The sequence below is a fragment of the Acyrthosiphon pisum genome, chromosome A2 (genome assembly GCF_005508785.2).
Source record: "Acyrthosiphon pisum isolate AL4f chromosome A2, pea_aphid_22Mar2018_4r6ur, whole genome shotgun sequence".
In the NCBI taxonomy this organism is placed as follows: Eukaryota; Metazoa; Arthropoda; class Insecta; order Hemiptera; family Aphididae; genus Acyrthosiphon; species Acyrthosiphon pisum.
In genome coordinates this window covers 39,571,455-39,715,633 of record NC_042495.1, presented here as the reverse complement: position 1 = coordinate 39,715,633, position 144,179 = coordinate 39,571,455, and the positions used below count along the sequence as shown (strand labels likewise).

At 32.7% G+C, this 144,179-nt stretch overlaps 2 protein-coding genes across 2 annotated transcripts; both read right to left on the bottom strand.

The window, feature by feature from the left end:
• Nucleotides 1-55,952: 55,952 nt before the first annotated feature.
• LOC100167703 (alpha-protein kinase 1-like) lies at nt 55,953-112,553 on the bottom strand. Its single transcript, XM_008189151.3, has 4 exons — nt 111,736-112,553; nt 95,255-95,340; nt 59,255-60,500; nt 55,953-58,783 (listed from the first exon to the last, which is right to left on the bottom strand). The coding sequence occupies exons 3-4, from the start codon at nt 60,481-60,483 to the stop codon at nt 58,090-58,092; spliced, it is 1,923 nt and encodes a 640-aa protein (XP_008187373.2). The 5' UTR covers nt 60,484-60,500; nt 95,255-95,340; nt 111,736-112,553; the 3' UTR covers nt 55,953-58,089.
• A 16,716-nt stretch (nt 112,554-129,269) lies between these two features.
• LOC100575013 lies at nt 129,270-132,846 on the bottom strand. The gene is made up of 2 exons (XM_003247414.4): nt 132,440-132,846; nt 129,270-129,523 (listed from the first exon to the last, which is right to left on the bottom strand). Exons 1-2 carry the CDS (start codon nt 132,713-132,715, stop codon nt 129,455-129,457), a joined length of 345 nt encoding a protein of 114 aa, XP_003247462.1. The 5' UTR covers nt 132,716-132,846; the 3' UTR covers nt 129,270-129,454.
• Nucleotides 132,847-144,179: the final 11,333 nt, after the last annotated feature.

Below are 144,179 nucleotides of genomic sequence, written 5' to 3'. Positions count from 1 at the left end.
TGTTCATGACAGCTAGGACAACAGTAGGTATATTTTGAAACTTTGTATGCTTGACTTTTGTTCGATAGACCGTATTGTCGTTATCATACATAGCCTCATTCATACGTAATATGCATGTAGTTAGTTGTGTGTACACAATAAATGCAACATAACAAAGAAATTCTCTGGCAATTAAAATTTTCGAAAAAAAGACAATAAAATATAATATCATCGTCAAGTCGCAGCTGCATAATTTATAGATCGTCGTTGCAGTGTTCGCGCGGCAAAACACGTTTAGCCGTTGTGCAAGTGAGTCGGCCTTATAAATAATTGATTTTACGCGTTAATCGATATACGTACACGGTGTGTCGGTGTCGTCGTCGTCTTCTGAGCGAATTTATGAAAAACAATCCATAGATTTATTTTTCTTTATGTATAATGTATATGATATTGCACACGTGATAATGCGTATAATAATAATTGCAATGTAACGAATAGGTATAATCGATCTACAAACGTTTTACTATAAAAATATAATATTATCTATGATTACTGATGAGTGATTACCGCGTTAACCTGTTGATTCGCATGTAATTTTTTTTATCAGACACTCGTGCAGATTTTTAAGCACAGCTTGACTTAACACACTTGTATATTCACGTAAGTTACTATAGGTATTTTTTTTCCATATCAGTTCCATGTATGTTGCATTGATGCACATTGTACCTGTATTACATATATGTACAGTTTATTTCAAAGCAGCGTGGAGTGCATTATTGTGGCCGCCCATTAGAAGACAATTTCTGTGAAAAATACAAAATTCAAATTTTTTTTTTTTAAATGCCGTCGTTTTTAGTAGTATTGGTTAATAACTTACAATTTCAAAAATTAAAAAAATATTTATTAATATATTTTTCAAATATAAGCTGTATAAAAATTAGTTTTAGCCAGGTCATACCAAGAAGATGTCCAATGTACATAAATACATAATATGTGTAATAATATTATCGTGTTTTTGCATTTGCTCGTGGAGTGGTGTATTAGTGGTGAGTGGCTGCTACACAGCCGAGTGAAGCCTGAGCGTAAAAATGAAGTGTACAACACAATAATGGGTAGAATAGATATAAAAATCGTCAGCAGACCATAATCATCGCGGCCACGTATAAAAACAGTATAATATAACAATTATTAATTATGGACGCTATTACGCGACGACCGACTATATATAATATAAATTGTGATAAAACGATCGATCGGCCGTCGATCCGACGAAACTAGAGCAAAACGCTCTACAAAGCAATAAACAATACGCGTGACCGTGCGGGAAGGCTAAAAGTATATTTAATATACCTATATAAGTACCTATATATGTATAATATATCTGGGCGGCGGTGGCTGCAGCGTGTACATAATAATAATAATGATAATAACGATAATTTTATAATGGCAGCGTCTTCACTCGGACGATTCGTCGTCTCTGTATATGTATACGCGTTTGATATATATAAATGTAGTGTAGCGCGAAAGCAATATATTATATATCGATCTAGCGGATTCCCACAGTCTCTTCGCCATTACAACGTGTAATTACGTGTAATCGTTTTTTTATTTTTTATTTTTTTCATCTAACTTCTTCTTCATCTTCTTCTCCTGCTCTATCGCGTTCGAGTCTACCGGCCTCGCCACCGTCGCCACCGCCGCCGTCGTCTCATTTTCATTTCGCGTTTACAGATTCAATACCAGTGTCGTCCGCCGTCGCCGCACGCATATCGGCGTCCCCGCTGCAGCACAACCGATTATCCGCATTATTATCATCGTCGTCGTCATCGTCGATCGCGAGTCTCTTCACTCTCTCACTCTAACTCTCACACCGATTCCGATAGCCTGCGACCGCGGTCCGCTCTGTCTGCGTCTCACTCGCGCGGTCGCTCGCGTCACAGACGTGCGTTTGCCGCTGCGACAATATTCCTACACGGGAAAATAATAATGCGATTGTTTTGCCGAGCACGCCTCGCCGGCTGAACAATTCCGACCGACGTCGTCCCTCTGTATATGTGTCGACTTTTAATTGTTTTTTTATTAAATAAAACGAATATAACAAGCAGAACGTGCCGTGAGTGACTAACGGCACCGATGCCCGCGGTTGACGCCGCCGCCGAGCCGGCCGGATACACATGTTTATAAGTGTTTCTCATATCATATACACATATATATAATATAACAATGCATAAACATTATACGCGTATACCTCTATACGTATAGGTATTGTACACCGCACATACGATCATCTCTCCGTCGCCAGCCGTCCGTCGATATGTATATAAATATATCGATACCCGCTCGATCCACACGCGCTACCCGCTGCCCAGTAATATACGCTTAAAAAATCGCACACGTCCGTTTTTCTCGGTGTGCTCGTCTCCACTGCAAGACCTTTGAAACGACGTAAAATTAAATATAGGGACAGCCGGACTCGTAAACCGTATATAGGTAAAATATAATATGGGTAGCCGGGTAGGTACTTTCGACGTTTGCGATTAGCGGCCGACCACATGCATAATACCAGCAGAGATACGGCCGTAATATTATAATATGTAGATGAAACCATTATTGCAGATAATCATATATATTATTAAATGGTGATCGCCGTTGTGGAGGTGAGGCAAAGGCGGGTGACGTACTGACGTGTGTGACAAAACTTTACGACAAACATTCAAAAACAATAGATTATGGCACATCGGCACGTCATACCTTGTTAGACTATAAGTATATACTTGTTTGAGACTCCAAGCTTTTCATTGATACCTTTTTTATTGTTACTTGAAGAAAGCTAATATCGTTTTATATGATTTATATTAATATACAACTCTACAAAATCCGTCTTGCAACGATTCATGTGATAGGTACTTATTGTTGAAATGTATTTGAGCATCATTTTTGTACATAAAAAAATGTATCATGCACCATGAATAAAGTACAAAACAAGTGTTCATATATCTGACAAGGTCTAACAAGTGTTCAACAAGTTGAAATGTTTAACAAATGAGTGTAATAACTAACAAGTGTCCAATAACTCAATTAAGCATAATATTTATTGACATAGGAAACATAAAGAAATATATATTTATATTCAATATTTTTTTTTTTAAAACATCTTCTTTTTAATAAGCAATTTAGTAAAACTTTCTGTAAATTGTCCAATTTAAATTGTAGATTTTTGAAATAAGAGAATGGTGTGAAAATAATAAAAAATAAAAGATTCCTATGAGAGGCACTGGAATCTGGAATCCATTCCCTATTAGATAGTCCCCACCGACCCGATACTACTTGATTTATGGATACAACTCGTTCTAATGAAAATGTCTAGTTCCTCTCATGATAACAATTCGAACCAATATCCCGGCGTACTCTGCTGTAGTGCTGTTGGAGGGTTTTTGTAAAGTTTTCCTACGCAATTTGACAATTCCAATAACGCGACATACCGGTCTCACAATTTCTCATATATCATAGTATACAGACATACAGCCGATATTATATTTATAATAATATTATAGCAGGGAAGTATTCAAACTTTTTCATCCCGCGGCTCTTTTGTGTGTTCACAATATTTTTACGGCTCCCAAATTATTGTGAAAAAATTGAGACAAGACGAATACAATATTATGGCCATTATGGGTGATAATAACAGTGACTTAAGTATTAGAAATAAAACTTCAAAATATAGTTACGTTTTTCATTATTGTTTCCACAATCGATTTAATGATTATAAATAATATTTATATTTATTATATATGCAATGGCCTACATTAATTTTGGTTTCTGGTGCTTATTGACATTGCTCTCCTTGCCAACTCTCTCGACGCCCCTATGAGCCGTGACGCACAGTTTGAATAACTCTGTTATAACATATTATATTGTTATTAATATAGTTCGCAGTTTGGCACTATGTTTTGAAGTAGAAAATTAAAATTATATTAAAACAACTGTTTATTCTAGCCGGGTTAAGTCTTCGAGTGCCGTTTTTTGCATGTGTTTGTCAATTTTCTATATCGACACTCGTCATTGCAGCTATTATAATAATAAACTCGCTCAAATTCAATACTAAACGCGTTTCACTTGGATTCAGTCGATACGACAGCAGTATAAGCGACACGTCCGGATCGGTTCGTTATAATATAATATATTATAAAAACGATCTAATTCATTATTAATATAGTATATTTTATCATGTCGTTCACACGTGAGTTAATTTGTTTACAATTATTCATCCGTCGCGAACAGAACAGTTAAATCTTTTCGTGTAGGTAATATATGTACGTCGTTCGTGTGTGTTTTGAGAGAGTCGTATATACCTACACACAATATAATATATAGGTATATAGTATTATATATGTACCGTACACGTTTCTATATTATAATATGTAATATTATACCGATTGGCATTTTTTTTTTTTAAACCACTTTGTGTCATCGGTTCACGGTACATTAGCTTAGAGATTTTTTAAAAAAAGACGTGAATGGCACTATATTAAAGACGCTTAAAATCGAAACGATTACGTATAAATAATATTAAATAAAATAAAACGACCGCGCATATCACTGATGGTGCACAGCAAAGTATGGAAGGTATAATATATATATTATGCGAGATATATAGGTACGAGATAATCGATCTGTTGAATTCCATCGGGCTAAAAAAAAATTGCTTCACCTCGGTAGCTGGCGTAACGTTTAGCTCATTGACCACGGTCGGAACAAATGTACGCTGCACTGTTTGACAGTCTCGCCACAATCTCGTTAAGATCCATTATTGTTGTTTTTTTTTTTGTTTACAATAAGCGCCGATCGTAATGAAATATATAACTATATTATTATGTTATTATGATACCGTTTTTGATATTTTTCTAAATCTCGTCCATAAAATGCAAATAACTCTCTACGTATTATGGGTAGGTAGTGACTATATAGGTACCTATACCTACTTATTATGTACCGAGTTGTCTATACATTTCGTTTAATGAATGACGAAATGAGATATTCCGATTTGATATTTTTTGGCAATCGGCTAAAGACTATTATAATAATATAATTTCACAACGTTGTCAAAAAAAAGGTATATATCTATATACACACGCGTGTATATCATTATATAGGTAAGCGTACAACCACGACCGTACTAGCAATTTATTGCTGTCACCTGAAGCGGTTTACTGCAGGGTGCTTCGCGAAGATTTATTGTAATCTAAACTCTTATGGCGGAATGGAATCTATGTACCTACGCATTACCCAAATCCGTAAATCTTCGTGTGACATCACCTGTAGGTTATATACATGTGTTTTAGTAGACATAAATAGTTAAATTATATTTAAATTATATTTTTCATTATTAAATCATATATTTTTAGAGACATATTATAATAGCACACTTTATAATATTATAGTGTTGTATACTTGTATCGACTCGGTTACATGTTTCAAAAATATTGTATTATAATATTCACACTTGTTAATCTGCATAATCAATTTAATATAAAATTAATTATTCATCATGGACTACTTTTATAATAGTATAATATTATAAAGGAACACAGAAATACAGGATGCTGGTAACAATAGATTATTTATTAATTTGCGATTTTGAAAACAATAAAAAACTTTTTTTTTTAACGTTATTTTTCCACCTTATAACAACACTTACCTATAATTCTATATATAATGCGTGCGTTTTAAATACTAAGCGATCTTTGTCTTGTTCCTAAAAACTTATTTTTAAGACCCATCTTATATGTTCAGCTGTTGTAGGTACCCATATAACCTACCTCTGATACTTTCGTTATTTTTTCTACAGATTTCTGAAAACGACAAGTAGCATTTTTTTTATAACAGCTGTATTTTAAACGTGGTAGTTTTCATATTATTATATATTTTTTTTTCCTTTACCCGTGTGCTGAGTACAACACTATCGTCGATTATCGGCGGCGAGTATGAAATTCCTGCGTATGTAGGTACGCGTTCACCGTAATTATACCAGACGCTGTACACACGACTTTTGCAGTAGCTGTCAAAGCGTCGTCAAAAAGCGGTTTTCGTGCACAGCAGTCATTATATACATTTTGGACCAACGATGATAATAATAATTACCTAAGAGTTGTGCGTTAATAATATATATATTTATATACCTATACCTAGTGCCTTATATTGTACACAAATGTTAATTACAGTATGTGGATAATATTATACCTTACTACTATACTGTATAAATATCTGTATATTATAACTGCAGGACAACAAAGATTAAAATTTAGTCTCACCTGCAGCTGATATTTGTAGGAACAGTGTTGTGTTTTAGATAAATTTATCTAGATATGTTATATAGATAAAAAACTTTATATCTTTATCTTATCTAGATAAAAATTATAGCCATCTAGATAATTCACAAAATCCATAGCTTATAATTAGCAATTACTATTTTAAAATATTATCATTCAATATAAAATAGATAACTTAATAAGAAATCTAATTTGCATTACTTGCAAAAATTGGTTTTAAAATAGTTTTACATAGCATTTATTATTAATTATGAATAATGCACAGATATAAACTACTATTATAGTATATTATAACTGTTGAATAATGACGATTTATCATGTCAATATGACAATATGCATAGGAGATGCGAATTATTTATATAATTTTATAATATGGCCATACGAGGAAGTCTCACGCCCGTATACGATTTATGATTTTACGAACGCCGAAGAGCCTTTACAAAAATTAGAACTAGAGATACCCCTCCATACATAGAGTATACTCTATGCCACCATAGGTCCTACGGGTAAACAGGGTTTAATATCATGTTAGTTTACGGGCTCGTTTTCTATGTTCAGACTTCAGATCATAGGTAAACGTAAACCGAATATTATAGAATATTATATTATATAAAAATATATTTAAATATATATATTATTTATATATTCTGTGATAAAACTATGGAATATAGCATTTGTGTAATATACCAGTAAAAAGGGAAATGGTTACTCTGTACTCATATAGTTATATGATATTCAAAATTTCTTTAAATTTACTAAATAATTTAATAAATATTTATTAGGTTTAAACTTTAAATGTATAACTACTTAATAAGAATTACAATAACACCACTGTTTCTACAGTACAAATTAAGAAAATTTGATATGTCAATTATTAGAGCCTGGGTCATAAGTTTTCACGAAGTGTAAACAATTTTATGTTTGATGGGAGTGAAAATAAAGACTTCATTAAATACAGATGCGTATCACAAAATAACTTTTTTTTGCATTATTTAGAATCTTTTTTATGTTTGGGATAATATGATGTTACCAACTTATCTTTAGCATGCTTGGAATATTGTCTAATTATGTAAATATTGTAATAAAAATACAAATTTATTTTAATTTTCAATTATTAGTATAAATTTAAATTTTGAGGTAATAGTCCTTATATAAATATCTAGATAAAAATTATTTTATCTATCTATATCTAGATAATTTTTTTTATCTAAGCACAACACTGGGTAGTAATATCGCGGATAGGTCAGCAGTTTTCAATCAGTCACGCCGTATTCATATCCATATGAGATACCTACGTGCCACGTATTATATTTCTCTCTCTCTCTATCTCTTTTAGTTTTTTTAAAGACAGCTATACCTATACATGTATATTATAAATGCTGTACACACACATATATAAGCACAAACAGTTTGTATACATGTAATATATTTTTATATACGTATATTGTATTAGTGTATTATATATTATGTATATTATATAAGCCACACCACTGATTTTTCGAATTATAGTTCCAGGGTCCAGGACTTACATCAATTGTATATTCAAATTCGATGTATATAAACGAAACAAAGTGATGTACAAATGCGTTTTATAATATACACAGATGTACTGCAGAAAATAAGACATTTTATTTCGCATTTATTCTGATTGTTTTCATAATTTAAGGATCTTTCCACTTTTAACTTTTTTTTCACATTCACCGATTCACACTCATTACGTATACTTTGTCAAAAATCAGTACCACTTTATTATACAACTTTAGTTTGGTTTACCCTATACCAAAAATATTTTATAATTAATACCTCGTACCTTTTTGAAATTAATTATTGTGGCCTATACAACCCAAAACTGCAGTTTTCGATGTGGAAAAAAATCGTTTATATTGGTTCATATCCAGTTTTTTTTCACTTTAATAAGTCATACATTATAAATTAGTACATTTAATTTATTTATTCATATGACATGATTCAAAATGAATTCAAAAAGGGAATGTAGTACCTAATTTAAATTTAAAAAAAACGTGTAGTTTTTCGACTCTATTACCTATAGTGTTATTTAGAACGCTAAATAAGGCTGTGCCTTTTTTTATTGTGTTGAATAAATTTATAGCGAGAAAGTGAGTTTAACGGCGGCTATTCGAACATAACGCAGACATAATATTATTATAGGTATTTTATACGTGAAAAAAAATGAAATAATAACCGATATATAGCCGGACGCGCTATATTTCAGTTTTTACGTAAATCGAATTATTGTGATCATTTTCTGTGGCGAGTATTACATTATTAGAGGTACCTGAGAATATTATTATTTATTATCACATATTTTGTTATACATGTATCTAGTTTATTTTATCATATATACGTAATAAGTAGGAAATTTGGACCTTGTGAAAACGATTGTTTCAAACTGCCAATACTTATTTTCACGTAGCCCGAACAAATTATAATATACTTGTATTGAGTTTTATATCATTCTGCCTTGTAGGATTCCGTGGGAAATATGATTTAGGAAATCGTTTGAAATCGTTCAAATGTAATGTATCTATAATATTTGTCACCATATGTTTTTCCAAATCACTATAAAAGTATAAACATAATATTATATTATTATAATAATTATCATAGACAAATTAGGATTTGCCTTGACGGATTTTGAATTATTGTCTGTGTGGTATAAGTATGAAGTAATAAGGATGGGCATTTTACTAGAGTAATTGGATAATGTGTACACACATGTATAATGCATAATATATTGAAATTATTATTAAAAAAAAATGTTGTTATCAATATTATAGTTCGTTAATTAATATTGTACCTACCTTTTAATTGTTGAGTGGCACATTAATTCAATTTTCGTAATATTTCATTACTATTAACCATGTTTTCATGAAACATATTTCGTGCTTAGTACCAGAATACAGCGTACGATCGAAACGAGTAAAAATATGCAAATGGATAATATTCAAATCCGAGGCCTAAAATGTATTACTAAAATATAAATTTATAAAACACACACAATAATATAATACAACATTATAGTGTACGATCCATCTTCGGTCTACCCGTCTCGGAGTACCGATTAGTACGATGTGTACATCGGTTTATCGCATTAAATTGTATTAGCCACGACCGTTGGACATCGCCGCGGCACGTCGTCGTACCTATATAGCGAGTAATAGCGCGTTTCCTCGGACGTCGCGCAGCGGGTCTGCTGCCGGACCACAACGGATCGAAAACGCCAACCTGCGCAGCACACAACATTTAATAACACGAGAACTACGCAATATCGCATGCACGTGTGTGTGTGTGTGTGTGTAATGCATCGCAATCGTACCTATTCGTCGGAAAATAAATCATAATAGAGTATAAATTTAAAAAAAGAAAATATTATAACTAATATCCGCTGTCAATTATTATCGGTCGGCGAGATTTACGAGCGGTTTCCGTCTAATTGGTATAATAATAATATTATACTATGTAGGTACATATTATTATACTGCAGACGATAATATATAATATTATTATAGCGTCGCATTCGTATAAACGTGTTTTGTTTTTTTTTTTTTTAAATTACGATTTCATCCCTCCGAGCAGCGGCAAATGGTAATACGACTGCGCCGTGTGGACTAGGAATTATCGTTTCTGTGCAATATAATGACACTACTGCAAAGTAGTATATACGTTGTTATAACATGGCTGGCGTATTGTAGTAATGATAATAATATACGCAAGTCTCGATTTTTTCAAGCGCAACTTTTCACGGAAATTGTATCGTATAGGTACCTATATATGTACTGCGCATTATGCCCATTGCCCTTATTCGCCATTTCAATCGGTGTATTATTTTCGTTGTTGTCCCCTTTTCTCGGACATAATAATAATATTACAATAGTTTTTTTAATAGGTATTTATTCCGAAACGAAACGAAAACGCCATATTGCTAACCTAGACTTTGTGGTTGTCCGGACGGATTATCGTTATTACAACGAACCGGCGCGGTGGCGTAACTGTGATATTATTGTAAAAGCGAGGTGATCTTAATGTCACTAATTACGATTTTTTTTATTTGTTTTCCACACAAGTAAGCGATACATTTTTTCACAACTGATAGATTACCTACTCATATGCGTCTCATGTATATGTGTTAAGCTAAAAAGTTGACAAATATGTATGGAATAAATGAAAACTTATGCACTTATATGTATTTTATAGTATAACTATAACAATTAAGTAGTATTTCAATATTGTTTTGTTAAATCATTAAGTATGCAGGTAATTAGGTATGATGTCGTACGTAAGTTTTTTCGATATTTTAATTTTCAAGCAATAGTTATGAGTATTTTAAAACTATAAATGTTTAGGACGTTTAGGTACTATTATATCTTAATATACCTGCGTGATTATTTTTTTTTCGTCGGTCACATAGAATTCTACATCATCACGTAGGTATGTACAGCCGCAATGCGGTGTGCGTATAGCTGGGATATTATATACTATAAGTACTGACATAAAAATAGCGTTCATTATAATATACAGGTCACTTTTTTTTCCCGACGAGACTGGGTCGTCCGGGTCGGTGATTTTCACTGTCGAATTAATAATTATTGGACGATGATACGAAAAATATGGATTGTATGCGACGACGGATAATCGGGGTCTCTCTCTCTTTTCTTTTTTTTATATCGACTAAAAATATTATACATTGTTTAAGTGTTATTCGAACGTCAACAGTTTTCTCCTGCTAGATAATAGACATACCTGCCTATCTATATACACCTAACAATATAAAACGAGCACAAAAGACAAATGGAAACGCTGTAAATTATGATTCGCAGTAAGCACATTATGTGCATAAAATGTATACGCATAATACGCCATTGAGCACCGGCCACTAAAGCGCCGGACGTTGGTACCTATTCATATGTATAATATTTAATTAGTTTACGTTTTATACGTCTCACGACGACGCGTATTATTCGAGAAATTATTTTTATCTATCGCACGATAATCGCCTTGGTAGCACTCACATTTTTATATGCCTACGAATTCCGATTTTTTTCTCTCTAAAACACGCCACCGCCGTCCTAGAAGAGCCGTTATAATGTTATGTAATATAACGTAAAATACGTATATTATATTATGTTTTACCATATATATATGTATATATATTATTATAAAAATAGTAGCCGGCCGGTAGCTATATATTTTATCGTTTCACTAATGAACCTAGACGGTGAGATCACACATATATATATACACAAAGGTATATATTGACACCCTAGCGCACGCACGGACAAACGATCCATATAGATTAAGTGCGCGCGTGCGCATAATATATATCGCGCAATGATTTAGTGTGGCATTATATTATTATATTGTTAAACGTTGCGGGTCGATTGTTTGTTTAAAATAAAATGATAAATAAATGACCAATCAGAGTTGCAGCCTCCACGCACGTTGAAGAAGCAATGCACCACATAATATACACCTACGATAGTATGCAAAGCTATAGATATTACATTCTTATAGTAAACGCGTGTATAGTATCTGGATCGATAATCTCCAGATTTATGGCCCACTCGGGTGTTTTAGCCCCACGTGACGCACGTAATAGTTGTAGTGATTATAATACATTTTTCATAATACACTTGCAGGTCCTACAAACGACATATTATTGTTTATATAATATCATATATGTATACGGGTTCAACTTTTGATTTTTATTATTGCTTTATATATTATAATATTATAACGGATCCGTGTGGTCCGGCTGCTTTTATAGGTGGGCAGCTGCTACAAGGTCTCGCGCGCGCGTGCCCTCGTTCTCGGCGAGCTATGGTACGTATCCTGCTGGGGCTGTTGCCGACCCCGAAAACAAAATAACTTGCAACATATAATATGATATGACATTGACACGACTGCAAAGATGGACATTAGCTTGTCAAAAAGTTAAAGTTAAGTTAATTATTTATGTAATTATGTTTTTAACTTATCAACTTATGCAGTTAAAATTGTTATTGTTGTAACTTAATTTATTTTAGTTCATTATCATTATCGTGCAGTTAAGTTAATTTTCTTTTCGAACCGTGCGGATTTAATTCAATCAACTTAACTTATAACAGTTATAGTTACTTACATTAACTTGTCCAACCTATTGGATATGAGAATAACGTTATGATTACAATATTATCCATGTATTTATATCAAACCAATGAGAGTGGCATATGGTACAGTCGCGATGACTGTGTATAAAATATTTATTTGAAGACGACTACAAATCTACAAATGTCGTGTAAAGATTTTAGTAGTACCTATACTGGAAAGTATTTGACCGGAGTATTCACATAAGGTTTTTACAAACGAAATAAAACTCTTTAAGTATCGCATATATGACTATCTTAAGTATTGTTGGTAATATTGATATTATTATAGTAGATACCTACTATATTACGTACTATAACCTAAACCTAAGCAGTGGCTTCAATACGGGGTTTTTTCTTAATACGTATATTTTTATGCAGACCACAAACCCTGTCTAGAATTTATTCTTTTTTCAGGACATCCAGTTTAAATAGTGGGCCAAATCACAATTATATTGAATTTTAAATACTCAAATATACCTATATTGTGTGGTTCTTATGACGCATGCATTATATAGTTGAGGGTACTTGTTTTACACAGATTTTTTGGGGAAAAATATAACCTAAATACTATATTATTATATATATTGTTATAAATATAATATCAGGTATAATAATCAAACAGGTAAATATTTTAAAACGTTTTTATAAAAGTCAAGGCCTAAAAGTATAATTAAAACTGCCTTTAAAATTTAAATATCTAAATAGTAAGGTCTTTGATTCAGAGCTTTAAAATTTAGATCATAGTATCAAAATATCAAATATTCAAAGACCAACCAATTATACCAATAATACCAATTACTGCGTATAAGACATAACAAAATTACGATTAATATAATTCATATAATAATAAATTTATAAATCGATCTCACGTGTATGAATCAATAAATTTATCAGTGCAAGATAAATCGTCACAGATAGACAGGACTAGATTAATAGTCCCTATTATAAGTTATTACGTAGATACCTTATGTATAATATTGGATATGATATGATGATAATAAGTAACAACTGTAATATAGATTTAAAACTAAATAGCAAAATATTGTCTTAACAATAACAACCAACTATAGTAAGTAAGTAAGTACTTACCACATTATATTATCTTACATAATTTAATACGTGTTTCGATTAAAAAAAACATTTAATTTTATCAAGTTTGTATAAGATTTAATTTATTAGAATACGAGTATTTTGTTTTGATTTAAAATCGGAAATCATAATATTATATCAAGGTATTTACAAAAATGTCTTAAATTCAAAATATATAAATTGCATTATAAGTACACTTGGATACAAGATTATCAGAAATTCACTAGAAATGCATTAAATAGTGTAAATATATTGGTCACGATCTATAATATGCGGTATGAATGTGACCTCTACAAGTCTTCGTAACCCGAATATTTGTAACTGACCTGTACGGTTGTACATAAAAAAAAACATAATACCTACCATGCTCGCTGTAGTGCGTATGTATAGTACCTATCATGTAAATAAGTAGATAGGTGCTTATACTTATAAAGTACGATATAATTTTATTACTATTAATGCAGCTCAATTGGGAGAATCGAAACTACGATCTTTTCGGTTCGTATAAAATATAATATACGTACCTATACACAGCTATCTTTGACATTTATTAAAGGTATACGCGTTGTCGATTTTTCCGCTCGCGCTCGATGATTTACAGACGTTTTGCACGCGATTTCCATCGTATATGACGCATTATAACATAATAATAATAATAATGTACGGTCGTCGATTACGAAAGTCAGGTTTTCACCAATGTACACGACTTTATTATCATAATATTATATTATTGACTATTGTAGTATTGTCAATGTCGCGGACCGAGTGTGTTTCATAATATTATTCGTATTTCGTCCGTACTCGAGGTCTAAACCCAACAATGTAGTTTTCATTAATGCAGGTGGGTAATAATGACGTTATTTTAATAATATTATCTCTTCGAAGATTTTGGCCTCTGAGACGACTGCTCAGACTCGGAGTGTTCAAAATAATCTTTAATATTATGAAACTTCGGTAGCGATTACACGCACAACTCACGATGCGACAAACGTACCGCCAATAACGTGTATTTTTTTTCCATTAATACGTAAAATGTGCACATTCAACCGGTAAACGAGATTTATTGAATTCGCCGAAAACCGTTTTGAACACGCGAAATAAATAGACAACGACGACGACGAGTTTCAATTTCGTATCCGATATCGCTTATGATATACAACTAACACTCTACATATTCGTGTTTTAGAACACGCGTTATCGTTATTCATGTCAGGTACATATTAGTATTATATTATACCCGTATACCATATATATATATATATATACCTACACCGGTGCCCGGTAATAAATAATATAATATATTATTATTTTTTCTAGCGACATTTACTGCACGCGTTATCGATATAACGCATACACATTTTTATTCTATACATTATATTATATGTGTATTTTTGTACGGAGAGACTTTAATGTCAACATATCAAGAGCTTATAGACGTTATCCAACAACCTATATATATATATAAATAATATAGTGCGTCGTTGAATAAATTATGGTAATACATAAAAGAAATAAATTCAAACTTACTCCGGTAACACGCAAAAATCTTCCACTACTTTTGTAATAATTATATTACTGTGATTTCTGAAGTTTCCATATACATGATATGTTTAACGATTAGCATAATATGGTAGTGTTACTCGGCCCACCTATACACACATACACACACGCAAACATATATAACATATATAATATATATATAAATAAGGTATATAATTTGCGCTAATTGTTTTTAGAAAGGTTCACGCTCTTATTATGTTGTTGCTTTTTTTTTTTTTTTTAGGTACTTTTGTCGTATGAAAGATTTTGATTTATGTTTGTGAAACTCAAGGGAACAGGTTTGGATGCACTACAAAATAGAACTGAACTGCATTTCAAAAATTGTTATTGCACTCGTTTTCAGTTACACGGAATTTAAAATCAGGTGATTTCGTTTTCTGCAGTACATTATAATAATATATAGATGCACCTATTTATCATTTAAATGCATTATTCATGCACGAGTTGGCAAGTATGCTCGTGTGTGTGTGAATTATCGCGGGTCGGCATTTGGTAATGATAATGGCATAATGCCTTCACTGTTGCTACCCACATACGTGTAATACTGAACTATTGAAGTATTGAACTTGTGACATTTGTGGTGTATGAAAAGAATAAATTTACGCGTCCTAATAAAATTTATCAAAAAACCAACCGCGCATGCTACTATTATTATTATTTTGTTGTTGTTTTTCTTTTTTTTAATTTATATAAAAAATAGAACGAAATAGCGTAAAATACAAAGCCCAACAGATTTATGAGATTTTAAATTGGATGCAATTAACTGATGACATGAAAAATCAACATCTACGAGATGGTCGGGCGGCGGACGAGTCGTAAAGCATTTGTGTCTAAAAGTAAAATTAAGCTACCTACCTACTCATAAAATAAAAAATTGATTTTTAAAGAATTTCAAAGCAATGTTTGTTGTTTTTCTTCGACCCACGCGCAAAATAACAAATTTACCTTCAGTAGAACCAATCTTGTATTGATAGCTTTAATATTATTATTATTACCTATCATCAAACTTAAAGTTAAAAACATTATCTATATTTGTACGTTTTATTTTCTTACTACATTTCAGTAGTTATACAAGTTAAATAGTATTTATAGCAAATTAAAAATATTAAAAATAGTTTGGAACAATTTTTTTTAAACATTTTATGTTCTATTTTTTAAAATTTTGAATATTTTAACGGAAAATAACGATTTTTCACTTAACGGTTTTAATAATTACCTATTTTATAACTTATTAAAATGTATTCATAGATACTTGAAGCATTTTACCAATAGGTACCTACATATTACAGTATTGTTTTATACAGGTTGTATATACCTATAGGTAGGTAATGACATTTTAAATATATTTAGACTACCTAATAATTTTAAGATATTCACGCATCTATTCACACCGTGCTATACGGTACATCAGTATTGATTTTTATAAATTAAAATAACAATAATATATGTATAGTTTATTATACTATATTATGATATAATATTATTATAATTAATAATATTGGGTATTTGATTTTTATTTTGGTAAATTTCAACATAAAAATATAACATAATATAACATTAGGTATATTATCATAAATATTGTCATCGTTTAACTAAGAGAAAAATAAATTAATAATAATTATATAAACAAATTATAAAATATTGTTAGAGATAGAGAGGCTGACACACCGTCTCTGCTCAGGTCATTTTTCGTATGGAATGATTTATCATTGAATTAAAAATTGAATACATACATTATTGTGAACTACTCAATGATGACCAACAGACGAAACTCGAAACCTACTACCTATTCAGCAGACCAACTGTTTTTATGTACTCTTGACCAAAAATTTCGAAATAATATTTTTCAAAACTTTTTATTTATATAATTTAAATATTATAATTTTATTATTATGTAACTGATATAGATTATTATAGTATATAAAATGTAATATATGCAATTATTTCGGCTTTTAATAGCAATTAGGTACACATCAATAACTTAATATACAGATGGCCGAGATCTCTAAAAAATGATGTGTCAGATGACAATAATTAGTATTGACATATATTTTATTTTATTATAGATGGTGGTCGTATACATGAAATCAGATCCCTTCTGATATAATATATGATTTTTTTTTTGTTCTTTTACTTTTACCGAAAACCTGATATACAATTAGAAATATTTCGTATTAAGTATACCTTTAACGTGGAACGTGCCGTGTTTAGTACGATCGTGTATATAGTGGACTCCAGTTTATAGTGATATTCATCACAAAGATACAAATACATCGCATCCGGCAGTGTCGTGTGTGGAACTGATCGGCGCGGCGTCATCGTCGGGAAAGAGGACGGTGCGGCTGGCTTTTGTGTGGTGCGCACGCACGAGAGGACGAAAGCGATCACAGAAATCGAAATCAGAATTCATTCTTTTGTACCGGACCCGATTTGGTTATCTAATGCGCCATTCTCGCCGCGTTTCTATATGCGTATAATATAATATAATAATTTATTATATCACATATGTAACTCTGACCGAACCGTCAAACCTATATACACTCGCTTATACATATTAAACGCATATGTGTACTCTTAATATATATTCCGCATATTATATTTCAAATACCAGATACCTGGTACCTACCTAAGTTATGCGTATGTAGGTATATTATGCGACGTTTTTTCTCATTCGATTGATCATGTTTTTTTCGACGTGAACGCTACTCTTGCCGTTGGTCACCCACAATTTAAGCTTTTTGTTTGGCGGATTTTGATAAAATTCATCGAAAATTATATAGTAACTAAATGCTGCAGTGATCTTCTGCCAAGTCGATATTTGAATCCTGCGGCGTTCTGCTCGTCGTTATTATCTTTGCGTTATTTCTGCATCTGATTTGTCAATTATTTCCACAGAAAACCAATCGTCAGATCCCGTCTGAGTTGTTGGTGAATTTGCAACCGTCGAAGCAAGAACATTCGTGCAATAAGCAATATATATATTATTATACTAATTTTTGTTTCGTAATGGTTTGATTTTGAACGTATTGGCTTGGAGTACTATATATATTATTGTATTCCGTATTGGCCTAAAACTATAAAATGTCATGTAGAATAGATATACTTAATACACAATATCAAAATACGTACATTTCACCAGCACCCCCTCCCAAATACAATTTTTTTTTACCAAACATTAGTGTGCCATTAGTGTGAATTTGTGTGACAACTTTTAGAATTTGTGCGAAAACAGCCACCCCTCATGAATAAAATTACAATTTTAGGCCTTGTAGACATTTTTTTCCTAGTAAAGAACCACCCATTTATGGCACTATTCGGACCTTTGTATGAAAAATATATTTTATGGTACGTAGTAATATATATTAATATGTTGAGATATTGATCATACATTTATGACGATGTTTGGAAGTAAAATCAACCATTGATGTTTTTGTATCTTTCCTAAATCCTGTGACTTTTATTATTATGTATTATATTACAATTATTTAGATCGTTTATTACGATTTTGTGACTATATAGTGACTATACCTATTCTATAGTTACTAAAAAGTGTGAGATCGGAAATTGGAGTAGCTAGAGTAAGCTTGGTAATGCCACAGTGAGACGATAATATTGTATTAAATGTGGACTTAGGGATGGTCTTATTAGGAAGCATAGACGATAGATCCACGTACAAATACACAAATTGCTCCTTTGAATATAGATTTTTCGTTTGAACGCGATATTTATGTTTAGTCAATTAATTAATAATTTATACAGATCGATAGAAAATGTAAACCCAAAGTCGCCTACTGTGGTGCTATTTATCAGTTTTTGTCGAAACGAAGAAAGAGATAGATAGTTTTCCAAATAAGTAGACAAAAATGTTTTCTACCGCTATTGATAGATATTATAGATAAGAGTCCGTAAGACATTGCAGAAATATTATATAAGTATAGGCGTATAGCTCAGGCTCAGATGTTTATGAAATTGATTTTTTTTCTTTTTATACAATTTAATGCTGACCTGGATACAAATATGATTGATATTCTACTGCATCAAAAAATATTATTGTTACTTTCGAATATTTTATTGTGTATTATTTTAAATGAATATTTTTGGATTTAAAGAATATTTCAGTTCATTGTCAAACTTTTTTAAAAACAATTTGAACTAACGAACTATTACAACAACTATACAATCAATTTTACTATGTTTATTAATTATTTTTTCATTACAGTTTAACTAATGCAATTGACCACGTATTAACGTAAAATATAACGTGATGAGTATCGTATTTTTCCGCCGTTAGCTTTACTTTAATTTAAAAAAAGTTCGGAAATGATGATTTTTCTACGGATGGCTTGGTTTTATATTGTTAAGTGCATGAAACCAAAGTTGGATATGAATATCGTTTTAATGTCAAATAACATTTAAAGATGTTTTTTGTGCATATTTTGATGTTTTTTTTAGCTAAAAATGCATATATTATTATGATTTTTAGTACATATATGTGCATACATAGAAGAGTAATTTTAAGTTCAGACACATCTGAGCCCTAATTATTATAAGTGTCACCGCCACGTGCAGTGGCCTGCCTACATACACGTACAATATTCTAATATTATATATTATTATGTATAATTCAGTACATTTGACCCGATGACGACCACGCGCATTTTCATCTACATATGTGTGTGTGTTTGTAGTACACGTATATATAATATATATAACACAGAGTGGCGAGAAAATTATGTCCGCAGTGATGGTTTAATTAATTCGGTACGTCCACCGTCGCCGGTCTGCGGCGATTAATTATATCATATACGTATACACACCTGTATATATTATATTATTCGCTCGCGTAACCGTAATCCATATTATTATAATTTTTATTATTACAATATATTATATTAAAGTCGCAACGAAATGCATTTATCGTGGCGGTCGTCCAACGCGAATCATTATTAAGCGAATATGCACCGACTGCATATATACACATATATATATATATATATATACGCCCGTCGTCCGAAAGCGGACGTACCTGCCTGATGCAGTTTATTATAATTCGTGCACAGTCATAAAGACCGCTCGACGATAGTGCAGCACTGCAGCAGAGTGCACCTACGCCGTGTGCGCATATCAATAATAATAATGACGACAATATTAATATTAAATAATGTAAAATAATTATATTTCATCCAAGCACGCGCGCACGGGCGATATATTATTATTGTTGTTGCTGTTGTTGTTGTTGGTGTCGGTGTGTTCGGTATTGCAGGCGACGACGAAAAAGCGTGTTCACTGCACTGCCAGCTGTAAGTTGTACAAGTGAAGCAGCCTCGCGAGCTGCAGTTATGGAGGGCGGATATGGATGGTCGTCGCGCGTCTGCTCTGACGGCGCCGAGTAGCCAAGAATATAATATAATATTAATGACGAGTGGGATATAACGTATTGCGATATTATGCACCGTGTGGGAAACTCATAGCGTTTCGGTAGACCGAGATAATAATATAATATACGTATTATAATATTATACTTAAGTGTACCTATATCCAAGTATAAATGGTTATGGACGGTCTGTAATAATAATATTATTATCGATATAATGTTTTTATTTTATTATTTTAATGCACAGCCGTATTGCGCGTATATAATACCTATCATCGGTTAGGTTAGGTTACGACAGTATACTTTATTTATTTTATACAACTCTAAAAATATGTCGTTTCGGATACATACGTATAAAAAAATATGATTTTCTTGGTTAGCTGCTGCAGCAGCTCTGCGAGTTTATAACCACCGCTAAAATAAAATACAAGGCGCGCTTCTATATTTGACGATATAGTTTTCAAACTGGATTTCATAATATTACTATTGTTTTCATATTATTATAATATCGTTTTATTTTATACATTCAATAAAATGAGTTATACCTAATACATGTTAATAATAATAGGTATTATCACAACATATTGCATAATACATGATAATACTGCAGTGTCGGTGATTATCTCGTGTTGCTTGCATATTATATTGCTTATAATGTATGAATCTGAACAAATTATTATCTTAGCAATATTAATTTAAACATATAATATTGAATTTTATTGGGAAATGTATATGGGTACCTATATCGTACAAAACATAATTATTGGTTATAAGTATATTTTACTTCGGACTGTTAATAATAAATTGTATATGTATAGAAACCAGGAATCGACCGAAGACCATGCGTGCTTAGTAACCACTGCTTACTCATTGTCTTTACTTGTTTCAAACTTACGTCAATAATAATTATTGTTGTCTAGGTGGCTAGGTAACGTATACATTACAATAATAAATTTATTATAAGATATAAGGAAACGAGAATAATAAAACAAATTGATATCATGATGACAGTAAATTTATGACCAATTATAATAAAATTCGATCTGAACGAAAGCGGCACGAACACGGAACATGGGGACACGTGTAGTTGTAGACACGTAATTTTATACCAGCTTTATTTTTTAATATCACGCCTAAGCCAAAAGCATTCAAATTACAAAACCAATACAAATAATAAATGCAAATTATAATGCTAAACATTTTGTAAAAAAAAAAAAAATTAAATAATTCAAATGTGGATGGAATGGAGGGGAGGAGCACGCATCTTCATATATTATTGTGATTACCTGCCGCTTTATTTTTACGACCGTAATATAATGGGTTTAGATAGTCGTTTATATTAATTTATATTTCCCAATCAAATACTAATTATACGAATAATGAGCGAATGACCAGTGATATCGCTTAAGACGTATAGACCCACGCATAGATTCAAATTTAATAATATTTGGTTTAGCTGTGTGATATTTTAAATTCATATATAATTTTATAAGCATTAATTAAATATAGGTAGGCATGACAGTCTTGAAGCCTTCGCGCGGACCATGTAGTTCAATTCGCTGCATATAAGTGCATGCAATTAACGTTATAATAATATGCCGATTTTTAAACGAAAGACGTTTACTCGAAATACTGTTTGATATTATTATTTATTATTATTATGATATGCCCGACGGGATTCAATCGCAAGCATACAATATTAGGTATATTATATTCCACTTCTCGCTTGACGCTGACGAAATGACCAGATCGCTATATTATATTATGTTTTGAGTTGTTGTGCTTTATAATTAATATACTAATATTATGTATAGGTATAAAGTATATACAATAAATATGATATTGAATACACGGAATCAGGCACTCGTCCAATATGTCAATATATAATAATATGTGCTTTCTATAGTATTTGAGTTTATCAATCATAATGTTGTAAGTCAGTTATAATTTTATTTTATTTTAAAGCCACTACAACGTAATAATATATATTATTGTTTTTTCAATAATAGATTAGGTTACAAACTAGTTATTTACACAATGTTTACAGTAATACCTAATAAAGTAATACAATTTAGATGCTTATTAATTCAACTAAATACTTTAATGTTTTTTCCCAACAAGGTTGTTTGGAAGTTTTGGATTTATTTTTTTGTATGTCAGTGTGATGATATATTGAGATGAAGTCGGTTTAATGATTGTTGTTTGGGCAAATCACATAATCTTATGATTATTTCTTAAATACATTTATCGGAATAAGCAAAATATTCATAATTTTAGCAGGGATTCATATAACATATATTATGTATTTGTACATCAATATTACGCCACCTAGACCTCCCTGGATTTTCTCACGTTTCTTAAAATATAATTATTGATCTACTGCAGCCATACATCTCAGCATAAAATATTATACCAGCCAATGATTGTAAATAGCCGAATTTTGGTATTTTCGTAAATGTCTGGTAACTGTAATAGGAATATATTATCATAATAATATGCTCGGCTTTGGAACACCTAGTAAGTACGCGAGTTCCACACGATATCGCACAAATTTAAACCACTATATTATTATACTATTATATTATACACTTTCCATTTATACAGGCATTTATTATTTTACCCAACAACAGGTACATGATGTTATAAGTTATAACCGATGCGTCTGTATATTATTGTTGAGAACACCTAATAGGTATAATAGGCATCTATATATATATATATATAATACTAACCGTTCACATGACGTGTAGTGGTAATATATAGGTACCTATTATGATATATTATTGCGATTTTCAAGACTAGTATCCAGAGTTATTTCATTCGTCGTCTCTCAGTTTATCCGTTACAGATGCGATTTTGTATACCTACTGAGTTCTCCGAGCGGTTGAAATATAAAATATATATTATAATACCTAACCGTTGAATGGAAAGTAAAAAAGTAATAATTAAAATATTATATTAATACTATTATCTACCTATAAGTACCTATAATTTTACAGGATGTAAAAGGAAAACCTGATAAATGAAATAACTTATGTTATAATTTATATTTTAAAATTTTGTTTTACATTATTTACAGATGATTGCGCTACGAGTAAAGTTTTGATTTTATGAGAATTTTGAAAAAAATACTTGTTAAAATCATAAAAAAATAAACCATGCTCGATTTAGATACACGTTTTTACAATTAAAAGTTATCTAAAAATTAGATTTACAAATTGGCTATTTTTAAGTTTTCAAAAAAGTTTAAATCAGATTTTAAATGTTATTATTTACGTTGTTAAAAATAAAAATAAAAATGTTATATCGAACGTGCATCTACCGCACGAGAATATTAGGAATACGCGTCGTCCCGCGGTTTATCTTTTCTGACCTCTCCGAGTTTTTGAAACATAAATTATAATATTCATCGAATGCCAAACAAAAATTATAATTATTACTATAATTTATAATATAATAATATATTATGTACATAGGCACAAAATGAATAAATATACACCGATAGACTGCAGGTATTAGCATATTATGCACTTCGCGCGATATAGACGTTATAATAATATTATACGCGTGGAATAATATCATTTTGTAAATAATTGTAATGACAATAATAATTACGCGTGTACGATTGCGCGATTACAATGAACGGGTTACAACAGCTGGACAGCAGACGTAAAAAAATATTGAATGATATATTATTATAATGTCCATATACGCGTGTGTTGTACGTATATTTTCGGCGGGCCAGCCGCCGGCGGTCGAACTGGTTAAACGACGTTTAGTCCATTATGAATGGATTAGGACGGGACGTATTATTATGTCTTTTCGGATTTGTTCGCTCCCAGTTATCGCGGCCGTCCGTTTTATAGATCCGCATAAACGTCTATAGCAACTAACAAGTGCCTATATATCGTCGCTGCCGTACCTATATACATCTTATATATATCTATGTATAGGTAATAGGTATATATATTATTATTATATATTATACTATGTATATAGGTGCGCGGAGGAATTAATCGATTTTCATATTTCAATCGCGCGGACTATCGCCCGTTATTATTATTTTTATATACGAGTGTAATATATTATTAGGTATATGCATATTATAATATAGGTACACCTACGAACGATGTTTAGTAAACAGTGTTTACTCGCGAACGCGATAGCGCTTCATCATGAGCGTTATATAGGTACGCACACATAATAATATTATAATACATATTATTCGTCTTAATAACATTTGGCGATGAGTTGTTTTTTCAATTGTTTCTTTAAGATATAGAATATATAGGTATAGGTATAGGTATAAACTATACCTATACCTTTATATTCTATAATATTATATGATCGATCTATATTTTATAGCCACGCGTAATTTTCCGCGTTCGGGTCGACTGCAGCATATTACTATCCAGTACGACGCGTTGGTATCCAAAGCTCCTGCATCAAGACTATTGCAGCAGCGTGTCAATTTTATTTTCGAACTGCACATGTATATATAAATAGGTATCGATACATTCAAATTGTGTTCATAAATTATTTCGCTTGAGTGGCGTCCGCGGTATCGACACAACGCGTTCTAGTTGTGTCCACGTATTTCTGACGACATGTACGAGTCCTGCAGGTTAATAATATTGATATATAATATAATATATACATATTATTTTCCTTCCCACTTTTACAGACTGACAATACTGTCATTTATATAAATCGTGTGGTTAAAAATATTAATTATATATTGTAAATCATTTATTGTTCTAAAATGTAACGACTGTTATTTATATAAAGGGTGTGGTTCAAAAATGTAATTGTATAATATTATAATATATTATTTATTAATTTTCTAAAATGGGTAAATTTGTGTTTGTCAATTTTTAAACAAACGCAAGGTGTCATATATTTTTTTTTCAAACTAAATCATAGTACTGTTAATAAAATTTCCTTTTTCTTCATCCTCTCTCATTTTGTTTGTTAAATTTCAGCTTCGCATTTTAATATAAATGTCGGTTTGAACATATTTCAATACTTCTACAAACTGGAAAATATTAGGTTACGATAAATAAAACATCCCATTTAACTTTGAGCCAAACGTTTCACATGCGTTGGTGGTACACATTAATCAGTTTGAGAACTCGGTCCATATATTGACGGTTGAAATTTACTATCCAGTGAAATTAAAAAAGTTATCTATTTTTTTTTGTAATATTTTATAGTCATTATAGGTCTTCATAAAAACTGTTATTAACTTCATCGGGTTTTAATAACAAAATACAAAATATTTTAGAATATCAGTTTTATTTTTAAAAATTGTAGACAGATCATTTGGTGTCACTTAGAATTTTTCTTCAGATTTATTTATTCGCTGAAAAAGCTGTAGACGCAACACGTGTGTACTAGGTATATATAAATATCCTGCAATACAAGTATTCCATACTATGTATATGATGTATGGCAGCCGTATTGATGTGCAGCTATATATATATATATATATATATATAATACATGTAACTGGTACCACAGCCAGGTATATTATATAAAATAATCCAAAGAATGAGGGCTCTAAATTGAGTTATTTGCGAGTTCACGACGATATTAATAGTTGTGCTTGTACGAATTGAATTTTGTGACCCGTTTGTAATTATACAGGACACGCGGAGGTTTTCCTGTTATTGTGTGTTGAAACTGTAGTATAATAGGCACCTTTACTCACACGTATTATAATTATATGTGATATATAATAATAATATAATTTATATGTAATGCTCGTGCGCTGGAGTAAATTATTTTGTTTTAAACGATACTTTAATACGCGTACAATGCACATAATAATATAGTTCCTAGTTTAAAATGTATAATATAATATCCTCTGGACATATTAGGTATGTATAATAATTATTTTTATTATATGGTTTGCCCTGTCATGCGTTGTAATCCATATAGTTAGATACATCGTGTGTATATAATATATATTATATATTTATATATAGGTACATTATATGCACTGGGGCGCGTGGAGACTTTGACGCACGACTCGGCGTTAAGTTAACCCATTATTGCGCGAGAGTTTTACACATATCGGTACCATGTTACCGATGTTATAATATATATTTATATTAGAGATATGTACCTGTATTGTATGTAAGTACGTAACCAATTTTCAGAACTAAACGACAGTGTTTAAATTTATTGTATAAATACCTATTATATTAGAAAGCAATTTATATCTTCGCATATATTATTCACGCTATTTATACGAACTCGGTATACATCATAGGTATATATTATATTATTACATTGCATGATCATTATATTATATTATGATATATCATGTGGATCGGTAGCATGGTCGCATGTATGCACTTATTTTATACAGTTTATCTCCTGCAGGTATACCTACTATAGAATGAGCTGAAATAAGAATGATTAGGTATTTTTAAATGAAAAATACCAGATCATTACAGTATATTGTAATTGAAATATTTTCTGCTCTTATGACTTCAGAATTTTTATATTCTAAGTGGAACAAAAAAAAATAATGTAAGTACTATATAGATTTTAAACGTTTACAATGGTCTGTAGTTTTATTTTGCGTCTATTACTAAGGAATTACTAATACTTGGAATAGAAAAATAACTTCAGTATTCAACATTAATAATGATTTCTCACAACAGTTCCCTAAAAGCTTCTAGGCATAGACCTCAGTCATATAAAAGAACAGGAACAATAAACACGGTGGAAAAAGACGCCGTGTCTCATTCTAAATCAAACAAATTATAAATTACCGCATTGCACAAACACAATTGATAAAATATAGGTAAATGCAATAATATACTTAATTAATGGCAACATATAACGAAATTTGCAGTTTTATGAACTATAAAACCTTAAAAATAGTAATGTTTTGACAACTGAATATGGATCAGAACCTACTGTAAGTTTTAGGAATACAAATAGATGAAGGGACACACACATATCATCTTGTAAGGATATAGGTAATATATTATATATATATAATACAGAGGCGGACTTAACATTTTTCCGCCCCTAGGCATTACAACACTAGCGCTCCGTACATTGGCGTGCTCCCACGGGGGGGGGGGAGGGGAGTAATGTTCCATGAACTAAAACAAAACTATAAAAATTGTATTTAGGTATTTTTATACCAACTAAACAAATAAATATTAATAAAATTTTGCATAGGTACATTTGTACACTTGTACAATAATTAAATCATTTTTCGCCTTAATTTATGTGAGCATTCTCTATAATCGTAATCGATTAGCAAATTTCTGAGCAGTATGCAGTATGCACTTTACAGGAGACGGGCGACAGTGCCAGCGTTGCGCGTCGTTGCAATATTTATTATTATTAATTACTTTATCAAGAAACATGATTTCCAGAATTAATTCCAGTATTCTAATATTGTGGTGACAGATGCGGGGTGAGGCGGGTTCATTCCACTAACTACTAAGCACTGTGCGAGCTGTCCCCCACCTAGCTAGTGGAGTGCCTTTATACAATGTAGTAATGTACCTGGCGGCCCGAGGCAGTATATTTGACTGCCTTGGCTGGCGTTTTGCGCATGCGCCATTCACATTATTGTACGTGTGTACGCCGCATACCCGTATTACCACTTCTTATGCATTACCCAGGCAACGCCGCCACTGCTTTGTCGAGTGTTCGATGTTCAACTCTAACGGTGGCGGGGCCAACGCGGCCGCGGGCTGTTTCAGATTACTCAAACGCAGGTTATTATTGCCTTAAATTAACGTTACTGCGACGTGACTACGTGAGGCCATTATCCAGTTTCATGCAAGTTGTATACGAAAAAAAAATAATATAAAATATAAATTTAGGTAAATAAAGTTATGAAATTATGAAAAACTAAAAAGTAAAAATTAACAAAAAAATTGCGCTCCAAAAAATATTGCGCCCTAGGCCAGTGCCTTGGTGGCCTATGGGTAAATCCGCCCCTGATATAACAGCAACTGCGTTTGATTTTTTTAAATTCAAATTTCCGTCAAATTAGTAATTGTGTGTAGTGTTTGAGATTTTAGTTATTATTTAGTTATAATTCAAAAACTAAAAATCTCACTTTGAACCTATTATTATCATTGCATATATAATATATTATTATTTATTATATTACTTCCTATAAATAGTAAATACCATTCCCAAAATATTTACCTTAATTTTAAGTATTTTATACGTCAGCCACGAACTGATTCACACCATTTTTACGGTGTCTATAATTTATATTGACTTATAATAATTATATGCAATATGGTTATCAAAAAGTAATTAAACTGTCTGAATTAAGAATAAAATAATACTATATTCTTTAATAGTATAGCATAACCTATGCTTGGAAATCATTTCTGATCTACTAGTTTTTATCGCTCAGATATCAGAATCGTTTTTCGTTTGCAAAGATTTAGCAATGAATTAATACACGCGTTATGGTGACCTACTCTGCAATGACAAAATACATATATATATATATATATATATACGTATTATATATAGGTACATCAGAAGATAATTTCCCGGTTATTATGATTTTTTGAAGTTGTAATTGTAATTTTAAAATATCTATAATCAAAATAATGAAAACTGTAGTAGGTACACCAATAACTAATTGTAACAATACACGTGTATTATTATTAATTACTCTTATTTGAATGTTTTGTTATAGTATTTAAGCCAAAATATCCGAGTACAACGGATGGCGACGGAGTGATAACAAAGAAGAACATGCTTGATATACCTATAATATAACTTGGTAATGCATTAAATCTACATTGAACAAAATGAATGGGGTGCATAGATATATGTTTAGATACAGTATAGGTACATAAATACATACCCATACACACACACATGAGTGGCTTGGCGTGGCGTGGTTGTTGCAATCAATAGAATTTGAATATCTAATGCCATAGTTGCCGGGCTTAAGTTCAATAAAAAAAAATACACACACTTTTTTATCATGTAGCAAACGACGCGAGCTCTAACGATCGTTATGGAATGAAAGAATAAACCACAAGAAACGCGTATTATACCTCTAAAAAACGTGTCATATTATACGTAATGGAATTATGTATCAAGGTATTTCTCGTTTCTGGTGCAGGTTTTACTCATCCACGGTAGAATAATAATAACAGCCGCGGTCAACACACAGGTTCGCCAATTCGTCACGAATCACCTCACCTCCCCGCCACGCCTGTTCATCTGATCGCAAAAGATTTCGACTTACGGTCGTATTACCTATAAAACATGTATGGGTACATAAAAAAAAACCTTTATAAAATATATACTATGCGCGGGATGAATAAATGTTAACTGGATAATGTTAATTTTTCTAGTCCCGACAGATGTCGGCTCCGATTAACGTTACTTGTATATTATTAATTCAGAGCTACGTGGCACAAGCGAGTAGTACGCTAGTAAATTTATCGGAAAAATTATGAGAACGCGTCGACCCCTCTGCAACGACCTGTATCATGTCTAGAGGTATGCGATAATGAGCAGCCACGCCAGCATGTAATATTTATTCGAATAAAAGCATACAACAAATATCCATACAAGTTTATTATGACTTGTGGACTAGCGACGACATAGGGTCGAAATGCACCCAGAGAATATCGGACAACAACCAGCTACTCGACTTAATTACTTAAACATTGTGAGAAGCAAAATTATTTAATATGTTATTATAGATACCTATTATTGGTCAATTTTTTTTTTAATACCATAGATAAGTATATAAGATACCTTATACCTAGACTGACATACCGTCTCCGCTCAGAATCGTTTTTCTTATACAGTGATATTATATCATTGAATTCAAATTTAATACTATCCATTATACAGTGACCCACTTGTAACCTACTGTACAGTAGAGCGACATCCACTTACCCACCTTTTTTATAATGTATATAGTTAAGTTAAGTTACAAGTACACATCTTATAACGTTTACACTCAGTGTTGGCGCCAGGGGTAGGCCATGGTGAGTCCTGACCACACTAAAAAGCCTTGGTACTGACCTACCAAAAAATTTAAATTTAAAATAAATCAGAATCGGCTATTGAAAGTTATTTCATGATTTATAAGAATACAAAAATATTGAGTCGTAATAATAAATATGACGTACACATCATTTTAAATGGGTTGAAACTATGCACTATGTATTCAAACCTATCATAGCGTTTAAATACGAAAATAATAAGTAATATTATTAAATACTTAAAATAAAATAACACTCATTGCGTGAGGAGTTGTACATATTTTGAATTGGTATTACAACGTAACATAATATTTATTTTCAGTTTAAAATATTTGTAGTAATGTTTTGTAATAGTTATACATTTATATTCAATTATACTACAATAACTTATGGTTGATAGTGTGCTTAGTATTGGGTGTAATTTTGAGTTAGATAGTATGCATTGCCACTCAGGTTCGGGCGCTGGAATTCTTCATCGAGGGAGTTACGAAAAAATAATTGTATAAAACAGGCACGTCATAAATTATTATAGTAAATAGTATTATATTTAAATTATTTTTTTTAAGTACATAAAAGAATTTACATCGACAGATGTTTTATTAAAAAAAATTACTATTAATACTTGATGACAAATCATTGTTCTAGTAAGTTTACACGACTAAGTATAAAAAAAAATTAGACAATGGAGGGTTTTAAATCCACCCCTCTCCCTTTGCGCAAATGCCTGCCACCACTATTGTTTTTATATTATATAATTATATTATTAAGTAAATATTTGGTCTCGGCCTGTTCCGCCTGGTACTGAAATTCTGGCGCCGCCACTGTTTACACTACTATAAGTACATGATTCCTGGTGAACAAAAAAATACATAGGACCTAGTTGATCCTATTACGTGTGTGGCGTTAATATGGTCGGACGGTGTGGAAAAGCGAAACGAACGAACCGGAAAGTCGTTCGTGTTTTTTCAGCCACCCGTAAATTGAAGTATCGGACGGTGTTCCGCTGTATCGTTTAATGTCGCACGCATGTGTGTGTGTTTCTAAGCGTTTACACAACGGTGTGATTACGAATTATCCGAGTTGATCAAAAGGAAGCAAATGTATTTTTAATAATATACATAGTAGACACTAAGAGATAAGCGCGTGTCTCGGAGCCTCCGGGCAGCAGATGCGAATAGGAAGTGCTACGCCCGTCCAACGTCTTGGCGGACCTGGGACGATTCCCCCCTCAACCTCATGAATTCCTTAGACTCCGAAATGAATCACCAAAAAACGCATAAATATTAGATATTATATTGTATATATAAGCACGCAGACCTTCCATAATATTAAAATACTACGGATTAACGTATATATACACTATACAGTAAGTTATATAAGCTAGTAGTTATAGGAGTATATTAAAAAATATACAGTAGTCACTCGATAATTCGAAATTCAGGGCACAGAGTTAAAAATTCGATTTATAGAGGTTTTCGATTTACCGAGTGTTCGAATAATCGAGGGAAAAAAAATTAATTCGAATTAAAGAGAGGTGGAAAATTGTACATAATGTATTACGTTTATTTTGACATTTACTTATTATAAATATTATTATGTATATTTTAAAATTATTAATTTATATTTATTTATTATACATACATATTATTATATTTTACATTTATTTTTAATATTATTATATTTTACATACATATTACATATTAAAGAAATCTGTTATTTTTTTTTTGTGAAAAATTGTTGGTCACAATCTGGTCCATATCGTTGTCTAACTTACTGATAGCATTGAAAATTGTATCGCATCTTTTTTCGTCCATTTCAGATTGTTCAAAAAATTGACGTAATCCTGACATAAAAAATTTTGCTTCTTTTAACGATATGACAGGAACCTCCACCTCCGCCTCATCTTCCTCGTCATCATTGTCAGAATTGTGCTGATTGGCTGAAGTAGATTGAATAATTTCCTCGTCAGTATGAACGTATATATAATCGTGTTTAAAGAAATTCGAATTATAGAGATTCGTGAAAAAAAAATTCGAATTGTAGAGTGTGCCCTACCGACAGACATATCGAATTATCGAGGGGACAGGAATACATGTATTTTTTTCTAGTTATAGAGGTTTTCTCAGGGGACTTAGCGTTTGGTTCGATTTATGGAATTTTTCGAATTATCGAGTGACTACTGTATTTTCATATTATGCGGTTTTCAAATTGTATGTCTTTATATGACGATAAACACGTCTATCGCAGCCAACTGTTGAACCGCTTGTAAGAATCGAGGTTCGATCCTCCCAGCGGAGAGGCTCTTCCGACTTTAACGAGTTATTATTAATAATTTATCATAGTATTGAAAATCTTTACTAGCACAATCGTACAGTATTACACGTGTGCAGTGGTAACATGGGGTGTGTGTATAGGTACGTCGAATCGGTGGCTGCTGCAGACCATTATACGATCGCATTTCGTTGGGACGTAGAATGAAAGTTACTGTCGTCACGCACGCGAAGGCGAGTAAATAAAAAACAACCATACGTGTTACTTTGTGTACCTAAACTTATTCAGATAAATTACACGCGTTATTATGTCTTAACATAAATGGTTACAATTAAGAATTTAAAAAAATAGAATATTATACACGTATATTACAGTTTTCTTTATGCAGGTGCGATGAATCTGTTGCTTTTCGTGACCCTTTACAAAATTTTCATTTAGGTGTATTATTTTACAGTTTCCAAAGTTCATAAAAAAAATAATTGCTAAAAAAGCAGTGCACTCCCTTCATATTTAATTTACTTCTCGAGGCAGGATTTTGGTCGTTTTCCAATATAGATATCTATTATGTATAAAGTCTATATTTTACACTACGTTTAAGTGGAGTACATCAATCCTGCTGGTTTTGTATTGACTTCGCCGTTTACAACGCTCCAATTTTCTTAGAAACTACCAATTTGGCTTTGTTTGATGTTACAATGATGTTATAAAGAAAATTCAAGATAATATTATCAACTCTTATCATTTTTTTTATGTTGATGTAACTACAGATCTTTGATGATATCACATATAGACACGTGCAAATTTTGTAGCTGGAAAATTAAATGTTAACTCACCTTGTAAATATTATTTTTTAATATAAAAATGTTGGATGAAACAAATGATTCAGCAAATGTATACAATTATATCAAACTTTTATGGCACAATGAAGGTACATTTTTGTTGATGTCATCTGTTGCAGCACCATGTAATATGACTTAAGCTGAGAAAAACGTAAAACTATTTTATTCTGAAATTACATGACTTTCAAAAGCACATGACTATTTGAGATTCGCCGAAGTTATGAACTAATTGTAGATGCTTTTCATGATATGAAAATTGTGTAACTCGTGTAATAAATTTATAGTGTATATAACTATTTAATTAGTTGTAGCCATAATGTTTTTGCTGAAAGATTCGCATAGAATACAGTTATATGATGAAATGTTATCAAATAACCCTCTGAAAACTACAGAAAATCATTATTCGCGGAGGAATACTTAGCTAGAATTTAAAATTGTGTATAAAAATAATTTTGAAAATAATTTACAAATTATCGATTTAGTTTCACGTAGGTATGTAAAAATTGGAAATGTATGGTAAATTATTGTTTTTTAATCAACATTAAAATCATTTGTATATGTTTGGTTCATATTGAATCTATAATATGCATTTATGTTATAGGTAAACGACCTATACAATTAAAAAAAAAAAATTATATTTTGTTATATAATATATATTTTGTATGTTTTCTTGCATATTTTTACCTTTATAAGTGAATATTTGCATAAAAGTATACAAACTATAAGTGTAATATGCAAATCTGATCATTACCTTTAGATATTATTTACTACAGTCTTATATATTATTAGTTGTATGAATAAAATATACAAAACATGAAGATTTATTATATATTAAATATATAGAAAAATATGAACGTAAATTTAATATTGGATTTTTTAATCTGAATTTATTGTAACGAATATGTCCCGCTTAATATATTAAATTTTCGTCCACAACTGTAAATAACTGTCCATAGAAAAAAAAACCAGTAGCCTGCAGTATGGGTATACTTACAATAATGTTCTAGCTATATCAATAGTGAGTTTATTTAGTTTCAAGCTATTTAAATCGTATATTAAAGTAATTAATGTCTGGTTAACTACAAGACAACTATTAACACATAATGTATGTGTATATTATGCGAATAACTTGGATAACTTTCAATTTTAAAAGGGAACGTTTATAACAAAAACGAAAAAAAAATCAGATATTTTTTATCGCATAAACCAATAGCACCGTATATCCGCTCTATCGCTCCATGCCCTATGGCATAAATGATAAAATGTCGTATTATGATATACAGACAGTATGCAATAATGGCATTTGAATGAACGGCAGTCTAGTGGTCATTAATACAGACCTACAATAGTAATATAATAATATACATTTTGATCATTTTTAATAATAACAAATTATATAGGAGTATTTTTATTAAACGCTTTACTTAGGCACTCAGATATTAAACACTTTTGTTTTAAATAGGTATACGCTCTTTTTATATGGAAGTTGTAATAATATATTACAACGTCGGCTTATTTCATTCCCTGAGCGCATTAATGCGTGTAGAGAAATAAATGTAAATTGTATAGTCAATAACCACCGAAGCAGGGCTTTGCACCGGAATCATTTATTCGGGTTTCGGGTTTCGGGTTTTGGGGGTTGTTAGAAAATTGGGGTTATTGAAATTGGGTGTTTCGGGTTAATACACTATTCTGGTTACGGTTAAATTCAAATTTATTCGGGTTAATTATCGTTAATTCGGGTGTTAAAAAAAACACATGTTGTATATCAATTAACATGAGATTTTCAATGCAAATTTGATATAGCAATCTGATTTTATATTTAAAGTAAGCATAATGATTTATTAAAATTAAAAAATTAAGTTAAATATTAATACTTATTAGTTATTAGTTTATTACTTATTACTTATAGTACTTAGGTACTCAGTCCTTTTTCAACAAAAGAAAGATCTCGCTTATTACATATTTTAATTTTTAACTGAATGTATTTTCGTTATATTTATTTTTGATTAAGAATGTTAGACAACACAATCACTATTGTCTATTATTAAATATTATGAAATAAAATAAAACAATCTAGCATCAAGGTCTTTTTTGAATATTTAATTAATTATTTGGTAGGTTACAAAAAAAAATTTAGTTATCCGTTACACACTCACACTACTATCTTCTAATCTTCTTAGTCGCGTTAGTTGCAAAAAATACATACAAATTTATATGCCATTTAATTTTCAATAATTCGGGTTTGCGGCAAATCCGAATGGAAATTCTGGTTTCGGGTTTCGGGTTATTTCGGGTGTTTTTTGTGTGTTAATCTTTTTCAATCGGTTTTGTATGTACAGGTTTGGGGTTATGATATTTATTTGGGTTAATTCGGGTGCAAAGCCCTGCATCGAAGTTTTGAAACAATCCGCGTCATCAGATGATGTACACTGCAACATAGGTGTCGTTATTCTGAGAGATATAAATCTTAGATAGTTATATAATTTTATTATTTATATAATATATATTTATATATTAATATATTAAATATAGTACCTGACTTTTTTTATATTATACATTTTTGTATATAATATATTTGTTTTTTTTTCAAACCTAATCTTAACGTGTCTAAAAATAATTGGCTAGTTCCAGAATACATAAACGTTAGGGTTAAGGGAAATGACTATATTATTAAGAAGAAATATTGTGTTATAAGACGTATTGTTACTGATTATGTCCGTTTACCACAGTACCACAACACCTAATACTACCCACACATCATTTAAATATTTCCCAACTACCTATGGTATAAATATTTTCAGGAAAACAATAAAGTTGTCAAAATAATTGAAAAAGTTGCGGAAATATTTTATTTATATTTTTTGGCCAAGAAGTTCACTTTTGAAAAATATTTTGTAAAAAATATTAACAAAACATTTTAATCATATTTTTTAAAAAACATTTTCATGGAAATATTATAAAAATATTAAGTCAACGTTTTTGTGCAATATTTTATTATTTTATAAGAATAAAATATTTATACAATATTATTAGCCAAATATTCATTATTCAAGCACTCCAAAATATTCACAAAATATTATCATTTCCCAAATGCTGTGTGGGATATATATATATAGGTAAGACTCCAGTAAGGTATAAAATAGGGAACACAAGAATAACAAAAAAAATAAAAATAAAATCTTAACACAAAGAATTCCAATGAAAACAATCTCTACACTACAGTCTCGTGAATTCAATATAATTTGACAACATTGAGTAGTATTATAATTTATAATTTTTTCATAATCAAAAATTATACTATGTACGATCTATATCATAGCTTTGGGCTATTATAATATTATCGTCACAGTGAAAAGAAAATCAAAAACATATTGGCTTCAGTCGGACAGGCATTCGTGTCCTTTATTGGCAGGCCTATCATAATATAATATATAAGTTGGTACCGAATGTTTAGGTCTGCTCATGCCATGGTAGTTTGTAATAATTCACCCCAGAATTATTTGCTTGATTGCTTAATATAAGGGATAAACACATATTTAGTTATTTATACAGTTTAGACTATATATTATGTAGAGTTTAATTAATGTAATATACTAAATTAAGTGTATAATAATGATGATTATGCATTGCAATTTCGATCCTTTGGTAGTTTAATAAATTTATATTCCATACACAGTAAATGCAGACTTGTAGCTGCATAATTTTACCAGAATTCATGTTTAGAAGTTTGGCACTACTGGAAGTGGGTTTTTTGTTGATCATTTGGGTTGGTTATTTGGTATCACACTACGAAGAACACGTCTTATATGCCAGTCGTCACATAGTCACAATATAAATTATTATTTAGTACCTACTAATTAGATAATAATAAAGTTAAAATTCGTTTTCATTGTTTTGTTAAAAACAACCTAGGAGTAAAGCATAGAAATCGTCCGAACGATGTTTACTCATTAAAAACACTCTACTTAATATTAAATTACTATTTCCTATTTTCATCACTATAATAATATATCATGTTTATATAGGTGTTTATATAAATATTTTATCTTGAATTACCTCTTGTCAAAGAAAATATAATTTTTTATTGTCTTACTTTTTTCATAAATAGACCTTATAATAATTATAACGTTTAGTTAGTGTCTGTTAAATAGCGATCATAAATTAATGTTATTATTTAATTTGTTCTGCCAATTACCAACACAAATTCTACAATATGTAATCGTTAAAGGATATATTTAACCTTGGAATTACGAATATATAGATCGATAAAGATTATTTAGGTAATTTTGAACAGTAATTTTTTTATATTGTATATTGCACTTGCGCTCTACTATTGAGAGAAACTTTCGATCAAGACACCGGCCGTATTAAAATAACATTAATTATAATTTATAAATTAAAGTGTTCATAATCGATGGTATTTGGCATGTCATTGCAGGAAAATGGCGAAGGTAAATCGATCAAAAGTTCTGTAGAACGAATCTTAGAATTATTACCCGTATACAATGTAATATACTATATTATTATATGCTGTGCGCTAACTATATTATAATATTATTTAAATGCAAATCAAAATAGAGGATTTCTTTGTAAAAACGATACCGACACGCGAAAATATTTTTATGATATAATATTATAATAATATTATGTACCGACCGGGTCGGTAGACCGTCGCGCCTATACTTGAGCGGACATAATAATATATTAAATTCGTACTCGGGGCACGGAAATCCAATAAAATACGCCTCTCTCTGCGACGGCAGTAGCCGGTTAGGCCATCGCGGTACCTAATTCTATATTATGTATAATATACTTATAGCATTTTATTATAATTAATAAAAATACTGTCATTGTCAACATTTTGAAATCCCGTTAACGCGCGTCGTGTCGCTCAAGTCTCGACGTACCTATATCTTTCGTTGTCTCGACCGCCCGACTGTACAACACCGCCGCCGCCGTTTAGTACTACTACATACCTAAACTGTAATTAAAAATATTAATTTTATTTTATTACGGTTTTTTTAGCCCGTCAGTCTTAGTCTTCTAGACGACTTGAAATTTTTTTCCTTCCATCATCCTGCAGCGCATCTACTACGCCCTATCGCGTTGCGCCAAATGACCTCGATATAATTGGAACCAGATATCAAACACTCCGAGTAATACGCATAGGTAGTATAGATATTATTATAATACGCGTCCTCGATCCGAGTCATGTAAATTTTTGTCGAAGGTTGTCGAACACCGTACGTCGCCGTCGCTCTTCGCCGACTAATTACCATCGCTGACCATAGTATATTATACATCAAACGTTGAATGTAATAATAGTAATAATAATAATAATATAATATTTTATAGTGGAATCGCGCGCGCAGAATTGGAAACCGGCAGCATCATGGTATGGAAAACCAGTTCATTGATGTTTTCGCCCGACCGGAACCCGCCGCCACCGACTAACCGACTTGTGTGAGAAAATTTCCAAAGCGTTCAGAATATTAATAATGAAGCCGAACAATAATTACTGTGATCATCTGGCTTTTAAAGTGTAAACGGTTTTATGAATTCTAGTCGTGCGGAGGTTTTTATTTCATTATTATCTGTTTATTTTATCGTAATTGTATTGTCAATTTCTAATGGTTTTCGTCAGTCAATAATAATCGAAACGCTATATTATGTATATAAATATTCACAAGGCTGGGCCAGTTAACGATTTTTTTTTAACTCGTTAAGTTAAGTTATTTTAAAATAATAAAGTTAAGTTAAATTAAAAGTTACTCATATTTTTTTCGTTAACACGTTGAGTTAAAATTTCACTATAAAAAAAGTAACCTAACTTAGTGCCAAGTTAAAATTTGCTAATTTGCAAAAATAAAAAATTCCAGACGCATAATATGGTTTGATAGGTTTTATTTACAATGAAGAAAATTACTGGCGAAATTTAAAATGATACATCAAAGTAAAAACCCATTCGAAAATTTGTATTATTCTTCGGATGAAAATTAACTTAATTTAGATACTTTTGAAATAAAATTAACTTGAAGTTAACACGTTAATCTTGAAAAAAAGTAACGAGTTAATTGACTTAACGTTTTAACTTAATTTTAACTTTTAACTCGTTAATGCCCAGCCTTGAATATTTATCCACGTGGTGTATATGTTAGGTACATTGGTATTGGTACAGGCAACATTATATAAATGCAAATTCTTAACGATGGTAAAAGAAGAGCATGTACTAAATATAATATGCATGTTCGATTAGGACAAGAAGAAAACTGAAACAAAAATCGTAAATATTTCATCGACGACTGACTTTTAATTGAACCAATATTTAGTAATAACTAAATTTCATAAAGTTTTATTATTAAAGATGAGCACAAATGTTATCGAAAGTCATTAACATATTTTATCGACTAACCGACTTGTGTGAGAAAATTTCCAAAGCGTTCAGAATATTAATAATGAAGCCGAACAATAATTTTTCAATAAAATATAAAAATCGAATTCAGAATTTTAATGATTCGTTAATTGTTGCAATAAGTTATAAGAGGCCAATGTTTAATTGAGTGGAGTAGCCCAATATCCCGTAAATGGTTGATCCACTACAACCACTCGTCTAAACTTTAAATACTTATAAGTATTAACTAACTACTTACCAACTTACTAATTAACTACTTTTTCAAAATTAGATTTATATGTTATACTGAAGTTGTCAGAAAAATATTCTGCTTCAGAGTATGAAACTAATAATGTATGCTGTCATAAAAGTAAAAATTTTAAGACATATATGTTAAATATTTTGTAATGACTCCAAATTATCTAAAAAATATATTTCAAAAAACGTAAATACTTTTGTATAAATTTAGTGACCACCTTTAAAAATATCACCTTGTACCCACACGAACGAGAATACATCATAATAATATCTCGTTTTTAACGAGTTTAATAGTAGGTTCAGTTGATTTCAATTTATTAACTGAACGCAACGATTTGAGTACCTATATCTTAACTAATTTGGTTCTGGGTTAATTTGAATAGTAACGCAATATTACTCAATGGAAAAAATTACACGAAATCTTCATTATATTTTTCGAATTATTGTAAGAATAATAGATGCATATTAATTTAAATTTATAATATTTTCGAATGAATAAAAGCTTAAAAATATATCTACTTACTTAACCTAATAATTCGATTGATAAGAAATAAAAACTTAATTTTCCAAGTTCAAAAAATATCTGTGACATTCCCGGTTTTGCGTAGTTATATAATGTACGCATGTTGTTGGCTAGTATATGAATACGATACAATATATTATTATCGTAGCAAAAATATCCAATTGAGGCATTTTGGGGCCACTCTAAAAAAAAAAAATAAATAAATAAAAAGCGTTTGTGGTGATAATTATAGTACCTATGGTTACGGGTTTATTATTTTAAACTGATATAATATTAGAAAAGAAATACTCAAATAGAAGTTGTCCAGTAACAAACTCGTTTTGTCTCGCTCATTCTATAATGCAAAAAATTATTCTATTTTATCGTATTCTTTTAAATAGGATAATAGCTTCATTTTCAAATGCAAATATAATATAAATCAAATAATAAAGGTATATTTAAAAAAATTATGTTTAAACTATGAGAAATATTGACAAGCTGATTTTTTTTTGAACCTATATTAATATTTTGATTAATGTTAGGAAAACTTATATTTTATAATATTATTATGCTGAATTTGGACGAGATCGACCAAAATTGTATAATTTTAATAATTTGTGTGCGCTTATTTCAATGATCTTCTTCATTTCACGGTCGAGACCCAAAGACAACTTTTCTTATAATCATATGTATTTGTCGTGGTCATTGCACCTATATACCTCGTGGTATAATATATTATCTAACCTATTGCACTTGACAGATAATTATTTTATTTAACTTCCTTGTATTATAAATGTATAACCATTATACTGCTTAATTGTTTGAGAAGACTGCAGTTGGAGAAAATATTTTTGCCTCACGAGTATCCAAATTACATAGTAGATCCCTGACTAATAACGGCGATCAAACATTTGTAATTATTTTTATGATTTATATTGGTTTACAACTTATTATGCATATAAAATCATTTTGAAACTTGGATAAATCTGAGCCCAAGTGTGAAACGAGGTGGTTAGACGAGGAAAAAATTTTAAAAAACAACATGAATTACACACGAATACACCAATGGCGTATACAAGGGAGTCCCTGAGATCCGGGGGACATACCCATTGGCTTTAAAGTGGATAATCTTCCATATTATGTTTGATGTGAATTATGAATCAATTCAAATTAAATTCATTATTCCTTACTGCTAAATATTTTACTACCTAAGTAAAAAGTTTTGAGAGGGTGGGGGATTTTCCAATTCCCCCTCCCATTTAACCATGTTGTTTTATTTTTTTGATCCCCTCTATCGTATCATATTGAAGTAACTTGAGTGTGTTTGCGTTTTTTTTTATAAAGTTATACAGATCATTCTCGGAAAAGTGTTTGAATGAAATTGAACAAGTATGACGTGAAAATTATCATAGGTAAGCCGTATTGCCGTAATCATCAAATCGTATCGAATGATGTACTTATATTACATTATATTATGTTAAATAATGCTTTTACGTGGTTGGCGGATGATAAATTAAATACTCTGTCGACGATAACTAATGCGCCGCTGCCGCTGTCAGTGTAACGGTGAAAAAAAACCTTGGAAAATGATATAAATCGCGATAGTAATTAATAATCGTATAATTAACGGCCGGACTACTAAAAGCAGAAAAAAATCGTAGCACCGAGCGAGACGACGTGTCAAAATATCTCGCCAAAGACGACGGCCGTGTAATCGCGACGGTGAAAATAAATGCGTTTTAAATGTTTTAATATCAGCAGAGCGTACCTATCTATATACCTAAAGAAAAAAAACGAACGTCGTTCTGACAGTGTATTACGAGTGGAGCACGGAAACGCGTATAAGACCAGAGTCCCGACGGTAACACGTTTGTGTAAAAATATCAGACTATAAACGATCATCAAATATGCGATCAACAAATTTATACAGCCACAAGTTAATTATTATACATAAGCCATTATTTATTTTGCCAATTTTCCTCCATTAATGGTAATTACCATGGCCATCGTATTGGGGCAACACTAAGTTGTTCCTCCATTGCAATGAGAGACACATAATGATGCTCAAAATTGTTCAAATTTAAATATAGCACCCGTGTTAGATTGAATAAAGGATTAAAAATAGTGTTCGGAACGTTCACTAAAAAAATGAACTCGTTCACGTTCACGTTCGTGTTTTTTTTCAAACGAACGCGTTCACGTTCTCTCAAAAAATGAACGCGTTCATTAGGTCGTTCATTTATTTTTTATACATTTTTTTTATGGATCATTTACCTGCTATAAAGGCTCAGTCAAACAAAAGTTTTTTTTTTATATTTTTGATGAATTTCAAAAATTATAATAAATATTTTAGTTTTTAATACATCACGATTGCAACGTTCTAAAAAGAAAGCCACTAGTTTTTCAATAATTAAATAATAAATATGAATATTAAATTTTATTTTAATGTTTTACTGGAGCAAGAAGAAAATTTAAGTGAATAAGGAAGGAAAATGCATTAGATCCATCGGTACAATACTTTTTGACCAGGATTCAACCATCAACATTTTACGGTACATCTGCAATCCATGTCCCGGTTCCTCAACTTTGGAATTTTGAAACAGAATTAATTCCATTCGTTTGCGTTACATTTACGTTGTTGGTTTGTGCTTTTATTCCCATCATTTTTGCTCAACCCTTTTCCATGTTATCCAACATTGGCTATAGTCTATAGACATGGTTAGCCCGACCACCAAGGAATTCCAAAATCAAACTTACTTATTTCAATTGTGCTTCATTTGTACTTTTAATCTCGTCGTGTACGTTTAGGTATGTGACGTAATTTTTCTATGAAAAGTATGAGAACATATTATGTAAACATAATTGATAAAAAATTTATTATTTTAATCTATCATTATATGCGTCTCGGTACGAGTTGTTTTGAGGTAGATAGAAAAAAATATTTAAGATACGAAATGCCAGCCCCAAAATGTGAATTTTTGAATTCAATTTTATTTTGAAAATGATGCACCTCTGTAGTTAATTAGTAGGGTTCAGGACTTCTTGCACTAAAAAAGTAAAAAATATTGAAATATGCTGTCAAAATTTCCCCTATGGTACCTACCGAACATAATATTTTTTAAGATATTTTTGAATGTTCTCCAAATATGATTTTTACCGATAATTGTACGTACATTTAAGTTTAAAAAAATATGCAAAAATATGCGAAATATGCACAAATATGCTAAAGAGCACTCAACTTTACCTAAAATATGACGAAATATGCAAAATCAAACTTTGTATTTAATTTCACTATTTCATAAAACAAATTTATAACTTACATAGAATAATATACGACTACTTAAAAAAAAAACATGCAAATGCAAGAAATCCCAAGTCCTATTTATTAGTTTAATAACAGCGAAAAACGTTTTTTTAAATTTAACCCATTTTCCAAGTCCATGTGGGGAGTTGGTGAAGAGTTCTCAAATCAGTTTGACAAAAAAAGATTGCCAAATTATAACATTTTAGTCAAGGAGTGATCCCTTGCCTATTTTTTAATAATAAATTATAATATAATATGAAAAAAAATTAACGAAAACTAAAAAACACATAAAAATGCATCAAAGTTCAAGCCAAGCTGAGGATTCACTCCGACTCTTTTCTTCTCGATTCCTGCGTGTCGTAATAATGATAACGGTCGATTCGTATTTTTAACTTTTTGAAAAGCTTGTTATAAATAATAATATGTGTATATTGCGTTTTTGTGGAGATATTGAACGCACTTGTAGGGTGGCAGAGACGGATTGCACTAAAACAGCCATGGTAAGACGACTCGTATTATATTACCGGACGCGGCGACTGCAACGGGTTTAATAATAATACAATAATTATTGTTGTTATTTCGAGAGTGCGCATGCTCAGAGATCCGCGGATATTATCATCGGTGTGATTATACCGATTACCCGCTGATGCCACGAAAGAAACTAAATGAAATAGATAAAACACACCATAGCAACAACATAAATCACGATGAAGACGACGCCGCCGACCGCGAAAAACGCATTTTTTACGACTCAGTCTTGTTATTATACTATACACGCATTTTACGTATCGTTATTTTGAGAAGCAACGCGATAATGTTATTATCATGACGTAGTATAATATATAACTTATTATTGTGCCAGCTATTTTATTGTTATTATATTATTATGCTATACCGTTTCGTTCCCGTGGGCAACCGAGAACGGCCAAAGGTGAGTTTTTGAACCAAAATCATGATAGACAATAATTATTGCAGTATAATATATAATAAGTTGTAGTAAAATTGATGTACTTACGCGATAATTTCGAGGCATTACGTCAGCATTCGTTTTCCGTCTCCAATATCTTTCAAAATGTATCAATATAATAATTATTAATTATAATACCTAACCTACAACATTCTGCACTGCTAATTCATCGATTGTCAAAGGAATATTGTCATATCGCCGTTACCCCTAGTTTTTATCAAAGACAACTGTTAACCAAAAACATACATGTTATAAAATGCTTAAATATTCATCACAGCAACCAACTTTATTAAGCGAGCAGCACATTTTATAAACGTCACTTTTATCTCAATCTCTTATAAATAGGACTAAATGTTTAGGTAAGTACTTTTAAAAAATGTATGTAAAATGTACCAATTCAAGACACAAAATTAAAAAATGTTCTTCAAATATTAACACTACACGTCATTTAAGATTAAGTTTAAATTTAATACAAATTGAAAAAAAAAATATGATACTTTAGGTGTAGTTAATGAAAACGAAATAAATATGTCTTACCTTACTTAAATGCTGATGCTCGCGTAAAATTCCATATGTTGACCGAAATTTGTCAATGGCTGACGGACCTCACAGGACCACCAGTGACAGTTGTTGGAGTATAAAACTTTCAAAGTTTTAAATGAACCATATGATAGTAATTTTAAATAATAGAGAGTCGGGGTTCTGTTGTCGACCAATATAACATTAACGTCTGGAAGAAAGATCTGTACGAAACGATCTAATTGGTCACAATCGTTTTAATAACAGATATTCTAATGTAACCTAACCGTTACAGATATATTTTCAATTAGTAAATTATATTTTTATAATACATAATAAAATCACGGGATTTGGTTAATTCTAATTAGGGATGGGCCGATACTAAAACCGATACTCGATATCAGCCGATATTGGTGGTATCGGGTTTATCGGTATCGGTTTTTTTTTTTAACCGATATTTGAACCGATACCAAAAAAAAAAAACCAAATCTATCAGCATAATAGCATTGATTATAAATTGTAATGGTTAAATGTAAAATGATAATATTATTTCGGTTGATAGTATCGGTGATATTTTAATATCGGTTCATTGTTTATGCTGTAAATGTTGGCTTACAAATATATCGGGTACCGGTTTTTTATCGGTTGCATATATCGGAATATCGGATATCGGTAAAAAGAGGTATCGGCCCAACCCTAATTATTATAATGTCTAAAAATAATAAATAATTCATTTTTTGTGACAAAAAATATTGTTTTATAATATTTAGCAATCACCAACGCTTTGATTACAGGTTAGCAATTATACGTTATATTTTATGTTAAATATTAAAAAACGTTAAATCAGTACAGATTATTTTTGTGAGTGCTTTTAAAATATTCTCGCGTAAACACTTCAGAAACTTCTTAATACATCATTAACGCATCCGGAACCTGTTTGTAATTAAAAAAATTCCAAATACACACTTGTTAATGTATGTTAACACGTGTAGAAATATATGAGATACTGGTTTTTTCAAAATTTGGGAATGAATCAAGGTATCAAATTATCTGCCCATACATTAAATGGTTTGGTCACACGGATTCACCATAAAAATCATATATATTTTCAAAATGATTTTTCAATGTTTATCCAAAGTATCTCAATAGGTATTTTATACTATAGTTGTCATTTATAATTCTATGCCACAAATAATAAATCAGTTCCATTAAACCGAAAACTCATAATATTGTGATAAAAAAAAATAAAATATTCAAAAATTATTCTTTAAGAGTAAACACCTTTTCCCCAAGTTATATTGCGAACTGTATCACAACAATATTTTGTTGAATTTAGTGGTAAAATCAAATATTGTGTCTGAACATCTAGAGTAAAATGTATTGGAAACTATAAAAATCACCGCTCATTCAATACTAAATGCAAATTTGCAAATCATTTCGTGAATATATGAATAAAAATAATAATCAATAATGATCAAGCTGATTTAATAAACTATCATAATTTAATATGGTTTTTATAAAAGTATCTCACATATCTCGTGTCTGTCATCAATAGACGGGTTAAAATGTAAGTAATTGAAAATCAAATATTATTATTTACTTCACATCAACTGATAGTCATTAAACGTATAATATTATAGCGTAGCAAGTGTAAACCTGATAAATATTGCAACATAATGTACTTACATGAATGTCTACAAACAACAATTATTTTATTACTGCATAGGAACTCAAAGTCCTCATCCACCTGATTATTATTTTCAATTGTATTTTCTTTCGCGTGCTTATATTCCGCGCTGTTAAACATGTTACAGTCTTACAGGCCTTAAACGACGGCACGGCATCTGCAATGGAAAACGATATAATGGTCCGATTGACCGCAGAATTGCATTTTATGGGCATTCCAGATGAATATTGTGCACCATCCAGAGATCTGAATTGTTCTAAGTATTTCGGCCTTTGATTTCCAATAGTACATAATATTATATACAATAGGTAGTAATTAATTTATTGAAGGTTGACACGTTATGTATAAACTAAAATAGAGTAAAAGTGAAATGTATTGTTATATTAAAAATGTATACAATAATATTTAGTAGGTATTTCATACACTAGCGATGGGTAAAATATATGATACAAGAAACGATGATTATATAAATAACAAATAATGACTAAATATCTTCGTAGTAGACACGTTTAATAGGTATTAGGTACGTATATTATTTAAGGTACTATAAAACATGCCAAATACATTATTTTTGAAATAATTAATAATCAAAAAACCGGGACCTTGCAATGGAGTATAATAATCCAGTAGGTACTTACTTTATTCCTAAGAATATTTTCGAAATTACCTCATTGAGTAAGTCATTGTCATGGATGTGTTTGTTAGTAAAATGTTAAAAAATGTACGTTATGGTGAAAAGTTTTGAATATCTACAATTAATATTTATTGATTACAACAAAAATACTAAAGATTCTTATCAAAAACAAGTGTTTCGTATAATTATTCCCGTTATCCTGTAATTTTTTTAGATTTTCCCAATTTCATTTTAAAGTACTGGAATTTTCCACTTTTTAGGGGCAATATACCAACTACGTCCAATTTGCTGCGATAAACTACACTATATTGAACATTGAAGTGGTCTTACTATTTCTTACGTGTCATAGTTCGTCAGACACAAAAAAGCAACCTTTGCAAAACTAACACATCCAATGTTGGAATCTAAAACCTTTAACTATATTATAGACTATGTATTATTATTGGTGTCGAGTGTCTAGTTTAAAGTGCCAATTGTCTAGTCGAGTGTCAAGCAAATCAAAATAATAACATCATACAAGTTACGAGTTATTATAAGATGGGCTGATCACGTTTAATATTTTTCACCAATTATGTTTTATACTCGCACTGTGCCAGTTTTGATACGTATCATTATATAAATCACAACATATTATTAAATATAGGTAGGTACATAAAAATAGTACTTCAGTAGCAATATATTTAGTTGATTAATACGCTTATTTCATTTAAATACTACGACTTGCGGAGACTATTAAAAAACCTGTAATAAATTACTATTATATAGTTACTCTTATCTAGTTTTCGTCAAAGTAGAAAATAATAACTTTTTAGTCGTTTATTATTTTTTTTTTATGCATACATTTTTGGTTTCCATCACGGCAATATTCAACTCAAGCGACTCACTCTTAATTGCGGTCTGGAGCTTAGAACAGCAGCTCCAACCTGCACGTTTTGAGTTATACGGTTCTGTGTCTTATATAGGTACCTACTCTTATTACGTGATACAAAAATAATATTGTATAATATAGTTTACATAATATTATCATTGGAATATATAATTATACGAATATCTACGTGGAAAAAAAACCTAAAACACTAAAATAATAAGATTAACTTACCTGCATTATACAACTGCTACTTCACATAAAAAAGGAAAGATAACGCAACGGTAAGATTTTATATTTTGGGTTTCATTTAAACAATCTTAATATTATATATTATAAATATATTGTTTTTAAATGGTAATGCAGTCTAAACAATATTTAACTGTAATATTAACTATAATTATTGTACTAATAATATTATTGCCTGTGGCATACCGAAATAATCATATTCTTTTCCAATGCGTAAAATATGACCAGCGGAGCACACAAGAGTGGGTCACACATTTGAAATGTTTCCATTCGTAAAAATTAATTTCTATAAAATTATTATCTCTTCTATAGTAAAAGTAAAATGTAATTTCATGAAAATTATTATTGGCAAAAGTGCACAACCCTCTCAAAAAATAAATCCTGTCCGTTACTATAATTTACTTATTTGCAAATTCTAAAAATGAATTTGCAAAATATTGGCATATTAATTCGGAGAAGGGGGAGGGCTTTTCACAGATATGATACTATAAATCATATTGTAAACGTTCGTATTGGATATAAATAAATATCGCTGAAAATTTGAGTTATTCTGAGTTGAGCTCTAATTGTCCCCGCTAAAACCCTATTTTCTTGGTTTTCAAAGCATGTACACCGATATCGGTATTAACAAATCGAGCGCGTATAATTATATATACAATAATATAATATCATGATAATATGGCAATTACCGTGTAAAAAAAATGTTTAATGAGCAAAATAACTAATGACGCGTCATTTTTATTTACCTAATGTAAAGCAGGATCATTTTTCATGTAGAAACGCTATCGTGATAAATTTGTTCTAACGGTTTAAATGATTAAACATAAAATCCATTCAACGCTGTCAAATGTGTAGGTATGAGTGTGTTTTTTAAATAAATAAATAATTTACAAAGAAGATCTAAAAACTATTGATACTATTGCGATACATCCTATAGGTATACGTGTTAGCCACCTGTGCCATAACCAGTATTATTATTCGGAGTTGAATAATATTTGGAATCAATATAAGATGTTAAATGTTAATTTTGACGGAGAAACAAAAAAAATTACACATACATTGACTTAATATTAACGCGTGTTATAAGCAATATTTCGTTAATAAAACATTAACTATACAAACTATATTATACTAACTACAGTCAATATTGTTATATTACATATTATACATCTATATAGCTGTAAAAGAATCGTTTTATCGGTGGCTCGGAAAACGTGGGTTTAGACTGTCTCCTTGTACACAATAGAAATACGCATAGAACGTATTGTATAATGATATTAATAATAATAATGTTATTGCTTGTGAGTCGGAAAAAAATTATTCTGGACGTATTTTGGACGTCTCGCGGTCGCAAGATGAATCGAAAATCGCTCGACTCGGCCTAGTCATATACGATGACAATAATAATATAAATAATAATAATTTCTTTTTTGTTATATTTACGACGTAGGTACTTACCTGTATCATATGTGTGCAGCAGTGCTATGCGGTAAAATAGAGAGAAAGAAAGCACTGCGCACCTGCAACCGTACACATATAATAATATAATATACAATATATAAATTGCGTATAACTTATAAGTACACGTACCTATATATACTTTGAGGTACGTAACTAAACTCTACATGTGTGTGTGTGTGTGTGTGTGATAATTTATGGTCGTCGTCCGCGTGGCGGCTGCGAAATTTATTGCCAGTGCACACCTCATAAACGGACTTATCCCGGCGTTATTTGTAACGCTGCAATCATTATTATTATTATTATTACGAGTATTATGCACACTGCACGCGAACAACGACCGAGCGCCGTCCGACCGTTTTACGACCAATCTCCTGTATATATTATATTGTACGCATACACCAGCCTTCCGGCCACGGTGACGACCGTTCCGTTTCCCGAACGACCGTTTCCTCGCAGCAGCCTGCCCACACTCTTCGCGGCTACAGGTCGAACGCGCGATATCGGTATATTGAGATCTCGGAAGTCCAGTCTGTTTATCTATAATTTTATTTTTTTTTTTTTTAGTTCCCGCGGCCTCCGATTGGCGAACCGTGAAATTGTCGTAGGTAACCGTGCTTCGGTATATTATGGTTACTATAACATACGAGTATGAGTGTATACTACGAGTATATATGTTATAATCTTTTTTGAATGAAGAGTATCTTCCGTTAAATGGATTACGCCTGGTAAGTCAGACGTATCTGGGCCACTCATATTTGTACAATTTTATATATTATATATATTTTTTTATAAATAATTTTCATATTTATAATTTTGAGACGACGAAAGTTCCTGAAATAGTATTATCATACTTTCCATTAAACTAGAATCTACCTATATATATAAAAAAAAGTTTTAATAATTGGACACTTCTTTAATAGACCTATAGTCGCGATCAAAGTAGGTTTTAGATTGATTGTAAGTATTAGGTACCTACGTATTTTAAATGCACCATTCAACCGCATCTCGTCTATATTTGATCCCCATAGTTCCCCACAACCACTACAGCAGTATGTGATTATGTAATAGTATAGTGACGTACAATACACATTTTATCGTTACAGAGTATCAAAGACACAATAATTATAGGACCGTGCACTAAAAATATGTCCTCCAACGATGAAAGCTACCATGAATGACGAACACATCGTACGCCACTATGTACTATAAATATGTGTCCGATTGTTTTTTAATTCAATTTATCAGCTGATTACATTCAGATGCATTACGAACAAATGATCGTATAATATGATATAATGAACGATGTAAAAAACGAAAACAAAATAAATTTAAGACAATAATTATAAAATATCTATTCTAATAAACTCATAATCGTAATCAATACCATATGGTACAATATAATATATAAAAGTATATATCACAATATATATTGTATCCAATTTAACTACATATTATATACGTATAAATAGGATGGTACCGTTAATAAAGTTTACGATGCATTACTAAAAACTTTAATCGTTAACACTAATACAATCAATCACTGAGTATCGACGTTATGTAGGTATGCACTGTCTATTAGATATTATATTTGCACATTTGAGGAAATCATTTTAAGTCCTGTATTATAGGTAAATATGCTTATGTTTCAATTTTATATTTCAATTTCAAAAATATTACATTTTCTAGTATTACTGAAAATCGTCTATTGAAAAATGTTCAAAATTAATAATTATGGAATTTAACTACATCAACAGTCGTATTGTTTCACTTCAATTGTTTTCTCACGTATATTCTATCCATCACAATGTACATTCAATGGCGAATGAGCGGTGAACGACTGTCTACAATATTATATATATTATTCCTTATATGATGAAAAAAGTATCGAATGAAAAATAACTTGCACGCTATCAGTTCATCGAATTATGTAAAAATATAAAATAAGAAATGCAGACATGATACGCAGACAACTTTATCGAATTACAATTATTTTGAATATTTATAGTATATATATTTTTTTTATTAACTTTTAATTGTAAAATTATTGCTACTCCACAGGCCACAATTATTTACGTTTAACGACGTTGTATATATTTTTTTAAAACGACCGATAAAACATATTCATTCAAATGTTAATTCCCTGTAGAACTATATAACTATATATAAGAGGAGTACCTATACGAGTTGTAAACATTTCTTTAATCGTATATACAGCGATTAATTAAAATGATAATGTTTACTAATAAAAATTAATACCGGTTGAACATTGTTCGATAAATTATTATAAGTAGGTAGTAATTATTTTATTTAAAACAACACTGCGTATAGCTGTCATACTAAGAGTATCTACAAATTACCATCCAAGACAAAGCGACCCGCGGATATCCCTCGTCATTGCACTCTAGTCTGGTTCTGAGCAGTCAAATAGATTAAAAATCACAATACATGAACTGGAGTCGTGTGTGCATTTTGTGTGCTATTATTATTATTTATCGCTTTACAATTCGGTATACCTATTATAGCTATTAGGTATATCACTATTCATACTATATAAGTGTATTTGTTCTTGAATTCGAAATTGTATATTATCTATAATTGAATTACTAAAAAATAGTTCTGCTTAGGAATATGCAATTAAAAATGAGTTGCAAAAAAAGTTAAAGATTAAAAATTATAATTATAAAAAATAACATATTTTAATACTTTCCAAAATAATGAGTGTCTTTCGTTAAAAACATCTCAAAGTATAAAAGTGATTCCCACTTCCGTTTTGGCATGAAGGTAAATAATTAGTTTCTTTAACGCATATGTTGTAAACATCCATCGATGTCATAAAAAACAAAATCACATAAAGTAGCATTATAATATACTATAGGTATACCTTGTCTATATTACACATCACGGTCGACAGAGATTGGGCACTGAATTTAGTTATTTTGACAACATGTCATGATTTTTACCTGGAATATTTTTTCTGTACTTATAACCGGGTTCCGGTTTTTTGTTTTTAAAAATAAAAAAGGTTTGAGTTGTTCAAAGAACCGGTTCTTTTCCATTCGGTTCCATCTTGACATTGACTTATCAGTAATCATTAGTATAAAATCAATCGACATCTGAGGTTACAGTTACTGCAAATTAAATGCAATTAATCGGAGATGCACTATTCACTGTTTGACAATATACACGAACGTCCTTTATAATAGTGTCTTATACATAATAAGTAAATACTTTGGAACCGAAAATAAAAGTTTTTAGATTTGTGGTTCAAAATTGTCGCATTCAAAACATTTACCTATTAAGGGTATTTGTCGTAGTCAATGGGAGCCGTCCCGTTTGGAAAACTATTAAACACTTTCTCAGAGATACCTGCAGCAATAATTATTAAATTGTATTGGTAGGTATATTGTTTTGGTTATAATATAAAGCTATGTCATTCGTATATATAATTAATTGTTATAAGTAGCATGCTACTAGCTAGATATTTTTCCTCTGCAAGGAAAAATAAGGATATAATATACTATATATAGGTACCTATATTTTCGGGTATAGTAACTATACACTCTAGAGTGGAAAAATATCTCGTAGCATGTTACATTTTGTAAAGAATTTAATTTTTTATTATTGTTAATTTTGTTTCAGTGGCACTATTAAACAAAGCGTTATAAAATAGGTTAAAAAATAGTTGTAACCAGTCCAAAACAAATATATATTAAAACATAAAACATCTGTATTTGTGGCATTTATTTATAATAATATAACAAATATGGGCACTACCTCAAACAGATGAGTTAATTTATGAAGGTAAGTACCTATATATTTTAAAAGTAAAATTATTATTTTTTCCGTTTAGCACACGAACACTGAAGTATAGTATAGTATTAAAATTTAGGCGAGGTAGAAGGAAGTTCATTCATTTAACTATACGAGCCCAGTTGTCGGGTGTTTATCTTGTGTGTGTGTGCGTGTGTGTGTATGTGTGTGTGTGTACTTAACTACAACAAATCCGTCGAGACCACCTGTTTTACACGTGTCGTAGAATAACGATAAAATTGCCAAATCCCGTATCGATCTCTCATGGACGTGATGCAGGTATTTTACTCACTTATTGTCGGACTGCAAGTGTTTAATGATAATATTATTGTATCGTTACAAACGAGCGTGTGACACAGCTATAATGGTCGCGGTATAGGTACACTAGATCGCGTAACTTTATACCGAGTATGCGTACCTAACTACCTATACTCGGGTCTCCATAAAGTGTTGGTGTTGTACAACAGGCGTATTTTTTTTTTTCTTTCTACATAATATGAATTCTTTTTCTACGCCACCGGGACTTATTTGAAATAAATAGAAGACAACCTGTTTTTTCTATTTATTTTCTTTTTTTCCCCTTTTTTTTCGTCACCATCCGACATCGACATCGCATTGAATCGTGTGAAAACAACTACAGGTAGTGCATTATAAAAACATCACATTACGTTCATTCATTGAACTAGAAAGACTGAGAAAAAAATAATAAGAAGAATATGATATATTGGACAAACTGTAATCTGCAGGCGGTATACAACGCGCGACTGGTTGTGTGTGTTTGAGATCGCAGTATAGAATATATTTACATTGTACCGAAAGAACAAAAAAAAAAAACAAAAAGTTGGTTTATATTTTAATAATTGTATATAATATATATATATTTGTATATTTTCAACACACACACACATATATTATGTATGTATTTATTACAACTACAATAGTAAAAATTTAAACATAACACTTAATAAAAATATATAAATTTGAGTTGTTTTCTTCAATAAATTCAAATAACAATCTTAAAAATTTAATAATATTATTAAAAACTAAAAATTAACAAAAAAAATATATAATCAAAAAAAAAAAAAATATAATAGATAACAGTATTACGAAGGCGCATAAAATTATATTGGTAACTTACACACAAGATGCTATAAAATATAATCTCGTTAAAACAAAAAAAAAAACATATATTTTACCTTATAGTCTATCCAATATTATTATATATATATATCATATAACGTTATCATATCGTGTACTATTAATATTATTAGATCCGTTTAAGAAAATAGTATATTATAATCAAAACATAATAGTATATTCTATTTTAAAGCGTATAACAAAAATTATATATATTTATTAAAATTAAAACGATCGTATACGTATTATGATCGAATATTATATATTCATTTTATAATCTTGCCTATATTATTTTTATTATATCCGTTAAGTAAGACTATTTATATCGTTTTCTCTATTTTTTACAGATTTCATTTTACGTATCGTCTTTTTGACTAGCTTTGCGATATTTTATTAAGCACTCTGCGTGTACCGTATATAGAATATAGATATATGCTGGTTGGATGCTGAACACATATTATTATAATTATTACTATTCGAATCGTCTATTTATAATTATTACCGTCGTCGTCGTCGTCGTTCGTTCAACGATACCTACATGATATAATATATACATACATTATACGATCTATTTTTTTTCATCATAATCAATAGTATAACATTTTAAGAAATATTACAGAACATTGCGGTGGACGCGAATCGTTTCTTATTAGTTTTGTTTTTTTTTTTTGGATTTTTGTAGTTTTTAACCGTATTCCGTACAGAAACACCTCCGAAACACCCCAAGCGAGAAAATTAACATAATTATTTTATGTACATACTTTTATACTCACAGACGAACTTTGACGTTCACTCTATATGTATTTATTAAAATAATACTTTTTTTTATTATTTACAATATTTAAGTATAACCGTGATTTTATAAGTACCCTTCGTTAAACACGGGTGTTGAGAGCAAAAAAAATAATAATAACCAAAACATACGTTTACACAATATTATAAACGTATAACAATAATAATTGATAATTTTTTTCTTTTTTCGTGTCCGCGCACTGCGCAGCATCCGAAGCGGCGGCGGTCGTACAGGGGAACCGGTTAGCGAGAAAACCGTATATTATCGAACTGGAAGTTAAAAAAAATAATACGCGCACACAAGTGGGTACGTGAGTGTGTGCGTGCGTGTGTTACGAGTGAAAAAAAAACAAACCGTATATAACGATTTCATCGACCGGTTTTCGACCTGCACACACAGACACATACACATACACCAGCTGAATCTAGAGCATCCTGCTCGACGCGTTTTAAATATTATGGTAATGCGAAATGCACTATTGGCCGATAGAGAAACCGTTTTCTAATATACTATACCTACCTACCTACCTACCTCTATACCTGTACAGCCGTCGTCGTCCGATTCGTTTGACACGAGCGCACCACCAAGTATATAAAGCATGATATATTTCGAGATACTTTTTTCGCCCCCGCTCCCAGTTTGTCCGTCTATCGACCGTGTTCGGATCACATTTTCATCGTTTCCCGTCTGACTGCAAGCACAGACGCACGTAAAAACCGTATGCAACTATAATGCGCGTGTCGTCGTACAGTGATCGTAATCGTATTACGAAACGTATTTCGTGTCGTATATAGAGGTGCATGCTGCGTTTTAGAGGACATTTCCGTGTTGAACGCTAGTAAAGTGCAGTTTAACTTTTCAGAAACCGATTCTCCACGTAAAATTTTCGAGCGAACGCACGAAGATGAAGAGATTTGGTGCATGGTGGCGGGCCACCTGTTGCAGGATTGTACTAACACCGAAAATGATGAAATCTCGACATTTGTCTCGATCTAACCTATGTAATCACTCGTCGTTATTGTTCATTGATGTGCGACACTGTCTTTATAAGATTATAAAACTGCTATTAGAGTTTTTTTTAATTAATATTGTTATAGATTATATTTTAAGTCTTTTAGTAAATTCTGTTACGATCGAAACGAAAGCGTGTGGATCGCGGTGGGTCAAAATCTAAACTAAAAATATAACGTAACATATTCAAATGAGAATAACATATTATACGTATTATTATAATATTATTATGGATTCGGCAAGTTAAGTATACGTACCACTGATAATATTGTCAAAAACTAGTAAAACTGTCGCAGTTGACACGTTACATGCTTATCGAATGCGAAGAGCTAATCGCCACGATATACCTGTTATTATCACAGAACGATCACAAACAGTTGCGGGGAGGAGCGAGTTTACAAAAATATAATATATGCAAATCTTAATAACCTGTGTAGATTCTACTACATAAAATATTTACACGCGATAATAATAATATGATAAACTATATATTATATATATATAAAAAAAATAAAATAATAATACAATCCGCAACTAAAAACTATGTACACGTTACACTAAAAATACTAAAAAATATCGTATTAGAAATTATGTAATTCGTATATTATATTATATTATTTGTTACCTCGTAAAAAATTGCATAGAAACAAATGAAACGATATGAAACAACGCAGAAAAAAAATTTGCTTCACGGGGTCGTTTACTCACCCGCGGAGATCCGTCCAACGTGCCTGCAGGGTGCATATTATACGAGTCGTCGTCGTCATCGGACTCAGCCACGTCATCGAAGTCGGACTCAGCCACGTCGTCGGCGGCTGATGGTGGTAACCGTGTTCGTGGTACCAGCAACAGTGTGACGATCTCGATGGGAAGATGTCGCGGCCGTGTCCGCAGAGGCGGTGGGTCAGGTGCTGTTGACGCACTCCTTTTCGGCGTTTGCGGCGGCGGCGGACGCGTCGGCCGCGCCCGAAGACGATTCCGTCGAACCGGCCGACGAGGCGGACGACCGGGACGAGAACCTTTCGGTTGGAGGCGCATCGCCTGCCGAGCCACGGCGGTACGGGCACGAGGCAGACGTCGTCGACTGTCGCCGTCCGCCGGCCAGATGCCCGTGTCCGCCACGGCGATGGCCGATGGCCGCGGCCGCCGCTGCTGCTGCAGCCGCTGCGGCGAACCTGCTGCCGTCCTCACTCACCTTGCCCATGAACGATCGGATTTCCTCGAAGTAGGATTCGTCGCCGGCGCCGGGACCCCGGGACGGGCGCCTCCGTTCAGCCGCGGCCGCTGCGGCTGCCGCAGCCACCACCGCCGCTGACGAGGACAGCCGGTCATCCATTATGGTCGGCCCGTCGGCCTCATGCTTTTTAAGGTGCCGGTCCAGGTTGGTCTGCTGCCCGAAGCACCGCTCGCACAGCGGGCACTTGAACGGTTTCTCCTTGTTGTGGATGTTGCGCACGTGCCTCTGCAAGTTGGACGATATGCTGAACGACCGCTCGCAGTAGTTGCACTTGTAAGGCTGTTCGCCCGTGTGCGTCCGCAAATGCCTGGTCAAGTTGGCGCTGCGCGGGAACACTTTCTGACAAAACTTGCACGAGTACCTGTAGCACAGAACGAAAACACAATGCTGTTAGTATAAAAAATATTTTTTTTTTGCTTCGATCCGATCGAGCACAGATACAGTTTAATTATAAATGAATCCAAAAAATACTACATGATTGAGCGCACAAAAAAATGTTATTTATTTATCTTTTATGCATCGAAATAAATCATCGTGAGTCAAAAAGAATATTTTTGAAGAAAAAACACCACCATCGGAGGCAACCATTGAGCGCCCATATTTTTCTCTTCCTAACCCCTGCACACTCTTATACAGGAAACACGTCCTGGTTCCGATTTTCCACACGTCAACGTTCTCTTCTTGCACTTTGCCCCCGTGAAACGATGGCTGTGGGCATGATTGATCACCCCCCTTTATCCCAGGCACTGTAACCTAACGCGCCATGACCTAACTCGAAGTGTGCGTGCTACGTTTGTTGTGATTTTATTTAATATTTTCATCATCGACCTACCTATCTTTTGGTTTGCCAGACGTCTCCTGGAACGCTGACGACTTCTGCTGCGGAGATCTGGCTACTGGTGGTGGCAGCGGAGGCGGCGGTGGCTGTCTGACAACGTCGTAGGTGGGCGGCGGCACATGATGGTGCCCGTTGAGCAGTGGCGAGTTGATGAACGGATAGTGCTGCGACGGCCTGTGGTAACCACCACCCGTTTGGTAACCAGCCAGTGACGAAGGCATGCGGGACTTGTCGCCCACAGCGCCCGCCCTGTATATAGCTTCTAACATCATAGGGTGAAGTGGCTGTGGCGGGAACAGCACCGGATAGTTTACCATCCGCTGGTGATGATGCCGTTCATCTTCGACGGTTATGCCACCGCGCCGGTGATGTTGATGTTGCTGTTGTTGTTGTTGCTGTTGTTGTTGTTGTTGTTGTTGTTGTTGTTGTTGTTGTTGTTGCTGCTGCTGCTGCTGCTGTAGGTGCTGTTGCTGTTGGTGCTGCTGCAGCTGGTTCTGGTTCTGGTTCTGATGGTGTTGAGGTGGTTGGTAGTGTTGGTGGTGATGATGGTGGTCGTCGGTCACGTTAACTTCCTTGTCAGACGACGAACAGGGGCTGTGGACTACGGCACCACGGTCGTTGTGGTCGACGTGGTGAGGTGCGTAGCGCTGCAAGCCAGCGGACGGTGGTCCTGGGCTGTCGACTTCAATGTCCTCCGGGGACGGCGTCCTGATGATCAGGTTCTGGTTCTCGTCTTCCATTTCGTCACCGCGGCGTGACTTCTTGTATTCGACTCGCAGGTCAAGTGGTTGGTCGTTGTTAACGCCGGTGCCACTGCCGTCATACGGTTTGAACGCGGCGGGTGACATGCGGTGTGACCGGAGCGGCGACCGTGGTGACGATGATGGAGAGCTGCCACCGTTGCGCGATAGGTCAAACGGCATCATGTCGTCGTCGTCCTCGTCATCGTCATTGTCGGCGGCGGAGCCGTCGTCGTCACGGTAATGACGGTGGTCCGGCTGATCGTGATGCCGGCGGTGATTATGGAGATGGTGGTGAGCCGGGTACACGGAACCCTGTTTGGGCGACATGCACGGAACCACTGCGGGAACGGCGACCATCTTGCGCGGGCTCGAGTGCTTCTCGCGCATGCTGGACGGGTCGCGCGGATGCGCTACTGATGGGACCACGGGTCGTGGGTAGTAGGTGTACCACGCCGGAGGAGACGTGTCCACCACGCTCATCACTTTGGCCACGCCGTCTGCGAAAACATCAAAAAGAAAAATTATATTACGTGTGATATGCAAAGATAATATTATAAAGAATATACGCTATGGATTTTTAAAATACACAAATGATACTAATATTATTGTGTTTAGTGCATATAATGTCTGTGGCCAACAGTGGTAAATATCCAATTCGAAGTTTTAAGATACCTAGTAAATCGTTCAAATTATTGAAAATTATGCAATTCACCACTGTTTAGTATTTTACATTTCACACTTTAAACTATCATATTTTTATCATATAGTAGTTACATTAGCACGGTTATAGTATACAAATACATAATATAGGCCCTGTATATTATAGGAGCTATGTATATTATAGTTACTAAATAATACAGTTTGGTGATCAATATTTGTTTGAAACATAATAACTACTAATAAGTTTTGTTTCTAATGGTCACACGATTTAACGTCGCTGCTGTATGAAATAACGTGATTTAAATAAACAAAAATCACAATGCACTATATGGAACATCGATATGAATAATATAATAATTATATTATAGACAGATGCGCCGAAAGTGACGTATCATAATAATATTATCGTCATCCGTCGTCGTCTGTCGCGTGGGCGACATCGATCAGCCGAAAAGTTTATACTATTTTCTGTCTCTGTATTCATTTCATCAGGCCGATTGGAAAATCCATGAACGCAGGGGTTAGGGGGATGATTGAAGGGGGTGCCACATTATGTGTGGGGACGTTGAATATAAAACGGTTTAATAAATTCTCCGCTCATAACGTGACGCAATGTGGCCGCCCGATGCACCGGTGCACTTACACACACACACACACACACACACACACACACACACACACACAAGTAACAAACGCGTCTATAATTGCCGTCTGGACGGACTATACGACGACGGCGACAGACAACGAGACCGACTGCAATTTTAACGAGGAGCGGCGCAAAAATTCGGTCCGTGTAAACCCGGTAGCCCGTCCGAGAATTATCACATGTCGTGTTTGAAAGTACACATACGTCGTATCAGCAGTAGTCGTAGTTGTCGTTGTCGTGTAGAGGTACATATGGTATGTACTATAACAGAGGTAGGTACATGTGCTGCGTGATATTATTAAATTCGCCAAGTTTGACGGGGACGAAGACGGAGGAGAAGAATAAAAAAAATAAAAAATAACTACTCGTCGTCGCTCCGATTTTCTCTTCACGTGTATAATATATATATAATATATTATTATACATTATATTATTATTGTGGAAGAAACTTCCAATTATGTAACGTTATTTGTTATTTTTTTCCCTGTCTGAATGCGGATCGCAATTTTCGTTTTGGCGTTTTTATTTTTTTCACGTCGTCCACTGCGCGGACTTTTCGCTAACGAGCGCCCCGCGATGAAACCCGTTTATCACATTTCCAAATCGGTTTCGGCCGATAAAAAAATAAATAAACCTTTTTATATATAATAGTAATAATAATAATATAATCCACGACAAAATCCCAAATACCCGCCGCTCACGTAACCAGTATATCATATTATTACAGTAGGTAGGTACATTGTACACGGGCGTTTTTTGGCGAATCTCGACGAAAACTAGACCGTGGTGACTCCGCGAATCCGGAATCGCTCCCCTGCAGCAGTCGGCCGGGACGAGATCTGCAACAAGCCGATCGATCGATCGATCGATCTACGTCTCGTTAAATCAGACCACACGGCCGCCGCACACCGCAGTACATATTCGTATACATAATAATATAATATACATTATTTATTTGTCGTACGAACGTTTTTATAATAATAATAATATTATAGCAATTGACCGACGATTGTCGTGACGCGATTGGAAATCACACCCGGACGATGTACGTGCGGCTAGCAGACGATAATATTATATTATGTATATATAGCAAAATAATATAACGCGTTTCGAGTATGAAATCTCAAAATCACAGCAATGTAAAATGTTTTTTGATTTTTCGCGATGGAAACGCTCGTAAATGGCAAAACGCTTACACGCGTAATATTATATTACTAGGCCGTGGTGTACATTCAATGTCTGCAGGCACATAGTAATAATAATATATTGATTAGTGTAGATGGCACACATACATAATAATTGCCTGTCCATATAGATTTTATCTGGAGCATTTGATTTTATTTTAATACCTACCCAAAATTATTACACTCAACCGAGTCAATATGCCCATGCCATTACATCCTAAGCGTAAATGTGTAATATACTCGTACGATATAATATATTGTAATCATATAGCTGCCCATATAGGTTGAGTTTAAAAACGAATTGTTAATTTTTTGAGCATCATGACCCTTTGTTCCGACTTACTTCTAACGGGTAACATTTTGTCCCGTTTTTTTAGTAGGTATAGTTCGTTAACTGCTGTGTATTAGGTATCTATTAGTACGTTATATACGCATGAAAAACAAAAATAATAAAATATTTTTTACTTTTTTGTGTTACTCTTATTCCTAGAGATCGATATACTCTGCAAGAAAAATACTGGTAGGTATATCTATGACGGTTATCATGTAGTTCGATGACGACACGGTTTAAATGCGTAGGTAATACCATTGATTATAAATACTAGTATTTATAATCAATGGTAATACGTCCCGGAATAATTAAATAGTCGAGTCAGCCGAACTCTGACCGACTGCCGTCTGCCACTGTTGTATTATAGAGCAGAAGAAACCGACGAATTGCTGCAGCTTACTAAGTGTAAATTATAATATTTTTTTCCATCTAATTTATTTTTATGTTGATTACTATCGATCTTAAATGCATAATAATATAATATATTATATATGACCGAGTGAGCGTTACGTTCAAAATATATATCGTAAAAACAAATACAGGCACCTATCGTATATTATTATAGATACCTACCACCTACTTACATCGCAACGTATTAATGTATTATCAGTACAATCCGACGAAATTCTCGTTATATCGTTATATAATCGTTCCATGCTCGTTTATAAATTCTAATGATATATGTATGTATACACATAATATATATATATAATTATTAATTATACTCGACCCACGATTTACTACTGAATAATAATCGATCAGAAATGTGCGGTTGCACATAATAATATGACGTGGTGCAGATAAAAAAACACACGTTGTCATGTGTGGGTGATACGAATAAAGTGAAATAAGCGAAGTGATATTATATTATTTATAGCATGGTACAGGACGTCATAATATATCAGTAAAGACTGGAAACGAGATAAATTCAAAATCCTGAAACTTTCCGATAAGCTTTAAGTATATTTAGGTACAGAATCAGTGCACAATTATAGGATGTCATATTATACCATCATTGCAGTATATAGCGAAAGTTTAAAAATAATAATTTATTGTACATTTGTACTGTCATTTTCCGTAATACAATATGGTGGAAATCAGTGTCTTCATGGAAATAATTTTGAAATCGTAATATCTCGCGTAACATTAAAACGTGTTGAATGATATTATATATATTTTGGATAAGGGTTGTATATAAAGTTAGTTTTCCTATAGCCCCATTTTTTGTGTTTTGAAGTCGGTTCATTGATTGTTTGAAGATGCATAATATTATACCAACGTCAAAAAAGTAAATATGTACGTGAAAGCTGCTATCGTAAACACTTTCAAAATTTCCAGAAATCTATCAAAAACTACGCACATTCGATGCAAAATTTGAATTATTTTCTTTTACGAGTCGTCCGCGGTGTACAGTAGACGGCTATTGCCACGCAGCTCCACTATAAGAACGTATAATGTATACGGTATACTGCATAATAACAAATGATAATAATACGATGAGCAAAGACCGAAAATCGAAAGGAAGAAAAAAATACCTATATAATAATCACTCGGATTCGCGCTGCACTTGCACAACTGTTCTGCAGGTGCTGCTGTTGCCCGGTCGTCCGTGTAATATACGAGCGGCATTGTTGTCGGACAATTATTACTATTATTGCCTATCGTACACCGTCGCGCACGTGCTCTGAGTCCGTTATTATTTTACTGGTCGCGTCGCGCAATAATGCGATCGCATTATACACAATATATATATATTACATTTATATATATATAGGTATACGACACAATAACATAATGTACTTTACGAGATGATGAACACCGTATTTATACGCGCGGCAGCGATCGTTACTCGCACAATAATAATTATTACATCTGTTGTATACGCTCGATACTGTACCTATATAATATATTATATACCTATGTGTATAATATATAATAATGATAATATAATAAACTGCCGACGGATTTTTTTTCTCGCCGTTGTTACGTAATAACACAACCGCGACGATTATGTTATATCTCGTTATTATATTATTATTATACCTATATATTATATACGAGACCGGCCATATCATTGTTCTTTATATTCGCTCATATCGCTTATATTATATTGGGAACTAGAACGGTTTGTTATTATTATTATTATTATTATTATTATACGCCTGCGACCGTTGTAGAGTAGTAGTCGTTTACTCGCTGCTGTATGTACAGTGTACACAGATAACGCAGTCGATATTGGTGAGAACCTCACCATCGGTATTTTGATATTATAGATATTAGGTCAGTATTGTAATAGTCGGTAGGTATATTATGCGCTTAAATCCTCGCTATGAGCAATTTCGGTTTTCATCACACTCCGCGGCCGGACGAGTGTCGAAATCCACTTGTTTCTGACCTCAACAATAATAATACATTATAACAATACCTTATGAAAACTGGAAGACGCGACGACGTTCGGTTTTCGTATTTTTTTTTTTACGATCACGTACCCGCCTCACGTCGGACCACCACGTACGTTGTACACCGCGTATATGTATAACTTTCTTTTCTGAATTTGGTATAAAATGCGATCAGTCTTATAATATAATAATGATGACGACGATAATAATGATATATGTCGTTGTAAGGACGAAGGCAGTCATCGCCACCGCCATATACCTATTTTGATATGTTCGAAGGTGAAAACGGAAAGCAGTAGGTATACTGTACACGGGAAAAACTGTTACGGAAATCGAGTGTGATTATTTACCTATAGGTAATGTTATTGTACTAGACATACATTTTATTTTACATCAACAACGAATTAGGGCTGAAGATTTAATATATTCGCACGAGTGTTTTTATTAGGTGAATACTACGCTTAGAATTATAATGGGAATGTATTATAGATAGTTACTTGAAACTCCAAATCAATAAATTAAAAACCCTTTTGCTCTATATTCTTGTTTAAGCATATTTCAAGACATTTTATAGTTTTTTGGACCATCTTCTTTTAGTTCTCTGGGTTTTCATATGTTTATTTTGAACTTTGATTTCAATGATATTGATATACTATTTAGATGACATTACTAATTAGTAATTTTTAATATTGTGAATAGCACTTTTCGATGAATGATATTACCCATAACAAAATACCGACTATTTGATTGCTAATTTATCTGAAAAACAAGACAGTATAATATATATTATAGTTTATATTATATAGAAGGTATTTATTATTATGCTCGGAGAAATACATAGCATGTTATATAATATAAAAGTGAATAACAACAAACGTATTATTATGTGACAAATGCTTATTTGAAATAGTTTACGTGTATGATAATTGTCGAAATTAAAACAAACAAGTACCCTCAAATTTTCAAACTGTAATAAGTGGACTCTTTTTGCACATTTTTTATGTTCTTAGAACAGTTTTGCTAATATCGAACGCCAATATTGTGGTTAATCGCATCAACAGAGTGCACGTCACTAAATATTTCATAGTCCTGTTGATAAAAGTAAATTTATATTATATTCTAATACAGTAATATATACAGTCATGAAGCATTTTCATGTATACATTATAGGCACCTCATCTATATATAATGTTATATTCATAGAATTATACACTCTTCCGTCAGTGGAATGGTTTGAGATGAAATAATAATCGTGAACCATAAAAATACTCGTTTCCCGTACACGCGTGACGTATGGTCGTACAACATAAAATGTACGGCGTATTGACTATATTATGGAGACACGCACGCGTCCAGACAGACAGTAGGTACATAAAAAAGTGTTGATAAAAATTATTACCGCGGCGGGCCTGGGAGCGGATTCGACAGTCGGCCGCCGTTCCGCTGCGTACGATACGGATATTATATTATATTGTAATGGATTGCAGTGACCGTACGCTGTACATATTTTACTACGCGTGGCAACGTGTAAAAACGATACTTACCTACCTATATATTATATATTATACTTATTACAAGCGTATGCAGAATACATGGGTTTATTTTATAATATTAATATATCCGCTGCACAAGCGCGTATATAATATTTTTCATGTTCTGCGATATATTTCATACGCACGCACGTGTCAAAACAACAACAGTAATATATAATGTCATAATAAGCACGGAGAGGAAAAATAATACTTACGCCATTTCGTTACATTCGCGCATATGGTACTGTTTCGTTATATTATGATATTACTTAATACCTATCGTCTGCCACTGTGGGCATTATGATTTTGTCTACTCAGACATACATTTTGGTAGAATTTGTGAGGAAAAAAAATTCAACTAATACACTTTACAATGATTGCAGCTACAGTTTCCACCCACGCATGGATCATAACCCACAATATTTCCTATGTACAAAAAACCAAATTTGTCTTAAAATTATATGCTAATGTCACCTCTAATACGTGTTGACGGTATATACGTATAATTATTGTTATAATATTGTTATATTATAATATTATACACAACATTATTATTATATTGTTATCTGGCCCGTCGGCCGCCGAACATACTACACCTATATTACGACTATAATACACATTGTCCGCGGGCTGCTGTGCCTATACAGAGCGCAGCGTTGGCGGGGAAACGTGCGCGGAAAACCGTAAATCATATCAGAGCGTCATCGCTCGCGCGCAACCGCGGCCAAATCCATCGCGGTGTAATACGCGTACAAGCAACCGTCTCGCCTTCGGGGTTCCGAAAACCCGGATTCTTTCGAAAACGAATATGCATATTATAATATTAGAAGCATATTATGCGCACGATGGTTATAATATGCCTTCTACATATTATCATAAATTCTATAGTAAAATATAATACGGTCTACAATATACATTTTGTTTTAATTCGGATCGGTCTCCGCTGCTCCTACTGCTGCTGCGGCTGAAGCACGGCAGCGGCGGCGGCGGCGGCGTCGAGGAGAAACGAGAAATTTACGACCCGCTGCACGATGAATCTGTTCGACATGCCATTTACATATCGTTACTTCTAAATAACAACTGTTTTGTTTTTTCCATAATAATATAATAATAATAATAACATATTATACCTGGGTCCACCGCCGCCGCCGCCGCCGCCGCCGCCGCTGCCCGATATTAAAACGTACGATTTTCGCCCACGAGCCATCCACCTGCTATATGGCGCGTTTACGATTTATTGCTGCTGCACGTCGCGGTGCAGAATCCGGTTGCTTCGCCCGTGTATATATGTCTATGTATAAATATATATTATAAGCGTGTATGCCGCTGCCGCCGATACAGAGGATTCACCCACAATCGCCGGGGCTTCCGATCGATCGGAGATTTTCATTACATTTAAGAACAATATTATATTTGTTATCGCAATCTTCTTATGAACGCGCTGCCGCCGCCGTCGCGAGTGACGGAAAACGCGCGTATCGTTCCGATTGAAATACGGTACAAGATTATACCATTTAATTTAATTTTTTTTTCTTACCCCATCACGTGGGCGTCGTTATATTATAAACATTTAGGTATAATATCATAATATTATATTATATGGACGAAAGCGACGCGCACTAAACGTGTATCGCGTATTATATACAGTCGTCGGCTAAAAGGAGAAAGAGAAACGGTCATATATTATATGTATTTGTATATATAATACGTACCCGCTTCTTATAGATATATACATATGTAGGATGGTTGTAGATCAAAACTACATCATTCAGGTCACGTGGTATATACGACGACGACCACGACGATTTCCCGTGTATACCGGCTACTCGTATAATATACCGTTCAAAGATCGACGGCGATGTAGATTGATATTATATCGATCGACAAGACATATAAAAATAATGTGATACATATACGTATACATAAATTATATTATGAATATACGAATAATGTCCACTATGTGCAGTGGATGACCACGCACCAGAAACATCTTCAAAAACACATTTGGAATTCTGCGATCTCAAAATATACACGTCACAAAATATATAATAATATTCACATTGTTATCTATAAGCTTACTTCGGTTTCAGTAAACTATAGCAGATAAACGCTATCCATAGTAGCGACTACCGAGAATCGAAATACGAAATTGTGTCTTACGTTTTATTTTAAAGTAGGTGTCATTTTATTTTTGATTTCACTACATCCATACAGAACTATTCGTGGACTATTTTTAAAAAGTAAATAATTTGATTGAAAATTTTTTTTAAATTTTGTTCAATCATAAACAGAGGTTATCAATATTTTTGATATTGTAGGTAAGTAGGTATATTTTTTTTACATAATTTGGCGGACATTTTCCTATACCTAAGCTGACTAGTGATTGATGTCGCGACTACACATGTGGCAACGACGAAGTGTTGTAGGTATTACATCTGTGCAATAAAATAGGAGAATATAATATTATGTTACACTTACACACAATAATAATATTATCATCAAAGGTTAATTAAAAAGGAAAGTCGATATTTTATTTTCGAACCAGTTACTAGTAGGCACTATTCCAAAACGCTGTTGCTCGGAGGCTTCTAAATGTATATAATATAAGTATGCAATATATGACCACTTTTGTATGATGTAGGTATGTATTGTTGGTATACTTGGTAATATTTTCTTGGAATAGTTAAATGAAGTCTTGTTCTGTATTAGATTATTCTAAGCATACAAAGTTATATTATTACTTTAATACATAATAATACATAATTAATTTTTTTTAGAAAAATTATCCCCTTATAAATCTAGTAAACAATTATACCTATTTTTCTACGTTAGTAGTCTTATAAATTATAATCGTGAAGTTTTGTTTGTTATTTTTATTCTTTATATTTTTATGAAATTTTAAATTTGCTTATAACAATTTATCCGCGGTTTATAACAATTTCTCCGTGTTTTCGTTTCATTCTTCGCGGTATTTACAAGCACGTGTCTTGATCATGACACTCGTCGGCGTGATCGCACAATGTCGTCGACCACAATGGCCGCGATGGTGATGATAACAATAATAATAATAATGATAATAATAATAAAATTATTATTATTATAATTAAAATCATTACCGAAGTCGTCGTGGGACTGGCGATCGGTGAGTTATGAATGAACGGTTCTCGCGGCCGTGCGGCGATATGCCATCAATCTCCGGTGTGTGCGGCGCTGTCAGCCACCCGGTGATATATAGACCTCCTACCATACGTATAATATTATTATGTGTACGTACTCCTCCACACTACCCCCTCGCCGCCACCCCCGGTCATCGAACATCGCCCTCTCTGTAATACACGTACACACATTATATTATATTATATATTTATGTACTGTGCTCTCGTCAGTTGCCGCGGATGACCTTTTTGCGCCGACTACCAAAGCAGTGCGGCCAAGTATAGTGCACGTGTATAATATAATATTATATATATATACCTACCTATCCGGTACAACACCAAACAAAATGAAAATAATACGGTTTTTTGTACGTATTTTCTATGTATATATATGTCCATGGAGGTGTATATCTGCCAACCTATACCTTTATATATATATATATGCGCACATGTATTATGTTCAACATAAATTATATTATAGGTATACACTCGAAGACAACAATCCCCGTCCTAATGGTCATCATCACTCGGTTGGCAATTTAAATTCTATTCGTCTTAATGAGACCATTCGGTGGCGTACATTACCGATCGTTTTTTCTCATCCGTCTCGCCTTCACCTCCCCTCCCCCCCTCGCCATCATCACAACACCACTTCTCGCGTCTCATCCGACGCCGCCGACGCAGTTGCGCGCATCACCTGTATACAATTTATATATTATTCTGTATAGGTACATTGTATTAACTACTTCTGCATTTTCAAAATCATATCGTCATCTTCACTTTATTATTACCTGTTGCGCGATGAGTATAATATTATGGTGTTCCAGGTAGGTACCAAAAATACAATATAATGCCGAGAAAAGTACTCGCGAAAATGTTAGAAATCATAGCATTAGGTATATTTTAATATTATATACGCGGTTGAAATGTCCGTCGAGATTTATCATCGAATGTATATAGGTACTCGCGAAATAAAAGATACGGTCGTCTTGATGTTGGGACTAAATCACAATATAAAAACGTAATAATAATTATATTGTGTGCTCCGTGCAGCGTAGGTACTTAATACATTAGTTTCGAGCTTTATAATAACACCGCAAAAACTCGTTAGAAATCAAAGTCGGGCACTATAGCCTATAGGTATCACTGGATTTTGGGTGTACGATGAATTATTATACTACGCGCACATGTGATGTGTAATGTGCTGCATATACCACGGTACATCGTATATGAAATTTGATAGTAACAATAATAATATGCGACTGAGAATTTATTATTATATAGGTCATTATAACTGGTGCACATTATAAACAGTTTACGCATATATATTTGGAACGACGACGACGACGATAATAATAATAATTTAATGATTTTCGTCGATGATCCGTCATTCACGGCAGACGCAGCGGCGGTGAGCGTGTTACATAGCAGCTCTCTCACGCGTAGAAATTCGAAAAACATCACTGCGATAACGCACATTATAATAACATTATATATTACAATATCGTACCTATATAATATATTGTACACTGCGGTTGACCGCATCATGCACTGCTACGCTATATATACGTATTCTCGCGAATACAATAATAATAAATAGCCCCGTAAATAGCCGTGTGGCGCGTTCGCGGAATTCAAGATTTCCACGCTGCACCTCCTCCCCACGATGACGGATCCCGACCGCCCCGGCGGGCCTAGACGCGGCCATCTCATTTCTATGTTATATTATGGTAACGCGTAGAGACCATACGGAGGCGTTGCACGCGCGAGCACATAATAATTTACGCGGATCGGAATCCGCAAGTCGAGTTCGTCGCTGAAGCGTTCCATATAATATACGTAATATATTATATTGTCGAGTCAGCCGCCAGTCCATCATTGCACTCGATAGAGCTTACTCTGCAGACGTTGGCACACGTATATGCCTACTGCATTAAAATATATTATACCTTATGTGATTGCTCGCAGAGTACCTACTCGGCACGTACCTATGTGTACACTATATATTATTATTATATAGTCGCAAGTCGCTGTATAATAATATTAATATACAGACCCGACGACCGTCATGGACATATCATTATACTTTCGTTTTCCCTCGCGTGGAGTCGTCTAATTGGTGTGGCGATCGATTTTTCCCTTCTTCTTCTCCTCCACCGCCGTGATAGGTTTCGTTTTTCCTCCTCATCATACATATTTATTGCACGTAAATATGTCGCTGCCCGCACCGAGCAGTGCAGGAGAAAAAGGCGGCGGCGCTAATGATGGAAGCCCGCGAGAGGATAAATAATAATATATTATAATATTATGACTTTTGCCAATCGTGCAATTTTTTTATTAAATACGTGTATATATAATATATATATATATATATATACCTATATATTATATCAAGCTGATTCTTAAAGTGATACATTGTGACATTCTGATGAAATCCAACGAAGACTACTCCGGCGGCGGCGCAGAGGTGGTTTCTCCTTAATGCCACATTAACTCCTCGACGACTTAACGACTGCATACACAATAATAATATATTATTCTTCATTTTCACTCCACATCGATATTATAATAATATAACATATTACTACAGATGATAGCTCTACGCATATGAATTGTAGCTATATATTTTAAGTCGACACTATGATATTGTTAATATACTCTTGCAGCACTGCAATACATTATTATAAATTATAATATTGAGTTGTCATATACATAATAAGGGTTGAGTAAATATTTCGATTATAATAATATAATATTGTAATAGGTATAAATAATGTGGGTACAAGTCAGCTGAAACTAGTTCCGAGAATTCGCAGTTGTCAATGTGTCAGAATGCGAATCGATTCGACGTGGTTATAGGTATAATAATAGATACGCGCTGCAGCAATCCTCTTCTGAGGCGGAATTTCTTAGGACAAATTTCACGATCCGAAATTCTACACGTCGTATTATAATAATATTATTATTATGTGTTTGACGTATCAGTGACGTTTCGAGAGCGACCGGGGTTCTATGATGACGAGGCGTCGTTAGTCGTAGTTAATAGTGCCGTGCACTTTAACTTGACGTATATTAGCATACCTAATGTATGCGACGTGAAGGTTTTCGTGCGTCAGCGGATTATAATAATATTATATAAATATATGGGCGCGACTTGGTTGCGAAAATTATTTTTTTTAAATGCCCACCGGCCGCCAGGGTCGTCGCATCGGCCCTCCATATTATTCCCGGACGCGATGTCCGTCGGACGTTATCGCGATATTAGCTACATTATATTTTATTACGCGATGAATGTTATTTTTTCGCAACGCTCCGCAGCAGCTAATACGCATAATACAATAATGTAAGGTATATTTTAACATTCTGTGTGTTCGGCACGAATCGATCAATCGCCGGCGCGGGATTAACGATGATGATGATAATAATAATAATAAAATATTTATATAAATGTTTAAAATGGCGAACATTATAATATTATAAATACGTAAGTATACGCGTTTACATGCGTCAAACGGGTTTTCGAGGTGCACACGTAAATACACATAATATATAATATTGTTGCCATTATCATCGTAATTATTATTATTATATGTTATAATAATATTATGTTTTCGTCGTTCTAATATAAGCACGCCGTGTTGTTGCTGTTGTTTTTCAGTTCAAATCTCCCGTTGATTTTTTATGGGGCTGCTTATATCATACCCGAGACACGCGGTGGCCGTCGTTGTTTGTTTTCTGTTCCCCGCCGACGAATTAAACACGAGTTTCCGCAGTCCCGTCGACAGTTATTATCATTTATAGGTACTATAGGTACGCGTCCAGGTACAATTAACATAATGTAATATTATGCCCGATGTTTCGTACGTATATAGTCTTCGTCACCATTATATTATTATAATTCGGTATATCACGGGCGGGACACGTGATTACTGCAGCAGATCTGGCGAAAGCCACTTGTCCCGCGTCAAAGTATTATAATATTATAATATATGTACTCAGCATTCACAGGGTCGTTTGACGATGCAAAAAAAAAAACCAAGTATACATTTACACCCGTCCGACCTCTTTATATTATCATAATATTATAATATTGTTTTATTCGGTGCGTGGAAACTGCTCGCGTATAGATTCATAATAATAATATGATATTATAATATTATATGATCCGTGAGGGCGACCGCCGACCACCGACCGGACGACCGATCGCATTTCGTCATCTGCCGATATACGATTCCCCGTCGATATGTATTCATAATAATAAATTATAATAATCGTAATAATAAAACAGCGGTGGCGATTAAACACGAAATCAGAACGACTTCGGGAATATACGACGACATGTGTATATTATATAGGTACCTATTTATTTTGTTTATACGTTTTGAATTAATTAAACCGGACGGGAGCGTTGTCGTTTTGATGGAAAACGAATACGATGACCACGATAATAATAATAATACCTATTAATAATAATTTTTTATTATTATTATTATTATTATCATTATTACATGCGACCCACCGACGGATGAACCGGTGACGCTGCGGGTGGCTGCAGATGACTAACATCATGCTGCACAAGGCGAGCGGAGACGACGTATTATAATTAAGGTGCTCGCGACCGTTTCTCATTATTAATATTTTTTTTCGCGTACTTGCACATAAAGTAAAATGTTATATTTTACGCTGCCGCCGCCACAATCTATTTATTATACGAGCGACGTACGTGCCTCCGTATCCGTTTTGTTAGCGCGACCACTCGCGTAATTTATTTCATTAGCCAACGCCTACTATAATATAATTTATTATAATATACACACATGAGATCAGCGTTTCACACACGCACGTGCGCTTCTCCTGTCGGTAGTTTACCGTCATTTTTATTGCGTATAAAACTATAAAATTTAGCAATATACGTATAAACACCGAAAACTTCCGTATGCGCGTATATATAATGACGAGCAATATTATCATGTACGGAACGCGCGACAAACGTACGAGAGACTCGTTAAAAATTAAAAAAGAATCATCGCATCATTGTCATCGCTGTGATTTACAGTCACGCGGTCATTCGATCGGTGCGATTCACGGTTGTTGCTCAGTTTTTCGGGTTCGAATGTTGTCAAAACGAACGAAGTCCACACAGCTGCGGTGGACCGAGGCCAAAGTCGTATTTCGGCGTCGTCGCGATTTTGCTGCAGTCGGTTTCTATGTAGGTACAAATATATAATTATTATTTAACGCATCGTCCACAGCGTTTGGTTATAAAAAACTACGACGACGATATCTCGTCCTAACAAGGTCCGTCAGAGATTTATAGCGGTAATTCGAGTAAGATAAAAAAAATCTCTGTTTTTTTTTTATTCCTTATAGCGCGATTCTCCCGCTGCATGCACACTGTCGCATATCGTTACGTTTATACTACGTGCAGCAGCGCAGTTACGGTCCCGCAGTAATGAGAGCGAATTATATAATTACGTATAATAATAATAATAATTATTATTATTATTATTATTATACGAGCGTACGCTATTATTATAATAATATATTTTTTAAAAAAGTACACACGATCTCCGCGACCAGACGCGACTGTATTGGCGGCGTGTCGTCGTCGTAGTCCTAGGTCACTGCATTCTCGGGCGTTAATTAACACGGGGCGTACCGTATAATATATATTATCTTGTACGCACACGTATTATACCTCTATACATTACGATATACAATAGGTAACTTATCCGCATGCACTGCAACAACACGGTGGCGTGTTTGCGGGCTGCGGCGTAGGAGATTTCGGCGACCCTCAGTGATCGCGAGTCTCGAATGTTTATATCAATAATATTATACCTACTTATTAACATTAAGTATTTATAATAGTTAATAATAATAAAGAAATGATTAACACATCGTTACTCCACACGGTGGCTCGGTGACATCCCGTTCCCCTGCGGCCTTGCTCCAACCTTGAAAATTCATAAATACACATAGACCGCGTGCGCAAATAATAATAATTTTCTGGTGTACCCTGCAGGCTCGGCGTAGGTACTAAAATATTATTACAGTGTATTATAATATTATGTATAGAGGTAATAATAATGATAACAGACGCGTAATGTTATAGCGCACCTAGACTGCAGCTGTATATTATACTTGAACGTTGCACTTCCGCATTATCGGGATAGGCATGATCATATTTTATCGTTATAGGTAACATTATAAAAACTCACGAATCCGATCCATCTCCGAACGTCGTGTATCGATAATTATAATAATATACACGACCGTTTTCCGTTGTTAATTTTCTTTATCGCTGTTCCTCAACGCGCTCTAAGCCCATGCACTTTCGCGGACACTGGACCGATCTATATCTTTTTATCTCTGTGGACGACGCGTAATCGTCGCAATATATTATAATATTATACACCTATGAAAAAAATTTAATAAAATAATATTTTAAGCGCATACACCGCGGCGGCACTTGTCCCACGACCTAACGCGCATGCATAATAAATTGTCGTCGCGCACAACCAGTTTTTTTCTTCACATATAATTATGCTTATGTTTGTTTAACACGCGTGTAAAATATAAATAATTATTATTGTCCCATACACATATAAATATATACACGTCTCGAATGTTCGGTATAGGGACCTATATTATAATATTATATGCATATAGGTATATATTATTATGTATATTGTATATGCATAGGTGTATAACGCGGCGTTGTATTATATATAGAATATGAGACCGTCCGATACTCCGATAGATACATTTATGTATATATATAGTATACGGAGTAACATCATGTAGAGCAATTATTATTATTACCTGCAGATGGAAAGTGTGAACACACGCCATTCTCACTGCAACGTGTGTCTTGTCGAGTCTAACAGGTTATCGCGGTGCACCGGCGTGGTTGTGAAACTATACCGCCTGCTATACATATAATGCCGCCCACTCGGAGACTCCTAAAAAAGCTCGGCCGAACTCTTGCTTTAGCTGCAGACATAGCGTATGTAACGACCACAGCAGTCGCAGCGTAGCACATAATATTATTATGGTCATAACCTATATATTACTATCGTATATGCAGCACGCTATACTAAAGCTAAGGCCTGATTTATGATTTTTGTAGCCGGGTACATATAAGGCGTATAAGTTTAAGGGGGTGGTTCCCATTAGAAAAAAATTCGTACTCCAACTAACTAAAAATGAAAAATACAGTTTACGGAAGTGTGAGTGTGTGACCCCCACCCCACCCACTCCCCCGTAATAATAATAGCTACGTTTAGAAGAACGTCGTAAGTCGTAATATTATAGTTATTAGTTGTACATAATATATAGGCACATAATACAAATGTTTGATTTATTTTCCACGGAGATATACTTTTGGTTGGAATTCACTACTTTTTTTAGTCATAATAATATTTATGGGCTTTGGTTACTGAAAATCGAATCTGCCGGTGTTTATAAAAACGTCGGTATATATTTTTCGAAACAAGATTTATGCATACATGGGTTTCAATATTTTGTTGGTTTACCTTTTTTTCTTATTGAAATAATTTGAGTGAATTTTATATATTTAAGTTCATAATTATAAAAAAAGATTTAATATTTTATTAGTTAGAGAATAAGGAAGCGCCCGAAAAAGTAGTATAATATTATAAGCACACTATTTTTTATTGTCAGACTCGTCGCCAGTTACGAAAATGATATTCCGCGGTGACTTTAATTATCTGCAGTATGATCTCGTTTGCGCGACTTCGCAATAATAATAATAATAATAATAATAATAATAATAATAATAATAATAATAATAATAATAATAATAATAATAAAATAATATTATGATGTTATAATATTATAGGTACCTACCTACTATATAATATCTAAGGTGCACCGATATCCGTTAGGTATCGATTCGCCTTCAGTCTGGCGTTGCACTGCAGGTGTATACGTAATTAATACGCGCTAACCGATTTGCTCCTATTCGTAGGTATAATATGTTATTATTCCGTGGTCGGTCGGCATGAGATCGAGTCGTTATGATAATTACGTATATATACATCGACACGTTGGCGTGTCCCTGCAGTTGGTTATTATAATACTTATTATACAACGGTGCTGCTGTATAATCATCAACGTGGATGTATTAATATCGCAATTAGAATTGTAACGCCGCCGCTATAGAGTACTAATAATCTCATAATAATGTGTATGCATAGGTACGAGAGTATAATATTATAATATAGAAGCACTGGTTTATAAGTGCGTGGTAAAAGCGATACTCGTCGCGGCCGGGCGAAATCTCTTCTGCAGCGAGTAAGTTTCGAACTCGTTTTCCAGTTAAAACTCGATCGAGGACGGTCTACCAATATATAACATGCTGTAATGATATATTATAATATTATAATAACACTATATACGTACGATAATAAAGTAATATCATATTATTATTATATATGTACTTTTTCATACTAGTCCCAGTCTTGTCCACCGGTCAAAACGACATATTATTTTACTTTTTTTTTTTATGTAGTGACGAACTAACCCCACTGGTTTTTATTTTCCATAAGCCGCACACGCTGGATCTTACTCGCGCCGCAATAATATCAAAAAATAATCGTCTCGGACCTATATAATATAATATGAAATGTTAATATTATTATCGTGCCTATACGACCGTTCGCTCGCGATTTCCGAAGCGGCCGAGATCTACGACTTGTATAATATATATGTATAGTATATCTCTGATTAGTGTGTGTGCAGTATATAACCGCGAAATCGTTTCGGTCGATTGCACGCGATCGAGCTCTGCGACGATTATAATAATAATAATTAACGTAGTTATTTTACACAGGCCGCCGTGTATGCGGACGAAAAGAAAATCATTGTGTGTGCGGTTGTCCAACACAAATACACTCTCACACATACGGCGTATTAAATTATTATTATTTTAAACTGAGCCACGTAATAATAATAATAATAATAATAATTCATCACTTTCTAAACGATTAATTGGTTTTCGATTTTGTTTTGATTTTTTTTTTTTGTTTGCGTTTCGGTCGGTGTGCAGAGCAATATTATCACAGAAGTCGACACGGCAGCACGCGGCCTAGAGTGTGCACAATTTATAGCTGCACGGTACCTATCACGCGCATATATTATATATGTAGAGGTAGGTACTGCAGTGCAGTATAGAGAAGACGTCGGCGGCGAGTGAGAAAGCACGATGAAAGGATTTATAACGTATATATGACCGTATTTTTTTTCTTACGCCACGCTTGACGGACCGTGAAAACTTCGAACATTATCTCTCCGTGTATCTCCTCGGTGTAGGTATAATATACCTATATGTGCATGCGCGCATGCTCATTGTTTTTATACGCGCGATTTTTTTTTTTTATCATCCTATATTATTATTATATTATATTATATTATATTCTTCTTCTTTCCCTCAGTCTCTCGATTTCGTCGTTCACCGCGTTACCTATATAGTATATATTGTATACATATATTCGTTGATATTATAACCAATACCTAGGTCTATGTAGTATATGTAGTCGAGTATAATGTTTATAGGTAGGACAGAAATAGGCACGACGTATTTACAATATAATAATAATAATATGCCATATATTATATTATCACAATACAGGTATAGATCGCGAATTCTTTAGGGCTTTCTCGACTGCGTTATCCAAATTCCAGATTAATGAAATCAATTTTCTACATTTTTTCCGTGCAATACTGTATATTATGATTAATTCAACACGACGACTCAGCCGCAGGTATTATTGTGACGATAGTATATTATTTAATATGTAATAAGTAATAACAATATTATAGTAAACTACATACCTATTACCTTGACAATAATAATATTGTATAATATATATATATATATGCGCGATATCACCGCATCCGTCCTTGAGACGGTTTTCCAAAGTGTACAGATCGCGCGAATATAATAATAAGTACAAGGTATATTTTATTATACATATTATACTCCACACAATTTGAGGATCGACCTGCCAACCTTGATTGGTCTTAAAATGGAGCAGCAGATGCGAGAAGACGGACACTCACACACACATACACACACACACACGTAGAGACACACTCACACACACTCGGCTAATAAATACTAACCCCAGTTCACCTTCGCGTTATTATTACGTTATCATTATCGTTTTGCTTTTCGTAATTATTATATTATCATAATATTACGCGTGGGTATACTTATAATATGCGTGTGCATAATATAAGTGCGCGCCCCCCCTCCTCCGGGACGGTGGCCCGAAAACGAGAGTAGGTACGCACAGTTCGCAACAGCGGTAGCCAGTGTAATCATTATATCGAGTACATATTATAGTTATTATTATTATGCAGTGCGGTTATCGTCCCCTCTATATATAGTTCCGAACGTGTTACAATGTACGCAGTTAAGTTAGATACTATACCAACTAACTAGTACTACTACTACTACTACTGCTATTACTATATAATACCACTATATGACTTCTACTGTATATAAATATATTATATTTATAGGTAGGTTCACGTCCGTCTTCTTTGCGATGGCGCGATACGAGTAATAAATCATGCATGCGATGCACGGCGTATTATGATGTTATATATATTATTATTATAGGTACGTGGAGTGTTATTTTAATATGGTTCTCCGATTTCGAATATCGAATTGAATATTGTCGTGTTATGAAAAATTGATAAATAATTACGACCCGTTGAGTTTTAGCCACCGTAGTCGTAAATCCGCAGCAATACACCATACCGCACGAGTGGGTTTCGAGTACCTATATAACAAGTGGGTTACGAGTATAACAAGTAGATAAACAATGATATAAATTATAAAGTGCCGGACCGCGGGAGGATTTATTTCACATACAGCGTGTGTCACACACTCATCTTTGCGTACCCATATTATGTGTGTTGTTGATATTTTTTTTCGTATACCTACTTATAATATTTTACGAGCGATTTTGTATACGATAAGTAGGAACGCGAGGTTTATCAGAGGCGGCGGCGGTGGCGACCAAAGAGAATAATAATAATATAATAAATTATTATACATTTTTTTACGAGTAAGAAAAAAAATTAATTATTGCTGGCCGTCGCTCGAATAGAAATCCGTTTGCTCTGCACATCGACGGGTCTTTCAAATTCTATAAGTGCATCACAAATAATACCCATCGGGTCACTTCTGCCGTCGACGTGCCTTTTTCGAGAGCGTCGTCGAGCGCTAATCGTTTTCAAAAAAACGAATGCAATTTTTCGGCCCGCAACGCAATTATGTAATGGCGAACAACTACAACTGGCATTGGATTCCGACATTGTTGCCGTCATTATTGCGCGGTCGTACAAATATAAAACGACGCGGACGATTAAAATAGTTTAGAGGAATTTCTAACACTACCCCTCATCTCGATCGTGTTAATGGAAATGGAACTGTATAATAAACTCGTGTAAAAATAAAGTTTAATCCTTCTATGGCAGTTTCAACTCCTGCAGGATTTACTACTATTGTTACACCGCCACTGCGGCTGTAGCTATATATATATTGTATTATATTATATGAGAGATAATTTCTGCGCTCTCACAAATAGTTGCCGGCATGCTTCGAGTGTGAATTTAATAATATACGTATACTAGCTACGTATACGCATAGGAAACGAATATGGTGTGCGCTCCAATTTTTTACACGCGATTATTCGTTCCGTTCTTTATATAGGACTAAAATTCTCTATAAACATTTAAGTCAAATCAAATCGTGTAGGTAGGTAGATACACATTTTTCTTTCGGAAGAATCAGTCCTCAAAATGGACAATTCAACTTGGCATTTTTAGAAGATGCATTCAATATTGTATAACGCTGAATACATTATCTGCTGCACACGCGATATGTTATACATTAATCATAATCCATTTAAATTGTCGATGTGGCAGCGGATCGTTCAAAAAACGATAACGGTAATTTAATAATATTTACAGTGAGCACTGAGCAGTACACGCATACGAGTACAATATACCTATATAATCTAACTCGCAGGTAATGAAATTTAAATAAATTAAAAAGCCATTAAGAGAATATCACATTGCAGCAGTTCCTTTTACATAACGAGCAGTATACGCGTATCGTAGAATAATGTACGGCGCATATTATAAGTATTACAATGCGGCAACGGATCTATTAATCTAATAATTGTATACCTAACTATATATTATGGTCATTGGCGGCTATTATATTATACATTATGTGCATATAGATATATACACGCACTTACGAACGAGTCCCTATTATGAAAATTCATTATTTTAAACACCTCTTATATTGATCTCGACGTATAATTATTATACTTGAAGTGCGATTTGACTCGTCGTCTAGGTATAGATAATAATATGTGTAATGATACGCGTATACATATGATTGTATATAATATGTATCGTAACTCATATAGAGTGACCCGTCTTCCTCTATTGAAATATTATATTGCACCACGAAACGTATCGCCGCCGATTTCAATGTTCGAACAATAATGGATAATATTATAACAATAATAATAATATGACTCATAATCGTTTACGAAATGGCGTCGAAAACTCTTGTCGAAATTTTATCACATCATTTAAATAATTGTAGTTCAGCTACAGCAGCTGCAGTTGTACAATGCAAAAACACAGTAACTAATACTCTTATCAAAGTAATTTTTTTACATAATCTTTGGTAACTCTTCATGATGAATTTTTCTATTCAAAAATGTTCAAAAACAATTTTAGAGTGAACCTGTCTTACGGATTTATACAGTAATGATAGTTTATGATTCTTGTTGCTCATAACATGTATATTAATAGTTATGACGTAAAATGTTGATCGCATCGAATACCTTTCTTATTAATTTTCTCCTAGTCATCTGCGACGTTGGAATTTGGCGAATAAATGGTCGGAAAACTCAAAGTTCTCCAATATTTAAATTGTAATGTTTCGTCAAAGCCCAGAGATTTCAGTATTGTAATATCTTAAGAGTATAAAAAAACATCTAAACGTTTTTGTTCCAAAGTACCTACCTTTGTTATTATTTGAGTCATATTGCTCTCTGCATGTACAGCAAAATATGTAATTGATGTACTCGTTTATCTCGTTTGGAGTTGTACTAGTGTTTTTTTTTTTTTCGAAAATCCAGCTGAAAATTCCCGTGTCTTATGTGATACATTTAATATTGTATACGTATAAATCGCATTATTAAATTTAAATATAAACGGTATAATAGGTATATATTATATCTGAAAATCTATCTTACCATTTACCAACCTACTCATCGTATTAAATATATGATATTACAATTTCTCGCCACTCGACTCGACGTGGGCGGATATTGTGATATCCCAAGTAGGCACCTAACCGATGTATAATATAATGATGTTTAAAAATTAATTTCGAATCGACAACGAACAAATTCTCGCCGACTGTAATGCCGTCAATTTGGACAGTCATCGCGAGTTGTATTATACGTTTCTCTGCACCGAAAGCGCGCGTACCTATAACCTCTTTGACAATGACGACGATGATGATGATGATGATGATGATAATAATAATAATAATAATAATAACGGACGACACATCTGCACACACGCTGCACGCGCGTCAGTTGGCTCCGTCGTGATAGCACGAGTCTCTGCGCTCGTGTGTAGTTCACGCTAAGACACACGCCGAGCGGACGCGCGCGCGTTCGCGTCTCCGCAAACACGCCGTGTGCGCGACTTCCACCACGCGCGCCGGCGACGCGACGGCGGCGTCACGATCTCGAGCACACGCCGCCGTTCGTGTGTTTTGCCCGCGCACGCGCTTTTCTATATTGTAATATGCACACACGGTGTACACCGCAATAATATAACATAATATAATAATATAATAGTCGGTGGAGGCACCTATGATATACCTATATATTATTATTATTATATTATAACACACGCGGGCGCGCGCACAAACCGACCCAGCCTCCTCCGCGGTGAAAGCACCTCATCTCAGTTGATCATTAATAATAATATAAATAAAATATAGGTATAGGTACCAAACAATAATAACACCGAGAGTGCGGCGGCGGAGACGATAATAATATTATGTAGTTAAACTTTGCGCTTTAATATGGGTATCGAAAAGGAAAACGACGATATTAATATAACTAATAGGTAATAATAATATATAATATATGAAACGGGCAAAAGTCCAACAACGCAGCTAACACGCGCACACACACACACACACACACACACACACACACACACACACACAATGGGATGAATAACAACAATGGTTGTTATCCGGTCGGCTACCGGGTACCTATAATATGTATGATAATATTCGAGTCCATGCGAGTTACTCGGATATACATATAGCCAGCTACTATAGGTAGGTGCGCGTGGTATATGTGGTAGCTAAATGTACGTATTATACGCGCGAGTGGTAGCCGGTAAACGAAGACGACGAACTATATAATATCATCGTTGTCGCCGCCGCCGCTTCTCGAACGCCAGAGCGTTATAATATGCACATATAATACCGCCGTGTACAGAGGCGGTAGGTATATATTATACGTAAGCGCGGGCACGTGTGTGCGTATAATGGCCGGCGAGCGTAATATTCAATTTCGGATAACGGTAAACGGAACTTTTTCTCTCTCTCCGTCTCCGCGATCGCCGACCGATTATACACGCGAGTGCACGTGAAATCCGAATGCCATTTGAATAATGCGCGTCCGATATTATCACCGAGCGCTACACATATTTATACACGTACCTATATATACTTACCTACCTACCCGTGTAGACGCGTTACGTGATTTACCGATATATCGTTTACGATAATATAATACGCCGGTGGACAATTATTATCATTATTATGTATATACGCGCCCGCGGTCGCCGGACCCGATGCAAATATCGTACAGATTATATACGTATAATATGACATTGTCATAATAATAATATCGTACGGCATAATATTGTCATATATATTATTATATCACGCGATCCGGCGACCGCCTGCCGAATCTGCGTCCGGATGTCGTGTATCGGAAGGCCCCGCGCTGCAGAGGTGACGAAATCTTCCGACAGCAGCTGTGCCGCAACAGTAAACACGTCGAAAACTAATATTATACAGGGCGATCGTATAATGGGTATACGCCATGCAAGTATATTATACGTCGCTCACGCGCGGTGTCAATGCTCCGGAATCCATTATGCGTTCGCGTTTCCGTGTCATCCCGCCGCCGCCCGGAATGTAAATCGTCTCTCCCCGCAGCTTAATATTGTATCGCGTGGCCCCATCGATTTAATATTATTATAATATTATATTATATTATATGAGCGGCTCGTTATCGCGCAGAGTTTTCCTGCGATGTGTATATATATGTATTATATATATACGGGTGCCTAGCCACTGCACACGACCACCGTACGATGACAATAGAAAGGAATTCGCACAATTTTCGATCAAACTTACGATATCGGCGCGGTCGAGTGCATAATATTATATATGTACCTATACCTACTATATAATATACGCAATGATATCCGCATATAAAAAACGTCCCGTAACGCGCCGCTGCGAGATGTGTACGCAAAAACATATAGGCGCGCCGGGGAAAAGTCATCGGGACGATCGTGAGATTATAACTGTCTCCTGCTCGGACGTATATAGGATTGCCGCCGTCACTCCAATAACACACACATATGTATAATGTATATATATATATATATATATATATATATAGATTGGCATTATATGAAGTGAAGCGCGGGCGGCAGGGGCTCACCACGGCGGCTGACTGAACGACCGTCTGCCGCCACTACAGTTATCGTACGACTTCATCGCCGACCGACGATTTCGAAAGAAAAAAATCGCGTATTTGCTTTCTCGCCCGATATATTCCACTTCTACACTATCCGGTGCAAAAAAAAAACTGAACAAATCTATACTTGTGAGTAAACGGGTTGCACTGCGGAGACGTTTAGGTTTATCAACAACGTGTTCGATTAGTATATATATACGTACCTAGTTAGTACAGAAAACATGGTATCTTACAAACAAATCCCGAAAAAGCAATTGAAAAATAAGTTTAGGATTAACCACGGTTCTTCGGATTCTTAGTTCAAAAATATATTTGACTAAATGCACAAATATAAAACCAAATTATATTTTACAACGCCTGCAACAGGCAACAGCTATAACTGCCATATTATACGGTTTACAGTTATAATGCATTTATATATAGTGTACATTATGACATTTAAGAAAACAAAATTATTTAGTTTAATGTTTTTGAAAGTTTCAATTAGAAAAATTAATTCCTTTGAAATTCAAATTATAGACTGTAACAAAAAAATATTTAAAATATAAAAATAAATATGAAAAATCCACGTTGTATGCCAGAGTACTTAAATAGTTATAATAACATTATCATATATGACTTATCATGATACATATTCTTTTAGCTTTATTTTTGAAGCATCAAATATAGCAAGTATATAGTCATCTTTTTCCATTTTAATTTTGGACTGTCTTCTGCCTAACCTTCTTCTAAATTGATAATTATTACTGTCTACCATATTATTATATATATATATATATATATATATGAAGATATCTACCTACGCAGTGTTTGTTGAACCTCGGGAGATCGATATTGCGCCGGATTAATAGTCGCGCGATGCGATTATACCGCGTAGATGAGGGTGATTGACAGCCGTCGATATCGGTGGAATCCCATTGAGCGGAGGAGAATAAACGCGTAAATAAAAAACCGTGTCACGGCTCACGCTTCGCCGTCGCCATATCTATGTACCCACGGCTAATGGATTTTTTCGGTTTTGAAACTGATTTTGAATCGTTTTTGGCGCGCTTGTTCACCACGGTCCGGACGGTATTCGGGTCACGGACAACAATACGCGAGACGATCCTCGACGGCGGCTGCTGACGCGCTTAATGATCTGCCTAAATGCATTTCAAACGACCGAAAACGATTTTAACTACGTCGCATCGTTGCGTCGGTTTTATCGTACGCGTACATATTTTAATATCATGCATCTATATATATATATTGTATGCTGTATTGTGTCCACTTGGTCACGACGTGGGCTGAACCCGTGGGGGTGCGATCATAGGAAAAGAAAACAAATAATCGACGTCGCATCACGTTCGTCCGACGCGAAAACAGATTGTCGAAAACGTATAATGGATGAGCACGTATAACACATAATAATATAATATATAATATAGTATCATCTTTGTAGGTATACTTGTCCGTTTTGCGTATTTATACTATCTATATATTTTTTTCCTTTGAAATATTGTACATGGACGAATAATGTTGTTAAGCTCATTAAATATTCGATGGAAACAACAGGTCACGAACATTTAATATTGTTTCATCGCACTAAAAAAACTGTCTATAACCCAAAATCGCAAAAATTCAATGCTACAAAAATAAGCAAAAGATTAATATGATTTTAGTATATTTGGTAAGACGATAAGATCGACCTAGATTTTTTTTTACAAAACTGACGTGGATAATAATATTGTCCTCTCAACTGTTAAAAAAACGTCTGGGCCATCGAAGGCCATCTTATATATGAACCTATATGTAGGTGCACGGTGTTTGTTGAACTTCAGGAGATCAATATTCCGTTGGATTAATAATCACATGACTGGTTGTCAAAAATGTATAATGTTTAAAATAGATGCGCGTATTATACATATTGTACGTACGTATTATATTATGCATGTCCACAATAAATGTTATAAAAATTCATCGAAACGACAGTTTTTTCGACGTTTTTATTTTCTGAATGTATTCCGCGCGGATCGGTCACAAAGAAATAATACGACACCGTACGTTCGGCCCTGGCCAAATATTTAAATCGTCCGAAGATTATGTAATATAAAAAGCACCGAACAAGAAATACGTTACGACGATGATGTATATTAATATAACATAATACAATTTCGTCCGAGTTAAATAACTGTATATAGCCGTTCGTTCGCATTATATACATTTATAACATTACAATACGGTTGGAAAGAGAGAACAATAGGAAAGCAATCGGGTGCACGTATCAATTATATAGGTATATATATATATATATGTGTGTATGTATATACATGTACGTACCTACATCGGGTTTAGGCGAACGTTCGCGGAAAGATATGTTTCGGCGGCTACGCGGTGCGCAACTTTCAGCGTCCCCGGGGCGATTGATATTCCTCGGAGATAATCGGACTACATATATATTGACGTCGTCGTCGTCGGTCGGAGTTGTGTATACCCATATTATAATACGTACCTATATATAAATATATTTTATATGTATGCATAGTGGAGGACTGGGCGGAGAAGAACAAAATTAGTACAATATATATATACCTATATATAGGTACCTACTGCTGAACACACTTATGTGATATTATACACGTAGGTATATATACCGGACGGACCGCGGGTGATCAGACGACCCGGAGTCTGTGTGAGTAAAGTATAATATGGTGTCCCGGAGGCTCGAAACAGGTCGGCGGCGGTGGCGGTAATTATTTTTTATTATTTTATTTTTTCGTCCGATACACAAATTATACGTATATATGTAGGTACGCGATATCGGCTATGTGGATTTTCTCTCTCTCTTTTTTTATCGGCAAAGATAATTTGTAATTATTTACGAGGGCGGGCGGACGGGCGGTGGCGTTGTTCCGCAGGTCGGCACGTCGACTGTATAGAGATACCAATGCGCGATGATCGCCACCGCCGTCAATGCCGCGTCCAGTTCGGCCGAAAAAAAGGTTCCGCAAAAAACTTCAAAACTGGGCCACAGCATCCGCGATTACTGATCTCTCGTCTGACAACGCCGCTGCTTGCGAACATTGTGTTAAGGTAGGTATATATAATATTATAAATTATGTATATGTGTGTACGTCAACGGTGGAGAACGAATAGTAATTTTCGACGACTTTCACCGGGGCAAAATAACATCATAAATAAATAAAGTCCGCGAGACGGGCAGCGTGGACGTCTACCGTATTCCGTTTTGCATGCAGTGCTCCCGTCGTGCGTGTTACCTAACCAGCAGCGCGCGAACAAAGTCAATAATAATATAATAGTAATAATAATAATAAAAATATTGTTGTCGCGCAAACGATGCAATCTCTCTCTCCATAATCATCATCTCTCCTGCAGGCAGTGTATTGTATAGTTTGATTCCGCCGTGCGTCGTCCGAACGTAAATCAATCATAAAAGGAACTATTATTTTTCCATCTCTTCCAAATGAACAACGCGGTCCGGTCTCGTCTATTCGGATTTTTCACACGAAAGCTGCAAAACGTTTCTACAATGTACACAGTACTCACTGCGTAATTATTGTATATACGACGTGACGCGCGCACTCGGTGTCCAATTAGTTTGCAATAGTATGTAACTCGTATATGTATAGTAGAACCTGCATTCGAGTATGCCCACGCAGCCGCTGTAAATACTATGTATAGATAAGTGTTATATTATAACTATGTACGATGTCCATCGATCGGTTGTAAACCGATCGTTCCGATGACTACAGGAACGATAAAAAACGACGTAAAAACAAACAAAACACCAAGCAACGGTTATATTAGCGAATATTAGTATAGTCTATTGGACACAAGACTCGTGGGCGTGTGGCTTGTCATCCGTCGTTTTCGCCTTTGCACGTCTGGTGTAGGGTAGGTTTTCATACTTATTATGAATGCAATATCGTCGTTGTGTTATTATATTGTTACTGTGCAGAGTCGGAGACATGGCTTGATGCCTGCACCGTCGATGTAAGTCCATATTGCACATAGCTCGTGTTTATAGTGGTATATAATATATACCTACATATTTAGACATCAGTGCCGTGATGGCAATCATGGTACATGTAGCGGTAAATATCAATGATATCAAACAATACTGTTATTGTTAGGTATTTCGAAGACTTTTGAAAAACACGATTTCGCAAAATTAGGGTTGATGACCCCATTTTTTGGTGTGTATGCTGCAATATCACCACGGAATCACGGTGTTACAATTGTACCGTCACCAAACGACCAACGATGTTAATATAATAATTATTGTATTATAATCCACATAAGAAGTCTTCCTATAAGTTATGTAAGTTACTATAAGTTATAACAGCTATTGCGTAAATAATGGGTAAGTCTTCTGTGATAACACTGCAGCAGTCTGTAGGCAAAAAGAAACTATAAGGGTGATAGATCCACTGCGTGGGGACAATTCTGATTTTTTGGTCTGTCCTACATTAAACACTAACATAGTAACATATTATTCCCCGATGCATGAGTAAACACCAACGACCGCAAAAGACGTGCCCCTGGACATAGAAATACTCTCAAACTACCAAGAAATACAATAAAATATTATTATATAAACTGGAAGGTACCAGAACTAAACGATGGTCGTTTTTTGATCGCAGACTAGACTATTAATAATAAATTACCGTCGCGGTGCAACTGTGCAAGTTGAATTCGAATACCTACGTGGAGAGAGTGTTCTACCATCGACACATTTGCAGCTTTGTTGCTGTGTAACAACACTACGATAATAATATAATAAAAAATATATTATATACATACACGCGAAATTATAATATAACAAACACAAATAACGTTTTCTTATAGTGGCATTCAATGCTAATTTAATTAAAAATGTTTAACAAGATGCGCAATTGCATCATTATTATATAGCTACAATCGAATCGGATGTACAAACGCATTCTCGGGCAACAGTTCAATCTGATGGGAATAGTATAATAAAATATAATAATATAACATTGTGTGTATATTATCTGCAGCAACGCGAGAGTGCGTGTTTGTATATTTCTGGGCTCGTGTGTTATTATAATTCTTATGAATAATTATAGAAATGTGAAAAGAAACACGTACCTAAGAGTATGCATATTATACTCCGATATTAAACCAACTAATTTAGATCAGAAACCCGACAACATTTTCGGTAAGACGTTTATTTTACGACTACGATCGGAAAAAAATACACACTCAGCATCACACTATTTAATATCCACAATTTTGCAGTGTAATATAACATTAGTTAATCGATCTTATTTTCATAAGTATTTAATTCGTTAATCAGAGTGCATTTTTTGATTTTTTTGATTTCGTCCCCAATTTTATATTCAGTCGTAACTACTTACGTATAATATAATATTATGTACGAGTAAAAATAGAGATAATCGCTAACGTAAAATGTATCCATTTTATTCAATTAAAACTGGCGACGATCTAATCAGTGTTTATAATTGGATTGGATGTGTATTAAATTTTATTTTATTTTTTATAACCACACCGTTTAAACCATAATATAACATAACGATATGATGAGGATAATAATAATAGTAATAATATTATACACGTATAATATTCGTCGGACGAGTTCAAAAGTTTATCGCGACTGCGGCAGCTAACGCAGCGGACGAGATCCAATTGGTCGTATAGTATACCTGCGTGTATAATATTTATATCGTTTACTGACCAGAGGTCGTTAATCGAAATGTACGTGATTATTATAATTTTTCATTATATTTTTTTTTTTTTGGCGAGAGATCGACCGCTAGTTTCTTCTCGAAACATTTACGCATGTTGCAGTCGTGTTGAGCGCGTTTCCTCCTTTCGACGTATATACCTACTAACACACGACTATACGCGAGACGTTTATATATGATGACAATATGTGCGAGCGCGTTCACGTGTGTGTGTAAGTACGACGTGTATCGGATAATAATAAAAATAAAAAATAAATCGAGCCTGGTCCGGAGCTGCAGGAACGTTGCCAGGCGCGTGCAGAGCGCATTCCTAAACGGAGGCGCATAATAATATGTGCAACAGTGCAGCGGCCGCAGCATCCTCGCCCATCAGTGCGGTAACTGGACCGGCGGCGGTAAGTGCATTTGCATGTCGTTGCACCGCTGCTGCCGCTGGCCGGCGACGATGGTGCGGTATAGACGGAAGGGGTTGACGGCGCGATTATTATTATTATTATTATTGCCATCGCCGCCATATATATATATATATATATATATATATACATATGTATACATAATAATATAATACGTTGACGTGCCCCAGTTCGGTGTTTACTATATCTATATATATACACGACACGAGTACTTATACCGCGGCGAGCTCAATGCCAACGGACGTTTATCCGCGTTGTACACGGTGGACGTTTATCCGCGGGCCGCAGCTTTCCACAGCAACAGCTGCAACGTCGAGTTGGAATTCCGTTTTCTCATTTTATAATTACAACGACATTTGCGGTCGAATCAAAACACCGAGTATCAGGAAGATTTGATAGTAACATATTATATTATCTATCTTTATGAATCGTCGATAAACTGCCGCTCGTCCTGTATTATAGGTCCTATAAAATATATAGCATTATACGCGCACTGTATGTATAACAGTCATCACATATTGATGACAACTTTAAACATGACGTTAAACCGATATCATTATATTACATTATATAATGTATAGTAGACGGCCTCGGTGGTGCAGTATATAGTATACCTATATTTATATGTATATGTATATAATATATATTGATGCGTCCGAAGGTTTTGAAGAGTGACCGACAAATAACTACACACACGATGCGCATAATATATAATAATATATGTGACAAAATATGCTGTATATATTCCTATATACCGTGCAATTGTCGTCACTACAGCAGCAGGATGACCAGTCTGCGTGACGCGGCGTTAAAAGTAATGATATATAAAATATGCGAAAATGCGTCCGAGATAACGGAAATTCACGCGATTTTTAGGCTAAACATTTTCAGTCGATTTTAAACGAAGCGCGTTGCATGGAAAATCGTACGTACCTGTAATATACTGTGAAATGTTAATGATGTCGCACAGCGCTCACATTATTATAATATTCAAAAAGAAAATCGTCGTCGGTTTTTCATTTTACGCGGTGAAAAACGATGTCGGGGGAATATATAGTTGATTTTTTTTTTCGCTAATAAACCGCGAGTGCTCTTATATACCTACTTATAATAATAATAATAATATTATTATCGTCGAGGATCTTCGCGTGGTTTCACGAACCGGCATGCCCGGTTGATATTATTATGTGTGCGTATTCGAATCGCTCGGGGGCAACCTAGTTTCGCGCGGATACACAGCAGCAGCAGCAGCAGCAGCATCTCCCACCCACGTCCATACAATGTAATATATAATATTTTATATTGGGAGCCAATTGGTACGCGAGCGCCCGTGTGAGCAGCGTGTGTAATATACATATTATTATAATTTGTGTATAATATTATGTACATGTATATTTGTGTAAGATAATATATATATATATATATATGTACACCAGCTCTGCCTCCGACCCGAACTTGCCACACGAATAATATTCGTTCGTGCCGCACCGGCAGCATCGCCAGGCTGCAATTACCGCGCTCGCGTTCATTAACATACCGAAACACTGCAATCGAGTCGTTGTATATACAGTCGTCGTCGTCGTCGTCTTAGTCGTCGGCGAAATATCAAACGGGGATGAGCATATCTATATATGTATATATAATATATAGCGTAAATCATAGGACGTGTAATAATAATTAGCTTATTAAAATTCAGACGTTACCTTTTAACCGTGAGCATAATATACATATACACACACGTATACGACTTTTATGCAGAGCTTAATATTGCGCATATATCATACGTACCTATGTATACCTACATAATATGTGGTGTGCACGCGATATCTTATTATTATAATTCACGACTGGCGTAAGACTCTCTGGGCAAAACCGCGTCTTGTGCCGCACAGTCCGTCACGCGTATAAACCGTATTATATATATATTATAGGTATTTCAAGATGAACCTAAAAAAAAGTTTGTACATGATACGACGTACGTACCGCAATACGTATAATAACGATTATACTGGTTTGACACTGTCTGTGGTGTAATATTTCACGAGCCCGTTAACGCAACACGATCCCAGTCTCGGTGTGCCCGCGCCTGTTCGTAGTCATATAATAATAATAATATGTATTATAGACTATAATATATATATATATATACATGTTACATTTAATGTATAATATAAAAGATTAAAAAATTCGTAGTGTTTCCACTTTTCGGCCATAATTTTCACATCAAAATAATATTATAAAACCTATATTCTCGCGGCCAGTTATGAACGACGAAAGTCTTTAATTCGATACCTACACGTTTTTATAAGTACCTACCACAATTTATCGTATCTTAACTTCTGGGGATATATATAATAAAATATGTATGTTTATAGTATACTAAAAGTGTACTCAGTTCGTAGGTATTACATACAGACGTTTCTGGCAATCGGCATACATAGATACAACAGTTATATAATTATTAGTAATAACGTACTTATTTCATTCTATTTCCTATTTATCAAAATTATAAAAATGTATCGGCATTATAATGTGGCACTTATACACATATTATAGGTACATGTGGCTATATAATATTGTCTCGGTAAATATTTACTAATAATATATACTGTGCGACACACATTTTTTTTAGGAACTTCAAAGAAAACATACTCTTCAATATAATATAGGTCGGGTTTTTTTTATATAAACGAACCATAAAGTTATGAACTTAGAGAGTGTGTAATGTATAATAGTATGTATATTGTACTTATGTCTTATTAAATTATGAAAAAAAACAATACGAGCAGTAAATAAATAATCATAATATATTATAGGTAACAACCGATATTGAATCGGTAACATTTTTTCCAAACGATAATGTGAAAATTAAGTATCGCCCAAATTATTATGATAAACGGGAGGAAAAAACTAGCCGTAACGATTCGCTACGGTACCATAGAGACTTGGGTGTACCTCTATGTATATAAACCTACGCGTGAGTATGTATTACAATATAATAAGTTGGGTTTCGGCAACGAGGTGTAAAGCAGTTACGGTGGTGGAGAAAATAATAAAAACAACTAGGATACGATCGCGTAGTGTTTTAGGAAATTTATTTATATAATACGCCAATATAACGTGTGACCGATGAGCCCCGAGGTTATTGATAATATTTTAATAACAGCATTATGATAATGACTACGGGAGGACCATAATTTTAACGTTAGTTCTTTTAGCCTGCAGTATTCTATATAATATTGTATAGGTATATAATACGTGAGTATTATATAGGTACGTAACGTATATAATATACCTACATAAAATCGATTTTATGTTTTTGTGTGTTTTGCATACCTGATTAGTAGATCATCTACAGACCGCCGTGGTCTGAGGCTGTGTCTTCGCAGCAACGAATAAAAATACGAAATATCTGCGTTTATCTGCAATCATAAACATAAAAATCAAGTGGTGGCCATATAAATACGAACGCGCGGTTTATATTGAGCGATTAAGCCACTACAGAGCAAAATTATAATACCAGCTAATCAAATAATTGAAAATCTGTATTTATAGTTTTGAAAACGAGATTACCTATGTCACGTCGTCGTGGGAATGTTATACCTGGTATAACTACCAACTACAGACAAAAATTATTTACACTAAAAATGTGTTTAATATATATGTGATGCAAAAAATGTATACATTAATACAATGACTAATAAATATTAATAATATTTTCAATATAGTACTTATCTATATTATTTTTCCCGTAATAATTAGAAATCTTAAATTAAATAACAGTTACTTATTGATATTTCTCTTTTTTTCTTTTGATAACTGTTTAACGGATTTACAGTTTAAGATATATACCTATGCTTAACACTATTATTCGTTTGATACATAACGAGAAAAATGTTTGTTGACAATTTAAAAAAATTTACTTTTTATAACTTTTTTAATAAAGTAATGATTAACCTACAATTTGTCATCGTAAGCAATTAAATATACATATAATATTTACTATAACACATACCTACAACATAATAATATATTGTAATATTATAATATATTTTCCACGCACTAATGACAAAATAGAACTTAACCTCCTGAGTACCTGTGTTTATTTTATGAGGTCAATAGCGTAGCGTAGGGGTATTGGGTACTTAACCCCTCTCCCCATTTTATAATTTTGGCTACGCCACTGTATGAGATGTAAAGCAAAATCAAATATCGTGACTATGATTTTTTGAAATCAATTAGATTTGAAACGTTGACATCTCAAACCATTGTCATTGGCATATAATGTACAATTGTTGCATAAAATTCCCGAGATCTTTGCCGTAATAATAATAATATAATACCTAGCATCTTTCTACACAATATAGGTACAGTACAATTATATTATAGTATATTACTATATTATTATAATATGCTTGTGAGACAGATTATTATTAGTTATTACATTGTTTAATTACTCGGCCACGCGATCTCCTCCCTAACATAAACTCTGGGATTATACACACACATATACACCTATATGGCTATATATATAAATATAAATAATACATGTATATTACAATATACATTTATAATACAATATAATATATAGGTATTAGGAATATATTGTATAGATATTCGCAAAACTGGCGCGCTGTCGCTCGGAGTTTCGCCGATGGCACATCGGCGGCGGGCTGATTAGTAATCATATAATAAGAGTATCTCTCTTATATTATATATTGATTTGTGACCCGATTCAGTGGCCGGTGTTATGACAAAAGGAATGTGTTCGCCACGCGCAAATCGACCGGGTCGAAAGTGGATCCGACGACGCGTAACGACGGCGATAATATTATCGTTTTTAATTAGATTAAAAAGAAAAATAATAACGATAAAAAAATGAAAAAAAATATAAAAACGCGCGCAAAACAATAATAATAGCGATCGATAATAATAATAAGATCGGTGAAACCGTTCGATATAATATACGCACGCACATGTGTGTGTGTGTGTGTGTGTGTCGTCTCTTGGAGAATCTGCTTTCGCCGCACGCGCGTCGTTATAATTCGCTTGACCGTTTAATCGATCCAATTTTGGACACTGCTACGACGGCGACCGCGAAGAATTTCACTTTGCATAGAAAGTAGACGTTAACAAAATAATAATCAAATAATCAAACAAAAATTGGATTGACGAAACGTCGGTGGTTCGACGGCGCGACGACACGGTAATATTAAAATAGTTATAATTTTTTTAACATTTCGCACGTGGGTATATTATTGTTGTTGTTTAGACTGCTGTGGACAAGTGTGTATACATAGTATGAGATCGACGACGCGGCGTCCGTGGTATGTATCATATTATAATATAATAATGTTTATGTATAATAATATTGTAACGATATTATTACAAACCGACAGCAGAGACAATCGCGCTCACTTCAGTCGTCGGCGTCGTCGGAGATTAATGAACACGTTCGATGACCGCGGAGACGGCGAAGAACGCAAAGACGACATTTTAATTGGTTATTAACGCGCGGGTCGTATCAGCAGCGGATGACGTTTCGATGGCATAGTTTTATTATTTTTTTTTTCACAATATCGCGGTTATTATTGTTATTGTCATTAACGCGGTTCACGTTACCTATGTATATTACATTATTATGCTTGTCGTGAGAAGAAAACGTCCGCGGCGGCGACATTAATATTACCACGTCAACACGTCGCAGCCCGTCGAGATAGTGCAGCCACTATAATTATATGATACGCGCGAGTACGCGTATAAAATTATGATATGTATATACTTTCAATACATATATATTATATATATATTGTGAAAACTTTATATTATTTATAATACGAATCACACCCGCTAATATAACACACGACAACATAAGACAAACAACTTTTTGGATTTTTTACTTTTTATTTGACTGGCTTCGCCAACGACAATATTTAGTTAGTATGAAAATACCTATTGTATATTATTACTTTTAAACTATATTAAGATAATCATAACTGGTTTCGAGAAAAAATCTGTTTTTCTCGCCTCGGGCAGGCCGACGACAAAATATGTGTCGTAAAAAACTGTTGCGCGCTCGGCATGAGATTATAGCATACATTCCTACAGGTTGCATTTTTTATTTAAACGGAGACTCGTGGATTTTCCGAAATATTAAAGTTGTACAGTTTTATTTTTCTAGTGCTACTACATTGTCGTGAATAGTTGCAGATCGCTGAGATTTGTATACATAACTATAAAGATTATATTATAATGAATGTATTTAATTTATTGACAGGTATAGGAATATTAATTGTTGTATGTGTTTCCTATTTTATGTGAATCTAGTAATATATAATAATTATATTCGTTATATCGTTGACCGTTGGACCAAATTTACACTGATTTTCCATTCCGGCAATTCTTACGTCATAATATTATACAAATTTGGCACATAAATACGAAGGTATTACAGAGCGCAAACCGATAGTTTATTACAATTTGACTTGTATGTTCACTATTGTAGCCATACGATTTAGGTATAGTTGCTTATATAAAATATTACAGCGAACCTCTATTATCGGTGTAAAGTGTAAGTGTAACGAGTTTTTTAATCATAATTTATAAAAGTATCTTGTATTGGAATGTAATTTAGTAGTAATGCAATGTAGTATACACTCATATTATTCAAATAGTTGAATTGCTGAGAGTAGATTCTTGATTCTTCACATAAGTTCTGTACGAAAACTATACTACTATTATGAGATCATTTAAATAAACACATATTATTATGTAGTACATATATAATATTATAATATACCTAGTCACCACACCAACAGATAACATTGTCAAGTGTAAAAGTAAAAGTGTCTTATAAGTTTCATTTCGACCCCTAGCCAAAAGACTTCATCTCAAAAAAAAGGTATAGTACCTATCTATATAATATAGATATATGTTTAATAGTCGCGGTGTGCAGGTACCTATATATTAAATCTATATAATATAATATGACGCACTGCCGTCGCATGCCGCGATGCAAGACTGCAGTCTTACCACGGCTTAATTACATTCGCGCTGGGTGGCGGTCGGCGAAAGATCGGTAGGTATAAAAAAATTAACATTTTATTTTTTTATTAAAAAAAAAACCACCGCCGCCGCTACCGCCGCGTAAATCTTGCATTGCGCTATCGTATTTCTCGTAATCCAATACCACGCACGTTATATGGGTCACGAGATAAAATATATATTATATTATAATATTATATATATCTATACCGAAATCCGCGTAATAACACGTTTCGTATACACATATTATACATATTATTATTATAATACACATATAGCATGATGACGGTATATACGACGCGCGATCCACCGCGGATGCTAATGTATTTTTCCATTACTCGCGAGGGCCCGTGATCCGAATATATGCGAATGTGTGTGTGCGCGCGCGTGAATGCTAACCGTCGGTGTCCGCGTACGTGATCCAATATAATATATAATACGAATTCGCTGCCGTTGATGGTGCTGCTGCTCATTACATTATACGCATCATATATTATATTATATGCTATCGGTCGCCATCACGCGGTAGTAAAAAAAATAATAATAAATAAATAAAAAATGCCAGCAGTACCTACGTATGGTATAGGTACCTATATAATATAACGCGCGTGATGCGGCAGGCCGATATAATATGTACGTAAGACTTAAAGCTAATTGATGTTGACGGGGCCCCATCGGGTTTCATTTATTTTTTTTTCCAGCGGTTAGATTTATTGGCGTAAAACAGACTGACCGAGCCTAATCGACCAGCGCCGTCAACATTAAAAGTATAATATACTCTGTACTGTATACATATGTATATACTGTACCTGCCTATATTATATCTGCCGAATACAATATTTTGTCGCTAAACCATATTATTGTGATTTGTGGCCGTGCGCAATGTTTATAATCATAATTAATAACTATATACTTTGTATATACCTATATAATATATTATATCCATGGTCTACAACACGCGTATTTTCTCTGCAGTCAAACCACGGTTATATACGCAGTTAATAGTTACACGCTATATAATATATTATATTGTATATATGGTGTATGGTGGTCGGAAAATCAATTACCACTCGAAGACCGCAATGCGGAAGGTCCTGCAATGCATGGTACAATATTATATATGTACACCTTATATGCGTGGCATGTATCTGCAACTGCAGCTGTACGACTGTATGTACATACTGTATATTATATAAATATTTTTATAACATCACGAGGACTGGAACGAAATTATAGGTAATATAACCATTAACTTGTAGGCATAGTTGATTAGTGATGGGCACGATAATTGATCGATAATAATATAAATCTATATATATCTAAATAGCGACGAATGAAGTAAGGTATATAGGTATAAAAGCGTGTAGTGGATAAATAATTGTATCACTGCTGTATTATATAATATAATATATAAGTACCTCTTAAAAGTAAACGTTTTAAAATATATATATATATATTGGTACTGCAGACGAAAACGGACGACTTTCTTTAAAACACAACTGCAGGCACAATATAATGTATGTATGTACTATATATAGGTACAACACACGTTTTTCTCCGATAACGATCGTAAATTTACGTTTCGCACACGCGCGTGTACTTGTGTATGTGTGTGTATTTTTTTTGTTTTAATTAAAGATATCATTGAGAAATTATAATTAATCATTTAATACCTACATATTCCTATTATGCGATCGTACAGGACGATAAAAGAAAAATATTTACACAATCATCGCACACGTTATTATTACTCGTCATATGTACCTATTATCTGTAAACGGTTAATGACACATATAGGTAATGATAATAATGTAAAAAAAAATATTTTGTTTTTGATATCGATTTTCAATCAACGGTGCATAAATATTATTAAGACAACATCTTTCGTTCGTTTAAGGTAATGTGTAGATACGTCATCGTTCCCAAGGCCGTGATTGAACCAAATGTTTATTCCAAGATACGAAATATTTTGAGGGGCGACCGGTCACTGGTGTCATTTTTTTTGTTACTGCGGGGTACATATATATACATATATTTAATATGTAATTACTGTTACGTAACGCGACAAGACGTGTTAGAATATTCGTTAGTACCTATTATATAGTACCTATTATATTATGTATAACGCATAGTCCAGTTTTAAGCTACACCCGTTATAAAAGGGAGAGGTGCTGAAGACTTAAACGCCAGCAACGCTGAATGATTGCAGAATTAAAAAGCACTTTTAAAATTTATAATAATTAGGTATTTAAATTTTTTTGTAATTTTATATTATAATACTTTAAATTCCGCAAAATAAAATTAAGTTTGTGATGATATATAACACTGCTCTGCAGTGCAAAGAATTTTTAGATCGTTTAAACGCATATATAATATATATAATGTAAATGGTTGTAAAAAAACGCACACTCAGATAGGTAGGTATATATGTATACCTACATTTAATAATATATAATATACATAACATTTACCATAAAAGTAATAATTTGTAAGTTTTCTTTTATAACTTAAATTCAATTGAATAATAAAGTAATTTTTAGATTTATTGTTTTATATTCGTGCGGTTAAAATTTAAAACTCTGTCGTTATACGTACCTATATTTATATATATATATATATTATATATAATATAAATTATAAACATTTATAATATATAGGTATAAATACGACTTTAAATATCTCCAATATATCGACGGACGACGGTGCAGTGGAACATACATTTGAAACAGTTAATATTTTTACTGGATGACTAGCTACTGTGGGCTGATAAGGTAAACATCATAATATGATAAATATCTAATAGCATAATAGTGTTTATAAAAAAAAAAAAATATACAAAATCATAATAATTTGTTTACCTTCAACGAGTCAATGTACACAACAACCACGCATGACAGGTATGTAATAATGTATACCTGTTTGCAGTGAGTTACACAAAACTGTATCAAATTTGTAAAGATCAAAATATAATGTCTTGCACTGTTTATTAGTGCTGCAGTTGTTTAATAAATGTATAATAACACATGTGACCCATTAGTTAATCACATCTCGAGTTCTTATTAGATATATACATATATAATAATACGCAAGTGTAAAAAATAACAGTAGTGAAGAAATTCGCTGCCCCTGCAGATGATATATCATATAGGTAATCGTATATTCGTATCTAGTACCTATTATTGTACATGCTACATTATGTAGTACCTATTATAAATATGAATGATACATCGCATGTATAATATAACGGCAGTAGTTTTAATAGCTAATATGAAGGAGAGGGAGACAGGGTGGTGATAGAAGCTGAAGCGCGTATTCGTATTATAATGTTATTGCCCGCTGCAGTAGAATCAATGCCTAAATAATAATATCGTATAGGAACACATGATATATTATGTGTATTGGACATGACAAACCTTGTTGGAGCTCAGTTTTTATAAATTCTATTTTACAACAATAATTTATGATATGTTTGACATATAATAAGACTCGTTCCTGGCGCATAATATTATAATATAGGTATATATATATCTTTATGACATATAGATATAGGTAAGAGTTTGAATAACGTATAAGTATATATGCGTTCGTTCTATTAGTCGTCCATTAGCATAATATAGTGTATATACCTACATATAGCGCCCGGGTCGATCCTATTATGATCTAACTCTATATCACTATAAAGGGGCCAACGACCAGCAACAAATATGAACAAAAGCACGGGTTCGGCGTAAATGTATATATTTTTACATACGATTATCTCTTTTTTTCTTCTATCTCTATCTGCTCGGCACCTATTCGGAATAAGTAAATTGGATCAAAGATGAATGGACCGGACATCGATCGATCAAACCTGGTGAAACTGAAAGTCGCGTTGCTGATCAATCGGCCGTTTTATGCTAATATTTTTCTGTTCGATACCTGGTGTTCATATAATCACATTTATAATAAATATTTTAATACCGGTAGCTCGATTTACATCTCGAATACCTACGCCCCTGTCAAAATACAGTGAAAACCAGTCCCTGGCAAAACTGACGTGTATCTACCTGTATATATACGCATAATATATATATTATAACCGATATCCGGTAAACACCATATAGGGCATAGGATATATTATATTGGTATATTATAACCGATATCCGGTAAACACCATAGGCCACAGGATATTTATTGATATATTATACATGTGTGCTTATCGTATGAATACTGAAATGATAGTAATATTAATAATAATTATTATGTGATATGCAAAGAATTTGTCCTAACCTCAAAACATCCATCACGTCATCTCAAACGACGCTGCAGTATAGAGCAGTGTCCATAGTGTCATGATTTACTAATTTAATCAAAATTATGTTCTGGAGGATACTGTCAATGGATAGCTTCGCTCATCAAGATGTAATCTACCGTTACATATTGTTATATATCATCATATTTATTTATTGTGTTGTTAATTATTATAAATACTGATTTTAAATTTTTGAATAAGAAATTAAAAAAAAAAAAACAGCAAAACATATAATAGCTATATATAATACATAATACTATATAATTATGTCTATACACTATTATGCTTATACGATTTGGTGTTAATGAGAACATCGGGCGTGGTAATGATACTAATATTTGTACCTATATCATACGGCGTTTTTATTGTCATTTGTCATAACTCAAAAAATATAATGATTATTTTAATATTGCATTCGGTCATGGACCAGCGCGCGTGCTATAGTCCCGTGTAATGTATTAAATATTTATATCTAATATGTAATATAAATTCGTTATAATATTGTTCGCGACAACCACCGCTGCCAAATAATTATAATAGCATCGTGACATCGATAATATCATGATGATTATTATAAAATCTTACTTATTTTTATTAGTTTAATATATCACATAGAGAAATATAAGTAATATAATATATATATATATATATCAATCAACGCGAGTAAGTATATTATACATATTATACACGAAGTATAATTGCGTGCACCCGGTCGGGACCAGTTTTTGGGAATCTCATTTGAATATCAATGACAACAATAATTTTGCTGTTATTTTATTATTTATTTATTTTTTTTTTTTTAACTCTAATTGGCTGTGAAATTACGACTGCCCGAGGGATCAACACAATAATACAATACGTGTAACTGTAACCATCAGCTGAAATGTAGTGTGTAAATAAATTTACGAATATATAGGTACTATGTAATATAGTAGGCACATATATATTATTATTATAATGCCGAGATTGTACTACGGTGCACGTGTCCACGTGCGTTACAGTCAAGTACGTACACGTTTATGGCTATAATATGTATAATATAAACGCGTACCACCGACGTACAAGTATGTGTTATAATAATAATATGCAATAATGCGCGTAAAGACAACAGTGACGCCTTGCAGACGTACATATATACATTTATATCTATTATAATAGTGCTCGTGGAACATGTGCGATATACTATACACACCACAATATCATTATTGATATTATTGCGCGACGTACCTATATACGTATTAGGTATATTATATTGCTGCAGTACCAAACATTAGTCATTACGAACAAAACGGCAATATACCAATTTTCAAAAATTATAATATAATAATAATATGTTATCCGACTATAAACCCATAATAATAACGATAATAATTGTTGTTATTACTATTATTATTATTATTATTATCATCAGCATCGCGAACGAGCATCGTATGCATATAATATGGGAACGTGAAACTTTCGACACGTCTGATAATGATAATGATAATAGTAATAACAACACAAGTGCAAAACGTCCACGCTATTCGATTTGATACAGTTTGCGAAACATTCCTTTCGTCCAATTAAGGCGAAAGCGAAATAATTTGCAACCGTCTAGTCGGTTTACGAGGTTTTTACAAAATAAAATCACTATACATGTTTACGTTATATATATTATTATTATGATCTGTATTATATTATATTATATACCTATACCGCTGTAACTAATCGATGTACCTACCTATATACCTATATGCCTATATCGTACGCCGAATGACGTCGAGTACGTTTACCTATATCTGTATATATTATAATACACTACGCGTTGTATAGCATATCATTAATATTATATGCTACGATTTCGTAAAGAATATATCATTGTGTGTATAGCTTTACACAATTTATACAGTATGTGTACGGGTGATCCATTTAACTGTAGGCAAATCTAAAATGTAACAATAGCCATTTTTTGTGTTTTTGATACAAAAATTTGTTCGTATGAATATGTCATAATATAGTTTATAACCAGCTATTATACAGTACATAATATTTTTTATACCTACCTCTTATAGTCTATAATTCTCACTAGTCTTGCCAACCAACCACCAGTTTTAACTGATAAGTGTCATTTACATACATTATAATGAACTCGTTAACTTCTTTATAGGTAACTATATCAATAAACGTACTAACAAAAATTACATTTTATAATATAGACATTTTTTTTGATGATTCAGCCAAATAGTTTTAGTTTTTGTAGAAATTATATTCATTGAAAAATAAAAATGTCAATATTTCTTTTAATAGTTTATTATGTTCCAAAATATGTAACAATTAATAATTTTCTTGGGTTTTTAATTTACTTTTAGCCTTTAGGTAGTCCTTTTGTTTTTAATATAATCTGCAAATGATAAATATACATTAGGTATATAAAAAGGCATAATCTGCAAAAGCAGTATATACATTTCTTATAACGCATGCAGATGTATTAATACCGGATTTCAAATACATTTTTTTTAATTGATTATAATATAAGTTTTTAAAGTTTAGATGGCCTGGATCAAAAAATTAAAGTTTATATACCTACTATACCAGCTATATACTAAACCACTCATTTAAACTTTTCACGCTATTATATTAATATAAAAAGAAATCAATTACTTATTAACAAAAAACTATTTGTTGCCGATTATGAAAAATCAAAAATAGAGATTATTAATAGGTAGGTAATAAAAAAAATGATGATAAAAATAAGTATAAAATTAATTTATTGTTTATAATTAACGTGTAGATATAGCTGAGTTATAGTGTTCTATATATATGTAAAAGTTCAAACTTAATATAAACTTATTGAATTAGATAAGTATAGTGTAGCATATACAATTAAATTAATCACCCTGTATACAATATGTCTATCTAAAGTGCACACGGTGACGACAATTGAGAATCACATACAATACTGTTATGTTATATTGGCAATAGATTCTTTAACTATACCAACCTATATATTATTTTTACTTTTTTCTTTTTTTCGTCAATAATAGCTATTACGAAATTATTAACGTTCACGGATACTACCTATATAATATAACAGAAGTGTTAGTCGTAACCCGGAAAACCCTAGTTTTTCATTCGTTTTGTGCCGTACCTAAACGACCGCGATGGGCAAACAATATATATATATATACATATAATAATATATAATAGACGTGATTACGTAACGGAACCAATCTGTAACACTTTCGATTTCGTCGATTTCAATTTTTTTTAACACATTTTATTTCCTCCACGTGTCCTACCTCTTACCACTGACATTATATATAATACGCGTATATAATATTACATACATTATATTATGGTATTATATGCTATGTCTTATATACTTATATATGTATATATATGTGTGTGTGTGTGTGTGTGTATATAACGTTTAGCTGTATCTATTTATACCTATTATTTGAATTTCATGCAAGTCGATGAAGTGACGTCACAGGTAACATAGTGTGTGTATATGTATTTTTCGAATCTGCGCGGTGTACCTATAATTACGATTTAGGGTAATGCGAGAAAAAATTTAAGAAGTACCTATATGCGCGCCCGTAATACCGTATACCTATATCCCGAAAATCACGTGGTTATGGCACGTGTGGTTAGAGTACTGGCTTTAACTGTTGTTTCGGAATGGCTTAAATTTATTCTCTTTATACATATAGGTAGCTGGTAGGCGTATGCCATATCTACCGATTTCTTTTATTTTTGACGTTTTTCATCTATAAACGATTTACTTTTCAGACATCACATTGTCCGATTATGACAATAATGCAACGGCCGCCTACTGTCAAAATTATCATCTACACGCGAGCCAGATACTCGTGTATATATATCTTTATATTATATATAGATTTAGTTTTTATAATGCCGATCGGTGCAATCGATCGGTCGCGTGTGTGTATATATTATTATAATATCGGAAAAATAATACGCATTGTGGGTACTTATATATATATATATATCGGTACTTACTCGTAGTCTGTGACCTAAAAATTACCATCCTGTGAATTGGTAATGTGCTTTTGAAAATAGAATATTATCTCGTATTAGAATCGAATATTATACTGTTATTACTATTATTATTATTCCTCTCTTTCGGTTACTCTGTCGGTCACCGTCTCGGACGTCTTATTTTTTTTAGTTTCCAGTATGCCTGACGCCTATTACACATATTATATAGGTACCTATATTGGAAATATTCAGCTGCACGTATTATATGCCTACATGTGGCCGTACGTATCGTATGAATAAACTAATTTTCCTAGTATGACATAATGACTTGACATATATATTATTATTATTCTAGCTAAGTATAACGTGTCCCAAAAGATGAATAGATCCTGACAAATGAATTAGATTGTTATACTCGTTATTGTCTTAAGCATCATATTCTATACTCACAGGACTGACAGCTCTTTTGTGGACACAGATTCATCGCGTTTATATTATTTCACTTTGGACATAGGTACATATTATAAGTACTCGGAGTTGAGATTCTATAAACTCTTACAATTATTTTATTATTACTTCGTTGTTTGTACGACCCAAAGATTAACGTTAAAAAAACTCAGTTACTCAGTTGACGCGATATTTTTTTTTATCATTATTAAAAATCATTAAGTAGGTACCACAATAAATATTATTTTTGTTACCAGCTAATATTTATATAACATTATACTAATAACATGACCTAATGCGGACGTTATAGTAATATTTTAACGGTGGTGTAAGTGACGATTTGCTACAAAAATAATATTGTACACTATAATCTTATACACCGTCTCACGATGATATTATTATAATGTTCATGGTTTAACCTTAATTTTAGTCTTTACGCGTACCTAATTCATTGTTGGTATTAAAATTAGTTCTCATCCGCTAAAAAGTATATATATATATATTTTATACACTATACAGATCACCAACCAACAACACCAACCAACACAGATAACCTGCTATACAGTATTATTAGTGAGAAAACGCATAAAATATGATGTAATAATATGTACTGTATTGTATATTATTATGTACAACTCTGTAAAGTTAATTGATAATACGCGTTTACTGGAGTATTTCAGAATATCGTTTTTACTTTTTGACGACTTTGATTCACATGCGCCGCGCAATCCACGAATAATATTCAAAAAGTAGATAAATTTATACATACATATATATATATATATATCTACCTACCTATTATTAATATTAATAACATTTTCGAGACAACCACGACTCTGCGTGGAAATTATCCACTCGCCACACATCGCGGGAGAATAAATAATGTCGTAATTACAAGTACACGACGTAAAAGAAGAGCTTCCGACGTCGCAGGCGAGGTGGGCGCGGGTATCGGATTAACCATTGTTTCGTGCGTCGCCCCGGAGGTATTATTTATATATAATATTATATATATTATATATATATATACACGTGTACAATCGAAACTCGCGATAACCATCGCGTGGCTGGTGATTATATATACCTATATGATGTTTTTCTCTCCACTCAGTGGCAGAAGAAAATGTTGAAAAACGTTCCAATTGTTTGCGCATGACAATAATAATGATAACATTATTATCACTATTAATATAATAATATTAGATAGTATACCTATTGGTATAAGTATTTGTTCCGAATTGACACGAAATGATTATTACGCGAATTATTGTTGTTGGTACTATTATTTTGACGAATTTCGAAACGGTGGCCAGCCGAGTAGGTACCTACGCAACGAGAAATCGATTGGGCAACCGCACAATGACTGCAGTAGTGGCAGCAAAATTAATGTTTCCTCTAGAGAGACGTCATAATAATATTATAATACACTACTTGTTGCTTACGGTTAGGTACGCGCCGTATTAATAACGGGCGATCATTAACCCCGATCGGTCTGGATTATGATAGGGGCACACCGAGATGGAAACCAAGAACAATGCCTCGTTTGTATAGACGTATAGACACGGTAACCCATATTTATATATTTATATTTATTATTGTTTATTTGTTTATACTTGTATAATAAAATAAAATATAATGGCTTTATTCAATGAATATTATAGTAAAGCGATATAATATAATATTATAATACTACGGGCACGCGATGGATCATCGTGTTCATTAAGTCTTTATTTGTTTCTTCCATTCATTTTATAACATTCAGGGAATATTGTATCATAAGTTTGGCTCGCGTAAATCGTGAAACCCGATCCGGTCACGTATAGTACAACTCACATACAATGTACGTCCAACAATGACCCCCCCACCCCCTAGTGTGCTAATGTTTTTTAATAATAATGTATCATTTTATTTCTCACTGTACCTACGAGGATAACCTGACCTAACCCATACCTAGGTATACGTTTCGTCTCTTTCCGCGTGGTATGTATATATACGCTCGCGGATGGACTCGTCGGCATTTTACATAAAGTATAAACAATGCCACGCGCTAGCCGATCTCGCAAAGTCGAACAAGAAACGTGCCGTTTGGGAGCGGCCGTGCGGAAAAAATCGAGTCCTGTTGCACAACCACGGGAGATATCGCGTTTTATATACAATGCACTATATAGGTATATATTTTTATATTATGCGAGGAGAACAATATTTTCGTGAAGAATTTATAAATGTGACCGAAAATGTCGCGGTAAATCGGTATTGTTCTTTGTGTGCAACGACGTATATAGTCGCGCGGTGGATTATACGTATATTATTACGAAACAGAGTTTGCTCTTTTTTTCGGCTTCTTCAATACGCTTGTGGTTTTTATTCTTATTCTTATTTTTTTTTTTCTACGAGATGTGTAACGAAAAAAGTAATCAATCATTCGTGACACAAAAGAACCGCGTGAATAAGAATGGAGACAACAGGGAACAATAACGATTGGGAAAAGTGAATTCGGATGAGAAAACTCGGTCAACGAAACAAAAAGTGATGGGGAGTAAGAGAAAAACCTCGACAATGTATAATAATAAAGTACCGATTATGCGCGTTTTCCTCAAAAATAGTATCATATGATATGATTACCTAAATAGATTGACGTTATTTTAAGTATACACAGCGGCTATCGTTATAGGTTCTCTATGCAGGTTCTCTATACCTACCTACTTTAAATTATAACAAATTGATTTTCATAATTAAATATCTATAACAACTCGATGAATTTACCTATTAGGTATATTATATTATACGTAGTGATAAGTGATATCGGTTCTACACTTTTAAATTATATAGAAAATTCTGCCAAATTAAATTTGCTCATCTGAATTTTAATAGGTACCTGCGCGTAGGTATACTTATAGCGTCAGCTCTCATCTTTATCATTAGGTATTTATAATGTATTATTTTAAAGGTGTTTAATTTATTGGTATATTATATTAAATAAACATGGGTATTTTCTGGTTTTTATTCACAGTCTATATAAAATAGTAATTATAGTAACGATACATTACAAAATATATACCAACTTCGGTTTGATTAGAAAATGTCGAAGAAAATGTCTACATTTGATATATTACAGAGAAATAGGATATATATATTATAAATTGTATTTAATACATTTAAATCATTTAAATCATTTAAATAGTATTTAAAAATATATTTTACTATTTACTATTTTATTACTTAATATATTTATCAAATCACGATTTATATATAGATATAGGTAGGTACCTACGTTATGAAATAGAAATATAACATATGTTTTATAATCATAAATTACTGTTTTTAAATTTTTATAGAGAATTTTGTACTCAACAAATAAACAGTGAATTATAGAAGTACCTATTTATATCTAATTAGGATACAATTCTTAGTATTATGATGCATAACACAAAATTATATATTGTTCATGGTACCTATATAATTATAAAAAATTATGAAGTTAAAATTTAATTAATTAAATAGGTAGATAATATTATATTATATTCCTCGGTAATATTCAGAAAACAATAAGGACTATAATACATCTACCTATTTAATTCATAGTAAACAATTTGATAAAAAAGTTTATCATTTTAGTTATATTTATAATTTTTATAATAATAGGGACCTATACATATAAAGTATAATAATAATAACATTATTATACGTAAATATTATTTATTAGAAAAAAAATGATTTTTTTTCAAATTAATATTTTATTTAAAATAGGTAAAAAAATTTTTTTTCTGTGGGTTTTAACTTTAAATAGACATTTAGATACCTAACTATACACACTTAATAAAATGTATTCTTTCCACATATTTATTTCATATTTTCTAAAAAAAAAAGGAGAAAACTTATGGATTTTTATGAATTTTTATCTTATTTTTATTTTCAAATAAAATTATATTGTTTAGTCTATTTATAATTTATATAATTGATGCCTAGCAGTGCGTTTCCAAATAATAGTATTTATAGGAACAATATATTAATATTATAAATTATAACCTAACGGCTAAAGGAAAAATATTCTTACCCGATGATCGGTGAAGTGTCGGCTGAGCAGCAAATGCGGCGGCAGTGGCGTCGTTTTATCCTCACGCGGAACACACTTGGACACTTCAAAAGTTTAAACGGCCGTCACGTAACAAATATTTAATATTAGCATTCGCGTGGCCATGTCGCAGTGGACGGCACAAAAACACCAAACGTTTTTTGTTCGCCGATCGATCGACAAAAATGGTAAAACGAGAGATGTGATAAAAAGAATACGAACAAACAAATGAAATCACACGAAAACAATATCGATAACAACTACTACTGTACAACGATAAACCAACGATAAAATAATAAATAATAATAATGATGATATTATTAATTATTATTATTTCTTATAAAATTCACACAAACGAAATATTACACCCGTGAGGTTTATACGATCACTGCGCGGTCCGATATTCTAACGATCTGACGACGATCGATATTATTCGCGATTACTGCCTATATAACTATTATGACCGTCGTCGCGCGTCGTGTGCGTAGTGTGCCGCGACGTCGAGAGAGTGTTGTTCGCGTATCGGATGCGTCTGTTCCACTGCCGGGCCGGAGGACAACCCAGTTTCGCCCGGCGCGTCTTCGTCGACCGCCGCCGCCACCGCCACCGTTACCGACGAGTTCCCCCCACCAGCCGCCCGTTCGTTCGTCCGTCCGTCGGTCCGTCCGTCCGTCCGAAGCGATCCCACTCGGGCCGAGTAGCGCGAAAAAATAACGTTAGCGGCGCGCGCGCGGTCAGTTACAGTATTACAATAATAATAATAATATTATACGCGAGCGAGAGCGCGTACACGCACGCGGTATAAACCGCAACAAACGGCCGAGGTACCGCCACCGCCGCCGCTGTCGTACACTTTTGCTTTCCGCCGCACGGGTGACACGCGACTCATCTCTCTCGCTCGCACGGTGGCCCAGTTACGAAGACCGGAGGAGGCGGCGGCGTGGTGTCTCACGTTGAGGAAGAGTGGCCGGTGGTGGTGGCGTAGGAGTGTACACCGTCGTCTCGGCGCGTGGTGGGGGAGAAGGCAGCGGGGCGGGGCCGGCTCACGGCGAGCGGGGCGAAACGGGGCGGCGCCCGGATCACCCGGCAGTGGGGCACGGTGACGGGTTGGCCGCCGCGCGAGTTGCCGCGGCGCCGACGCCGTAGCGCCCGCGAAGTCCGCGACGGCCGCGTGCTGCCGGTGCTGCCCGCGGTGGCGGCGTCGGTGGTGCCGGTGAGAGGAAGCCCCCGAAGGACGACCGCGACGCTCCAAACCCGCGGTTGGCACCCGGCAGTGCACCGCCGACGCCGGTGGTGAGCGCTCGCGCTTTTTACGTGTTCGCGTGGGTCCCTATTTCTTGTTAGTTTTTTGCTATTATGCTCACTTGTTAATAATAATAAAATACGACCTGCGCTCACGACGATGAGCCGGTGGTTGCTGAGACACACTTTATAATATAATGTTATGTACTATTTTATACTGTTCTAACTTGTAAGCCACAAATAGTGTGAAATTATTCAGCAACTTCTGTGTATGTGGGGGTTTCATGGCTCACAACATGTTAGTAGTATCTATAGGTAACCTATATAAATAAACATAATATTATATACCTAATAGGTATTAGTGTATTACCTATATGCATAAATAATGAGCATTTAATATAGTTTACCTATTTTATGGAATTCAAAAGTATATATTTTTATATGGAAATTTGAATTTTGAGGAATATTTATTTTGTTCACGTTTCACGCATATATCCTATGTAGAAATACCTTTTTTTTTATTATTCAAATATATTCAATCTGCTTACAATAAAAACAATAAGCAATAAGGATAACATAGAAAAGTGTATAGGTACAAACATAAATCACGTGAAGGGGAGACCATTGATTAACAGAACCTCAGAAAATGTTTTCCCCTGTTTTAGGAGGTAGTAATAACTATATTTATAAAAAAAATGTGTATTGTAAGCAAAAAATAAAAATGTGTTCTATTGAATATTATATAATATACCTATTATATAGGTATTATAAACTTTTAAAATATATAGTCTGTACTATTACATTTATCTACGTCCTACTGCTATATTCGGTATCATAGATTCATATAGGTCTAATATAATAAAATGTACGTGTACCTACCTATATATAAGTACCTAATCATGTATTATTTCACCGGTTTACTGCACATAATTTTATAGTGTTGTTGAAAATTAATGAAAATTTAAGTCATTAAAATTTAAATAATCATTTTTATTTATCTATTTAACCTGCAAGTAGGCTGTATACAATAACTGCAAGTAGTTCGAATGTGGAAGTTATTCCTGGTCTAAAAAAAACTTAGGTTAAACATGTAGAATGCTACTAGTTTCATATGCAAGGGTGATTTGAGAATCATAAATGATATATTTTTAGATATAGTGCAGTAAAAAAAATATCTAGTAGCATGCTTATTTATAACAAAAATGGAACTTATACAATTTTTAATGATCATGGTTAAGGTGGTTTAACAATAGCTGGTTATAGTGTTTTAGTACTTTTTTCAATTTTTTTTCACAAGTATTGCTTCAAAATGTACTAAACAAGTTATCAATAAGTTTGGAAATGGTCATTATAATATAGTCTAATATTATAGGACTGATAAGCAATAATATGGTATAATTAATGAGGTGATTAAACATTTTACTTAATGCAGCAGTGTTATTGCTCTATAGGTATGTTTAGGTTTTAGGTATACAAATATTTGCAAACAGTAATATTTATAAACGTTTCTAATTTTTTTGACACCACCTTAAAGTACTTAAACTTATTACACTTGTTTAATATTGGTACAAGTTGTAGATTTTGTCAGAGATTATGATACTTTATACAACAATATTTTGCATATTAAATTAATTTCTTATGAGATGGATTACATTATTTTATAATGGATCTTTGCTTCAATTGTTATTTCATTCACATAATACTTGTTAAGAATTTATGATGGCCCTAAAACATTTAAAGTTACACCAGTTAAGGTCCTAAGAGTCTTACCTAACCTAACCTAACCTAACCTAGGTGCCTTTGTAATTTAATTGTCTATTAATTAATGTCGATATATTTTTATTTTGTACTTTATTCCCTATTGGGTATAGCTATAATTATTTATGAAAAATTTAAACATCATTGATTTTATTTATTATGTTAGGTATTTCTATAAATTTCATATAGGATTATACCTAAATGTACTAAATTTCAGAAACACGAGGACGATAGACTTGGTTGTGAATCGCTCACACACACAGAGACATACACACATAGACGTACACGCACGCATTTTGCAGGCTTTATTAATAAATTGTTTGAGTATATTGTAGAATTAACAATAAATAAATAACAATTATTATATTATTGCAGTTAATTGAATACCTATAAAAGTTGTACGCTCTGTTACAAATAAAAATTGACATAAAAATTAAATTTATATATGTACATAACTATACATACCCATAAACCTATATGGCTATATTTATAACAAGTATAACAGTACAAAAAGTCGTGTTGATTATTATTCAAGATAAAAAGTTTTATAATAATATTATAATTATAGGAGCGTTATTATTTTTTATTAGGTTTTAGGTATGGGTACTGATGTATACTGTAGGTACTTCGCATTACACTTTACATCACTGGCGTATAGGTACATAACTTTTTTGGCGGGAGGGAGATCAGATCTCTAAACAAAAATCAAACCTATAATACTTATGCACGAAAAAAGCGTCTTAACCTATTGATAATATGATATTTATATAGTGTAGTTTAAGTTTTGTGTAGTTTAAACATGCATTTTTTTCAAATCACAAAAAAAGAATTTATTATTGTTTATTTATGAATTGTTGCCATTGGTTACATATAATATTACTATTATAAGAAGTATATAAACATGGCATATATACATTTTTTTACAAATATATTTTAGAAACAAATCAAATGTTTGGCACGGACAACGCCAGGCGAGACAGCTATAGTACCTATATTATATATACGTAGATACTAGATATCGTGTCAACAGCATTCGACAGAGATGTTTTCATTACTTTTGTTATATGTAGGTACTTATATTGGTGATATTATGATATATTATAATATTTGCAGTTCAGAGGTGCAGTATAAAAAATTACATATTTTTCTCTTCATAATTTTCAATAGACATTATAATATATAATATAGTAGGTACGATTTCTTTGCATGTGTATAACATATATAATATAATATATAGCCATATAATATATATATGCGTGATTTCTTGATCTATGTGTGTACATGTTTTGGATTCAATTGCACTACGTAGCTATTTAGATATAGGTACTAACTAGATACATTTTATTCCGTGTTTCGTATAATAAATGTAGGTAGGTATAATATATTATTTAATATTAATGTATAGAAAGTCCAATAACAGAAAAGTAGATAAATCACGAAATATAAGTTTACACAAACTATATGCTGCAGAACAACATGTTTTTGTATCAGTATATTTTGTGTTGTTGTAGGAGGGATTCGTTCCAATAAGCCAACACTATTATAATATATCGCATGAATATACGGAGACATTGGTCACGATGGGTTTTGTGCAGAACAGTATTCTGGTTGGGGAGTCAATATAATGAGTGATTTTCAGCCCTTCATATTATGTACCATAACCTGTTTTGAAGATGGCTACCACGTAGGCCTTATAATAAAATTATTGTACTTACTTTTTTTTTTTTATCGTGTTATTGTTTATTGTAGTCACAAACATTATAATATAGAATCTATATAGAATCATAAAGAATCCAAATTTATGATATTGTAAGAAAATAACTGTGATGAAAAAAATGTAAAGCAATTAATAACGATTATAATAATAAATTAAAATAATAACAGTGATTTTTATGATCGTATGTTAAAATTAAAATAATGAACTATGTTTGCCAATAATTTTGTTTATGATTTTTTTTGAGTGCTATTAGATTACTGATTCAACTATTTGATCGTATCAAAAGGTAGTTATAAGAAAAAAATTATTTAGCTCTTATAAATTAAACCTATACCAATTATTATTTCAATTAAAAGTACCTATTGATGTAAATGTTTTACAAATATTTATAGGACCATAGTTAATAAACTAGTGAACCAAAATTGATTATTTTACTATAAAAATTTTCAGAAAAAAAAGCTTTACCAGAATCCATTAAAAAATATAGTGGATTCTATTTGAAAAAATAAAGTTGATTTTGCTATTGGTACACCTGCGTGTTTAAATATTTTGAAATTGTTATAAAAAAATGTCTTGTTAAAAATTAAGAAACATGTCTTTTTTTGTTTTAACGAAATTCCATATCATCGTTCAATAATCGTTCAATAATCGTTCAAAAACCCCGCGTACATAATGGCATAAGATACACCCCGTATAGGTGTTTATATTGACCGTACGACCATACGTATCTGATGAGTACCCTAATAGGTAGAAAAAGCACGAACTGTCTCAACATGCACAACACCACAGGCCGTAGTACTACACCCATGACAATAAAATCCATGGGTTTTTTTTTTAAATAAAAAAAAGTTGGGGAAAAGTGTATTTGTTTAATTGTAGTTGTTAAATATGGAAAAAAAATGTAAGTGAAAATAGAAAGACTAGAATTTACTTGATACAATGAAATTGTTACTTGAATGAAAAAGCCTTTTGACTTTGAGTGTTCTATTCGATGCCAACGCTCACTGACTGACTCATCTCAAGAACGACAGAACTTTAAATCATAGGAAAAACTAAAATAATAAATAATAATCATATGGTAAATTTTTCTACTAATTATAATAGTTATAATAATTATAATTTGTAACCAGTAATAACCATTTATATAGGTAAGCAAAAACATATTTTACTTCTGATTTCTGAAACAAAATCTTTGTGTGATTGATAGAAATTATTATGACCCCTATAACGGAAGCTATAGAGTTCTCTCTAACTACCGTTGTTGGGTTTGAAAAATAAGGTATCAAAATCAAATACAACGAATATATTATTAATATTACTTTTATTGATAACGATCCAGTAATTTTAGAGTCTACAGGAAAATATTAATTTACCGGAAATGTTTTTAAATAAAAAATAATAATTTGCAAAAAAAAGTTCGTACCTATAAACTATAATCGGTCGGTTTTTATCAGTTTTGTAATAGGTACACATTAAATAACAACGGCTGTTGGGATAATATATATTGTATTAAATATATTGTATACGCCGAGAAAGGAAGTATTGCATTAACCATGTCTATATTAAATCAGTTGTCGTTATACTATTTCAATTACCTATTTATTTTGTATACCCATTATCCACGTTAGTTTGACGGCGCTACGGTTAGTATTGTCATTAAATAAATAATTCAGGATGAATATTATAGTAATGCGATTAGTAAAATCGTATTTTGACCACAATATTTTAGTGTATATTCCAGTTAATACAGAAGACCTATATTTAGGTATTTATATATTATAAGGATTTTTTTTAATATTATTAAAATGTCAGTTCTCTTAAATTAGTAATGGTTGGATGTAAACGAAATAGTGCAATAATCTTCAGCTTATTTTTAGTTCAAATTTAAGATGACAAGTTAATAATAGACCCGCGCAATGACCTGCAACCTGCAACAAACAGTTTTTTTTTTTGTAATAATTTATTTGATAATAAGCCTTCTACTATTTTTTTCCGTTATTTAACCCTCAGTGACATTATAGTTGTCATATGACAGTATATTTCAAAAATATTAAAAATGGTACCTGCCTAGATATTATAGCTATAATTAAAATCAATATAATCTATTACAACTAGAAAATATACAAAAGTTTTTATATTCATAATACCATGATGTAGGAAATACACTCAACATTCGAGATAATATTATATAAATTCCATTATCTTTTAATTATAAGAAGATTTTTTTTATTTTTTGAGAATATATACAATCTATATCTTAGACATAATGAGTATATGTGCGATAAGAGGGTAACAAATAACATGAACTACATAATTTGGGGAAAGAAGCAAATTAACCAACCAATGATACTTTCAACTTGGTTTAAATCTTGTGTGATTTAATAATATTAGGGTTTTTTTTTTATATATTTAAAGTAATAAATTCCTGCACCATTTACGTTTGAGTCGCCTTGGGGAGCTATCTGTGATTGTGAGGGATGATAAGCTCTTGATGAGAGGATTTGAATGGGAAGATAGACATTTATGAAATTTTTTATAAAAAAGTTTAGCTTCGAAACATAATAGGTACAATCCGATATCCCATAGCTGCAACCCGTATGTCCAGATGGGTTTTAATAAGGTTTTGTACATGAGGAGTTTGATATTAATAGGGGTGGCTTTGTTACCAATTAAAAGCTTAAGCATACGTAGTCGATTGTTTAGGGATAGTCTTTTATCACGTAGATGTTGAGCCTAGGTTAAGCGTTGATCGAGTGTTAGACCAAGTATTTTACTGAGGTTGATGAAGGGATAGGGATTCCATAAGGTAGTACGTTTGGGCAAGTTTCTTGCCTTATATAGTGTAAAAGTAGTGTGTACTGATTTATTTTGATTTACTTTAAATTTCCATTCGGTATACAATCTTTCCATCAGGCCTAGATGGGTTTGCAAATATAAGGAAGCCAAGGATGGGTCATCGTTAATCGATATAATCACTTTATCATCCATATAGTACATGACTGAGATGTTTGGTGATGTGGGTTGGTCAGAGACAAAGATATTGTATAGTAATGGAGATAATATACCACCTTGAGGAACTCCAGCATTTATACTTGCTATTTCAGACGTGGCAGTTCCATAACAAATTTTAAAAGAGCGATCAGTGAGATAATATTTGAAAAGTAGGAAGTAGGTTGTAGGTAGGAAGGATTCCAGTTTATATAATAGACCACGAGGCCAAACATGGTCAAAGGCCTGAGAAATATCTAAGAAAGCATAAGTACAATATAATTTTTTTTTCGAGAGAGTAGGAGATTGCATCAACCACCCGGTGGACTTGGTGTATGATTGACTGCGAGGTACGAAAGCCAAATTAATAATCGGGGAATATTTATTTTTCGGCGATGATTGGAGCGATACGTTTTAGCAGAAGTCTTTCTAGGATTTTGCAAAGTAGGGTAGGAGACTTATTGGTCTGTAGGAAGATAAGAAAATTAACATAAAAATTCTTCGTATAATAATTGTATTTAAGGTGTGATACATAAATATAGGCACAGTGGATTGTGGATAATACACTTTTACCGGGTAACTACCTAGAATTATACAATCTTTAACAGTGGCGTAATTTAGGGGGGCAAGGGGGCAGTTTCCCCCAGAAATGTTTGTGGGGGCAAAATTATCATTTTTCCCCTCCAAATAATCCACATTTAAAAAGTATTCTTAACAGTTAACAAGACTGTTAACATAATATTATAATATTAAAATATTTTTTTCCTCAAATTACTTTATAAAAGTTTTTATTTATTTTAGATTTCTCTTGTTGAATAATATTATGTTGACGTATTGTCAGTGTTACTGTTATCGCAAAATACGGGAGGTTAATTTTTTTGCCCCCCCCCCTAGGTTTTTATCCAGTTACGCCACTGATCTTTAATATAGGTAGCTCGTCGTATATTATAAACTTGTATCTGATTGGTTAGGTACCTAACCTAACCTAACCTAACCTAACCTTGTACAATATATCATAATTATTTGGGAAATAAAATTGAAAATAATTTTATAAATAAAATGTTAAATAAGAGGATAATCAACACAACTCGTATCTTAATTTCAGAAGTTTATATGTAAATTGAAATATACAAATATTTCAATATGCATAAAAATCGCAATCAGATAATAACATAAAAATAATTAAAAATTCTGTATAACTGGATAAACGAAAACAATATATTATTAAATTAATATTAATTCGGATGTGCACCTATTTACGGGTTACGGCCTTGAGGCACAATGAGACAACATTTAAAAAACTTCATTTTACTTAAAATGCACAAACAAACTATTTACATTATTCATACTTCGATTGGTTTAAGTATATTTTATGAATAATATTCGTGTAGACACGAATCGTTTCGTAGAATATATTATGTTATTGGTGTATTACGTATATACTATATTATTTGATGCACAACGTCGATACTCAATGATCGATCGTATAGTATTAACGATTGAAGTTTTTACCTAACGATATCGGTACAAACTATAAACTGTAAATATTTAGCGTTCAGTGCATAATATGTTACAGGTCAACATAAAAACTTTCGGCTAAAGTGTATTATACTAGTGTATAATCTATAGTGTAATAAACTAATAACTAATTTTAATTGATTTTTATTTTTCTAGTTCTATTTTCCAACTCTATAATATTATAATCTGCCCGAACATCGGATATGAATAAATATACCTATAAACCAGTCATCATGATACACGTTGGTGTTAAGCTACCTAATGTTCATGACATATTATATTTAATTTTCTGAGAAATAAATGTTAGCGATTGGGATATTAAAATGCGATATAACGATCAATCTAATCCATTCATTTAATCTAATAATATTAAATATATGTATATTGGAAACAACGTGGAGTCTCACTTGATTTTACCCGAAGCCGACATTAGACATTTAAAATAATATACTATTGGTACCTACCATTTTATAATTTAGTGTTTTATCACTTTTATGCCTCTTAAACTCTTTGGCGATGTAGTTTCACATACGTGCAAAAATGTCATCAACAAAAGTCACGATCTAGTTGACGCCCGAAGGTCATGATCTTGACTCAGGGGTGGCATGTGAGGGGAAGTGTGATATAGGTGCATTCACAAATCATAATGTCACAGAAGTATATCATTTGTTTATAATATATTTAACAGTAGATACGTAGGTACTAGAAAATGTAATAATGATATTATATGATAACAAATATTTATTATAATGATATTATCCAGAAGAGAATAAAAATCCAAATTGAGTTATAGGTAGGTAGGTATATTATTTTTGATGAAGACTAGATAAAGTACACATTATTATACTATTGACTTTACATGGTCTTCTAGCCTATACATTGTCTATTTCAATGCATATTCATTGAATTTCAACTTTTTTAAATTTAAATTCCGAAGTAATCTGAAATAATCAATGAAAAAAAAGTCGAAATTTAATGAATATGTTTGGTTTTTTTTTAATTTCAAGCGCGTGGTCAGTAAATATAAAACTTTTAATTTTAACAAATGTGGGTGATTGCAGGGGCATAATAATATAATATACGATGAGGATCTCTGTGCCTACATAATATATCATACTGGCGAGGAATGTACTTTTTACGATACTGAATACACGACTCATATGGGCACGATATAACAGCAATACCTACAGAATATTATCATATTATTGATATAGGTACGCATTGATCATATTTTCTGCACACATATTATGGTATAATAATTGTAAACATATTAATTGTAATGCATATTCAAACGCGACTTTACATTATATACCTTGTATGTAAATTGTTATAATTTTATAGCGTGATATAATATTATCATATTTTATACTGGTATACCTACGCACAGGTACTCTGATATGATAATAATAATATGAATAGGTATGTTAAAAAATAAAAACATTTATTCGGTATACACGGCGATAGCATCATCAAAATAAAAATAATGTGTTTCGTCCGTGTCCATGTATAGGTACACTTAAACATATTATACCATTTATAGCGTACCTGCAGCAATATATATAATAATATATTATATTATTACGTTATATACAGTTTGCAGTTATATATTATTATTACTATTATTACTATATATTATTACTAGCACCCATCGTGGATGTCTGGTGTACATATTAATATTATAATATACTTATACAGTATATTATATACATTATACATTACATGTGTATATATTTTTTTTATTAAATCGCGAAACAATTAAAAACGTCAAAGTCTATATATAATAGTATTATACTCAATTGTAAAGTTATGCGCTCACGAGCATATATTTATGATGTCCTGCAGAATATAACTCGAAGCTCATACGCGTTATTATAATAAAATTCGCATGCGCGTGTATATAGATAAAAATCACGCGAAGGTTTCGAACCGCTGCTGCGGCAGACCGCGAAGTTCGCGAAACGCGTACGTATATAATTATTATCTCCTCGACAAAGAGTATTGGGAAGGTATATATTATTATATTATAATATATAATATAATGCAATATACAAGTAGAAAAGTAACCGTCTACGTCGATCCGCATATTATCTGAAGACCACGTCGGCGATCGCGGAATATACGAATTGCACGATAATAATATTATTATAATATACTATGTAGATGTGCACATTATATATATTTTTATCGTACGACAGCGATCGAAGCGAAATACGTATAAAATAATAATAATGATAACATTGTAATGCGCACTAAATCGCGTTTATTCGGTTCCGGTCGTGGAAGTATAATATATTATTATATTATGTACATCATCATACACTATTATAAGTCTCCCATATACATATACATATATATTGTAATAAGGTATATTATACGTATTCGACTGTAATATATATATAGGGCGCGCACCTGTTTATAGTGTATACGTCTTGATATTATATAAAAGTCGCGGGCTAAACGGTAGTTGAAATATATTGCGGCGTTTATTATTCGTATACGGTCGCCATCGTATTTGATCCCTATTAAAATATATATACATATAATTATTATAATATACGCATAATATCAATATACGCCTCTCGTACTTTATATATATCGGTATGCGATCATTGCGTGGGTGGTCTGCGCGGATAAGAGCGGTCGACTGTAATAATCGTTACAGTGGACGACATAATATTATTATATAATAAGCACTATATATGTATATACATAATATACACTTTATACTACTATATAATATATTATAAACCGAGCATTCGGTAGGTATATTCGAACAATAATAATTAATAGTCGAACGCGAAAGGTCATTAGGATAATATTTTATTATTATACCATAAGACCGCAACTACCGCGTGCATATTATATATCTACCATACAATATTATACCCGCGCACCAGTATTATATATACCTATATAGGTACTATACTATTACCTACCTATATAGGTGTAATATTGTACCTTTATTAATTATTATTTATACTTCATCTATATCACCGCTGTGGCGTATGTATTTTTATATAATATAATAGAGCTGCTGATGAACTTTGTCAGGTGAAGTATACATATATAGTATATACACGCATAACCGTCTACCGGACCGCCGTGACGTGACCCGTGACGAGTTAATTCCACGTTGTAGGTACCTAATATATTATATATCTAAGTATAATATATATAAATAATATTACTTGTAAGTTGTATGAGTATCTACTACGCGACGGGCAATAACTATACAGTTCGGTTGCAGGTCGTGTCGGCCGACTGGTCGGTCTTAGACAGAAGAAGCGCTCGGTCGGCGAGAGCACGTTAATTATACACGCGTGTGTGTATATAAACTCTAATATATTATTATATACCTAGGTTGATAGTAGGAACGGTATCGGGACAGTTATACGCCGCGATCTCAACGGGCATGAGTGTTAAACTCCTGACGCAATAACACCTTTTTAAAATGCAGCATAAAAAAGTTATCCGTATATACCTATAGCTGGGGTGGTCAGAGTGGTAAGAGAGTCGATATAATGAGAAATATGTTAGAACGAAGTGCACGAAAAAAATAAGTAATGCAATGTGTAGAATTCGAAACAATAATATGATAACGTACAATAATAGTCAGATTATATTTTGTATGAAATAATCTTGTCTTTATATGCAATACTTTTTATATTGTTACATATTAAGTTGTTTGCGTCTTATGATAATATACGAGCCACGGTTTGGCCACTCCTGGTAATAATTGGTATAATTTAGTGTATTACATATTATATTATTTCGATGCGGTCGCGAAACGTTTCTTCGTCTTCACACTAAAACTGCATCGTTATAATAATATAATATCTATACGTTCTAGTGGAATCTATGCGTTCGGCTAAGTACGCGTATTTCTCCAATATCATATTATATGGGTAAGTATAATAATTATATATGTCTACCGTATATGAGCGATTAATAACACAAGTTGGTATATATTATATACTATAATATAGGTATCTTTACCTACCTACCTATATCTACCACCGCCGATGATGCCGCCGCCGTATATTTTTTTCGCCGATGAGTTGTGACGACTGGTCCGACCAGACCGACTGGTTACGGGCACCTTCTACACACATATATAATATAATATACCTACGCCACTGCCGACATCACGTGAAATTTGTTTTTATTTCGCACGACCGACCGCCGTCGCCGCCGCGATGTACGAATATAATAATATTATGTATATACAACGATACTGTAGCAGTGCCACCTATATGCATAGACGCATAGTACATATATATAATATATATTTATGTATATACACGATTTTCTAAATAGGATCGGCCGCCCATATCATTATAATCGTTTCAATGCGACGACGACCCGGAGTGCAGTGATTTTAAAGGTAGGTAGGTAGTATCTAAATACATTAAACGCACTCGTATTTTAATATCTCATAATATATTATACACACTATATATAGTCACTTAATCCAATTAAAACACCTGCCGCAGTCATCCCCCCGCAGCCGGTGTGATGTATTTATAATATACGCACCCAAATCCATACATCATATATAATATATATTATGTACGCTCGTGCCTTAATCGATTACTGTGGCGAGCGGTGGTCCCGACCGATTTTCGCAACCATATTATTATGAACTTAAGCGCACGTGGCTTATATAATTAATCAGTATAATAATATATTCTAGTGTACCTATATTATTGATATATAGTTTGCTACAACTCGATCGTCTAGTACTGTATCTGATGTAGATCACTATTATAATATTATCATAATTTATAATGTACCGTCGCGGTCGTCGCGCAAAACTGCATCATAATGACGTCGTACACTGCATTTGTATAACGATATATTTTATACCTAGGTATAGGTACGTTGTACGTATAAATTATATTATATTCGCGGTACGCGCCCAATTATAATTCGCTTTGCAATTTTGATTTTTGGGCCAACCGCCAAAACTGCCATATAGAGTTCACCTGCAGTATAATTTAGCTGCAGTCGTGTGTGCACATAATAATGACAATATTGTACGAGTACATGAGATATGATGTGTTTGTGTGTGTTTCTTTCTTGAGATATTATAATATTTTATATTTGTATTGTATATTATATAGGTACGGGTATGCCATTGACTGGCACACCCGCCATTATGGTTGTCGCCTCTGCTATACAGTGTTATCGCTCCAAACCATAAATCCAGTGTAAAAAAACACGACAAAGGTTATAATATTATATGCATTTTATACCAGGTATATGGTCGTGTAGATTCAGTAGGTATAATATATAACGAGTAATCGTACATTATATTATATTATACTCTTGGGTAGTGTTAAGAGACGTTTTAACAAATTATTTTCACGCCCACCACGTGATTATTATTTCACCGCGTCGGTTTCCACTGCTGTATATACCTACTGCAGAAACACCGGGACTTTGAAGGTAACGGGTCTCTTAATTATGGCTGAAGGTTATGTCACATATCTTATGACCTGTTATAAATTAATAGTGACTCGCAAAACTGCAGTTATTAAAAATGTAATATTGGAAATCATTGTATTATATAGGCCCCAATATTCATATAATCATATTGGGACCTCCGCGTGGCTCGGTGGTTGGCCTCAGTCACTAACGTGTTCTGAGATAAAGCTTCAGTCGACGACGCTAGTTCTCGGATGTGTGACCACCCGAGTTTTTAGTGTTGACCCCTCATATCCTCCACATAGGTACACGTGTTCCTCGACCAACCGTACCCCCTCCCCCTTCCACTACAAAATTATAATGGCCCCTGTTGTCTATGCTTTATAAAAAATATTCACATCATAAATGTAATACTTGAAATATTTGCATTCCTATAATAATCAAATAAATACTGCAAGGTAGGAGGTTGAGATAATAGTTTGTTATTCCATGGATTTTAATCAACGTGTGAAATGTATACAAAATTGTGAAGAAAGGGATTTAAAAATGAATATGCCATCTTAGACCTCATTTCCCAGTTCTACTGACCATCCAAGTGAAACAGGTAAGAATGTTTGAAATATTCTACCATAGTGAAAAACTAGTTATTAGACGTGTCTAAAATAACTATATATAATATGGTTTAAATATAGGTAATATAGTTGTTCATAGATTATTGAACTGGTTTTCTGGTGGTGTGGATAGGTAAAAACCAACTATTTAGTCTATTTTTTTCTTTTAAAAATGGTATGAGTAATTAAGTGTGTTCTAATATGTAATCTATATACAGTGCAGCAGTATATACTTATTTAATATACGAGAATCGCAGAAGCGTGTAAATTTAAACTCGACAACTGCAGAAATATTAGAGTGAAAATAAGTGAAAATAAAATATTCCGTTGCGGTTATAATTGACAATTTGTTAGTTGTTTTTCGTGTAATATAATGATATGTATATTATTGTAATATTATGTGGAAGTGTTTCTGAATACTTGATGAATTTAACTATTTCACGTTAATATAGAAAACGGGAGGATTATTATCATTGATTAGAGTGTCAGAATATAATTTTACTGAACATGACTGTGACACTTATATTATAATAATATCACGTCGCATATCGAATATATTATATGGAATTGAATAGTTTTTCTATTTCATGAAATTGATATTGGCGTTGCGTGCGTATAACCTTAATCGTGCTGATGAGTTCCTCCGCAAACGCGATCGCTGTACGATAGTGTCTTGTCTAGATATTAGATACTAAGATAATTATTAATAGAAATCGGATATTATATAGGTACATTTATATGAATTACCTGCAGCTATGGCCTATGGTTAAACACAGATTCAAGCATTATTGCGGAGAAAGATCGAAGGATGTATTACGATAGGTATATTTTTACCCCTTAATTGAATTTTGAGCGTCTAATTAATAAATATTGCATACAGACGTAACTATAGATATCTATGTCTGGTACCATCGTCATATCAGATTACTTCAAAATTGAACGTAGATATAATTTGGTATTTATATTTTTTATTTACGCGGCGACCATCATACATATTCTATGACATTAAAGCGTCTAAAATTGTACATAATATAAGGAATCTTAACGTAAGTGAATAACTACCTAAATATAGGTTCACATAATAGGTACAGCGCAGTTAAATAAAGAAGATCAGACATTTATAGTGGCTGTATTATTATCTAATGTAAATATTCTATATTTATAATAATTTATACATTTTATAATTATTTAAATTTTTATTTCTCATTCATTATTTTTTACTACTTATAACGATCAAATATTATAATATACGTTTTAATTTAATCAAATTCTCAAGTTAAAATGTAAAAAAAAATTTGCAAGCATTAGCTGTGGGAAGTTTTATTAAAACTATGTAAAAGCAAAATTTACGATCGGAGTTATAACGATTTGTAAGTTTTAATAAGCATGAACTTAAATCAATATGATTTTATGTACCTACCTAAATGTATAAATGTTTCTGTACCAACAGAGTTATCGTGATTATTGTATACAGCGAGAGAGTATATCTATAAAATGATTTTATATATTATTATATATTATAATATATTATATATAAATATATATCTAAATAATGAAGTAGCAAACTGGTATTTCAGTAAAAAAAAAAAACCATTTAACTAATGGATGTAAACGAAAGAAACAAATACCGGGAGGGGGGGGGATTCAAAAAAGACCGTGTAATTTGAATATTATCGATCGGAAAAAATATTTTATAATATAATATTATATATATTATTGATTTGACTGAACTGCAACCGATACCTATAGGTATGTGCTGACAATTAATTACATCCGATTGTATAAAATCGTCATTGATTCGAGGTCATGTACCTTCAACCTACTAATATTCGACGCATGTGATCAATGTGATTTTTTTCATATTATACAATTTAAACATTCGCACATTTGCACGTATACATCAAAATTCGAAAAATTCCTGTCTCACGTGGTATTGGTAATTTGCCAATAATACTTAAAATAAACAAGAGAAACTTAAACGTAATAATATCACATAAATTTATAATTGAATTTATATAGGTAATTTTCCTGTTTTGCGCTTCTTAATTTTTTTTTTTCGAAGTGCGTTCTGCGTATAAGTACACTATCATATATATTTCATCCGACGTGTTCTGGCTACTATTATTTATTTACTCGCGATTTCGTATATATAGGTGTTTGACGTGAAAATATAAATCAAAAGAATCATCATAATAAATTATTATTTATTACCATCGTGTAGGTATAATATTATACATTATTAATACCATTATACATACCGAATAATTGTTAAAAACATTAAAATGTTTAAAGTCAAAGTAAAACAGAAATAAAATACGTTACTTTTTTTTCTTTACAAATAAATCGCTGCGTGTTATTGACTTTATCGCAATATACATTTTTTTTTTCAAAAACGTAGATAGATTTACGTGCGGATATATTATTCGAATCATTCAGCACGTCATTTTTCTGCGGTCGGAACGGTTTTTTTACTGATGATTCCGTTTTCTTTGTGCATTTCAACCGGGATCTATAACAAGAGTGTTTTGAAAACGAATATTATATTAAAACAGTTTAACTAATTACTATCGTTTTCGAATGATTATTTAAACGATTTTGTTTTCAATGCGACGCTATACGCGTAGGAGTGTTATAAACTGCGGCAGCTCGTAGAAGCGTATCTATATGCAAATTATAAGCGTTACGTTATATTATTATGTTCAAATAAACTTATTATAATTATTTATAAGTAGGAATAACTATAATGTTATCGAAAAATTATTTATTAGACGCGTATATATTATATTCCTCTCGTGTAATTATATTATTATATTTGATTTAACCTTACGCGATTTTATTAAAAATCCAATTTTATATAGCACGTGTTTAAATCAAATTTAAAATATGAAACATAAAAAATATTATTATGTGATCAGTTCACGGACAGCCGAAAATTTAACAGTGGTGCAACTATATCATACGTGTACCTATATATCGAGTGAAGCTGGGAAGAAAGTGGTGCGTGGCATCGGCCGCCCCCCCGCATTTTGTTTATAATGTAGTTTATGTGGCCCCCGCGGTCGTCAACAGCGACCAAAAATATGTAAATGAATTATTACTCGGATACCTAATAAATATTATTATCATTGGGCAAAATTTTGAATGATTTAAGACCACCGGGTACATAATGGGTGATTGGCAACTGGCAAGTTGCAAGCGATTGTGGAGCGCGTAAAACCGTGAAGTAAAATGGCGAAATTTACGCGGCACACCCGTTTTTACGAAATACATTTTAATTATCTTCGTGTCATTATTATTCAGAAAGCAATTATTGTTGTAAATACATTTTAAAATGTCACATATTGTTTGTATTGTTATATAATATTTATTATGGGTATAGACAATAATATATTTTAATCTTATAACCATTTTAATAATTTTAGATTCATTACACTATAGCTACTTTACTTTTTGATTTCAAAGATCTGCAATAGTATATTGTGTGGCAAGGGCAGGAAGTGAGCTATTTCAGTCACGGCCGACATGTGCGGAACAATCGATAACTTGGATAGTCCAACATCAGACAGACTATACTGTGAGTTATTATTATGAAACTAAAACTTATATTTTAACCTCTAAAAATGTATTGAATTTTACAATGATGTGTGTGTGTTTTTTTTCTGTTTGTTATCACCTTTCAGAATGCTCTAATTTTCTGTTTCAGCATCTTTTCAAACAAGAAAGTGAATCTAGTTTGAGCTTTGAGGGATCAAAAATAAGAAATTCTTATTAGTTTTCAATGCGTCGAAAAATACAAAAAAAAATCATGGAAACATAGAAATATTTACGTAAATCAATTTTTATTTTATCGACAAAATCAATTTTGTTATTTTAGTATAACTCAAATATTAATACCTGAAGATACATTATATTTTCATCAAATATTTGTATGTTCATTGTCCATACATGATAACATTTTAAAAATATTTGTACTTTTTTGAACTATTTATACTTTATAGCCATGAGATATTTTCGTATTTTTTCATTTAATGTTGATAAATAATTTTTCACTTGACCGAAAATTTGAAAATTTAATACAAAGTTCCTCATAAGAAGTTAATAGTGTAATCAAAAAATAGATGAGTGTAAATCCACAATATTTTTTTATGATTGTCTAAAGTTTAACTTTGGACGAAGATATATATTTAAACGAAGATTAATTATCTTAGTTGTTTTTTGGAATTTAAAAATGTTTTTCGTAAGTAGGTAGTTACTTGAAACGTTTAAAGTATAATTTTTGTTTTATACACACAATGATTTTTCAAATCCAATGTTTTTGACAAAAATTAATTCTATCTACTAGTAGGTACAGCTGTAGTATTAATAATAGTAATAAGAAATTATTTAAATATCAATAATAATTAATATCATAAAATATAAGCGTAAGTAGTAATTTAGGCTGATAGACAGTCTCCGCTCGGAATAGATTTTCGTTACAATGATTTTATGTCATTGACTTCAAATTTAGATTTTTTAATTAACTCACCGTTGAACCATTTTTTCCTCATTCAGATTCAGAACAGCAAGTAGTTGTACCTATAGGCATACACAACTATACATGAGTTGCAAATGTATACCTAATACCTATTTCTATCATGAATAATAATTACGCCCAACTCATATGGACTTTATATGTATATTCTATATATAAATATCAATGTAATATAATATAGTTTATATACCTATACCTATAACCGTTGTAGGGAGCTGCTTTTAATATAAGAAATTGGTTCATACCGTTTTACACAAACACCCGATTTTATTATATCCATATCTATACAAAATCATAAGATAAGCTGGTGTAGAGTCGAAAACTAGGCACCTATACCATTTACTAATAAGATATTATAATATGCATATTTTTATTGGATTTCAGGCTGGTAATATAGAAAGTGTGATTAATCCGGTTAATTAAATACCAAGTCGGTGTTTTGAAGGTAATCAATGTAACAACATAAAATAATAATAATTGGGTTCGTCATTTAACTGTCGGTAAGTAGTAGCTACTAAATAATTATATCATACTGAATACGATATCGATTACGACTTACCGTATAGGTAATTAGTAGTAAGGGCGCGAGTGTATTACTAAAGAGGTTGAGATTGTTATTAGTTTATTAATTATACATATTTTATACTTTTGAAATTCATGTTATGATTTTACAATAGTTGCGAGGTTACAGTGGATATTATCACCATGTTTCGTCAAATCCGTAAAGATGTACTAGTTATCAACTATGGATAAATTAAATTCAATGAAACCTCACAACTAATAGAAGTTCAATATTAATCATCAACACATAACCGCATTTAAAAAATATGAAATAAATAATTTTATTATAATAATATGACGTGGCGTGCACATGTCGAGTGTAGGTATACTTACATTAATCCTTTTTTTCTTGTAGATTGTGATGTGCAACTTTTTTATCAAACGTTTTTTCATTTGTACGCACATCCCAGGTGGAGTCCTGGGACGAAGCTTCGACATGCAATTGTCCATCCAACTTTTACTCTGATGTAAATTTGTCTCTCGAACGTCCAATTCCACATATTTTCGCTCCTTTTTGTATATGTCAACCACAACCTTGGATATCGGCACGCGGACTATCGTGTTGGGTTCTGGATTCTGCTTGTTCGATATACGACTAAATGGCCACATTGAAAACTACACAATAGTCTTATGGATGAGTCCCTATTATCTGAGTAAAACGTGAAATAATATATAGTTTTAGAATTTTCGATTAAATTACGCGCTTGCTATTGTTTACTAACGTGGTTTTAAAATATTATAAAGCCATAGTGACACGAGTAAAAATGATTAATACGAAAAAAAAACTTTACTCAATAGAAACCTACCCAATACTTTGTATAAAATATATAATACATATACCTATAATACTAATGGCAAATATATTCACATACCAGTTGAAAAGATCTCTCACGCTGCAATCTCGTAGGTTTATTTTTGTACGATGATCGATCGATTAAAAAGGTTTCTGGTATTTTTGGAGGAACCACAATATCTTAATCTATGCGGCAGCGAGTTCGCGTATTATAATTATATAATATAATATAGCCGATGAGTGAAGATAAAAAAAAAATTCAACTAGCTGATTAAGGAATGTACTTATCTTTATGGTAATATATTTTATACTAATCGAATCAGGTTGTATTCGATGTCATACAAAAGCGTTAAGTCATTATATTGTCGTTGTATAATATTAATAAATTGTATTTTGGTAACGCGCTGCAGTAGTCGTATTATATTGGCAGATCAATGTATATTATATCATAGTGTTTGTAACGTGTTCTTAGGTCAAGCATCGTCTGGCGTCACTAGTTCCAGGATGGGTGACCACTAACAACCCAGGTTCCTGGACTCGCATACACGTGATCGTCAACCAACCGTAACCCCTTACAAAAGTTATTGACCATTATTTCCGATGCTTAAGATCAATAAAAACATGGTGTGAAGTGAATTTTATTTATTTATAACTGATTTTGTTTTAAATATATAATACGTTTTGTATTTGCAATTTATTAGGTATTTAGGTGTAAGTCAATATCGCTGTTAATTTAATTCGTAAATTTTTAATCAATTTAATGGAAAAACACTGTTTTTCACTAGGTATAGAGATAGTATGAAATATAATGCACCATATGTTACTACGTTATAGGTACATATTGTAAAGATGTTTTAGAGTTTCCGACCAATCGATATTAAATCGATTCTATAAACTAGCAAACAATTTACTAAACATTTGAAAAGTAATCGTATAATCTTTATGTGGTGATATGATATTTGTGTATATATATTTATATTATAACTCATTTATACAATATTTATATGAAGCCAGCATTTTTCCGTCGTATATAATTGGACAGATATTACAACGATATTATTTACTATCGTTTCAGTGACGTTTGATGACAGCTCGATTATAATAATTAATTATTATTAAAATTCGTAATTTTTAGTACCTACTGCTGCAGTATAAGGTATAAATTATACGTAAATGCATACCTCTTATTATAATATTATCATAATAGGTATGTAGCCATGGAGATATATACCTACTCATCAAAATGTAATGTTATTTTAATTATTATCTACAATTAATATATTTATGTATTTTTATATACGTGGAACTTGCAGCGATAAACAGTCTTAGTATTTTAATACAAAAATATATAGCAATATTATTGTAGTAATACCTAATAATATTAACAATAATAATAATAATAATACAAATGATAATCGTCCTTGGCATTTTTTGTAAATCGCCTCTAGCAGTTAGATTTCCTTCAGCTGCAACTCAGTGAAGCGGATGTGTGAGTAATAAATATAATAACGTGTACAGAATGCGTCCTAAATGCCCAACATATTATAATATACAATTGTTATATAGATCGCGATGTACTTTAGTACTCATAATAATATTTGCAATAAATCAAATGCTTTATTTGTAATAACTAATAAGTATCACCTATAACCGTAAAATGCATACCTATATTATTAAATTATGTATATTATTATTTAGAATATTCAATTTTCAAAAACACTCTCCGCTGTAGCTGTGACGGCGGCGATGATGAACGCGCGTTATTATTAATCTCAACCACGGCGGCGCAGCGTCAATTCGAAACACTTGTTAAACGCGCTAATGGAAGCGCATTTGTCTCGGGCGTGATGACGGTATATATTATACACATATATATATAATATGTACATCTATATGTTATATACATTATACATGTGTATATTATATACATGTATATATGCACACACACACACATACTTATTATAAATGTATACACTGCACATCACGTGAACGAGTACGAAAAATAATAATTGGTGCGCGCTTCAATATTAATATATTATTATGACTTATAATATATATAGTGAAGTGCGGTCCGGGCGTGGGTAGATGACGGATTGAGAGCACATCGGTGAGATAGAGATAAAGAGTGGAGTAAAAGAGACGACTAGTCGGTTCTTATACGATACAATATTATATATATTATTGATTGATACATTTCCAAATGGACTGTGGTAAAATAATTACGCCACAGAGTAGATTTTTTGTTTTTTTTTTTTGTCGAGTCAAATGTTAATTAAGATTGGACCGCGAACACGACCGTAGGCAAAACGATTACGACTCGCATCTATATATATATATATATATATATATAATATTGAATATTATATAAAGTATACGATTCTCCGAACGACCGTCTTCTTCATCGTCACCGTATCTTCCAATCGGAAATGGCATTCATATAATATATTATTAGGTATACATAAAAATATTATACTAGAGTACCTAATTTATTAAGTACTATTTATCATAATAATATGTGGAGCTCGAAATTGGAAATTACATGAGTTGCATAAAATTGTAAGACCTGCGATTTGCTTGATGGATTTAAATTTAAAAAAAAAAAGATTTAAATAATTCACAGTCGTGTCTCTCGTCTATATCACCGGAGAAATTTTCGGTAAAAGAGTTTATCGTTCAAAATATCAATGATTGACTCACAAAAAAATAAAAAATTCACGATTGAAATTTGAACACGTCATGTGCATTTATAGTTATGCGTAGCGTTCGATTATTTGGACATTATTATGAAAATCGCCTCGAGTAAGACCGATAGAATATTACAGATGATGAATTCAAATCAGAATTCAAAATTTAAATCCACGTAGAACCCAACGGGTGTCACGATTTACCTGTAGCTTTTTGATGGTTTTAATGCTCGTCTCTGCCACCTGCACCTTATGTAATCGAGCTTTATTGCGCTTAGGTGACAGCGTAACACAATACTCGTAGTCTCGACGCTCGTGAGCATAATATATTATTTTCGTCGTGCATATTCATATTACCTATGTCCTATAATATGAATCATGCATACATATACATAATATAATAATATCATTATACCTATATGATCTATTATAATTTGATCAAACATTCAAAATGCGCGTGTAGATCACACACCCGCGCATAATATAATATGTGAATGCATATATATATATACATATATATATATCTATGCACAGACTACAGAATGATATAATAACAATCGTATAGGTACATATAACAATATTATAATGTAAACTTACACGGCCATTATTATTGTATAGGTATACAATATGCATGATACGAAATATGCGGCGGCAACCCGTGTAACTCATTTATTCTACAAACGCCTGAAACATGATTATGCAAATGCGCTCGTCGAGCTCCCGTGCACTCGGCGGGTTATTAACGATTGTTCTTGTAGTATTATTACACGCGGTCGCGTCCGGAAACCCTTTTCGTACACACACACAACATAATATACGGCCTATACAGTAGATTTGTATATATATATAGGTAAGCGTTGAATACCGGGTAACACGCCGTGCCCTCGAACTATATCATAATATAATATAATACATATACATGCATATATATTATATATTGTATACATAAGCGTAAGTATACTTGCGCGCTAACACACGTATATACAACTTGTATCAAAATAATATATATAATATGTATACGACCTTTCGTCGGCAATCGCTCCGAAGGGTCAGTACCACGCGCGTATCTTACATATATACACTTATATAGTATATACTGCTACATTTATATGACGTTTAGGTATACTATACCTATAAATAGATGTCTATAATATATTAATATATATATATGCATATAATACTATGAGCGTGTAACCCGTTTATAAATATATAAATATTATAAGTAGGTACCTACCTACGTTTCTATTGTTTTGGCCATTTATCATTCCTCTATAGCCGTTGCGATTTTCAATTCAATTTTTCGTCGATTTTCCTCGAGCTATGTCAAGCATCGACGGCTATAGTTGTATACTATTATATATTTACCTATACTCATAGATTCATTTTACACTACGAGCACAGGGTCCGACGCAGAGCACATGACGCTTTTATAATAATAATACATAGGTATTGTACCTATACGAGTATAAGTGCATACTGCACTGCAGCTGCTGTTTATTTCTAACCGTACTTACGATTTTTAGATAGTTTCTATAGTTTGAATATTCTATTACTGCATATTATTATATAAAACATACATATTTTCGTTCCACATAACTATTTTTTATATTGTCTATTTTCTTTAAACAATATTTCACTGTAGAAAAAATTATATCTATATTGTTTAGGCATGCCAAGCCGCTGTTCGATCTTTTGACCGCAATGAGAGAAGTTCGTCCGAAGGCGAAACGGCTGTAACAGAGTATACGACTATACGATGTTTTATTCATTAATGTGATATCTTATGAGTTGTATATGACTTTCACAATTTTTTTTTTAACAAAATTGACAAGTTCAATATATTATTGAACAGATGACAATATATATTTTATATATTATGTATAAATAAATATAATATATTGATTTTATTGTAGAACCCGATGCTACTGCGTGGCTATATAATCGATAACAATTTTATCTGTTGATTTAAGTAATATAATTACTGCAATGCGTGACATTATATGTATACCTACATTGATTTAAAGATATTCTAAGATATAGGTTCCTGTAGATATACCTACAATCATTTAAAAAATGCCATTGAAATAACATTATCTGATTTATTATAAATTATAATATAATATAATATATATTATATTACTTTCGAATCGATATGACACCACCACCTTCTTCATATAATGCTTTCCCACTTATAGACCAGTTCAGTTCTACTGCACTCAACACGTTAACTGTAGACAATTTACTTTTTGATCAAATTAATGTATATTCATTTTTTAACTTATGACGTAGACGTATTGTATCTAAATGAATGTCTACAGCTTATGCGTACCTATGCAAATAAAGCATTGTAAAAAGTACATTTTCTCTTGCTCATAATTTATCTATAATTATTAATAATCAGTATACCTTATTTAGTCATCCACATTTTTTTCAAATGTTATAATATCACAAAAGATAAAAAAAAATGTTTTCAAAAAATTATATAGTTAATTAAAACAATATTGAATTTGAATGTTTGATTTTATGACAAACACAACTGCATTAATATGGGTAAAAATCATTTTTAAGTTGTAATAACAATAGTTTAACGTATTTTTGTATATAATATTGTCACGTAGAGAATCATTATAATTAACAATAACTTTACTATGACAATTATACGTAAGTATGCAAATATTATAATCAGTAAAAACGAATGATATAAACACTTGCTGTAGGTTAGGTTAGGCTAGGTGCACGACAATCAGATCAACGGTGGCTGTGTAGCAGCGAGTATGGGTTTCCCAAAACTGAAGGGTGGGAAGTAAAAATTAGTATACTTACATATTATAATACGCGTACAGTGTATACTATGAGTGTACATATATATTATATGCATATGGTCGTATGGAAGTATATATTATATGACGTTATCGTTCAACATAAATCCTTAGGATTATTTGTGCGGTCCGCAGCAAAGGTATAATATAATATTTTATTCTTCGCCGCCGTTGCTGAGTGCACATAACATAATAATAGTATAGCAGGTACATAATAGTATATTATATTTACTGATATACACATAATATATACAGGTATACACACCGGTGAGACGCATATATTGTAATGAGATGGCAACACAACAAGAGAAAAACTCGAATGCTAATCGGACGCGGATAATAATGTGTAATGTTTTAACGTGCCAAAGTGTAATCAGACTATCCCATTTCCAGAGCAAATAAATATCGAACCGACCGCATGGGTGGCGGCATCGCGTGTATTTGTGAATGAAATGCATATTATATATTATTATAATATCGTATACGTATTATTTTTATTATTATTATTCTTACTATTATTATTTTCGTTCCACGTAGGTGTCACGTATACGGTAATAAGTCATCCATGTCCGGAGGTCCGTAAACATGTCAAGTCCGCGGTTTATTGGTATACGTATGGGTGCAAAAACCCTATATTTATTCACGTGTGTTGGAAGTTGACGCGTAAATATTTACGTCGGTATGTACATTCCCAAAATCTATATGATAAAGTTTTCTGTTTCTATAAAGTATTCTCTTTTTGTATCTAAAATATTGCAAAGCTTATACATGAAAATGTAAAGGTGCTCAAACAGCCATTTTGAGATTTACGGTGGACATTTTTGTTTATAAATGGTTATAGGTATTGGTTATAGGAGAAATAATTAATATAAATTAGTATTTATTATTTTATTAGTTGCCATTGCTCAATCGGCAGATCAGGTGCATAAAATCGAATTTCACATATTGCTTACTTGATATTCTGTTGCACATTGTCCGCTAGTTACATATAAAAACGACAAAATACGAATATTATTGAACAAATATAATTAAATACGTATAAATAATAATGAACGTCATATTATCATGGTTAGTATATATTTATGTAATATTGTAATATTTGAAAAAAAACATTCTACCTACCTACAGTAAACAATTTAAATGTATAGACGCTATGGTTTCACCCAAATTAGGTTCATCAAACTATATTTGCCCGGAATCCGAAATATGACGTTAAGCCCCAAGTGCCGCATTTTGCTCAGACATTTATAAGATTTACAAGATTTCGGATTTTTCCCGTAACCTACTCATAACATCAAATTGTGCATCATAAAAACATTCCATTTCCAAGTTGAAAAAATATGTAGTTTTATGTAAATGTAATACGTCATTATTATCATTGATGCGTAATCTTATATAATAGGTATCTGTTTTGATGGGAGCGAAAAAAGGTTTTCTTTTTACGCTGTTTCCGCTTTGAATATAAATAATATGATGGATTTTACATTTTTTGTTATTATTTATAATTTACGTAAATACATATTGGTCTGCGAGATGTTATAGGTGGTAGGAGGGGTAGAGTCTATAGTCTATATAATATAATATTATTCGCACCTTCTGGGCTTAGTTGCGTCACTGTATTATGGGTAAAATATGCGTCAGATGTATTTAGAACGATCGCGGATGTCGAAAGACTTTAACTGGTTTATAAAAAAAAAAATACATTTTTTACAATTTAATACATTTTTCCTTAATAAAAATCCGTTTGGTGGTTATCATGGTGTGCTCAGGTCGTAATAATTTTAGTATAATATAATACAATGAATAATATTACATTAAATATTTAGGAGCAACGAATGGTTTAAAAACATTTGAGACGATATATAGAAATAAATTGACGGAAAATAACACGATTTTAAACATTATATATTATATGTGTTGATGACATTTCCTCCCAACAAAATAAATATTAAGTACGTTTAATCTCCGGGTCTAACCATAATATAGGTATTCACTTGATTAGACAAGACGGCGGCGGCATGACATGATATTATAATCGTTATTATTACAAACCAGCCATTACGATATTATTAAATATACACACAACGAATTTATTATCAAGTTGACACGAATGCGATTATAATAAATTTCGTGTTTTATTTTGTTTTTTGCGCTCATTCTTTCACTACCTCTCTCACCCACTCTAACTCTCGTGCAATCTCTTTCTCTCTTTCTCTTACTCTCCTCTCTCTCCCTCTCTTTCAACGCAGCTCCGTTTCGCTTCCGACCTCAGTGGTTCGTTTCTACCTATATAACACTCCGGCGAGTCGTCGGGTCAGATGTCAACGTTTCCGCGTTTCCGCGTATGCATATAATACTATTAAAACGTCTGCTCGCAGGTGCAGCAGTAAAGGTACCTATAGATATTATTATAATATGTGAGCCGACGAATAAAAGGGTTAACGCATGAGTATAATGTGTTGACACATTATTCGTCGTGTCTGCGTATAGGAAGTGACAACCACCCTACGTCGACCTTGCAAACCGTTTTTATATACCTATAACCACGTATATACCTAAAAACACACACACATGCATTATATATTCGACCGCCATAAATTATGATAATCTTCTGGTAACCGGAACTGACGCCGCGCATTGAACATATACATATTATAAATACTGCTGCTGCAGGTACACGATGACGGCGTATTATATATATATTATGATGTTATATAGTATTAATATTTTACATTTAATAATTATTATGTACACGCGCAGTAATACCTACAGATATATTAGTGAAATTCGAGCTCTGGCTTTATTATATAGGTGGGTATCTATATTTATATCGCACCGTTCATCGAGTGTACAATGAAGTATAATATTATTATATTATATTGTTAGTTGTTACTTGTTACATATATTATTAGGTATTAATAGGTGTTGAAATGTTAACATATTAAGCGGACTACAGATTAACTATCTTTGTCTTATACCAAATTAAGGACTAACAAGGCGCAGGTTTTATCTTGAAAAAACGAGATTGAAATTCATCATATGTAGTTATATTATCTACATTGGATATTATTATAAGGTAGGTCAAAGAAGAAAATATATAAATATTAAATATTATAATAATATATTACAGCGACTATAGGAAGCATAATAATGGACATTATAGTATAGATAGGTATATAGTATATAGGTTCGAACAATATGGTAGAGTGTTAAATCATAACAACCGATTATTTTACTAGGTACCTGTATCCATATATTATGACTATCAAAGGTCTAGAATTTCATTAAAAAAAAAGGTACGTCAATAAAAGAAATGAACGATGGATCAAACTCATCGGAAAAACTAGGTATACGAGAATAAGAGTTCGTTCACTCACAGAATTCCTCGACAATACAGAAGACAACATTTTCAGTCGGAGGTGTAATAGTATATTATGACGTGTAGTACATAAGTATTGGTACATTTACAATATATAATTTTTAAATAATATATCAAATTACAGTTTGATCGAGTTATACAATTTGTTTTTCAACACATCGTCCACAGTAGGTACCTATATATCTATATTAAATGTAGAACATGCTAAGTTTCAAACACATCAGTTGATTGGCTACGTCCGTGAATCGATTTCCAAAACAGGTACATATATATTGTACCATGTAATACACAGTCACAGCAGTCGTTGTCCTGCAAGAATAATAATAATAATATTTTAGTAGGTAGCTATCTTATATAATATGTAAATATGTTATTTATATTTTATTATTATAAAATAAATATATTTTATAATATTTAGTGAATATAAAAATATGTGACAATAGTGAACAATCCTAATTCAAAGAAGACTTCCCCTCGAATTCCATTTTGTGGGTTCATTATTTAACGGAGTACTCCAATACTATCATAAAGCCCGCGCGAGGTGTACGCATTTCATCGGAAAGTGTGGTTTCGTATTTCACGGATACAATATGAAATTATGATAATATATTGATATGTAGGTACTACATTACAGTGGCTTAGCATAAAACATGATGGCAATATCAGATATAAACGAAGTGGAATTCACTAACAACTAAAACACTAACTTAAACACTAACATTAAATTATTAAATAGTGATGCACTGATGCTAGAAGCTATTTAAAAACAATTATAATAATTGTTTAATTTTTTTTTTTTTTTATTGATCAGGAGCAACTGCAACTATGGTCATTATCAACAATTGGTTGAGGTTGTATGTGGGGGCGAAGATACGTCACTAAACCTGAGTGGTCACCCATCCAGGAACTATAGCGACATCGCCGATGCTTGATCTCGGAACACGTTAGTGAATGAAGCCAACTACCGAGCAACACCAGGCACCTTTACTATATTAATTCATTTATTTAAAATAATTACATTGTATACTTAAAAATCGAATTGTCTAGCATTCGTTTGATTAATATTAATAAAAAAAATGTCTCGGTTTTTTTTTCTATTATCACGATATAAGTAATGTGGATTCCCAACTTTGTATTACCCCTGTCTAAATACGCCACTGACTTTGTGATAACTTGCACCTATTGCTGCCGCATCGCAATCTATATATAATATCATATTATAAAATGTTAAAGCAAACGCGAAACGATTTGTTTTCTCGCTGCGTGTAATAATAACGAATCGGTTGTACGCTTCGTCCGTAATTCAAGTCATCGCATTCAAGTCGCCGGCGTAACAAGTTTGCAGTATTTTGGCCGATGAAAAATTAGTTGTTTTGCCAAGATCATTAGGTAGACGGTATTTTTCACGGAGATTCTGCGGTTAAACGGACTTTAAATTTATTCTAATGGAAATAACGAATACCTATATATATATGTGTGACTGTATGTATGTATGTATGTATGTATGTATGAATATAATATTGTGTGCTTGTGTGTGTGTTGAGAAAAAAGTTATATAAAAAATATTGTATGACAGTGTTGACATTAACTATCGTGAATAGAGAAAAAACGTATTATTGATGACACGTGGAAAAACGAGTTTTTTATATACAATATACATTTACGTATTATACGCGCGTCTGTGTAATTATATTGTGTATCGCAAAGGATTGCTGCACTAGTCTTTAAGATTGATCTTTCGCGTTTTGAACACTGTGTATAAAAATATATTTAATTTTTTTATATGCGAATAGGTACATTATATTATTAAATAAATAACGTATTTCTCGAATCGAGAAAAGTATGGCAAACCCGAAGCGATAATCCGTATAGGCATGTATATAATATAAATATAATATACGTGGTGGGCATTAGGTGGTCTTAATATACATATACTGTGTACATAACTCAAGTGGGTACTCAACGTCATCGCCTACTCTCGATGTCTTGAAACGTCGATTTAACAGTTTTAAAAAAATTCCAAACCATATTTTACATAAAATTAAACTCGAGCGCACACATAACATAATATACACGCGTTATAGGGTTAGCTAAAATGTTAAAATTACTTATAAATATCAAAAACTGACTTAAAAATTACCACAAAAATACGAAAACTTACTTTTAAAATTTACGTTTTATATAATTCATGTATCATAAATCATAATTATTATAGGCGCTAGTTCTTTAAAATTTTTTACTCTCCTTCAAAAATGTTGGGACATTTTTTCTGATTAGTCGGACCTAAAATAGTATCTGTCAACAATTTACTAAATAATCGTAGATTGCGACAACAAACGATAAAGATAATGAACATCGATAATCGACAAGCTAATAAAAACTGAATAGTTACAACTTA

Excerpts from the sequence above, each read along its gene's own strand:
- LOC100167703 (XM_008189151.3), bottom strand. The coding sequence starts at position 60,483 with ATGAGCGTGGTGGACACGTCTCCTCCGGCGTGGTACACCTACTACCCA. Across the intron at positions 58,784-59,254 it reads TCTGGCAAACCAAAAGATAG|GTACTCGTGCAAGTTTTGTC; the intron begins GTAGGTCGATGA and ends TCTGTGCTACAG.
- LOC100575013 (XM_003247414.4), bottom strand. The coding sequence starts at position 132,715 with ATGTGGCCATTTAGTCGTATATCGAACAAGCAGAATCCAGAACCCAAC. Across the intron at positions 129,524-132,439 it reads ACAAGAAAAAAAGGATTAAT|ATCCCGGTTGAAATGCACAA; the intron begins GTAAGTATACCT and ends CTCTTGTTATAG.